Here is a 109781-nt window from a genome sequence, read left to right on the forward strand (position 1 = left end):
GATTGGCATCTCCAGGGCTTTCCAGAGCTGATAAAGATACGAGAGTGATGGGCAATCACACCTAGATTGTTCAGTGTTCTGTAATATCTTCATAAAGGTCTTTACATGCTCTTCTTTTCCTTAATTTATCTCTGTAGATCTTACATCCTGATCATTCTCAAGCTCCTGAATCACTAAGGCACATAAACAAGGTGGTTTGTTTTCCTTTTTTCTTAATACTTTCTTCACTCTTTCCCTGTTTCAGTCAAAGGCAACTGGCAGGGATGATTTGGCATCTGGAGCAGTAGGGCACCATTCCCTTTCCCACCTTTCTTAGGAAATCAGATGGCCCAGGAGCAGTGCCAGGCAAGGGCCAAGACAAGAAATTCCCCCTGTGCAGGTTTATTACAAAATCACTCTGAGGCAGCTCTGACTTTGCTGCTGCAGCAGCCGTGGCTCTCAAGGGCCAGAGCTTTAGGTGGCAGAAGGAAGTGCAATGAATTTCCTCAACCCTTGGAATTGCACCAGCTAAAATTGTCCTTGAAATTCCTCCCAGCTAAGAAGCAGCGCCCGTTCCCAGCCAGCAAATCCCTTGAGATGCAGCTGCACAATCCAGCTGGGATGGCCCAGCAGTGCCAGGCAGAGCAGCAGAGCCCTTGGTGCCACACGGGCATCCTCCCTGTCTGTAAGTGCAGAATTGTCCATTCCCAGGGATATTCCTCCCCCCAGACTCTGCAGATGGAGTCACATGCCATGTTTCCACCACTCTTCTGCGACAAATCGTGGTGATAAGGAGGTGTCAGAGCTGAGAAACAATAGACCCGTCACTTTATTTATACTAAGCTGCAAATTTGTCAGATTCTTGGGAAAGTGTAAGTGATGTTGACTCTTTTAGCCTGTACCAGAGCCTACTGTACTGTCCCTGCATCTGTTTTACACTTTTAAGGGAAAGTTATCTTCCCTGGGAGTGATAAGGGTCTTTGAAAGAATCACTCCAACACTTCATGGGAATGAACACCCAAGACTTTATCACGCACCAACTAAACCAAATTTCACCCATTTTCACACATACTCCTCTGTGCCTCCCATAATTTATTGACCTATTTATTGACTGCCTGCCTTTGTAATATAATGTAGAATACAGAATGTTTTATTTTTGTGCTTGTGTGTAATCCCACTTGGATAAAACTGATCCTACTTCACACGGAATCTCTCTGTTGAGTTGTGTGGCACAGAGAGGGAGGCTGCTGACTTCTTGGATACTTGTAAGCTCCACATGGCTCAGTTACCCCCTCGCCTGCAGAGCTGCTCCCTCACTGCAGTGATTTATTTCAGTGGAGCTCTGGAGTATGGGCTCATCAATTTACATCTCCTCTTGTGGGGGTATCGCAGCTCTAAGTGCTCCGCTCTGTAGTTTATTGTAGAGTTTTGCAGTGTGCAGATAGTGGCCTGCACCCCGGGCTGTGATATTGCTTCATGGCTCAGGCTGTGAGTGAGTGACAGCCCTGACAGCCCTTTCCCCGAGGCACTCTGCAATCAGGGCTCGTGGCACGATGCAGGAATTCGGGGAGGTGTGACATTTGCTCTGCTGACATCAGCTGCAGCAGCCAACGGTTGAAGTGTGACCACACAGGCCCTTTCAAAACCATCCACGATTCTTCTGAAGCCATTTGCCAAGACAAGCCACTCACCTTGTTAGGCGTGATAATCCAGCATTAGGGAGATAATCCGACATTTGCTTTTATCATCTCATTTCTGCGGGCGCTGCCGTGGCAGAGATCTGCCCTCCCTGCCTTCCCTGTCCTTCCCTGACGGCACCAGCGGCTCTGCAGGGAAAGCTGAGCCTCAAAACCAACAAATAACCCCCTGCCATGCCCATAAATCTGTGAGGTCTCACTGTACATCCTCAAGGCACCACACGGCAAAGCAGAGCAGTGCCTGCCATCTGTGTCTGTCAGGGATTCACTCTCTGTCCTCGTCTGGCAGAGATTTGCTGGAGCACAGCAGAGTCTGTGGAGTGTTCAGGCACAGAGCAAACACAGCCATGTGTCATTTCATCAGCTGTGTGTCTGAACGTCTACAAGACCAGTAAAATTGTCAATAAATACCAATGGTGGTCCTTCAGAACTAGGGGCAGCCAGCCTGCTGATGTAACTTCTCTTCATGAAGAGATGAGGACTGTCCTGCTGATGGAGGAGGATTTCAGCCAGAGTTTGGGGTGAAGGGAGTAAAGCTGTGTCTCACTGTGCTGTTCTGGGAGAAAACTGAGCATCCCTTGAATCCCTCAGTGCACCTGAGATCAGAACTCCTGCGAGTGGGGTTTCATTTATCAGGGGTGTCTGAGCAAAATCCTCCCTTTGCCCTTTCCAACACAACCATGCGAAGGCATTTCTTGGATGTTCGTGCAGCTCAGTGACAGAGAGCAGAGCAAAAACAACAGGGGGGCAGATATTTCCTAAAGAGCTTTCCCCAGGCAGCAAATCAAGGCTGTTTCTGCAAGTTCAGAGTGCTTTAAAGCCCCTGTCCAAGCAGACACAACACTCACAAATAACAGGGTGAGGGTGTGACAGGAGCCAGGGCTGCCGAGCTGGGAGTCCCGTGAGTCCCTGAGGAACTGTTCCACTGCATGTTTTCATTTTCTTTGTTTCTATGCTCCTTCCTTCCATCCATCCATCCATCCACATGAGTACTGTGACTTCTGTTTCTAAAAGGCTTTATTTGTCACATTAAATTCTGGTGTGCATCAATTGTCCTTTCATTTCTGATCTGTTTTATCTCAGCATATTAGCAGATGTTCGATTTAAATCTTCAATTCAGTCTTAATTTTAGAAAGGTTTGGGAAAACAGAACCTATTCCAAGTTTCTCCTCCCTAAAGCTACTGCCCTGCCCTTCTGAGGCTGCTCAGAGAGCAAGGCAAACCAGAGGCAGAATTTCCAAAGGAAAATGGGAATTTTGACATCCCCAGGCAGTTGGGTTACCCACAACACAATGGCAGAGCTGGAGTTTGGGATTTTCTGTGACACACACTGAGCCAAAGCCCTGCAAAATCCACTGGGATTTTAGAGAGGGGGGGAAAAAAGGAAAAGAAAAAAAAAAAAAAAGGAAGATTTCGTGGCACTTGAACATCTGCTTCAAACATTTGAAAAACTACAGCCCAGGGCTAATTTAAACTTCCTTATAACCCAGTTCAACATTTGGAGTGCAAACACTGTTAATAGGATGGGAACTGGGGTGGTGGTGATTTGCTTACTATATTGGGAAACAAAACCAGAACAAAACCAGCTTGAGATAGAGCTTTTGTTTATGTTGCTGACCCATCTGTCTTCATTAATGCATTATTTACAGGAAAAGTTAAAAAATTAGCTTCTGCTCCCTCTTCAAGTGCAGCAGCAACAAATAAAGGCTGAATGGTTCATTTGCCCTCGACTAAAAATGGAAATTCTTATCAGCACCCCTTGGAGGAAGAGGTTTATGATGTGCAGGGCATTATTGCTGGGTATTGGTGCCTTTGGCCACAGCTGGGTGTTCTGAGCCCAGGCAAGGGCAGGGCAGCCAGGGAGGGGCTGTGGCACAGAAAATAAAAAACTGCCCCAAAACATCTCCCTCATCTTACCCAAACTCCTGCTTTGACATTGAAAGGAGAAATCTGAGGGTTTTCCTCTGTAATTGTGGGATTTTCCTGGGTGGGATTTCTTGGTAATGGTGGGATTTTCCTGGGTAATGGTGGGATTTTTTGGGTGTGATTTCCTGGGTCATGGTGGGTTTTTCCTGGTTAATGGTGGAAAGTTTTGGGCTGAGCCCTGGCGTGGCCCAGGAGCCACCCAGGTGTCCCTGGCCCTGAGGAGGTGTTCAGGGGGATTCTGTTCCCAGCACAAACTGATCGCCCTCTTGCTCAGCATTTCAAGGATTTAGAAAAACTTTTGGTTGTATTTTTGAAGTAAAGGCAGGAAATAGGAGGGATAAAAGCAATCAACAAGGCTGCAATAAAGGAAACTATACCAGAGGAATGGATTTCCGTGGCACAGAGCAAAACTTCCTGAACAGGAAGGTCTTGGCTTGTTCCCTATCTCACAATATTTTGCTTTCTGTGATGACCAACAGAGACAACACTCTGTGCTTTAGTTTAGCTGGGTTTAGCTGGAATAAATGCTGCAGCATTTATTCAATATTAACACTGAGGAATATTCAATATTAACATTGAGGAATATTCAATATCAACATTAAGGAATATTCAATAATAACATTGAGGAATATTTAATATTAACATTGAGGAATATTCAATAATAACATTGAGGAATATTCAATGTTAACATTGAGGAATATTCAATATCAACATTAAGGAATATTCAATAATAATATTGAGGAATATTCAATATTAACATTGAGGAATATTCAATACTAACATCCTAAGGAGTCTGAAGGGCTGAGGGATGCTCCTGCAGCTCTCCAGCTCCCCAAACAATGTCCTTCAGCCCTGTGTGACTGAGCCTGTCCAGGCTGGGAGCTTCACATGGTGTTGAAAATGAATGTGTCGAGTTAAGTGAGAAGGTTTGGACACAGGGTGGTCTCTGCAATCAGGTACAGTAGCTGGCTAGCAACAGCAGCTAAACAACAGCCCAGCCTGCCAGGGAGCTCAGGTTTATGTTGGCTTTGCTGTAGCAACTCCTTATCTGCCAGAGATTAGAGCAGTTCCCATCAGTTGTTGTGGGATTTGGTGGAATCCGTTTCCTGAGCTGTCACCAGGGCTGGTGGGGATGCAGAGCTCGGGGAGGACAGAGCTGCAGCTCTGACCCAGCTCTGGCTGCCTTTAGCATGGCCAGGTTGGAGCAAAATTTATGTTAGAATTAGCTGGATTGAATAACTAATTGTGTCATTAAAATTTATACAGTTTTATAAGGTTTAGATTAAAATTTGTTAGATTAAAATTTAGGTTAGATACAGGGAAGGAATTGTGCCCTGTGAGGGGGATGAGGGCCTGGCACAGGTGCCCAGAGCAGCTGTGGCTGCCCCTGGATCCCTGGCAGTGCCCAAATCCAGGCTGGACAGGGCTGGGAGCAGCCTGGGACAGTGGGAGGTGGCCCTGCCATGGCAGGGGTGGCACTGGGTGGCACTGGGTGGCACTGGGTGGCACTGGGTGCGCTTTGAGTCCCTCCTGTTGATCCACAGGAACGTGAGCCCACACTCCTGGAGCCCCAGGGGCTGATGCAGAGGCTGGAAAGGGTTGAAATTCTCCAATTTTGACTTTCAGCAGTTGGTTACCGCTAAAACAGACACAGAACAGCACCGTGCAAATGCAGCCTGCAATCCCAGATATTCCCTGGAGCTTTGCACCAAGTTTGGTGTTATCCTGGCAGGGAATTAGCTCCCTCCTTTCCCCTCGGCATTTCTCGTTCTCTGCCCATCGACAATTCACACCAGCTGCAAATTTGGCCCAATAATATTGATTGCGTGTCTTGTGCTTCCTCTGCGGGCCCTAATTAGTGCCTTGGAGATAATGAGCAGGGAATGAATGGCAGGGGAGCGGGGCTGCCCCTCTCCAGCCCTGACACTGCTCAGGGCACAGCACTAATGAGCTCCCAGAGCTGCATTAACCCTGCTCTGGCTCTGCCTGCCCTTGCCCACAGCAGCCCCTGGGGACTGGGAGCCCCTGGGACACAGGAAAACCCCTGGGACACAGGAAAACCCCTGGCAATGAGGAATTGCAGCTCTCTGCCCTCTGCCAGCTGCTCTCCTGCCATGCCCACCCTGCTCCTGCAGCACTGCTCCCATGGGTAACCCACTGTCCTCACCCACGGGCAAAGGCTCAGCTGCAATTTTACTTCTAAAAGCCATTTATTTTAAAAGCCATGTGCTTGTGAGTGAGCAGGAGCGGGTCAGCGTGGCTGACAGCAATTTAATCTGCATTTCCACAGCTCCCTGTGCCATCCCTGACCCCACAGCAATGCCTGTCCCCTGCCAGCAAGGGGACAGACCCAGCCCCGAGGAGATAATGAGTCTCTAAACACGGGTCCTGCAAAGTGTAAATGTGATTTATCCCCAAAGTTTCACACTTTGCAGAGCTTTCTTTCCCCTGGATAGGAGGGACACAGCAAGGGAGCAGCACGTTCCCAGTCCCCCAGGGCAAACATCCCTTCCCAGGGTGTGACAACACTCCAGTTTCCAGTGGATGCTTTGACCTTTCGCTCCTCGGCGCTGTCTGGAGCTGCTGTGTTGGGAACAACTGTCCTTGGGGTGCTTGGCTGACCTCCTGACTCCTTTTGGAAAGGCATTTCCATGGAGCTCTCAGCACTTCAGGCCAGCACCAGACCTTTAGTGGCATCAGAACTGTGGATGGATGTGAAGGGAACACTTGACAGCGCTCAGAAATCCTTCCCCGGAGCTCCAGGCAGGGACAGGCGGGGGAAAGGTGTCGCTGAAAAGGCTCCAAAGCCCCCGGTGGCCTCGGGGATGAGTGTGGATCTCACCCGGAGCACGTGGAGCTCAAGGGGAGCCTCTGGGCTGGATGGCAGCCTGGGCCAGCCTTTATCAGGAGATGAGGAAGGAGAGGCTGCCAGGGAAAGCAGAGATTTACCCCTCACATGCTCGGGTGCAGCTGCCAGGCCAGGACTGGGCCAGAGGGCAGAGCTCTGCCCCCCTGGCTGGGGAAATCTCTCCTGGTGCAGATTGCAGGAACCTGCCCGTTCCCAGCCCCTCATCGGGACATTGTGTGGAGAGGGCTGAAATATCACATCGTGCTTTTACGCGTGATAAAGCCAATTTTCACAGGCTGCTGATGGGCCCTCGGCCACCCCGGGGTGCAGGGGGACCTTGGGGACAGGGCTCTGTGTGAAAAGGGCTTTTTGTGAGCTCGGGGTGTTTCCATCTCTGCTCACCTGGTGGATCTCTGCTCTTTCCCTAAGGCTGAGCACACCCTGCAGTCCTGCAGAGGCAGCACCAGCTCTGCTCTGCCCCACAAACCCCACCCAAACCTCTGTGTTTGAAATTATAAACCTCATTTATTGAGAACCCCAGCCCTGCTCATGGGAATTACCTGCTGGGGAAGGTCTTGGAGAGCAGAGGGGGAGCTCCTGCTGCCCTTGGTGGGGAGATTCTGGCAGCGTGGAGCCTCCAAAGTCAATGCAAGGAGTAAAATCCTCCAAGGACTGGAGCACAGCAGCACCCAGGGCCTGCTTGGACCTCCCAGCCCCTAAATTCAGAGGGTTTGGGTTTGGGATGAGGATTTTCTCCAAGGAAAAGCTCATTTGGACAACTCTTAGCCCCTGCTACCCCATGTGCTCCCTGGATCATCAGGACCCTCCTTTTTTTCCAGGTTATTTTTCCTGCAGGCCACTGTGGCTTCATAAATCCTGGTGCTGCAGCAAGGTGGCAGGAAAGCACAGGGAAGAGGGACAGAGGGACAGCTGCCAGCCTTTGGGACACTGTTCCCCGCCCGCCTGGGTGAACAGCTGCTGGTACACCCAGCCTGGCGTGTTTTCTCCCCAAAACCAGCCTGGCCTGGGGGTCTCTTTCAGCTGCCCCGTAAAGGAAGGGAGGAAGGGCTGCATCGCTCTGGAATTCTGGGGAGAACAGCATGTTCCATGTTCTCCCTGCTCCTGGGGCTGGACGAGGCCTCCTCACCACGGCTGGACACTTCCTGCACGTCCACCTCGCCTCCCCCTGCAGCGTGCTCCTCTGGGCAGCGGCCAGGCCAAAAAAGGAAACTCCCTATCGTGCCAGAAACAAAACTGTGATAAATACGAGGGGATAAGTCACAATAAGCGTGACTGGCTCGGGATCCAAACACAATAATGTGGGAAGGAAAGTTTTGTTTTCTTGCCCCTCGCGCCTACCCAGCCCTTGGACACAACAGAGTGAATTCTTAAATGAATTTATTTAGTGAGTACCTGAGGAGAGCAGAACAGACCTTCTGCTCTAGCACAAACAATGCAGTGAGGGGACTGAAAGGATGGCCTTGGAAGGTGCCTTCCTTTCATCCCACACTGCACAATCTAACAGTTCTGGATGCAATGGGATCTGGGGTTAATTTGGAAAGGCATGTCACATTTAAAGGGAGAGGAAAATCCTCAGCCTGATCTCAGGGTTATCACCTTGCTAAAGCTTTTGTGTCCTCACGGTGTAGTGGGAGGGTTAAGGGGTGAAAAATGTCAATTTTGGAGGTTTCCAAGCCTACAGGACAGGGCTGGAAAGGATCTTTTTCCTCTGTAGACAGTCTGTTGTGCTTTCATACAGCAGGAGCAGCATCACCCTCTGCAGGGGATCCAGAGTCAATGCCCAAAACCTGCTGAGCTGAAAGGCCCCAAAACCCCCAAAAACCCCCAAAACCGTGAGTTTATAATGTCCCCTGCCCCAGGAACAGGAGAGAGTCTCTGCTGCTCCCACCCCAAAGAGCTTCCTGGCCTGCCTGCAGAAAGAGAGGGAGGGAGGCAATGCAGCCTGGGCACCAGGCAGGTTTTGGGGATTCACGCTGTGGGGTCTCCAGCAGAAGGTGTGCAAGTGCAGAAAATCCAGAGCAGGCTCTGGGCTGAGCAGAGAGGACACCCAGCCCCTCATGGATGAAGAGGGAGCAGTTTCACAGGTCTGGCACGGGCAGTTCATGGTTCTCTGTCTCTGGAAAAAGCTCATTTGAAAGACAAGAACTCCTCATGCTCTCCCAGCAGCAGCTCAAGGTGCCCGTGGCTCTCTCCCCTCCAGGCTCTCAGGAACCTCCAGCCCACCTGACCTCTGCTGGGAAGTCTCTCTGTCCCAGATGACCTCTGCAAACCCTGCAAATGTTAATGGGTGGAATATCTTCAAAGAGTGCCTCTGATCCTGCAGCCAGGGGTTGTTCTGCCTATCGCAGCGGAAGCGCAGGAATGCACAGTTTATTTTAAATAATGCACTTGTCCTAATGGTGGTGATTTCTGAGCCTCAGCCAAGCCTTTGCACGTCATTCCAGTCTGCTGTGAAGGAATGATTGGCCTCTTCACACTTTTGATCTTTGCAGAAAGGAGCGTGTGGCATTTCCAGCCCAGATGTTCCCGATGCTGCACGGAGAAGTTTCTCCCTAAGGGCTCACGCTCACATTGGTGAGGAGCTGAGGAGCTTCTTGCAGAGGTAAAAATTCAATAAACACTAAAACAGCTCTGTCAAGGTCATCTGAAATCACAGGAAAGACTCTGAATGAATGGCAGCTGTGAAGTGGTGGCAGACACTGTGGAACCTCTGGTGTGAGTGTGGGGATCCAAGGATGTTTTCCTTGGGTATCTCAGACAGGCAGCTGGGGATGGGACACTTCTGTTCCTCCTTCTGAAGGCACAATGGGTCCAGAGCCCAAACTTGTGACTGCAATCCTGCCTGAGCAGCAGGAAGTGCTGGCCTGTTCTGCAGGTAACCCGAGCAGCTGACAGAAGAGTTGAAATAAACACACCCAAAAAAAGCTAAAGGATATTTCTGACATTTCCTGGTTCAGAGCACGAACCAGGCTCTGAGCTCTGCTCTCCTTCCTCCCCCCTGGCCTGTGGGCAGGAGCAGGACCCTGCACAATACAAGTCCCTGGCTCCGAACCTGCAATTCCTGAGCACTCCTGCAGCTGCAGTTGGTGCCTGTGAAAAGCTGGGCGTCTCCTCCTAGTTGGTTTTGGCACCAGTTTGACTCGTGGCTTTACTTAAGTTTTTTATCTGCACTTCGAGCATCCTGGTTTTCCTCTCCAGCTCCTCCCGCGAGCGCTCCGCGTTCTTCAGCCTCAGCTCCAGCTCCCCACTCCTCTTCCTCTCCTGCTCCAGCTCCTGGTTCAGCCCCACCACCTTGGCCCACACCTCATAGTTCTCCTTCTGGAGGCTGCAAAGGGAAACAGAGCATGAAAGGATTGGGTTGGGTTGGGTTGGATTGGATTGGATTGGAAAAGGGCTGGGAAATCATTTGGCTCTCAGCATCAAAACAAGCCAGAGGTGCTGCCCTGAGCCCTTCAGTGGCCACACAACTTCAATAAGTCAATAAATGTGATCTGTGTCTATTGATAATGGGATAATAATTGTTAGCTGTCTCAGCACAAGCTGCTCCTGCAGTTACCTTTCCAGCTGCCCCTCGTAGTCACTCCTCTGCTCCTCCAACTCCTTCTCCAGCTTGTGGATCACGCCCTGCAGGGACTCCCTGCTGTCCTGCCCAGCTCTGGGCTCCTCAGCAGGGCTGCCAGGCTCCCTTGGCTCATGGCAGGGGCTGAAGCAGGGCAGGAATTCCTTCTCGGAGGCGCTGCTGGCAGGGCTGGGGCTGGAGCCGCTGCCCTCCGCGCTCTCTGCCACGTTGCTGTCACAGCTCGCGGCCCTGTGCAGGTCCAGCAGCTTAAAGAGATCGTGGGACAAGGTTCTCTTGTGCCCCTCACAGGCCAGGGGGCGCGGGCTGCTCTTCCAGAAGTCACTGGTGAGGACATCACTCCTGCCCTTGTCCCCGGGGGCTGCCAGGAAGGATTTCCTGCTGGGCAGGGTCTGGGTTCTTTTCCTTGGCTGGGTTTTCCACAGCGTGGCTGTGGGCTCTGAGTCCTCCCCAGGCACGCTCGAGGTGGCAGCTGGGCAAGGGCTGCTGCTGAAATTGGGGTGATCCCTCTGCAAAACAGAGCCCTGGGGCAGCCAGGGCACAGAGCTTTACACAGGGCACACTGGAACCTGCTGGCCACACTTTTCCATTAAAATCCACTCGGAATTGCACCAAATTTATCATTTTTGCAGGACTGCCTTTGAAGAAAAGCCTTTCACCCTCACTGCTTTCCCCTCACCAGCCTGAGCTGGAAAGGCTTCATGTGCTCTGGCCAAAAAGCTTTGGGAGTTTTCATATTCCCCAGAGCAGCAGATTTTCCACAGGAAAGTGGAAAGTTTATCTACATCATTTTCCTGATGTAAATATTCCAGGGGTGACAGACACAGCTTTTGAACCCAAAAATAGCAAATGCTTTTAGGACTCTCTGACCTGTCAGAGCCTGCCACAATTAACCACACGTTTAATGAACGTAGGTTAATTAATTTATTTATTTAATGAACCCAGCCTTACCATCTGCCTTGGGGTGGGGCCCCTGGGGTCCTCTGCAGCCCCCCAGCCCACGGAGCTGCGAGGGACAGGAGCTTTCTTCTCGTTTTTGGGGGCAGGTGGGGAGGGAGGCTCGTCCTTGGAGGGGGGGAAGAGCTTCTGGTGGTCGCTGATCATCACTGTCATCACCTGCTGCACCTGGGGCGTGCCTGGGGAGCAGAGGGCATCAGGGCACAGCCAGGGACCCCCTGGCACCCCAGGGTTGTGCTGGCTGAAAGGGAGGTGCGGCAGAAAACCAGTGGGGTCATAAAGCAAAATGAAGTAAATGGAGTGAGTAAAAGTGTGGGAAATGGGTTTGTGGAAAATTCTCAATACCTGACAGAAGACTCACATGGTGTACATCTATATACAAGCCTTAAGTGACTTAAAAATACCAAAAAATAAGACAAATCTTGAAAAAAACTTAACTGGAAATAAGTTTCAAGAAATAACCTTACAAATAAGACTAAATACTTTTTAAAAAAATAGAGCTAAAAATATAAATAAATATTTAAATATATATATAATATATATAAACAAATATATATCTATTTAGATATATATAAATATATATTTATATTTATTTAGATATAAATATAAAAATAGAACTAAAAAATAAAAAAATACTTTATAACAAGACCCACAAAAAGTAATTTTAAATTATTGACTTTAAACATTTACAACATAGTGTAACTGAAAGTAATAAAGCAAAAAACACTTATAATATATTGTCATTAAAAAATAGCTAACTTCTAATTGTAATAACGTAAATTATGACATCTATATTATCTCACCCTTCACATAAGACTAAAAGTAGAATAAAAATTTTTAAAATAACTCTCAGTTACCCCATCTCTAAGTAAAAAAGAAAAAAATATATATATACATATATATACATATATATATATATATATATATATAAAAATATATATATATATATATATAATCCACCATAAAAGTAAAGGAGCACCCACATTTATTTCACATTTCCCTGAGTTCCCTCTGCTCCCCCAGGAAGGATTTTACACCTTCCTGCTCTGAGCAGCTCAGAGGTGACCTCAGCAATTCCCTGAGTCTGCTGAACTCCACGAGGGGAGTTTTTGTCACTTTGTCAGTTCCTGAGGGGTTTTTTGTCACCACAAACACATTTACAGCCCAACAGACACAGCTTCACTCTGTGCCCTGGCACATTTCTGCCTTTCTTTCAGCTCCACCACTGAAAATCTTTAATTTGGAGGCTGTGAATGCCTCAAAATTGAAATATCCTCCAGGATATGAAATTCCTCCATATGCCTCAAAGTATTCCATATCCTCCAGGATATGAAATCGCTCCAGGGGTCCCTTTTACCTCTCATGATGACTGCAGGGTCCTCCACCCTGGGCCTGATCAGGTTCACCCCCATCACTGTGGCCAGGTTGTCCACACTCATCTTGTTGACACTGGAGTTCAGTTGGATTTCATAGAGAAACCTGCCAGGATTCCAGAGCGAGTATTTCACATTTCAGAGGTGAGATATGGCAAAAAAATCCTGGTGAAAAAGTCCTGATTCCTCCTCCCAGCTCTTCCTCTCAGTCACAAGGACAGAAACCCTCAGGACTGAATAAATGAGGAGTTTTGCTCCCCTTGGAAACAGCTCAGGAAGGAAGGGAATCCCCTCCTCAAATCCCAGCCCGGTGAAACCTGGAGGTTTTGGTTCACAGGGCTTGTGTCCAGGAAAGCTACACCTGGTTTGAATTCCCAGGGATTTATGGGTGGGGGTTCATGCTCAGACATTCCCAGGGGGTTCATCCCAGGGGCTGGAATTCTCCTCTGCCAAAATCAGCACCCGGTGGCTCCAAGGGAAGCCAAGCACAGCTCAGGGAGGCTCTGCCTGGAGGGGCCATCCCTGGGGTGCCATTTCTGCCCCCCAGCACCAGAGCTGAGCTGTCCCCGGCCCGGGCAGGGCACTGACCTGCAGATGTAGCTCAGGAGGTTGTAGTTGTCTCTGGGGAGGAGGGACAGCTGCTTCAGGAGCTCCTGGTGGCCCTGCACGGTGAAAAGCAGCTCCAGGAGGGTTCCCGGGAGCCAAGAACTGCTCCTGCTCACCCCAGCCATGCCTGTGTGGGGTCTCCCCGTGTCCCCACCCTGGGACAGCTCCAGACACGTGTGGTGGCACTCGGGGTGACCCTGGGGGTGCTGGTGGATGATCTTGGGGATCTCTGCCAAACTCAGGTAGTCCATGACTCTGGTCCTCCTGGTTTGCTCCCCTTGGAGCTCCATCTCTCCCTGGGATGTCCTGCAGGGCTCAGCAAGGAGGGGCAGCCCCAGCAGGAGCAGGGTCCCCCCCCAGCCCAGCCCAGCCCAGCCCAGCCCAGCCCTCTGGGAAGAGCTGATCCTGCCTCACCTCCTCCGGCATCTTGTGGACATTCAGGCCATTTTTAACCCCAAAGAGAAGCAGAAATTGAAGTTTTAAAATTCACAAACCACTGTGGCCAAGCTGGGAAAACCCCACTGGCTTTGGGGGAGTTTTTCTTTTTAAATTTTTTCCCTTTTTCTCTCCCCAGATTCCAAAGCCTTGTTGAGTGCCCTGCGGCTCAGAGCGTGCCCTGGCACTACAACTGATTTTAAGGCCGGGAAGAGGAAAACAAAAGCAGCTCTACCTTTGTCTCATCAGCCTCCAGAGCCTGCCCACAGAGCAGGAAATCCTCGTACTGCAGCCAGGGCACCACGGGCTCGGGCAGCTCCCGCAGGTACAGCTTGAGCAGGGAGGCCACGGTGTGGACATCGGTGTCCCTGCAGGGAGCAAGGGACACTCAGAGGCAGCAGGTACAGCTCGGGGACTGCCTCAGCCTCCCTGCCCTGCCTGGGGAACCTAAAGTCTCTTTTCTTCACCCACATTTAGCCTCAGCCTCCCTGCCCTGCTTTGGGAACCCCTAAAATCTCTTTTCTTCACCCATGTTTAACCAGTGGGAGCTGCGGTTCCTGAGCACCACCCTGGCTCTTGTCCCTGTGTTCACAGGGGTGGAGAACCAAGGAAAAGGGAGCAAAACCCTTCTCCCATTCCAGATTAAACCCTTCTGGAAGGTTCCTGCTGGATCCTCTCTCCTCCTCAACCCCTTCTGGAAGGTTCCTGCTGAATCTTCTCCTCTTTGAGCCCTTCTGGAGGGTTCCTGATGGATCTCCTTCTCCCCAAGCCCTTCTGGAGGGTTCTTGCTGGATCCCATCTCCTCGAGCCCTTCTGGAAGGTTCCTGATGGATCCCCTCTCTTTCTCAAGCCTTTCTGAATTCTTTCTCCTCCCCAAGCCCTTCTGGAAGGTTCCTGCTGGATCCCATCTCCTCCTCAAACCCTTCTGGAGGGTTCCTGATGGATCTCCTCCTCCTCAAACCCTTCTGGAAGGTTCCTGCTGGATCCCATCTCCTCCTCAAACCCTTCTGGAAGGTTCCTGCTGGATCCCCTCTCCCCCCCACCCCCCTCTGGAGGGTTCCTCATTCCTGCAGGGCTCGGGTGTTTCCCTGGAGCTGGGGCAGGGATGGGGCAGCAGTGTCACCTGCTGAAGGAGGGTCTCTCCCCGGCGTCGAAGGCGTCGCGCAGCTGCCGCACCAGGCTGTCCTGGCCGGGCAGGCGGAAGATCCCCTCCTCGGCCACGCCGTGCTCCAGGATGAACTCGGCGCTCTTCTGCACCACCATGGGCACCAGCTGCTGCCCAAACCTCTGCTCCTGGGCCATGGTGTGTGCCAGGCACTGCCCGAACACCCCTGGGGACACCGGGGCTCAGCTCAGCTGTGGCTTTGGGCTTTCCACACTCTGGGCTGCTACAGAACCCTGAACTCCACATGAAGTGTCTGCAGCTCTCCTCACTGCATTCACAGGGGTGGAGAACCAAGGAAAAGGGAGAAAAACCCTTCTCCTATCTCTCATTCCAAGCAAAACCCTTCTCCCACCTCCCATCCCAGGCAAAACCTTTCTCCCAGCTCCCTATTCCAAGTAAAACTTTTCTCCCATCTCCCCATTCCAGGTAAAACCTTTCTCCCATCTCCCATTCCAATCAAAACCCTTCTCCCACCTCCCATTCCAATCAAAACCCTTCTCCCATCTCCCATTCCAATCAAAACCTTTCTCCCATCTCCCATTCCAGGCAAAACCCTTCTCTCATCTCCCATTCCAAGCAAAACCCTTCTCCCATCTCCCATTCCAAGCAAAACCTTTCTCCCATCTCCCATTCCAAGCAAAACCCTTCTCCCATCTCCCAGCTCAGACAAACCCATCCCCTTCCAGCCCAGAAAAATGGGGGCAGAAAGGACGGAATGCACAGAACTCACAGGAATCACAGGAAGGATGGGCTGGGCAAGAAAAGGCAGGGGAAAAGCAAAGTGAGGAGACTGGCAGGTAAAAAACAACATTTTTTCAGGGCTTTATCCCTGAATGGAAGTTTTTCTCAGGAACATTTTTAGGGGGAGAAAGGAGGCTGAAGAGGAAGATGAAGCCAGCCAGGAAATGTTCGTCCTTGGCTCTCCTGAGCACTGCAGCCCCATTTTCAGGGATTTCTGAGCCAAACCCCCCCAGCTGCATTCCCAGGACAGAAATTCCTGGTTTTACCTCCCGAGGCCGAGCCCAGCGCCCTCCGCAGGGATTTCACCCACTCGTCCAGCTCCGCCTGCGAGCTGGCCATGAGCACGCAGGGCTCCTGCCCCGCCCGCGGCTGCTCGCCAGGAGCCCCTGCGGAACAGAAATGCACAGTTACTGGGCAGAAAAACACATTTATGGGGCAGAAAATATGTATTTACTGGGCAGAAAATACTCATTTACTGGGCAGAAAATACTCATTTGCTGGGCAGAAAAAACCCACATTTACAGAGTAGAAGATACTCATTTATAGGGCAGAAAATACTCATTTATAGAGCAGAAAAAAACACATTTACATGGCAGAAAATACTCATTTAAAGAGCAGAAAATACACATTTACAGAGCAGAGTGGGGTGTCCTCACCCGGGATGATCTCAAAGATGAACTTCCCTCCTTCCTCGGGGTTGGTGGCCAGCACGTTGATGGAGCTCCCCTGGAGAGCCAGGCAGCCCTAGGACAGAGCAGAGCCCTGAGTTTATACAGATATATATGTATAAATATAAAATTTTTATATATATATATTCTTGTGTATATATATATACACACACAGATATATTCATATATATATATATATATATATATATAGACTCGTGTATATATATATTTTTATATATATACAGATATATTTGTGTATATATACACAGGTGTATTTGTGGAGATGCACTACAGGGATTTTACAGCAGTAAGGGCACTTGGTAAATGCCACTTTTTCCACTGAAGCGATTCTCATCAGGAGAAAACCGCTTCTTTTTGCTCTTCTCTATTTTTATCTCACTTCTCATCTCCTTTAGCCCTTGTTGGGAGTGGAAGAAGAGAGAACAACAGAGAATGGACTTGGGAAATATTATTTTTATTATTATTATTTAAATTTTGTAGCGGGAACAGCTTTTCCAGCAGAGGGAACTTTTCCCAGGAATTTTTCCAGATGAGAAAAAGGTGGTGAGTACTCTAAAAGTGAGTTATGGCATGGAGAAAAGGGTGGGAAAGTAAAATAAAATAAAATAAAATAAAATAAAATAAATCTATGATACAAAATAAAATAAAATATACAATAAAATAAAATAAAGTAAAATGAAGAAAAATAAAGTTAAAATCTAAAATAAAAAATTAAATTAAATATAAAATAAAATAAAAACTAAAATACAAATTAAAATAAAATTAAATATAAAATAAAGTAGAATAAAATCTAAACTGCAAAATACAATATAATATTTTTAAAATAAAATAAAATAAAGAAAAATTAAATTAAATTAAATTAAATTAAATTAAATTAAATTAAATACATTTAATGGAATCATGGGATCCCAGAACGGCTGGGGTGGGAAAAGCCCCTCCGGTGCCTCCCCAGCCCCGAACCCTTCGGGGTCCCGGCCCCACCTGCGGCTTGGCCTCGTCCTCGTCCTTGTAGTAGAGCAGCTGCTGCCCGCGGAGCACGAAGAAGCGCAGCTGCCAGTTCTTCACGATGGAGCGCTGCTTGCGCAGCCAGCCCAGCTTGTCCGGCCGCGGGAGCGCCGCGGGATCCGCGGTCATCACACTGCGGGAACGGGCTGGGGACACACGGACACGGGTGTGGGGACAGAGGGACACAGGTGTGGGGATAGAGGGGACACTGTATGGGGACACTGGGTATGGGGACAGGGACACGAGTGTGGGGACAGGGGCTGGGGACACTGAGTATGGAGACAGAGGGAGACGGGGACGCTGGGTATGGGGACAGAAGGACACTGTGGGGACACGGAGACACAGAGTAGGGACAGAAGGACACAGAGTGAGGACACAGGGACACAGTGGGGACACAGGGAACAGAATGGGGACAGATGGACACAGAGTGGGGACAGAGAGACCCAGGATATGGGGCACAGGGACACAGAGTAGGGACACAGAGTGGGGACACAGGGACACAGTGGGGACACAGGGAACGGAATGGGGACAGAAGGACACAGAGTGGGGACAGAAGGACACAGTGGGGACAGAGGGACGCAGGGTATGGGGCACAGGGACACAGAGTAGGGACACAGAGTGAGGACAGAGGGACGCAGGGTATGGGGCACAGGGACACAGAGTAGGGACACAGAGTGAGGACAGAGGGACGCAGGGTATGGGGCACAGGGACACAGAGTAGGGACACAGAGTGAGGACAGAGGGACGCAGGGTATGGGGCACAGGGACACAGAGTAGGGACACAGAGTGAGGACAGAGGGACGCAGGGTATGGGGCACAGGGACACAGAGTAGGGACACAGAGTGAGGACAGAGGGACGCAGGGTATGGGGCACAGGGACACAGAGTAGGGACACAGAGTGGGGACAGAGGGACGCAGGGTATGGGGCACAGGGACACAGAGTAGGGACACAGAGTGGGGACACAGGGACACGGCCAGGCTCTGGGCCCCGCGCTGTGCCGAGCCCCAGCCCCGTTTGCAGAGGAAGTGGCTGCAGTGGCTGCCAGGCTGAGCTTCCCTTTGCCTGCGTGGGAGCAGCTGCCTCCCAGCGAGAGCAACACCATTGCTGAGGGGTTTTTTGGGGTTATTTTCATGGAGTGGGGGGGTTCTGCACCCTCCCCGGGGCAGCAGCCACAGCAGAGTGACCCCAAGGCTCTGGAGGTCCCCATTCTGCTCTGGGGTCGTCCCAGCGGGGCAGAACTCACATTTGTGGGGCTGGAAAATCTCCAGGGATGGGTTGGGCACTGGGCGGAGCAGTGTCCCTGTCCCCTGTCTGTGTGGCCCCGCTGGTGGCACGGCCCTGGCGCACCCCCAGATGCCTGGCAGGGATCATTCCCAGGGGGATTTTTGCCTCTGCAGCCCCCCAGAGCCAGCCCAGCTGGGCAGAGTTTGCGTTTTTGGCTGCAAGGCCAGAATAAAGCCATGACTGCAGGGAATGGGGCTGCACCTGGTGATTTCCTGAGCCGGAGAACCCTCAGGGTTCCGATGTTCACCTCAGGGCTGTCCCCACGTCCCCTCCCAAAGTCCCCCAGGGCAAGGAGCCCCTTTGGGGAGCCCCCCAAGCGTTTCCTGCCCCAACGGCCTCCAGGGTTGGGCATTTCCTCCAAAACCTCCTCCCCCAGCAGAGAGAGACCTGCCCCAAAACCAGGAGGGCAGGAGAGGCCACAGGGCCACCACTGGCCTGGGCAGGAGCCCCCCTGGCACCCCCATTGCTGGGGAACTGCAATAAAAACACAATAAAAGGGGTTTCACCGGGGAGTTTCTGTCTCACTGAAATCAGTTTCTTTGCAGTTCTCCAAAGGCTGCCCTAGGCAGGGCTGGGGGAGCAGGGGAAGTGTCCCCAGGCCACGAGGAGCCAGGGAGGGCAGTGGCAATCTGCAAACATTGCAAACATTTGCAAATGTGACTTTCACATTTCTGCAAGTGAAGCCACAGCAGCCCCGGAGACAGCGCAAACACACAAAGCCACAGAGAGTCACACAAAAATTCACACAAAGTCAAACTCACACAAAAACTCACACAAAATCTCACACAAACTCAAAGTCACACAAAAACTCATACACATAATGTCACACAAACTCACAAAAACTCACACAAAGTCACACAAACTCACACAAAGTCACGCTCACCCAGCAGCTGGAAGCTGCAGAAAGCACCAGGGGTTTCACCACAAGCCAAACCCAGCCCCAGGGTGGATTTTTGGATGGCCTGGGCTCAGGCTGGGCTCTGCAGCCCCTCCCTGACCACATCCTCACCCCTAAATCCCCTCCATGACCACCCCTAATCACCCCTAAACCCCTCCCTGACCACCCCATCATCATCACCCCTAAATCCCCTGTCCCCTCCAGCCTGGGCCTGAGCCTTTGTGCCACCAGAACAGGCCTGGGTGGTTTAAATCCCCCCAAACTCGGGTTCTGGGGGGCAGCAGCCCCGTCCCCCTGCTCCCACAGCATCCCTCGCTGATAAATCTGCAAATCACTTCTTGGAAATCATCTGCAGATCATCTGCTCTGTCTCTAGAGTGGCACCGGGGGCCACTGAGCCAAAATCTCAGCTGGGCTCAGGCTCAGGGCCCCCCCAGGCCTGTCCGGGCCCTGCAGACATGGAGGGGCACCAAGGAACCCTCATGGAGGAGCCCTCACGAAGGAACCCTCATGGAAGAGCCTTCGCCAAGGAACCCTCATGGAAGAGCCTTCACCAAGGAACTCTCACAGAGGAACCCTTATGGAGGAGCCCTCATAGAAGAGCCCTGACCGAGGAACTCTCACCAAGGAGCCCTCACGGAAGAGCCCTCACGGAGGGGCACCAAGGAGCCCTGACAGAGGGGCCCTCAAGGAGGAACCCTCACAGAGGAGCCATCACAGAGAAACCCTCACCAAGGAGCCCTCACGGAGGGGCACCAAGGAACCTTCATGGAGGAGCCCTCATGGAGGGGCCCACACCAAGGAACCCTCATGGAGGAACCCTCATGGAGAAGCCCTCACCAAGGAACCTTCACCAAGGAACCCTTACGGAGGAGCCCTCACGGAGGAACCCTCACGGTACCTATTTTTGCAGCGTCCATCTTCAGGTTGAAATCCCAATTCCGTGGCAGCTTGAGGGACATGCTGGATCAGGAAAGTTCTTGTTTTTCTCCTTCCTCAAGGTGAGCTTGTTTAGGAGAGGGGCTGGAACCAAGCCCTGGCGGTCCCGTGGGGGTCCCCCCACCAAGAGCAGCGGCCCGGCGACGCTCGGTTTGCCAGCGAGCTTCCTGCCTCCGAGAGCAGCCAAAACCCCATAAAAGTCCTTTCCTGCCCTGCTTTCCTGCCCAGCTCTGGCTCGCCCAGCCGCGCTCCCCGCCGGTGCCAGCCCTGGTGCCCCTGTCCCCTGCCCAGGCCCGGGGCCGCCAGCCCAGCCCGGGGCCGCTCCCCGGGCGCCGCTCGGGGCATTTGAGGAAGTGCTGTCAGCAGCTCTGCCCGGAGCTCCGAGCGCTGCCCCGAGCGGGAACAGCCCAGCCCGGGGCCCTGCGGGTGTCCTGGGGAGGGGCAGAGCTCGGGCTGGGCCCAGGGTGGCGCCCGGGCCCGTCCTGGGCACCCTCGGGTGGCACCAGGGTTTGGGTTTGGCTTTGCCTTGGCAGCCAAATGGGGATGGAACGGGGAGGAAAGGACGTGGAAAGCAGAGGGGAGAGCACCAAGGGGTGGCAGGGATGTGGAGAGGGGTGGGAGGGAGCTCAAAGCCCACCCAGTGCCACCCAGGCCATGGGGGGACACCTGCCAATGTCCCAGGGGAATCCAGCCTGGCCTTGGGCACTGCCAGGGCTGCTGTGGGCACCTCTGCCAGGGCTGCCCACCCTCCCAAGAACAATTCATTTTTCATTTTTAAAAATGGTTTAATTTTAATCTTTTGTTTTAATTTTAATATTTTAATTTTCAATTTAATTTTAATTTTTCATTTTAATATTTTTAAAGTGTTTCATTTTAATGTTTTGATTTTAATTTGATTTTTATTTTCACTTTCGATTTAGTTTTAATTTTTACTTATTTTTATTTTTAATTTTAATATTTTCGTTTTTATTTTTATTTTTAATTTTTTTAATTTTAATTTTAAAATTTTAACTAGAACTCTGCAGACAGCTGAAGGAGCTGCACATTTTGCTCCCTTTTTCCTCAGCCAGGCTCTAGAGCAGCCCTTTCTCAGCTGTGTCATGGGCAGGATGTCACGAGGCCTGAACGGAAACTCTGCCTAAACCCAGAGCTGGGCTCAGCCCAGGCTGGGCCCAGCAGAGCTCAGAGCTCAGCCCAGGCACCCCAAACCTGCCCTGGGACACCCTGGGACCCCCAGCTCGGGCAAGGAGAACAGCAGGATTCCCTCTGGAAATCTGCTTTTTTCCAGGTTTAAAAATGCAGATTAATTTGGCACAGGATGGGGGGAAAGCAGGGGGAATCTGCATTTTTCCAGAATATTGAACATTGCTGAATACTGACTATTCCTGATTATTAAATATTGCTGACTATTTTTCTCCAGGAAATCCCTCAGGAAGGAGAGCCCAGGGCAGGGAATAGGGAATGTGAGCGTGGAAATCGTGGAGCACCCACGGCGCTGAATGAAACTCCCCCCCAGGTAATGGAATTTATATTTATTTAACAGTAACATACAGTATATAAATAGGGTAAATACTTTAAAATATACAATATTTCACATTCGAACATTCGGTCAAAGGAAGGCAACTCTACGTGTGCAGCTAGAACTGGAACCAAAACCAAAGCACAGGGAAAGAACAGCCAGGGCTGGAGAGCAGGGGCTGCACGGGAGCACAGAGCTGCCACGGGGCTGCCACGGGGCCTTGGGGACACAGCTGTGCCCTGGAGGTGACATTCCCTGGAAGGGGACATTCCCTGGAAGGGGACATTCCATGGAAGGGGACATTCCCTGGGATGTGACATTCCCTGGAGGGGACATTCCCTGGGATGTGACATTCCCTGGAAGGGGACATTCCTTGGGATGTGACATTCCCTGGGATGTGACATTCCCTGGAAGGGGACATTCCCTGGGATGTGACATTCCCTGGAGGTGACATTCCCTGGGATGTGACATTCCCTGGAAGGGGACATTCCCTGGAAGGGGACATTCCATGGAAGGGGACATTCCCTGGGATGTGACATTCCCTGGAAGGGGACATTCCCTGGGATGTGACATTCCCTGGGATGTGACATTCCCTGGGAGCTCTGGGGGATGCTGCAGGATCCCAGCTCCACTCAAGAGCTGCCCTCAGCTCAGGGGCACTGCTGAGCCCAGGGAATTCTGTTTAACCCTGGGAATCCTGTTTAATCTGGTAAATCTGTTTCACCCTGGTAACTCTGTTTAACCCTGGTAATTCAGTTTCACCCTGGGAATTCTGTTAAACCCAAGGAATTCAGTTTCACCCTGGTAATTCAGTTTCACCCTGCTAACTCTGTTTAACCCTGCTCATTCTGTTTCACCCTGGTAATTCAGTTTCACCCTGCTCATTCTGTTCAACCCTGCTCATTCTGTTTCACCCTGCTAACTCTGTTTAACCCAGGCTGATCCCAGCTCCGGTCCCTTCCTGAGCAGGGCCAGCCCCACCTGGGCTACAACCAGGCAGGGAAAAGCAAAATTCCCACCCAGCTGTCCCCAGGCCTGGCCCAGCCTTGGGTCAAACCCGTGTCCAAACCCAAAAATCACCTGGGGGTGCCCAGTGTGCCATCCCCACGGGCACTGCCCCCTCCCTGGCTGCTGGCTCCACACCCTGATGGGGATCCTGTCCCTGTGCCCTGCTCCCAGCTGGCAGCACTCCCCTCCCCTGCCCTGCACCTTTGCACCTTCCCTGCTCTGAACCTCTCCCTGTGCCAGGCCGAGCTCCAGCCCTGCACATCTGCCCCGTCCCTGGGGTCACTTTGGCCCCAAATCCCCCAAGTTCAGCGTCCCCACGTGGGCTCCTGCACATCCCCGGGCAGCAGGAACAGCCAGAGCCAGGCCTGCAGCTCCCATCCTTCCCAAACTCCCAGCCCAGGCCCAGAGCACACCTGCAGGATGCCCCAGGAGGTGGGACAAGATTTAACCCCCCTCCATCCCAAACCCAGGGTCCAACTCAGCTGCCAGCCCTGTGAGCTCAGCTGCACGACCTGCAGACAACCCCAGACCCAGCTCCCTCCCAGCCTCCACTGTTCCACCCTCTAATGGCTTTGAAGGGATTTTTTCCATGCAGGAAACCCTGCCCAGGCAGCTCTGCCCCTGAGGAGCAGCCCAGGTTTGGAGGGAGGGGGCAGGAATAAAGCTGGTCAGGGAATTTCTGATCAGGAAATGTCTGATCAGGGCATTTGCTAATCAGAGAATTTTCCCATCAGGGCATTTTCTAATCAGAGAATTTTCTTATCAGGGTATTGTCTGATGAGGGAATTGTCTGATCAAGGAATGTCTGATCAGGGCATTTTCCAATCTGAGAATTTTCTCATCAGGGCATTGTCTGATCAGGACAGTTCTGATCAGGGAATTAATTTCTGATCAGGACACTTCTCATCGCAAAATTAATTTCTGATCAAGAAATTTTCCCATCAGGGCATTGTCTGATCAGGACATTTCTCATCACAGAATTAATTTCTGATCAGGACTCTTCTCATCACAGAATTAATTTCTGATCAGGGCTTTTCTAATCAGGACATTTCTGATCAGGGAATTCATTTCTGACCAGGCCATTTCTGGCAGGGCAGGCACCCCAGGCAGAGCTGCTGCTGCTCCCTGGAGCTGCTTTGCCCTCCAGTGCCCACAGGCAGCACTGACAGCCCTGGCCCAGCAAAGCTCTGCCCTGCTGCTCACAGCACGAGAGGAACTAAAGGGTTAAAGCAGACGAGCAGGAGACTAAAAACCCACCAAGGGATTTCTCACTAAGGACAGAGCACAGCTTTGGGATATTTATCAACACTGTCACTTCTGCCAGGGCTTTGGGCAAAGGGCAGGGGCACCCAGGCAGCCCCCCTGGCACTGCCCCACACTAAAATTAATTTAAATTAATTAACTCTGCCCAAACACTGCCCTGGGCAAGGTGGGGGCACCTCCTTCTCCTCTGCAGTTTCTGTGTCGGGGGCTTGCAGCAACATCTGCTCCATGGACAGAGAGTAAATAAAAACCTAATTGCAGCTGGAGGGGAGCAAGCACAGGAGGAATCCACAACCAGGAGAAAGCCACAAGAACACCACAGGCAGTCCTGGACAGAACCTTCCAGCAGGAACTGGGAATGCTTTGTGAGAGCAGAGCCTCCTGTGCTTCCCACCCAGCCTGCCCAGGGAGCAGAGCCCAGCCCAGCCCCACAGCAGGGCAGGAGAGGGCATGGCTGGCACCTCTGCTGGGCATTTACACACTCTCAGGCTGTGAAAAACTCTCAGTTTTGGGCATTTTCAGGTGGTTTGTTCTCTGCTGATGCCAAGCAGGTGCAGGGGCTCACGTGTGGCTGAAGGTTTGTGGCAGCAGCTGCTTGAAAACCCCAATGTATTTGAAAACCCCAATGTATTTCTACATGAGCTCTCCCTGCCACTCGTTCCCTGGGCTAAAACAAGGTAAACTTTCTCTCTCCCATGCACAAACTATGGAAAGAAGGAAAATCAGAGTCCCCTCGTGTTTGCACGAGGAGTAAATGGGGATATTTTCACTATCTGGTCACAAAAAAAATAAAGAAAAGAAAAAAAAAAAAGGAAAGTTTTACAATCTTTAGGGCTCTCTCGTTTTTAAATAATAAAAAAGTATGACAAAATAAAGGAAAGTACTTCATAAAACCTGCAGCTATAAAGTACAAACTACCTCTGACAAGATTCAGTGAGCCAAGCAGGACAGAAGCCTGCAGAGAAATGAACCCAGACTGAAATGCAACACAGACCTTGGTAAACTCAGCAGCACGACTTCTACAACTCAAGTAACAAACAGACATGATCCCTGAAAGAAAACAAAACCTCCAGAAACTGCCTGGGAACTGCTGCCCAGGCTCCTTCAGACATCCCATCTGGGGTTTCCAAGCTTGGAGAAATGAAGAAGTGTGGTTTCCAAAGGTTATTTAATGGGGGAAACAAACCAAGGAGTTTAAAAATTCTTCTCACCTGGCAGGAATTGCTCAATGAAACTTCTAAATCTCATTTACTTCCATGGGTTTTGGGGGAATCTGAAGCTCCCACGTTCCCACACACAGCTGCCACTCCCTGTGGCCAGCCTGCTCCTGCCTTGGGTGGCCACAGAAATGGGAGAGGCACTGCAGGAGCAGCACTGAGAGCAGCTGCAGCGGGAATGGGCTCACACAGGATCCTCTCCCTGTGCCAGGAGATCCCCTCGGGCAGGAATTGCCTTGGGACATTGCCCAGCACAGGAGGAGGGTCCCAGAGCTGCCCCCTGAGCAGGACAGCCATCCATCCCCTCCTGCTCCACCACCCCTCACCTCCTCCTCAGCTACAAACCCAGCGTTTGCTCTTTGAACCAAAGCTCTATAAATATATTATTTAGAAAAAAAAAATAAAATAAACCACAAATGCAAACATTTACCGAGAAAGGAAGAAAAAGTTACAGTGAAATGAGGCCTTGTTACTGTCTGAAATCAGGGGACTCCCTGGAGGAGGCCTGTGTGCTCTCAGTCCTGCTCCAAGCTCCTGCCTATGCATCCTCCAGGCTGGCCAGCACTCCCCTGTCCACCAGGTGAGCTTTGAGGGTGTTGAAGATGTGCAGCTGCTGCTCTGGCCTCAGGGTCAGGAACTGCTGGATCAGCTTGCTGGGGTTGGGGCCCCTGGAACACAAAATCAGGCTCAGCAAGGGCTGCAGTCCCACCAGAATGTTCATTGCTGTGCTGCCCATCCCCCTGGGAGCCTTTGTTCGCTGACAGGGTTTGAATCAGGTATTTCTCTGAGAGAGATTCAAACTCTGTCAGCAAAAAAAGGTGAAATATCTGACAGAAATTCAGGGCAGCAAGAAAAATTTAATACATGACAGAGATTCAAACCTGGGCTGCAAAAAAAGGTGAAATATCTGCCAGAAATTCAAACCTGGGCAACAAGAAAAGGGGAAATATCTGAGAGAAATTCAGGGCAGCAAGAAAAGGTGAAATATCTGATAGAGATTTAGGGCAGCAAGAAAAGGTGAAATATCTGACAGAAATTCAAACCTGGGCAACAAGAAAAGGGGAAATATCTGAGAGAAATTCAGGGCAGCAAGAAAAGGTGAAATATCTGACAGAGATTCAAACCTGGAAGCAATAGAAGGTGAAATGTCTGACAGAGATTCAGGGCAGCAATAAAAGGTGAAATATCTGACAGAAATTCAAGCCTGAGTGCATTTTTTAACAGAACCCTGGCCCCTGTGAAGGGAAAGCTGCAGTGGAGGAAGCTCCACCGTGGGCACTCACCAACAACCCAAAGAGAACAGCAGAAAATCCCCTCCAATAAAACCCTGCCAGGTTTCAGTGCTTTAAGCACAGGACCAGGTAGGTGAGCCTGTATGGTAACTGTCTGTAAATACAATGGGTTTCCTAATAAAAATCAAATAACAGAGAGCTGGATCACCCTCCTGAGCCATGCATGGCCCTGCTGTTACCTGATGAAGCTGGCAATGTAGACGTTGACAAAGGTGGCCATCAGGTACTGGCAGTCGAAGCGATCCATGATGCCCCCGTGGCCTGGGATGGTGTTGGCAAAGTCCTGCAGGGCACAGGGGTGGCACTGAGCCCCTCCCAGCACCTGTGCTGCCCCGCTGCCCCCACACACCTCACTCAGCCCTGCCCCACACCAAGGAAATCCGGTTTCATGTCTCCCTGCTTCTGGAAGTTTCTCCTTGATGGAGCTGCTGGGGCAGCAAGGCTCAGCTCAGCTCAAAGGTTAGGAAAGGCAAATGTTTAAAATGTTTATCTGCTGCCACCCTGCCCTGCCTTTCAAGGCATCCTAACTGAGCACAGGCTGTTTGGATGTGAAACCAGCCTGCAAGACACCAAGGGAAACCTCAGATTGCAAAATTTCCTGCCTGGGTCTTCCTTCCCCCACCTGCACCACAGCAGGGTTTGGAATACCACTATTAAAACATTAAGGTCTCTTCCCTTTTGGTCAAAAAACCAAATCCTGCTCCAGCATTTTATCTGTGCCTTAACAAACCTCCCTTCCCTGGAGCTCTGGGACTGCCTGGAGGGACAGCACCCACTTTGTGTCACCTCCCCAAAACCTCCATCCTATCCCCAAAACCTCCAGGACCTCCTCAAAACCTCCAGGACCTGCCCAAAACCTCCAGGACCTGCCCAAAACCTCCGTGTCCCCCCAAACCCCCGTGCTCACCTTGATTTTGAAGGCCCTCTTGAAGCCACTGGCGAAGAAGCCGCCGAAGGGCCCGATGAGGGAGGCGAAGGTGGACAGGGCGATGCTGTGGATCTGGAAGGGGTACATCCTCACGGTCCTCTGCACACAAACACACACACAGGGCACCTTCAGAGCCTGCCCTGCTCCCTGTCCTCATCCCTGTCCTCATCCCTGCCCCTTCAGAGCCTGCCCTGCTCCCTGTCCTCATCCCTGCCCCTTCAGAGCCTGCCCTGCTCCCTGTCCTCATCCCTGCACCTTCAGAGCCTGCCCTGCTGCTCCCTGTCCTGCTCCCTGTCCCCAGGCTGGAGCTCAGGGGACTTTCAGGTGGGCTCATGTCCCAGCAGATCTGGGATCGTTCCTTTGGGATCTCTGGAACTGAGCTCATGTCCCAGCAGATCTGGGATCGTTCCTTTGGGATCTCTGGAACTGAGCTCATGTCCCAGCAGATTTGGGATCTCTGGAACTGGGCTCATGTCCCAGCAGATTTGGGATCTCTGGAACTGAGCTCATATCCCAGCAGATCTGGGATCGTTCCTTTGGGATCTCTGGAACTGGGCTCATGTCCCAGCAGATTTGGGATCTCTGGAATGGATTCATGTCCCAGCAGATCTGGGATCATTCCCCTGCGATCTCTGGAATGGATTCATGTCCCAGCAGATCTGGGATCATTCCCCTGCGATCTCTGGAATGGATTCATGTCCCAGCAGATCTGAGATCATTCCCCTGGGATCTCTGGAACTGGGCTCATGTCCCAGCAGATTTGGGATCTCTGGAATGGATTCATGTCCCAGCAGATCTGGGATCATTCCCCTGGGATCTCTGGAATGGATTCATGTCCCAGCAGATCTGGGATCATTCCCCTGCGATCTCCAAACAGGGCCGCCCTCCCCCTTAGCTGTGACCCTCCAGAGCACAGCCCTGCCCCTCCCTGGCACTGCCAGCCCCAGCAGGGGCACAGGGACCCTACCCAGCCCAGCACGGAGTGCAGCAGCACGGGGATGTTGTACTCCTGCAGCTGGAACAGCTCCGAGGGCTCGCAGTCCACGGTGAAGCTGTTGGTGTCGTTGTTGAACTCCACGGGGCAGGTGAAGCAGCGGTACCCCGACATCACGTAGGACAGCTCCAGGGAGAGAGGGGAAAGCAGAGTTTGTCAGGGGAAAGGCTGTGCTATGGTCTGGGTGAGGGGCTGGGGCACAGGTTGGACTGGATGATCCCAGAGGTCTCTTCCAGTCTCATCATTCTGTGATAATAATGAAAACTCTGACTCTGTCCAGAGCCTCCACACAGCTTGGCCATAATTGGCCAATAAATCAAAATCATTCACATGAAACCAATGAAACAATCTCCAAGCACATCCCAAAGCAGCAAACACAGGAGAAACAATGAGATAAAATTGTTTTCCTTTTTCTCTGAGGCTTCTCAGCTTCCCAGGAGAGAAATCCTGGGCAAAGGGACTTTTTCCAGAAAATGTGACTGCCACACATTCTCCCAGGTTCATTAAGGAGATTAATTGTGGTAATCACATATCCTCTGAACAGAGATATGTCTCAGGAAGCTCTGAGAAAGCTCAGAGATTCAAACCCTGCCAGCAAGAAAAATTTAATACCTGACAGAGATTCAAACCCTGTCAGTCAGACAAATTTAATATCTGACAGAAATTCAAACCCTGTCAGCAAGAGAAGTTTAATGTCTGAGAGAGATTCAAAGCTGGGCAGCAAGGAAAGGTGAAATATCTGAGAGATTCAAACCCTGTTAGCCAGAAAAATTTAATACCTGACAGAAATTCAGGGCAGCAAGAAAGGGTGAAACACCTGACAGAGATTCAAGCCTGAGATCATTTTTTAACAGAACACCCTAAGAATGGAAAATAGGACCCTAAAAAAGAAAAGCTGCAGTGGAGGAAGCTCCACCGTGGACACTCACCAGCAACCCAAAGAGAACAGTGGAAAAAAATCCTCCAATAAAACCCTCCCAGGTCTTCTTTGGGGAGAGCTGCCAGAGACAGAGCAGAGAAATGAAAATTCTTGTAAGAAAAACGATTTACACCTGTAAAAATAAGAAGTCTATTCCATGAAAATAAGTAGAGAAAAACTGTAAACTGTCTAGAAAAAAAAGTTTAATAAACATATACAGTAACCATTATCATTATATATTATTAGATATATATTATTAGATATATATTATATTACACAGTCACTAACCATTATTATTTACCAATCAAGATACTAAGGTTCAATCATTTACTAACCTGATAAATTCAAACACAGTGCCTTCTAACACCATATAAAAAGAAGCTGTGTACAATAAAAATTCAATTATTCTAGAAAAACAAGGGTTGTGTCCATCTCTACAACAGCTGGACTCGATCATCTTCCCACCTCAGTGGTTGGATGATTTAATTTCATAAAATAAAACAAAATTAAATTAATTGAATTGGATTGAATTTAAATTCAATTCAATTAAAGTAAATAAAATTCAATTAAATACATTTAATTGAACTTTATTGAATTGAATTAATTCAAATTACATTCATTTCATTGAATTTTACTGAATGCTATTGAATTGAATTTAAATTAAATTAAAATCAGTAAAATTAAACTAAATTCAGTAAAATCCGATAAAAATCAATAAAATTAAATTAAATTTCAGCCTCAAGGAGTGGGATGCAGATTTAATTTGGAGACTTGCTTCAGTCCCAGAGGAGGCCCCAAAGCAGAGCTGGGGGAGCCCCACAGAGCCCAAATCCCCATTTTTTGCCCCCAAATCCCCATTTTTTGCCCCAAACACAAACCTTGATGAGCGGCGTGCGGCCGAAGAAGAAACCAAACATGTAGGCCATGATGTCATTGCAGATCACACAGGAGATGGGCACGATGAACCTGAGGCACAGCAGGGTTTGCACAGAACCTCTGGTTATTCTTAATATTTTTAATAATTCACAAAAATCAATAGAATTTAAAATAAACATTAAATTAAAATATTTATTCTGCATTTTTAAATTAAGAACTGATCTAAGTTACAGAATAGAGATGACACTGTTAAGAGAGAGACTGAACCAGGAAAAAGTCTTGACAAGTTTTAAAATATAGTTTTGCAAAAAGATTAAGTATTGTAGAGAATTAGAACTGTGAAAGAGGCATTGTGATAAGAATACGTAGAGTAAAAATGTAAATGATTAGTGTTAGAGTAGTGGTATTGTGTAATAAAAGTTAATTGATTAAAGAATTGTATTGATTAAAAAACAGATTAAATTTATTAGTGACAGAGTAAAAATATTTATTTAACTCAATAATCAATCGATTAATAAATTATTAATAAATAAATTATTTAAAATAGTAATTAGTTTCATTATTTTCAGAATAGAATAGAATAGAATAGAATAGAACAGAATAGAACATACAGAGGGATTCTATGAAAACCCACATTTTTTTCAGGCTGCACAGCCCAAAGCAGGGCAAACTCACCAGATCATTCCTTCAAACAGGTTGTGGATGATGAGGTGGGACTGGGTGACCACGATCAGCAACGTCACGTGGGTCCAGCCAAACTGCAAGAGAGGAGAGCACCCTCACAGAGCTCATTAATCCATTCATTATCTGTTTGTTAATTAGCCAGGGAAGCAGGATGAGCTCTCTGGTGCTGAGTTATTCCAGCCTGGGACCGCCCAGGAACATCTCAGTGCTGGAGGAAGATCTGAGCAGACAGGCTGGGTTTGACTGAACCATTGAAGCCCAAAATCAACCTCACCAAACCCCAAATTTAAACTCACCAAATCCTGAATTCAACCTCACCAAACTCCAAATTCAATCTCACCAGACCCCAAATTTAACCTCACCAAAACATTAATTTTAACCTCACCAGGACCTTGATTTTAACCTCATCAAGACCTGAACTTTAACAACACCAGACCTTGAATTTTAGCCTCACTAAAACCCAAATTTTAACCCCACCAGACCCTGAATTTTAACCTCACTAAAACCCAAATTTTAACCCCACCAGACCCTGAATTTTAACCTCACTAAAACCTGAATTTTAACCCCAGCAGCCCCTGAATTTTAACCTCACTAAAACCTGAATTTTAACCCCAGCAGCCCCAGGGCTGGCAGCTCACCATGTAGAACTGCAGGCGGTAGTGCTTCTTCACCAGGCTCAGCACAAACATGCAGAACCCTGCAGAGAGACAGGGGCACAGTGAGAGCTGCAGGTGCTGCTCAGCCAGAACCCAAATCCCTGCTGGGCAGCACCTCTGCCCTGCAGGACCCTGCCCTGGGGCCCCACGCTGCACAGCTGCTGGGGAACAAAATAATGCTTCACTAGAGTTCATTATTATAGATTTCATTATGTTAGTTTTTCATTAAAATATATATTTAAGTAAATATCATTTTCTATTTAAATAAATTAATAAGTATACATTATAAATATTTATACAGTATATATATTATATATTTTAAAGTAAAATATATATTTAAATAAAATACTGGTTTATATTTAAATGTATATATAAATCTATATTATATTTACTTATATATAAAATTATATTTTTAAGAGAAAAATATATATTTAAATAAAATATTTTATATTTGAATAAAAATCAAAATGTAAATATACATACATATTTTATTATATTTTTTAAATATAAAAAATAAAATATATATTTAATATTTAAATAAAAATAAAAAATCAAACTACAAATTTATATTATATCTAAATATATGATATATAAATATATATTATATACAAATATATATTATTATATATTGTATACAAATATGTATTAATATATGTATATATTGTATAAATACAATATATTAATATATTAATAATATATATTAATATATATTATATTTTTAAATGCAATATATATCTTTAAATAAATTATTATTTCTATTTAAATAAAAATAACAACTATAAATACAATAAATATATAAAGAACATATGAAAATTTTGGGGGTTTCTCCTCATTGCAAAGATTTCCCATTACTACAGAAAGATTTGTAACTTCCAACATCCCTGAGGAGCAGAGGAGATTTCCTGCACTGTGGGCAGATTTCCAGGTGTGCCCAGGTGTGCCCAGGTGTGCCCAGCTGTGCCCACCTGTGAGGTAGAGGGCGAAGGAGATGAAGCGATGGTATTTGCTGAGGATCCTCAGCGGCTCCTCCCTCTGCACCAGCGTGAAGAAATAATCAGTGACTGTCTCCCCGTAGAAGAAATAATTCACACACAGCAGGAAATACCTGGGAGGGGGAAAAAATTAATTTATACACAGCAAAAAGTACCTGGGCAGGGGGAGAAATAATTCACACACAGCAGGAAATACCTGGGAGGGGAATAATTTAATTTACACACAGCCGGGGGAAATAATTCACACACAGCTGCAAGTGCCTGGCCAGCTGAGAGCCCAGGTGGGTGCCCAGGTGGGTGGGTGCCCAGGTGGGTGCCCAGGTGGGTGGGTGCCCAGGTGGGTGCCCAGGTGGGTGCCCAGGTGGGTGGGTGCCCTCACTCACCAGCTGAGCGTCCTGAACCAGGGCAGGTCGTAGGAGTGGTACACGTTGTAGCCGATGGTGATGATCTCGTGGAAGCATTTGATCTGCACACACATCACCTGCACAGCAAGGACAGCGGGCATGGAACCCCTGGGCAACGCCTCTGCCCTCCAGGAGACAGAACAGAGCCCCTGGCACCTGCACAGCCCCAGCTCCTCAGGCACCTCCCAGGCCCACCTGGGAGACTCTGGGTGATGTTTTTCCCTCCCAATCCCACCTGGAAAGCTCAGAATGGAGTTTTTCCTTGCCAATCCAATTTTTCCATCCCAGTCCCATCTGGAAAGCTCAGGAGGGCATTTTTCCCTCCCAATCCCATGGCAGAGGAACCCAGGATCTCTGGACACGAGGCTGGAGCTGCCCCCAAGCTCCCCCCACTGCAGGGAAGGCCAGGACACCCCCCTGGAGCACTCACTATTGTCATCAGCACCATGGGGCCCAGGTAGATGATGATGAAGAAGAAGGTGATCATGGCCAGCGTGAGGATCCCTCTCACCCACCAGTTCTTCCATCTGGGCCAGAGAGAAGGAAAACATCAGAGAAAGGCAAGGCAGGGCAAAGCAGCCCAGCAAACTCCGCTGTCTGCGTGCACAGGAAGCAAAGCCTGCCCTGCAAACCCCAAATTTCCTCTCAGGGGTGCACAGAGACCTCGATGTGCTGATAAAGGCCTGGCTGCAGCTCAGCCTCAGTGGGTGCAGAGCTGAGCACCCCCAGGGCACTGAGGTGGGCCAGGGCAGCCCCTGCTCCTCTCTGCAGCTTCCAACCCTTGGACACACAGCCCCAGGGCACTGAGGTGGGCCAGGGCAGCCCCTGCTCCTGCCCTGCAGCTTCCCCAGCCCCTGGAGCTGCTGCAGGATGAATTCCCATGGAACGGGGACCATTCCCCCTCCCCACACTGCTCTGCACGAGGAGATGGCCCCTGGCTGTGGAACCCTCAGTGCTTGCTGCTGGGAAACCTCAGGGAGGATGGAGAGGGCAGTGATGGACAGCAGGGATGGACAGGATGGACAGGGATGGATGGACAGGGATGGATGGACAGGGATGGACAGTGATGGATGGACAGGATGGACAGGGATAGATGGACAGGATGGATGAACAGGATGGATGGACAGGGATGCATGGACAGGGATGGACAGTGATGGATGGACAGAGCCCCCCAGGGAGTGTTAGGACAGGATGGATGAACAGGATGGATGGACAGAGATGGAGAGGGATGGATGGACAGGGATGGATGGACAGGATGGATGGACAGTGATGGATGGACAGGGATGGATGGACAGGGATGGATGGACAGGGATGGATGGACAGGATGGATGGACAGTGATGGATGGACAGGGATGGATGGACAGGGATGGATGGACAGGGATGGATGGACAGGATGGATGGACAGGGATGGACAGGGATGGATGGACAGGGATGGATGGACAGGGATGGACAGGGATGGATGGACAGGGATGGATGGACAGGGATGGATGGACAGGGATGGATGGACAGGGATGGATGGACAGGGATGGATGGACAGGGATGGATGGACAGGATGGATGGACAGTGATGGATGGACAGGGATGGATGGACAGGGATGGACAGGGATGGATGGACAGGGATGGATGGACAGGGATGGATGGACAGGATGGATGGACAGGGATGGACAGGGATGGATGGACAGGGATGGATGGACAGGGATGGACAGGGATGGATGGACAGGGATGGATGGACAGGGATGGATGGACAGGGATGGATGGACAGAGCTCTATTCAGGCAGTGATGGACAGGAGGGATGGACAGGGATGGACAGGGATGGGATGGATGGACAGGATGGATGGACAGAGCCCCCGAGGGAGTGCTTTACCTCGAGGACAGGTTGGACAGGGCCCTGTTCAGCACCTCTGGGGTGTCATCTGAGGTGGGCACAGGCGAGGACCCCCCGAACTCGGACTTGCTCTCGCTGTCTGACGCTGTCTCTCCATCCAGCCTGTTCTCAGACTCCGACTCCTGCAGCACAGAGAGAGCCAGGCACCTTCAGCAGCCACGCTGGGCTGCCCCACGCTCACCGGGGAGGAGAAGGAAATCTCCTCCTTACCCCTAGCCAGGGGAACACATGAGAAACACCCTGAGGTGCTCAGCGGCACCAGGAGGGCTCTGCTGGCCCCTCAGCCTCAGAGCAGGCCCTGCACAGCCACAGGTGCCCCCAGGTTCATTCATGGCCATCTCCAAGCGCTCCAGGCCTTGTGAGCAGCAATTCTGACAAGGTCCCAGTCCCCAGGCAGGTCTCAGGGAATGCAGCACTGCCCGAATCAGCAGGAGAAAGGTCTCCAAGTGGGCAGGCTCCAGGCTTGCAGACAGCCTTGGGAGGTGCTGGCTGCTTGAGGACACTAAAAATAGCCCTGAGCTGATCCCCAGGCAGCTGAGGAGGAAGAGGGTGGCTTATCACCCTTATCAGCCTGGCCCAGGCATCCCCTAGGGCAGCAGCAGCCCCAGGTGCTGCACAGGGACAGTTGGTTTGGCCTCTTTCGTCCTCTGCACTGCACCTCATTCCCTCCCAGACCGCTTTCCTGTAGTCACCACATCTCCACATTTTCTGGGTTTGTTTGTTTTTTTATTGCATTTCATTTGATCACATCTCCTTTCCAGAGTCTGCCTTTTCCGTTCCACAAGATCCCGACAGGAAAGCGCCCTGCCCTGCTGCACGCAGCCAGGCCTGCGCCTGGGGCTGAACAAACCCGGCTGGGGCAGCTCGGCCGGGGCTGGGAGGGGATTCAGGGCAGCCCCGGCCCTCCCAGGGCCCCTTTCCCTCTGAGCAGAGCCAAGGCCAGAGCTGCAGCACGTCTGCCCTGGTTTCAGCTCCATCCTGCTCCTGCAGGAAGGGAAGGAAGGAAAAGCCACTCCCTGGGGAGCACCCAGCCAGGCAAACTCCCTGAGAAAAGCTCGGGGGGAGCTGAGCTGACAAATGCTGCAAACAATGAGGCTGCAGGGGATGAAGGCTCAGTGTGTGCAGGGCTCCAAAACAACCCAGCCTGCTGGGTGCAGCTGGGGGTGCTGCTCACTGCAAGCAGGAAAAGGTAGTTATTCCCCCTGGGATAACTGATCAATTAATTTAATTTATTAAATTAATTTATTATTTAATAATAATAAAATTTTTATTATTAATATTAATATTAATATTATACATAATATATTGCCACTGCAGCCACTGACACGTCTTATTGTTATATATTATACATTATATATTATACCTTATACATTATATATATTATATATTAATTATATGTTATATAATTGTTATATATATAATATGTTATATATTATATATTATAAAATAATATATATTTATAATATGTTATAAATATATAAGATACATAATATATGTTATATATTATATAATAATATTATATTATATATGTTTGTGTTATATGTTATATAACATTAATAATAATAATAATAATAATAATAATAATGTCAGTGGTTGCAGGCCAAGCTCTGCAATCAAACAGATCAGACAGGGACAGGGAGGCTCTGTCAGGTGGAGGCAGCTGAAAATCCCTGGGGGATGTCAGGGGTGATTGCCAGGGACGAGCAGAGCTGCAGAACATCGGGGAAAGGAATGCAGGAACAGAATCGGAATTTATCCCAATTCCCTGATTTCTGCACGAGGCACCATGAGGAGAAAGAGCAAAAGCCCAAATCTCTGCCAGGGCTGGGAAAATCCAGGTTCCTGCTCACTCTTCCTTGTTCCTATCCATGAAACCCAGAGCTCTGAGCAGCGTTTGTCAGCAGATATTTCCCCATCCTGAAGGGAAGACACACAGAAAACTGAGTTTGAGCTCTCTTCAAACATCTCCCCTCCCTCCAGAGGGCGGGGAGACATTTCTGCTCACATTGAGATGGTTTTTGTCACACAAACATCCAGCCATGATCTCACTGCCATGGAAACGAGCCTGCCAAAAACCCTCAGCACAGATCCAGCACAGATCCCAGCTCAGATCCAGCACAGATCCAGCCAAAAACCCTCAGCACAGATCCAGCACAGATCCAGCCAAAAACCCTCAGCACAGATCCAGCACAGATCCAGCCAAAAACCCTCAGCACAGATCCAGCACAGATCCCAGCTCAGATCCAGCTCAGATCCAGCCAAAAACCCTCAGCACAGATCCCAGCTCAGATCCAGCCAGAAATCCCCAGCACAGATCCAGCACAGATCCCAGCTCAGCACCCAGGCCTGGCACATGGAATCAGCCCCAGAAATGCCATTTTTTAGGTGCTCTCCTTGGAGCCAGGCACTGTTTTAACCAAAGGCTGTGACAGAAAATGTTACAAAATAAATGCTGGAAAGGGAAACGGAGCTGCTTTTCCAGGCAGCAGAGCTGGCAGCTGGAACAGGAGGGACACAGGATTGTCCCTCTGACCTTTAGGGACACAGGATTGTCCTCTGTGACCTTTAGGGACACAGGATTGTCCTCTGACCTTTAGGGACACAGGATTGTCCCTCTGACCTTTAGGGACACAGGATTGTCCTCTGTGACCTTTAGGGACACAGGATTGTCCTCTGACCTTTAGGGACACAGGATTGTCCTCTGTGACCTTTAGGGACACAGGATTGTCCCTGTGACCTTTAGGGACATAGGACTGTCCCTGTGACCTTCTTTAGGGACAGCTGAATCCAATCCCAGCTTGGCCCAACCCATTTGTTGTGCACCAGCCCTGCCAATCCCCCAACTCCCAAAATAACGGGATGTAAAACAAAAAAAAATGGAACATAAAACTCCCTGAAGGATTTTCTGCTGCACAGCAAACTCCAGCTGGGATGGACACACCCCGAGGTCTCACCTGTGCACATCTGGAGCCACCTCAGAGCCCCCAGAGCCACCCCAGGGTGACAATTGCCGGCACTTCTGTCCCAGAGCACAGCAGCACCACGAAGTTCCCTCAGACCTGCCCGTACAGCCTCCAGCAGGTGCTTAACTAGCATTAAAATAGCTTTAAAATTGCACTAAAATTGCATTTAAACTGCAGAAGTGCCCTGCCTGATGACTTCGTGCTGCTCAGAGCTGCACCCTCGGTGCACTAATGGAGCAAAGATCCATTTGCTGCTGCTGGGGCTGATGGATCAGTCCCAAACCCAGCGCACCAAAGGCAGAGCTGCTCCTCGCTGCAGCTCCTGCCAGCCTGCACACGCTGTTTACAAAGCCCTGTCCCCTCCTCTCGGGGAGGGGCAGCAGCAGAGGTGACAAAGGTGACAGATGACTCACGGAGTGACCCCGGGCACGCAGGGCTGGATGCAGGGATGGCACAGGGACACGGAGCCAGGGCTGCTGCCCGTGCCTCCCCTGCCTGAAAATGAAACTTTTCCCTTTGCAGAAAGGCAGTGACAGCCCCCGTTAAACCAGAAAATTCCCTGGGGTGGCTTGGGAGGGGCCAAACCCTTCCCTGAGGGATCCTGAGGGGTTTGGGACCCCCAGCTCCTTCCCTGGGGATGATTTAGGGGGTCCCAAACCCTTCCCTAAGGGGAGCTTTGGAACCCCCCCATCATTCCTTAGGATAACTGAGGGTTCCTTAGGAATGATTGAGGAGGTCCCAAACCCTTCCCTAAGGTTTCCTAAGGTTTGGGAACCCCCCCTGTCATTCCCTGGGGATGATTTAGGACGTCCCAAACTCTTCCTCCAGGCAGGCTTGCAACACCCCTGACATTTCTTAGGGACGATTTAGAAGGAACCAAACCCTTCCCTAAGGGCAGGTTTGGAACCTCCCTGTCGTTCCCTGGGGATGATTTAGGACACCCCAAACCCTTCCCTAAGGGCAGGTTTGGAACTCCCTTGTCATTCCCTGGAGATGATTTAGGGGATCCCAGGGCAGGTTTGGAACATCCCTGTCATTCCCTAGGGATGATTTAGGGGGTCCTAAGCAGGTTTTTAATCCCCCATCACTCCCTGGGGATTATTTAGGGGGTCCCAAGGCAGGTTTGGATCTCCGTTATTCCCTGGGGAGGATTCAGGGCAGGTTTTTAACCCCCCTGCCATTCCCTAGGGATGATTTAGGGGTCCCAGGGCAGGTTTGGATCCCCCTATTACTCCCCAGGGATAATTCAGGGCAGGTTTTTACCCCCTGTTACCCCCCAGGGATAATTCAGGGCAGGATTTTACCCCCTGTTACCCCCCAGGGATGACTATGGGCAGGTTTTTACCCCCTGTTACCCCCCAGGGATGACTCAGGGCAGGTTTTTACCCCCTGCCATTCCCCAGGGATGAGTCAGGGCAGGTTTTTACCCCCTGCTACCCCTCAGGGATGACTATGGGCAGGTTTTTACCCCCTGTTACCCCCCAGGGATGATTCAGAGCAGTTTTCACCCCCCGCTCATGCCCCGGGCCCGGCCCGCCATCCCCGCGCCGTCCCCACCTGCGCCCTGCCCAAACCCGCTCCCCGCCCAGCCCCGCTCACTCCTCCTCGCGGCCCCGGGGGCGGGCTCTGCTCCCCGGACCGAACACCCCGAGCCCGGGCCGAGCTCCCCGAGCGCGGGGCCCTCGCAGCGGCCTCACCGCGGGCCGCTGGGACCCCGCAGTGCGCAGGGCGTGCGGGCCCCGCTCCCCGCGGTGCTCCCCGGCTCTCCCGGTGCCCCCGCGCCCCGAGGCCCCCCGGGGCCGCTCCCTACCTTGTCCTGGGGGTCTCGGGCCCCGCCGGGGCCGCGCCCGGGCCGCAGCCGCGCCTCGCTCATGCCGGACCCGCCGCGCCGCGCCGCCGCCGGCAGGGGGCGACACCGCACCGGCAAAACCGCCGCCCACCAATGGGCCGGAGGGGCGGGGCCGGGGCGCCCGGGGGGTGGCCACGCCCAGGCGTGCCCGCGGCGCCGGCGGCCAATGGGAGGCGTGGGATAGGCGAGGGGCGGGGCTTTGGGGTGAGGCATGGCGGCGCCCAGGCGTACCCGGATGGAGGGAGCCGCCATGATGTGTGGCGGGGAAAAGTCCCCGGGTGCTGGGAGAAGCGTGAGGGGTTTGTGTTTAGGGACAAGCGGGTTTGTGCTATGGCCGCTTTTCGGTCAGCACACGGTGCCCGAGGAGAGGCGCGCCACCGAGCCGTCCGTACGGCCATGCAGGGACCGGGCCCTGCCGCCATCGCTGCGCAGCAAGGCAGGACGCGGGCCTCTGTAACCCGCGCGGTGATTGGCTCCCGCCGCACGGAGGGGCGGGGCTAAGGGAAAGAGCTGTGCTGTGATTGGTGGGAGCGCGGCGGGGCCCTGTATGTGAGCTCGGACGGGGGCTGGGCTAAAGGTGGAGAGTGGCGCTGGTGATTGGCTGCTGCGCGGCGGTGGGCGGAGCGACAGAGTGCATAAAAGGGGCTTGGCGGGCCGCCTCGCTGTATTTCAGTTGTTCCGTTGTCGCCTCCGTCCGTGCCGCTCCCGCTGGTGCTGCCAAGATGTTCGAGGCGCGGCTGGTGCAGGGCTCGGTGCTCAAACGAGTGCTGGAGGCCCTCAAGGACCTCATCACCGAGGCCTGCTGGGACCTGGGCTCGGGCGGCATCAGCCTGCAGAGCATGGACTCCTCGCACGTCTCGCTGGTGCAGCTCACGCTGCGATCGGAGGGCTTCGACACCTACCGCTGCGACCGCAACATCGCCATGGGCGTCAACCTGTCCAGGTCAGCCGGCGGCGGGCTCTCATAGAGCGCTGCCATGGGGCGGCCGAGCAGGCCCGCGGGCTGTGGCGCTCAGGGCAGGGTGTGAGGGGAGATGTGGGGGCGAGGGTTGGTCCGGAGGTGTGCGGGGTCCCGGGGGCGCTCGGAGCCCCCTCAGCCCTTTTCTTTCTCTCTCTCCCCCCCCCCATTCCCCTCACGGCTCTCGCGCCGTTTTTCGCGGCGCGCGCGGGGCGCGTCGTGGCCGTGACGTCACTGCCGGCGCCGAGTGGCGGGAAAAGGCAGCGCTGGGCGCCATGGCCCCGGCTGGGGGAGCGGTGACAGCTTCAGACCCTGCCGCGGCCTGGGAGCGACCCACGGAACCCTTCCTGCCCCGCGAGGTGCCCCTTCTGCCCCGCGAGGTGCCCCTTCTGCCCCGCTGCTCAGCCCTGTGAGGCGCTTCTGGAGCGCTGTGCCCGGCTCTGGGTTGTGCAGCAGAGCAGAGACACGGAGCTCCCGCAGCGGGACAGAGATGAGGGGTCTGCGGCGTGTCCGTTATGAGGAAAGGTTGAGGAGACTGCTGAGAGAGAGAAATCATCCCTGTGTGTAAATATCCATGGGAGGGGTCAGGATGGATCCAGCCATGGGACGGGAGGAACAGGCAGGAGCTGATCACGGGAGGTTCCACCCCGTGTATGTGGAGGAACTTTGTGGGTGACCAAGCACTGGGGGGCTCCCCACACACCCACTTTTCCTGATCACTGTAATATCCCATCTCCTCCTGCCCTGTCAGCTCCCAGCCCCGTGAGTGACCTGCCTTTGTCCCTTGCAGCATGTCCAAGATCCTGAAGTGTGCAGGGAACGAGGACATCATCACCCTGCGGGCCGAGGACAACGCCGACACCCTGGCCCTGGTGTTCGAGGCACCCAGTGAGTCGGATTGGGGAAATCCTTTGGTACTGGGGTGCAGGAGGGAGGGGAATGGCAGCGGGCCCTGCAGGGGTGGGAGGGGACCCCTGGTTCTTGGAACTGTCCGGAGATTGAAACTTGGTCAAGTTATAAAATATTAAATATTATAAGTAATTTAATATATAAGTAATAAATATTATAAATAAATAAATATAAATAATAAATATTATAAATAATTTTTTTTCTCTCGGGCTGCACACAGGTGGGTTTGGCTGTACCCTTGGAGCCTGTAAAAGGCTGCCAGGGCATTCCCAGAGTTCCAGCCCTAAGGGAACAGAGGGAAATCCCATTGCATTTATTGAGGTGGCCGTACCTGGAGGGAGTGGGCAGTAGCAGCAGTCCTGCTGCCATTTGGTGTCACTGAGCTTTGCTTCCCCAGACCAGGAGAAGGTTTCTGATTACGAGATGAAGCTGATGGACCTCGACGTGGAGCAGCTGGGAATCCCAGTAAGTAACCATGGGGTGACTGGAACACAGCAGCCCTGGGGCTGCCGGGGTGGCACTGCGAGCGCCCCAGGGCTGGCACAGTGTCCCTGAGGCCGTCCCCGTGCCCAGGAGCAGGAGTACAGCTGCGTGGTGAAGATGCCCTCGGCGGAGTTCGCGCGCATCTGCCGCGACCTGAGCCACATCGGCGACGCCGTGGTCATCTCGTGCGCCAAGGACGGCGTCAAGTTCTCCGCCAACGGCGAGCTGGGCAACGGCAACATCAAACTGTCCCAGACCAGCAACGTGGACAAGGAGGAGGAGGCTGTGAGTGGGGCAGGGCTCGGGGCTGGGGGGATCCTGGAATGGCCTTGGAAAGGGCATTTCTAGAGTGCCACCCTGGGCTGGAAAGGGCCTTTCTGCAGGTCCCTGAGTGCCACCCTGGGCTGGAAAGGGCCTTTCTGCAGGTCCCTGAGTGCCACCCTGGGTTGGAAAGGGCCTTTCTGCAGGTCCCTGAGTGCCACCCTGGGTTGGAAAGGGCCTTTCTGCAGGTCCCTGAGTGCCACCCTGCAGCGAGCAGGGACAGCTCCCGGTGGGTCCCCGAGTCCCTCAGTGTTGCCCTGGGAGCTGCAGCAGAGCTGGGCAGGCGGAGCAGCCCCGGGGAATCCTGCAATGCTGCCCTGCTCACCCAGGTCACCATAGAGATGAACGAGCCGGTGCAGCTGACCTTCGCCCTGAGGTACCTGAACTTCTTCACCAAAGCCACCCCGCTGTCCCCCACGGTGACGCTCAGCATGTCTGCGGATGTTCCTCTGGGTGAGTGCCTGAGCACAAGTGGAAGCTGAGGCTGGATTTCCTGTAGAACCCCCTGAACCCCCTGTTTCCGTTCTCTCCCCAGTTGTGGAGTACAAGATCGCTGATATGGGACACCTCAAGTACTACCTGGCCCCCAAGATCGAGGACCAGCAGGATGGCTCTTAACTGGAGCAGGGCTGGGGACATCTGCTCCTGCCTGGAGGAGCAACTCCAGAGCCAGGGAGCGCCCTGGGAGCACTGTAGCTGTGTCTTGTAGATATATTTGTAAATATTTTTCAACACTCTGTTTTGCTATCCTGGTGTCATTGGAAAAAGGAAAGCTGAGTTTTTCTAGTCTGTTCCTGTACTCCTAACAATCTCTTGGATGCTGTTGAAGGTGAAATTTTTTACTCCTTTCAGCTGCTGTCGGAGAAGAGGGGCAATATTTAATGGGTCAAGATGTATCCTGGAGTTCCCCCTGTGGAGCTGTAGCTTAGGGTTGCTGTTTTGTTATCCCACGAGTTTACGTGACCTTACTTCATTTATTTTTGAAGCCAATACTCTGATTGAAATTTGGAAAACGGAAATAAAAAATATAATTTCCTGGAGTGTGTTGTGTTTAAATGTGGGTGATGTGCCCTGACTCCCTCGTCAAGGCCCAGAGTTCAGCTCTGGTCACTCAGAGCTGTGGGAGAGGTGCCAGTCTCATCCCTGGGTGGCACCTGGGGACAGGGGTTCGTTCTGATCGTGCTGCTGGAATTCACGATCCCGTAAAGGCTTTTCCCAGCCTGATTCCCCGGTTTTCAGGACATTATTTTGGAAGTTCCTGAGGATGACCGGCCCGAGCAGCCGTCCGGCGGTGACAGCGATGGCACCAGGTGGCAGTGCCGGCCCGGAGCGAGCCCCGCTGCGGCCCGGGAGGGACAATCGCGGCTGGGGCCGGGGACATTCCCCGCCTGGGCTCCTCTGGGACCGCACCCCTGGCCAGCCTGGAGGGGACACCCTGGGACACTGGGAGGTGTCCCCGCCGCGGCACGGGTGGCACTGGGTGGCACTTGAAGGCCCCTCCCAACCCAAACCGTTCCAGCATTTTGGGTTCAGACGCTGATTTCAGCCGCCTCCCTCGTTGAGATCCTTCCCCATTCACCCTCCTGCACTTCAGGAGCACATCTGGCGAGGCACATCCTCCATCCCCGAGCTTTCCGCAATTCCGGGCCGGTTCCCCCGCGCCGAGGCGGGGCCGGGCGGGAGAGGCTGCTCCGGCCCCGCCGTGACCTGGAAGGGAAGCGGCGTCACCGGGATCAACTTCCCGGGGCCGCGGGGGGACGGGCGGGGCCGCCATGGAGCGGGCGGGCGGCAGGTACGGGCTGGTACCGGGCCGGGGGGTACCGGGGCTGGTACCGGGCCGGGGGTACCGGGCCGGGCAGGGGGGTACCAGGCTGGGCTGGGGGGTACCGGAGCTGGTACCGGGGCTGGGCGGGTACCGGGCTGGGGGCTACCGGGGCCGGGCCGGGGGTACCGGGGCTGGTACCGGGACTGGGGGTACCGGGCTGGTACCGGGGCTGGGCGGGCCGGAGCTCGGGGTGGGCTTGGAGTGGGCTGAGGTTGGGTTCGGGTGGGTTCGGGGTGAGTTCTGGATTTGCGATGGGTTCGGGTTATAGTTTGGGTAGGTTCGGGTGGATTCGGGATGGATTTGGGATGGTTCAGGTGAATTTGGGGTGGTTTGGGTGGGTTCAGGTGGATTTGGGGTGGTTTGGGTGCATTTGAGTGCGTTGGAGTGGGTTCGGGGGGATTCGGGGTGGATTGGTGTGTTCTGGGTGGATTTGGGGCGTTTTGGGTGGAATTCAGGTGGTTTGGGTGGGTTCAGGTGTATTCGCAGTGGATTTGGAGTATTCTGGGTGGATTTGGGGTGGGTCCCCTTGTCCCGCTCCCTCTGAGTCACTCAGCTCCATCTCGTTCCAGTTTCCAGTGGTTTGCGTTGGTTTTGTGTTTATTTGGTTGGGTTTGGTTTTTTTTATTTTTTTCCCCCAAAATTGCTCTCTTGCAACATCTCGTGGTGTTTGAAAGCTGCTTTGTTTAGCTCTGGGTTGGGTTTATTTGCTGCTGTCCTGCTCAGAAGCAGCCAGAGCTGCAGTGGGAGCTCTCCATGGAGTGAGAGCTGGCTCACACCTGGGCCCTGCCCGGGAATTCCCACCTGGTTTGAAGCACAGGCTCTGCCTTGGTTCCAAACATTGTTCCAGCTGTGTCCATCTTGCATTTCAGCCTTCAGATTAAATTCTTAGATCCTCTGTGGAAAAGTTTTAATTTACGAAGGGGAGCAGAGCTGCGTTGGGGTGGCTCGGCCTTGACAGGGGAGTTTCTCCTCGGAAACTTCGGTTCTGTGTCTCTCAGCCTGCCATCCCTGAGTTTCCTCTCCTGTTTCTGCCCCAGGCTGTAGCTGATGCCCAGGCCCCCCTGGCATGATGCCGTCCAGGACCAATCTCTCTGCTGGGATCCCCAGTAGCAAAGTGAAATATTCCAAACTCTCCAGCACCGACGATGGGTACATCGACCTGCAGGTAAAACTGGGGAAGGGAGCTGTGAATCCACAGCTTGGCCTTGCACAGGCTCCTGTGATGGTGTCTCTCTGTGCAGCTCAGAGAGGGACAAAGCTGGGAGGGAGCCAAACCCTAAATCTGACCCTAACCCTGGGCCCTTCCCCTCTGGAAATCCCAAAGAGCCTTCCTGGGAGCAGGGGCTGGCCCAGCAGGGTCTCCATGGGCAGAATTCCTCCTGGAGGGCAGCTCTGGAGCAGAATTCTGTGCTGTGCCGCCGTGGGAGGGGAGCTGTGCCCAGCTGAGCTGTTCAGTATTTGGGTTTTTCCCCTCCAGTTCAAGAAGAGCCCACCCAAAATCCCCTACAAGGCCATCGCGCTGGCCGTGGTGCTCTTCATGATCGGGACCTTCCTCATCATCATCGGCGCCCTGCTGCTGGCGGGGTACATCAGCAAAGGGGTGAGTGCTTCACACAGTGCTGGCACTGCCCTCAGGGGACATCAGGGGACAGCAAACAGCCCCAGGTCACACCAGGGCAGGCTCAAACTCAGCATTGGGAGAGGTTTGGTGTGGGGAAGGCCTGGCAGAGCTGCAGAGCTGCAGTCCCCATCCCTGGCAGGGTTCAGAGCAGAGGATGTGGCACACACGTGGGTCAGGGGTGACCCTGGGGGATCAGGGGTTGGCAGCTCTGCCTTATCTCAGGCAGCAGAGCAGCCTCTGGCGCTATCAGCAGCGCTCCAGCAACAGATCCTGGGCTTGGGCTCGCAGCTCCCAGCCCTGGCTGCACATCCAGGGGTCCCTGGGGGACAGTGGGGTCCCTTGAGGGTCCCTGCAGCAAGGATTGAGGGCTCAGCCCGATGGCAGCTGAGATGCTTCTGGTGGAAGATGGGTTTTCATTTCATCACCTTGGGGATGGGTCACAGAACCACGGGATGGTTTGGGTTCAAAGAACCTTCCAGATCACCTCCTTCTGAGAATTCATTCACATCTCACCTGCCTTGGGCAGACCAGGCGGGGTGTGAGAGGGAGGAGAGCCCCTCACAGAGATGCCACTGTGGTGCCCTGGGGAGGCTGGGCTAGAGCAGAGTTACAGAATAAAGCAGGGATTGATTCAAAGGATCTCCTGCATGGATCCACCTTGGGCAGCACCAGAGCCCAGCCAGGGCTGCGCCCAGAATGAACCAAAATGGGCATAAAATGAACCCAAAATGGTCACAAAGTGAACCCAAGATGAACCAAAATGGTCACAAAATGCATGCCTGGTCACAGGGTCTGTCACTTTTATAAGTTCTGCTCCATTTGCATATTGAAGTTAATTGTCCAATTATAGCTTTAGGTTACGAAGCTCCATCCTTCTTGTTTTTCCCTCTTCAATTCACATTGTTTGTGCTCTTGGGCCTGAGATTTGGGTGGTTGTCCTTGGTCCCCAGCTGGAGAAGGAATTGTTTTGACTTCCTACCCTGTGAAGAGAGCTTACAACACTTAACACAAAGCTGAGAATTGCAAACTAAAGCAGCACAGGAACTGAAAAATACTAAAGTTAAACCTGAAAATACCAAAGTTAGAGCCGAAAAATACCAAAATTAAAGCTGAAAATACCAAAGTTAGAGCTGAAAACACCAAAGTTAGAGCTGAAAACACCAAAATTAAAGCTGAAAATACCAAAGTTAGAGCTGAAAACACCAAAGTTAGAGCTGAAAACACCAAAGTTAAAGCTGAAAACACCAAAGTTGGAGCTGCACCATGCCCAGCCCCGTGCCCTGTGTCCCTGCAGGAGACCGACCGCGCCATCCCCGTGCTCATCATCGGCATCCTGGTGTTCCTGCCCGGCTTCTACCACCTGCGCATCGCCTACTACGCCTCCAAGGGCTACCGGGGCTACTCCTACGACGACATCCCCGACTTCGACGACTGAGCTGTTAATGAACGCGCCCTAATTAGGCCGGCGGTGCCCCCGGGTGCCGCAGGGCCCGGCCTGGAGGCGGTGCAGGTTCTCCCGTTTGGGGGGTGGGGGCTGCGGCCCGGAATTGACCAAAAGGAATTGCGAAGAACTTGGGATCCGTGGGGTTTTTTTCCTCCTCTCGGGGTTGGATAATTCCCCTCGCTGGGAAGCTCTTCCTGGGCGAGGCGATCCTTGCAGTTTTCCGAAAATAGAGCGGCTGGTTGCAGCAGCAATTTGTTTTTCCTCTAAGCGTTTTCTGGAGTTTAATTTAGCTTTCCATGACACTGTGGTTATTGTTGGGTTACCTTTGCAGACAGGCCATCATTAAACTCTCCTTCTGCTCTCAGTGTCCGTCAGAAACCTTCCCAACTGGTCCCGGGGTAAATAAAGTGTGGTGAGGGGGGAGATGATTTCCACACAGGGCACTGGCTCCAGAGCCCCCTGTCAGCCTGGCCACGCTCATTTCCCCACAAACGCCTCCCTGAGCCAGCTTTGCCCGTGCTGCTGCTGGCAAAACCTGCTTATCCTTCCCAGGGACTGCTGCCTGTCACTGGAACAACCAGATGGGTACTGGCAGAAGGATTGGAACCCAGACTCAAGTGTCTAAATACCAAAAATCTTGGGCTGGACTGATGTGGCTGTTGGGGACACCTGAACTCCAGCTGTGTCTTTTGGAGTCCTTTGTGTGGATAATTTGCTGTGCAGACCTGGCCAGGCCAGTGAGGAGAAGTTCTCTGTGTAGTTAGTGCTGACCAAACCCCTCTGGGTTGCTTTGCCGGCTTTGCTGCTGTGTCATCCAGGGAGCTCAGAGCGCTGGCCCCAGCTCTGTGGGGTCAGAGCACAACTGCACGACGGGCAGCCATGCAATGGGCGCATTTCACACCAATAAAGTTCTGTGTTCTCTGCAACCACAACCTTGTCCTTCCCACCTTCACAGGTGTCAGAGTGCACCGAAAACTCTGCTGGGCCTTGGCTGCTGCTGGAGTGAGGGAGGCAGAGCTGGAGCGGCCCCAGCAGTGTCAGTGTGCCCAAAGTGAGTCCCAGTGCTGCACTCTGAGGAAGAACTGGTTCAATTGTTAAATTCAGCATCTCCCTGTCCATCTCCGGGGAGGGACAGGGGACAGGGGACACGGGAGCTGCTGGCAGCAGCTGGAACGTGTCAAATCCAGCAGCTGTGACAGGAGAGCTCCTGCTGACGTCAGGCCGTGAATCAGCCTCTCCTGGGGCACCAGAACCTGCGTTGGTTCGGCTCTGGGGAGCGGCAGAGGAAGCGGAAGGGAAGTTTGGATGGAAAAAGCAGAGAGGGAGGGAGGAGATGAAGCAATTTGGGATGGGGGGGGTCACCTAAGTGGGATGAATGAAGGGGACAGGAGAAGGAACTGGATCTGGATGATCCTTGTGGGTTCCTTCCAACTTCCAACAGCCCTTGGATGTCCCTTCAGCAGGCAGGGGACATCACCCAGCCCTTGGATGTCCCTTCAGCAGGCAGGGGACATCACCCAGCCCTAGGACCTCCCTGGCCCCCAGACACCTTTGGTTCCCCCTCCCAGCTCAAAGCAGTCCTGCTGTCTCTTCCTGCCTTCTCAACCTGATGAAAATAAAGGATTTTTTCCCTTTTCCCGGGGCTCTGCTGGCCCAGCTGTGCTCCCACTCCCGTGTCCTGTGTGGAATGTGGGTGTGCACGTGCTCAGCAGCTCCTCTCCCCTTCCCCAGCACAAAAGCAGACTGAGGATTTTTAGGAATGCTGGATTTGACTAAAAATAGCCCAGACAGTGCAGCAAGGCCACGACAGAGCCTCCCAAGAGAGCTGGCTTTGTTCTGTGGTGGAGCCAAGGGTCACGGGGAGGGGAAAGCTCGATTGTTGATTAGGAATTATTGTTTGCAATTACTGACCTGCCTGCTTTGCTGCTCTGGGCTCGGGCAGGGGCGGCTTGTGCTGGGTCGGGATTTGTTACCCCGAGGCCTTTCCTTCCCTGCTTTCCCGTGCCTAGGAAGGTGTGAGGAGCTGCTTTTGGTTGGCAGCAAGGCAATTACAGGGAGCTGCTCTGTGGCTTCCCCCTGCCAAGAATCAGGAAGGGACATTTCCTTCCTCCCCAGTGCGCCGGGGCAGGATTCTGGGCCGGGCTGTGTCCCCATCCCCGGGGCAGCACAAAAGGACCTCCCTCCCTCCCATGGGATCCCTGCAGGGCCTTTCCAGCTCCAGGGAGCAACAAAACTGGGATCAATCTTCTTCGAGAGGACGCCCAGCTCCCGGGGAACAGCAGGTTTGGCACTGAAGCAAAAACTCCGTGCGGGAATCACCGCTTCATCCTGGGATGTTCGATCAAAGGGCGGCAAATCCACTAGTCACCGCTAATTAATTTTGTTTTGAAATATTTACTCGGGCTGAAGTAGTAGCTGCTCTTAAGTCTTTAAAGGATTAGCTGCCTGCTACTCTCTCCTGCCTGCAACCACTTATTTAAGCTGCTGCTGCAAATCATGCTGCTAACCTGTCATGAGAGGTTTTAACCTTCCCTCTCCTGTCAGTGGGAAATGCCTGCTGCAGATGGCCCTGCTGATGTGACAGAAATCACACATCCAGGCAGCTCCTCTGGGCCCTTTCCCCAGCTTCTTGGAGGAAAGGCAAGCCAGAAAATGCATGTGGTGATGATTGTGTGCAGCACAGGGTGCTGGAAAGGCCGTGAGGAGTGCGGGGAACATCAGCTGGGTGAGGCAGGAGCGTCAGTTCCTGAGCTCAAGGAAATGCTCTGGATCTAGAACAAATCCTCAGAGAAATCTGAGAACTCACCTCAGCAGGGATCATTCTTACTCTCAGGCAAGTGTTCGGTGTAAAAGGGAAAGATCTCAGGTCCTTTAACAGACAAATACTAATTAGCATCACCATACAGTTTTCTAGCAGTTTTCATTAATGTGCCAGCTCCTATAATCCTCATTTTCCTTGTCTTTCAACACCAACAGCCCATAGCACAGCATGACCTCTTCCCTGCTATTTTGGGTGGCTCTTTTCAGACAAATGCCTTATTTTCTCTGTATTTGATACTGAAGGTCAAGAGAATCCTCTCTGCCTTTTATTGCACAAGAACAGAGGAAGGATTGTAACGGGGCCAGTGCAAATGTGCGCCTAAAAATAAACCGGTGGATGGTCTCCAGCTTCAAACACAAAAAGAGCATTTGTGGAGGTCTCTCTTTGCTGGGCGATCGAGTTTCAGATCGCCGAGGAGACACTTCAAAGTTCAGCTCGTGATGGTTTAATCCTCCCCGTGAAACAAAGGCAACTCTGACTGGATCCTGCTCAGCTCCACCCTGAGCCCCTGGAGCTGGCAGGGGCTCACTGTGCATGGATCAGCCCAGGGACAGGGACAGGGAGACACAGGGACAGGGACAGGGACAGGGACAGGGACAGGTCTGGGGTGCTCTCTGGGCTGCTGCCCCCCACCCTGCCCATGGGGCTGCAGAGGGACAGGCAGGGCCCACAGCCCCTCTGCTGTTAACAATTCGAGGGGCCAGGGCTTGCAGAACACTTCAGTGACACTGCTTGGCACCAATTAGGAGGAGCAGAGGAGGCACTTTGGGCAGGGAAGGGGTTAACCAGCTCCAGGGCAGTTTTGGGGGAGAAGTCTGAGTTCCTTGCTCCAGGCTCTCTGTGGATTTCTGTCCTTTCATCTCCGATGCTTGGTTCCCATCAAAGGTGCTCAGTCCTGTCTCTGTGCTGTTCCTGTGGGGCTCTCAGGGCACGGCCTGTGCCCTCACCTGTGAGCAGGAGCACACAGCAGAGCTGTGCTGGGGCAGCTATAAATAGAGAGCCTGGCAGCCCTGTGGCATCCCTGCTGCTATAACTGCCACTGTGCACTGCCGTGATGAGCCTTGCTCCAGCTGCCAGGGCGAACAGGGGCTGCAGGAGCCTCCAGAGCCAGTCCCAGAGCTGCTGGAGCTGCAGGAGCCTCCAGAGCCAGTGCCAGAGCTGCTGGAGCTGCAGGAGCCTCCACAGCCAGTGCCAGAGCTGCTGGAGCTGCAGGAGCCTCCACAGCCAGTGCCAGAGCTGCTGGAGCTGCAGGAGCCCCCAGAGCCAGTGCCAGAGCTGCTGGAGCTGCAGGAGCCTCCAGAGCCAGTGCCAGAGCTGCTGGCCCTGCCTGGAGCTCTGCTGTGGGCTCAGCTCTCCCTCTGCCTCCAGTTCTGCTTTTCCTCTGTGTGTGTAGCCACTTGGGCAGCCCAGTTCCAGCAGCTGCTTTCCAGAGGGCTGCTGGTCCCATCCATGCCCCAGCACCGTTTGTTTATCTTGCCTTGTGCTGTGTGTGTGTCACTCCTGATGTCACCGGGCGCTGTTGCTATGTGCTCACACGAGGGATGAAATGAGTCACGGGGTAAAAGTGACCCTTTTTCCTCCATCCCTGCTCTCTGGGGAATCGTTTGCAGCGGGTGAAAGCAGGGACTGTGTCTGCTCTCACTTCTCTGCTGAGGGATGAGTAAGCAGCCACCAGGCGATGCTGCCTGTGCTGTGCACAGCACCTCTTTTATTCTGTGCTATAAAATTTCTCTAATGGACTTCAAGATGATTTAGTGCACCATGTCCAGCTCATTTTGGAAGTAGTTTAAGTGGGAATGAGCTGCTCTGGTCCTGCCTGGCCAGATCTGCCCACAGCAGCTGCTCTTTATCCCCAGAGCTTGGAGCAGCCCCACGTGAACGTGACACAAGGTGACAAATCCCAGCTTGGAGACCATCCCTGCAGATCCCTCAGGGCTGATCTGATGGGGAGAACATCCAATGGAACAGAACTGCAGGGTGAGCGTGCCCAGGACAGCAAAACCACGGGGAGCCATCGGCCCCGGGCTCCTGCTGTGCTCTGCTGCTGCCACACCACCTCTGAGCCAGATGTGGCTGCAGAGACAACATCTGGGCAAGGAGAGCCCTGCAGGAGAGCAGGGCAGGCAGGACAAACACAGGCTGCTCTCCTGGCCCCTCCTGCTCCCTCTCCTGCCAGGACGGAAGGGCTCATCTCAGGAGCTGTGCTTTTGGGAAGCAGCCTGGCCATGAACTCGGAGAGGTGACTCAGCCCATCTCCTCCTCCTCCTCCTCCTCCTGTCAAACACGGGCACTGCCCTGACTCAGCAAGTGAAATCTCATTTCTTTGGTACAGCCCTGAGCTACCAGACACAGCAGCAGCAAGAAAATTGCCTTCTCCTGCAGAGCACAGGCTGTCCAGCTGAGTTAGCATCACTGGGAGCACTCTGGAGCCCTCTGCCTGCCCTGCATTCCTGACAGCCTGGGATGAATGGCCCGGGGGGAAGCACAGGGACCTGGGACGGGCTGTTTGTACTCTCCTGGTTGTTTGTATCTCCTGGTTGTTTGTATTTCTTGGTTGTTTGCATCTCCTGGTTGTTTGTATCTCCTGATTGTTTGCATTCTATTGGCTGTTTGTAATGTCCTGGTTGTCTGTATATCCTGGTTATTTGCACTCTCCTGGTTGTTTGTATCTACTGGTTTGTATCTCCTGGTTGTTTGTACTCTCCTGGTTGTTTGTACTCTCCTGGTTGTTTGCACTCTCCTGGTTGTTTGTATCTCCTGGTTGTTTGTATCTCCTGGTTGTTTGTATTTCATGGTTGTTTGTAATGTCCTGGTTGTTTGTAATGTCCTGGTTGTTTGAAATGTCCTGGTTGTTTGAATCTCCTGGTTGTTTGCATCTCCTGGCTGTTTGTATCTCCTGGCTGTTTGCACTCTCCTGGTTGTTTGTATCTACTGGTTTGTATCTCCTGGTTGTTTGTACTCTCCTGGTTGTTTGCACTCTCCTGGTTGTTTGTATCTCCTGGTTGTTTGTATCTCCTGGCTGTTTGCATCTCTTGGCTGTTTGCATCTCCTGGTTGTTTGCATCTCCTGGCTGTTTGCATCTCCTGGTTGTTTGCATCTCCTGGTTGTTTGTATCTCCTGGTTGTTTGTATCTCCTGGCTGTTTGTATCTCCTGGTTGTTTGCATCTCTTGGCTGTTTGCATCTCCTGGTTGTTTGCATCTCTTGGCTGTTTGCATCTCCTGGTTGTTTGCATCTCTTGGCTGTTTGCATCTCCTGGTTGTTTGCATCTCCTGGCTGTTTGTATCTCCTGGCTGTTTGCATCTCTTGGCTGTTTGCATCTCCTGGTTGTTTGCATCTCCTGGTTGTTTGTATCTCCTGGTTGTTTGCATCTCCTGGTTGTTTGTATCTCCTGGCTGTTTGAATCTCCTGCTTGTTTGCATCTCTTGGCTGTTTGTACTCTCCTGGTTATTTGTACTCTCTTGGCTGTTTGCACTCTCCTGGCTCCCACAACCTCCTCTCCTTTTCCAAACCCAAAGCTGAAGGAAGGTCCCCTCTCTCCGACAGCTGCCGGAGGGGAAAGCACCGTGAGAGGGCCCGCAGCTCTCTGTCCTGCTCTGATTTACTCACCACACGGATTCGGGCGCTGCTGATGCTCCCTGCAGGGGCTCAGCCGCGGGGGTCTCTGGCTGGAGCCGCCGTAATTTGAGAACTTGGCCCGAGATGCTCGGACCGAAGGCTCTCTTGGCTACCGAGAGCACTTTGCACTAATTAAACTTCGCAAAAATCCCTCTCCATTTTGCAGGTGACAAACCGGGGGGTTGGGCGCGGCTGGCAGAGCCCATCTGGGTTCTGAGAAATAAACACTTTTTTTCTGAGAAAGAAACGCGTTGTTTCCGCCCCGATTTCCACCTGGCAAGTCACGGGTGTCCCCGAGATAATGAAACATTCCTGTGGCTCAGGAGCTCCCCAGCAGCTGGTGGAGGTGGCATTTCAACCAAGGGCTGCTCACATTTGCTTTCCTCACCTCACAAAGTGAAACCCAGGCTCTGCCCAGCTGCTCCCCTCAGCTACCATTCCATATTCCAGAGGGAGAAGCTAAAAAAACCAAAAACCACTGTTGGTGAGTTGTTCATTTTTTGGGGGATTATTTGGGGGAGTGTCCACTCACCTCCTAGGCCCCTGTTGAAATAGCAGGGGTTTCATTTTTATTTGGTGTAATCCAGTGGAAGATATTCCTGTTATCCATATACAGGTTCTTCTTAATTGATGGACTCCATCTGTGGGATTCACACAAATGTTATTAATCTAATGCAAGAGGAAATTTAAGAGGAAAAAGGACTGGAAAAGGCTGTACAGGGTTTGAGCCCATGGTTCTGGGGGGTCTAGCTGTGTCAAATTCAATTCTTGGAGCACTAAATCCAGCTTCATCCTCGTTCCCTGGCTTGTCCTTGGGATTATCAGGACCCTGAGGTCTTTATCTGTTGCATTTCCATCTGACTGATGTGTTTTCTCTGGCTGTACTTCCCTCACCAGGGGAGGGCAGGTTGGAAAACTGTAACACTCCGAAATTAAACAGACAGAGCTGTGTGTCTGTCCCCGATCCTGAGCACGGGGGGACACTGAGCACGCACAAACTCCAGTCAACAGCAGAACTCTGCAGCCTCCATCAACGTGACATCACCGAAATGTCCCTCCTGTCGCCTCCCCACCCTGACAAACAAAGGCTTTTAAGGTTCAAAAGCTGCACTGAAGCCTGTGCCTACATTTGGGACAAGGCCAGCTAGTGAATAATGCCCAGGATCAATATCCATAACCAAGCACCGCGCCTCAGCCCTGCCCTCTGTAGTTCCCCATATGTCTCACTGGAAAAAACCTTTCAGAAGCTTAACCAGGAGAGTGTTGCAGTGAACGTGGGAAAAAAAAATAATGGGAGGATAATGAGATGCTCCAGAGGCCTCGTAGGGTCTCTGCTCTTAAAGTAAGCTCTGGGTTTTAATGGGATCGGATGAAACCCTCTTGGTGAGGGGGCTGGACAGCTGGTGAGCAAACACCCCCAGCATTCCTGCTGCCAAACCCTGCACAGACAGCAAGGACCCGAAAAATCAACAGAACTGCAGGTCTGGGTGAAACAGGGCCCAGCTGGGGAGCACTTTGCCATCGACCCGGGGCTGCACCTTGATCAAACAGCAGCAGGGCTGCGGGAGAGCCCAGCAACATCAACATCTCCCCAAGGACAGCCAGTGCAAGGAGCAAGGGCAGGAATCAGCTGCCCACAACAGCCCTGAGCAAGGGAAGGAGCCACGGGCTGCTGTGCCTGAGAACTGCACGTTCTGGGAAGGGCAGGACACACATTAGAGCGAGTTAACGCTGTCAGAGGCCATTAGGGATGTCAGATGTTGCCGAGAGGGACGTGAGAGAGGCGCAGTCCGGAGCTGGGTACCGGAGCTGCAGACGTCAGCAGAGCCTGAGAACACCCAGCTCTGTGGGCTGGGAGGGGGACGTGTCACATTTGTGTCATATTTGTGCCACATTGGTCCTGACCCCCACCAGAAAACTGGAAATCTCAGAAAAATGGTGCTTGCAGATGTGGTGGAGGTCCCTCATCTTTTAGGAGACTCAGCTTAGGCTCCGCTAGTACAGCTAGTACAACAAGGGAGGTTTAGGTTGGCCATCAGGAGGAATTTCTTCACAGAAAGGGTGATTAGACAGTGGAATGGCCTGACCCTAGAGGTGTTTAAGGAATGACTGGATGTGGCATTCAGTGCTCAGGTCTGGTTGGGATGGTGATGATTTGGCACAGGCTGAGCTTGACCTCAGAGGTCTTTTCCCACCTAAATGATTCTGTGAACTCTTTTGTTCCTCCCTAAACTCATTCTCCTATTGTAAAAGTTGGATTTTTCCTAAAAGATAATAATAATAAAAAAAATTAAAATCCAAAAAGAAACCACAAAGCAAAACCGCAAGAGGGCCAGGGCTGGGGGCACCAGGTGAGCATATTTTCCTAGGGGCTGGAGAGGGAGCCCCAGATGAGGGGCCCAAGGGGCTTTGTTTGGGGATCTGGTCAATATCCGTCAACATCCATCAAGGGGCTTTGTTTGGGGATCTGGTCAATATCCGTCAATATCCATCAAGGGGCTTTGTTTGGGGATCTGGTCAATATCCATCAATATCCATCAAGGGGCTTTGTTTGGGGATCTGGTCAATATCCGTCAATATCCATCACTATCTGCAGGGAGGTGTTGGAGATGGAGGAGGCTGTGCTCCCTGGGGCCCAGCAGTGGGACAAGAGGCAATGGGCAGAAACTGAGGCATGAAATGTTTTACCTGGACACAAGGAAGAACTTTGCTGTGCAGGTGCCCAAGCACTGATTCCCAGAACTGGAATAACAGAGTTACACGATCGCTGATTTGGAAGGGACCCACTGATCCAACCTTCAGCCTTGCACAGCACATCCCAGCAATCCCACCACGTTCCTGAGAGCCTTGTCCCATCCCTCCTGGAGCTCTGCCATCCCTGAGGCCACGACCATTCCCAGGGGAGCCCGTTCAGTGCCCCACTGCCCGGACAGGCTGTGGAATGTCCCTCACCAGTGATATTCCAAACCCGTCCGGACACAATCCTGCGCCATGTGCTCTGGGATGCCCCTTCCTGAGCAGGGAGGCTGGACCCGACACCCCACTGCAGTCCCTTTAAACCCGCCCCATCCCGTGACTCCGCAATTCGTGTCCTTCACGTATAAACCCCTCACACATCCCTGCGGCTGGAGCCTCCTCACCCTCGGGGAACGCGCGGCTGTTTCCCCCCGCCGAGCACCGGGGCCGCCATGGCGGCCGAGCCCTGAGGCAGCGGGGCCGGGGCCGCGCCATCTTGTCGGGGGCGGAGGAAGCGCCCGTCCCGCCCCGTGCTCTGCCTGCCGGGGCCGCCCGGCCTCGCCGCACTCGCCGCGGAGACCGAGCGGAGCGGAGCCGCAGCCCCCAGCGCCATTGCCGCCCTCAGCCCGCCATGGCAGGTGAGCCCGTCCTCCCGCTGCCGCCCGGGGGAGCAGCCCTGAGGGAGCGCCTCACCGCCGCGCTCTCCCCGCCGCGTTCTCCCGTCATCGTTCTCCCTTCAGCGCTCTCCCCTCTGCGCTTTCCGCCCCTCGCCTCCCGCCCGCTGTCAGCTCCGTGCCGGCCCCGCATCCCCGCTGCTCGCCCGGAGGGTCGCGGCTCCCCGCAGCCCCCACCATGTTCGCCGGCCGCGCTTCACCTTGGCCGCCGCGCCGTCCGCACCTCTGCGCTCCTCCTCTCCCTTTCATTTCGCGTTTGCGGGTTAAGTAAATAAATAAATAAATAAACCTTTCCCCCGTGCCGCGCGCCGCCGTGTGCCGGCTCGGCAGCGTCTCCAGGGGATGGGGAAGGGGCGCGGGGGATGCTCGGGGTGGCACCTGCGGCGGGGTCACCTGCCCGGCCGGCAGCACCGCTGGGCGTCCATCCCGGGGTGGGGTCTTCTCTCTGTGCCGCTGAGGTCATTATATTTTTTTAATTAATTTTTTTCCCCTTTAATCGGAGACAAAATGGGTGGCAGAGCCGTAAGCTTGCGGATGGGCTGGAGAAATGCAGGTTAATTCTCCCCTGGTCCTGAAGGGGTGGCCTCGCTCTTCCTTGATCCTGTTCTCCTGATGTGCTTTAAACCTTTTTTTTCTCTCTTTAAAAAAAATTATTTATTTGCCTTTTTATTTTCCAGTGCACGTCGAGGCAGGAAATATTTAAATTTTCTGGTTTTAACTTGCAAGCCTCGTTCGATACCGTGTGTGGTTTTCTTTTGTTTTAAGGTACATTTTGGGTAGGAAGAAGTGATGTAGGTAGTGCAGGAAAATGCCTGAACAAAGCTTGTTGCAAGCCGTTTAGGGTTCCTAGAATAACGACTAACCACTATCATATATTCCTGTTATTGGTGGCTTTTGCCTTTTTTCCATAAAAGCCGGGAATGAGGCAGAGGCTTTCCAGTTCTGTTCCCATCCCTTCATTTTGGAGCCGCGGTTCTCATTTTGTGTGCAGGGAAGAGCAGCCCCTGAGGCACTTGGGGCTCTCCTGGCCAGGTGAGTGCGGGCTGGGCTGACCCCAAAGGCAGCACGGAGCCGGTGGAAGATTCTGGCAGGGGAGGAAATCCCTCGAGGTGTTCCAGACAAGGTAAAGACCTGGCCTGTTCGTTTTTTCCGCCTTGTCATTTCCCACACGCAGCTGACTCTTGGTGTGAGTTGAGTGCCAGGTGAACGCCAGGCTCTCTGTTCTGCTGATGAGCTTCAATTTTCAATGAAAACACCAAATGCTCTGTATTCATGGGGAACATAATATGTCTGTGTGTCCTCACTGCGGCGTAGCACTGCCAGGCTTGAGCAGGCTTTAAATTACCAGTTTAGGCTTGAAAAAAGAGCTGGTTTGGGTGGTGTTTTTCCTGGCAGGTGGAGTTTGATGCAGGCTCTGAAACGAAGTGGAGAAGCAGAACAAATGCTGGAGTGATGAGCAGCTGATGGGCTGCACGGTGCCAGAGCCAGGCTTAACTGCACACCTCCTCTGCCAGGTGATTTCAGTGTAGATAAAGGATTATTGCAGCAAGGAGCTCAGGTTGGCAAGCTGGAAAATAATCTTGAGATGTGTGGAACAATTGGATTAATTGAGGAGCTCCTGCACCCCTACTCCTAGCTCCCAGTCATGATGCAGATACCTTGAAATTAGAGCAGTGTTAACATGGAGATGCACTGACACAAATTCAACCTTGGGCTAGCAAGGAGGTTAAACAAGCCCTGAGATTTTTATCATGGATTTAAACAAGCCTTTGGTTTAGTCAGGATGCAGAGAGAACCTGAAAATGTCGTGTCAGAGCCCTGGGGACAGGAGGAGATCACTCAGGGGTGGTTGTGCTCCTGCTGAGGCTTAACAGGCCGCAATCAAATGGTTTAAAATCCATCCCAGGGCTGTGAGCCCTGCCCTGAGCCAGGCTTAGCTTAGCTGAGCTCTCTGGAAGCATCACACAGCTCTCAGCAGATGGAAGGAAGGAGCAGGATGGGATCAGCTTCTCAGAGCGCGGGCCTGTTGCTTCCTCAGCGTTTTCAGCACGGAAATAAATGAAAGGATTTGGAGGAGAAGCAGCTGCTCAGTCAGTGGCAGGATTTGGGTGTTTCCTTGGGTGGCAGCTCCCATCCCTCAGCCCCTGGCAGTGTCCCCTGGGTGCCCACCCAAGCCTTGTGTTCCTATGGCAGCCGGGTCTGTTCGGGGAATTTTCGTGCTCTTTGCCCTCCCTGAGCCCAGGCAGACCTGGGTGCACCTCCCCAAGTCCGTACTGGGCGCCGTGTGGGTGGATTTAAACCTTGCTAGTGTGAGAATTTCTGTCTCGAGGTCGTCTCGCAGGGAGCTGAATTCCAGCGGAGAAGTAGAAATAATTTCTTTGTTGGTATTACTTGGTTGGAGACTTCTTCAGGGGAGGCTCGAGATAATGGCAGCGTTGGAGGATTGTTTTTTTCCTGACAGTAAACTTTGATTGGGAATTTCCCCCGCTCTGTAAAAAACACTGCATTTGTATGCAGCTCCTATTCCAAATGCTTTTTAAAAATTAAATCAAATTTTTTATCTTCGGTTCTGCCCGTGTGTTTGGGGGTTTATTTCTTCCTGGTGTGGCCAAACGTGCCAACTCCTCAGCATGCAGGGGTGCCCTGAGGGGCTGTGCCTGGCTTTGCTGCGTTGTGGAAGTTGATTGCAGACCATTGACAGGAAAATGGGTGAAGCTGCAGGCATTGTCCCTATGCATTCCTGCAGAAGTGGCTGCTGAGCTGCCCTCAGGGCTGCTCTGAACCTGAGGGCAGGGGGAGGCAGCTGGCACCTCCTGGGAGCTGCTCCCGCCATGAACTGGTGGCATTTGGAAACCTGGAATGGTTTGGGTGGGCGGGGACCGCAGAGCCCACCCAGTGCCATGGGCAGGACACCAATTCCACCGTCCCAGGCTGCTCCAAGCCCTGCCCAGCCTGGCCTGGGGCTCTCCATGGATCCAGATGCACCCTGTGCCTCACCCCCCTCCCGGGGAACGATTTCTTCTGGCAAGTTCTTGTTCTGCTGTAGCTGCTCCTGTCAGTGTCTCCCTGTGAGCCTCCTAAGAAACCTCATGCTCCAGAAGTTTCTGTTTGGGCCATTTCTTCAATAGGTTTATTTTGCTTTCAAACACTTCTTTATGTGTTTATCCGTGCAGGAGAAAATGCAGATGGCTGCACACAGCCCCTCTACTTCCATTGGAGCTGATGGTTTATATGTTGCTGGAAAATCTATTTATATCAAGTGTTATTTATGAAGCCTCAGTGGTCATGACATGGCCTGACAACAGTTACCATGGGGGTTATTTTACTTAAAAGCTGCAGGAAGACAATATTGACAGACAGGACGAGTAAGAGACGAGCATCCTGATGCAGGGAAGGCAGGAGTAAAATAAATCATTACAAATGAAAGTTCCTGCTGCGTTCTGCATCCTTCCCGGGGGTGAAGCGTGTTCAGCTTCGTGGGGTGCAGGAAATATTTCTGTCACTGCCTGGGAGCGCATTTGCTTTACGGGCAAATGCTTTACTTGTTACGAGCTGTCTCAGGACAGGGTTTCTTTGACGGCAGGAAAGAAATCCGATGATATTTGGCTGTTTTCAGGTTGTGGGAAGGAAATGTTTGCTGCCTGGATGTTTTTCTGCTGGAGATGAATCTACACGGGGATTTCTTGCCATGGTGATTTGGCCCGGAAAGGAGCAGAGCTACTTCCTTGGAAAGGCACTTGGGGTGTTGGGACATCGCTGGCACTGCTGGGGAAGGGAGGAGGAGGAGGGAGAGCTGGGCTTGGAGAGCTCCTGTTGTGATTTCATCCCTTCCACTCGAGTTCGTCTCAGGGATTGTGTTTTGGGATCCTCGGGAATTCCCACAGCTCTGGGGTTTCTCCAGAGGGACTCGGAGCAGAGTCTGGGGTTTGTGTCCCCACTGTTGTCCCCAGTGAGTCACCCCGGGGGCTGTGACTCTTCTTGGCCCCAGGGCAGGGCTGGGCTTTGAGAGCTCCAGGCTGGCTTTGGGAAGGATGGATTGCCCCCAGGCTCTTTGGGAAGGGTGGAATTTGCCCCCAGGCTCTTTGGGAAGGGTGGAATTTGTCCCAGGCTCTTTGGGAAGGCTGGATTGGCCCCAGGCTATGCCCAGGGACTCCCAAAGCTCCGGGGTTGGGTGTTTCCCTCCTGGGATGAAATTCTCTGTGTTCCCATTGTTTGATTGCTGGGGAATGGCTGGGCTCGAGGTGACTGTAAAATCAGTATTTTAATGGGTTTATAATTAGAAATTCAGTGATCTAATTCTCCCTGTGTCTCAGTTCTCAGGCCAGAAGAGGCAAGTGCTGGTTAAGGAGGGGACAGGGAATGCTCTTAACATCCAAGTGTGTGCCCTTACTTATTTCATTTTAATATTATTTTTAAATAGCATCTTCAAGCGAGAATAAACTTTATCCCGTTTTACTGAAAGGGAATTTCCAGAGCTCCTTCTCAACACATTTGGGCAACCAGAATATTTAATTATTCCCCCAAAACATACATTACAAAGAGGTAATAAATCAACGTGTGTTTCTAAGAGTGTCCGAGGCTCCTTGGGGGGCTGGATTTTGGAGACTGACACATCTCTGTCCTCAGAACCAGGAATATTTTGGTGTTGGACTTGTGTCAGCAAACAGGCTTTGTCTGATCGTTGTGTTTTTAGGGGCAGAGGAGTGCAGGTGTTGTGGTGAAGGAGCTGAGCTGTCCCGCAGTACCTGGGAGTATCTGGGTTTCCCGAGCTCTGATAACAACATCTGACCTGCTTTCTGTGTGTTTGGGTTAAACAGCGTGTGCCCTTCCCGACCAAAGGCGCTGTTTGCGTTTGTCACCCTCTCCATGTAGAGTAAAGCTGCTGGAAGAATGGCCTCGGATGAGCACTGGTGGGTGATGCAGGGGCATTGACTCATTATTTGTTGGGAAATGTGAGTCACCGAACTGATTCGGAATTTGATTTTGAATGGCTCCGTGTCCTTCAGTTCTTGTCTGAATTTATGTTTAAACCAAACTCTGTTGCAGGGCTCGTTGGCTGAAGCGTTTTGGGAATGCAGGGTAGTGGGAAAGAAAGTGAAAATGGGTTTCAGGGGGGCTCTGAGATGCTCTGCCATTCCTGGGCATTAACCTGGGTGTGAACCGAGCAGTTCGGGCTCTCAGTGGAGCGACACATTTTAATTGGCTTTACTCCTGCTTTGCATGGCCGTGAAACGGCAGCCCGGGGCAGTAATGTCCATTTTAGTGCTTCGCTGGCTGTTACCCACTTGTGAGATTGTAAAAGTTAACAGAACAAAGTGCAGCTTTAATAGGAAGGCACCTCAAACGCTAATGCACTTGGCGGTGTTTATGTGCTGGGGCGGTGCATGGGAATTATCCCAGGCTCCCTGTGGGAATCCATGGAGCTGCAGTGGCAAGGAAATGCTGGAAGCTTTGCCCACCAAGCCCAATTTGCTGATTGCCCCGTTTTCTAGCCCAGAACCCACCATCTGAAGGGTTTCCATTTTTGTGACCTGTTTCCACTTACCTGCAGTGGTTTGGATTCCAGCCTCAAGCTGAGCTCAGGTGCTGCTGTGTTGTGCTTTTACAGGGAGTTGTGTGTAAGTGTGCTTTTATTGTGTGTAAGTGTGCTTTAAAGGGAATTGTGTGTAACTGTGGAGTTGTGTGTAAGTGTGCTTTTAGAGGGAGTTGTGTGTAACTGTGCTTTTACAGGGAGTTGTGTGTAAGTGTGCATTTATTGTGTGTAACTGTGCTTTCACAGGAATTGTGTGGAACTGTGGAGTTGTGTGTAACTGTGCTTTTCCAGGGAGTTGTGTGTAAGTGTGCATTTATTGTGTGTAACTGTGCTTTTACAGGAATTGTGTGTAAGTGTGCTTTTATTGTGTGTAACTGTGCTTTCACAGGGAATTGTGTGTAAGTGTGCTTTTATTGTGTGTAACTGTGCTTTTCCAGGGAGTTGTGTGTAACTGTGGAGTTGTGTGTAACTGTCCTTTTCCAGGGAGTTGTGTGTAACTGTGCTTTTATTGTGTGTAACTGTGCTTTCACAGGGAGTTGTGTGTAACTGTGCTTTTATTGTGTGTAACTGTGCTTTCACAGGGAGTTGTGAGTGAATGTTCTCAGCAGCACCCAAGGTCACCGAGGGGATCCCATGGAACGGGCACACGTGATTCCCATGTCGTGACTTTCACTTTTTATTTAGGGGCTTGGGAGGGAAGTAAAACCCTGCACTGCGAAGTTAGCAGCCTTTCCTTTTGTGTGCTGGGTGAAACCGAGCTGTCTCGGAGCCAATGGCACTTAGTGGACTCTGCTCGGGGGAGGTTTGGGTTTTTGTGGAGTTTTGGAGTTCCTGTGACAGGAAAAAACAAATTTTGCTCCGTTTATTACTTGTCCTTTTTGTGGAGAATCCTGTGTCCAGGCCCTCACCATACCCAGGCAAAGGAAACACATCCTTGTTTTTGCAGGCTTTAAAACACCAGCTCTTCACAGGTTGCAGCAGCTTTTTCTTCATTTTTTGTGCAGAATGAATTGTTTCTGAAAAGTAACTTAAGTGTTCTTGATGCAAGCAGCGTTTGCTTGGTCATATTTTAGCAGGTTGGGGTTTTTGATAAAAGCTGACAGATCATGGTTTCCTGACGAGCATTTTGTTGTGTTGAGACCAAACCTAAGGAGTCGTTTGGACTGAGACTGGCAAGAAAGAAATTGGAGCTGCAGGTTCATAGGCTCAGAGTGCAGGGAATAATTGCTGTGTTCTCACACTGTTCCGTGTCCTTTCATCTCTGGGAGCAATAACAGTTAGCAGTCATTTGCCGATACTGGATGTATTTGCATGGGTGCCATTTCATTTGGTGTGTGTGGGGTTTTGGGAGGTTGTGCTGAGCAGGGCCATTATTACCAATGTAATTTCACAGGGCTCTGGTCTGGTTTGTTCAGCCTGTTGGACACTTGTTATTTGTAATTATTTCAGCTCACCGAGAGATGCTTTTAAAGCTAACAAAAAAAAAAAAAAAGAAAAAAAAAAAGAAAAAAAGGGGGGAATGAGGGAGAGGATCTGGGTTTTTTCAATACCCAAGTGTTGGGGGTTTGTTGTAGCCCTGTCAGATGTTTTCCTTGTCCATCTGCCCTGTTGGCAAATAGCGGGAAAGGCCAAGGATGGAGGGCTGAGCTCCTTTGGAGCTGAGATGCTCCCGGTGCAAACAGGGTCTGAAATCCCCTCCTGCAGCCGGGGAAGGGCTCCTGTAAACATCCCCTGCTAATGAGCTGCTCTGCTTTGGAGGGGATCAAACGCTGCTAATGCTGTTCGTGGAGATGCCTAATCAGGCACAACAGAACCCAGCCAAGCCGTCAATTAAAGCTCCTATTAAATTGCTCTAAATGAGCCCGAAGGCACAGAGCTGTCCGAGCTCCCCTCCTTGGCCGTGGGGCTTTGGTAAAGATTTTGTGATCGGTGCTAGCCCGGGTTTGGAGCTCGCTTAGGTACACTCCATCTGCATTGGTCTTTTTTCCTCATTATTCAAAGGGCAAAATGTGTGCTCGAGTGCTGTTCCTTCAGAGAGCAGCAGCTAAGAAGTCTTGCATTTATCTGATGCCAATTAAGTAAGAATAATTGAGATTATTTTGTTAAAAGCAGTGCTGAAACACATCTGCCAAAGAGCCCTGAGGATGAGGCAGCCATTAAGGCACGGTATTAAACCCACAGTATATTGGTTAAAAAAGGATTGGTTTACTGGCAGAGATCACAAAGGTAAACTAGAGGTTTATTTTACTAAATTTTCCAAAGAGCTTTTTAAAAAAGTCTTCCCAAACCCAATAAATTTTCCTTCGATAACCTATATCTGTTGTAAATATTATTGTAAGCAGTGTGAGCTGTGAAAATCTTACAATTCTTTGTGCTTTTCCTGAGCAGCCAGCTGGGTGTTAAACTGCCTGTTCCATTTCTGTCCCTTCGCTTGGAGAAGCCACTTAACCTCCTTTACCAGTTCTGATGCTCACAGGGACATTTAATGCATTAATATCCATTTAATGCATTAATATCTGTTTAATGCATTCTTAATTGCCCTCTCACACAGGGAAATCTTCAAAGCCATGCACTGAGGGACATCCCCGTGTCTGCCTGGTGACCAGGTGGCAGCTGGGTCCTGTCCCCTCCTGCTGCCCCCTGGATGCAGGGCTGCAATAAATGCACGTTTCTGAGGAGCTTGGTGCAGGAGCTGCTCTCACCTGAGCCTGCCCCAAAGGGGAGTGACCCAGCAGGTCTGGCTGAGCCCAGAGCCGCTGCCAGGCTTGTTGGGAAATTAATAAATTAGTAATTGCTTGGCTGAACGTGTGGGAATCGAACCCAGGGCTGCTTACGGCTGTTTGCTGTGTGGGCAGGGGGGTGAGGAGTGCTGCTTTGGCTTAAATGTCATTAATGGCAGTAATGATTTAATTTTTCCCCAGTGGCTGTGGGAAACCGAGCTGGGCGTGGTGGCCAGAGCTCCTGGGGCAAACAGCTGGGCACCAGTTACCGGTGGGGATATCAGCGTTTATTATTGCTAATGCAGTGAATAATGGCATCTGTGCCTGCTGTGTGGGCCCAGAGATGCCCTGCCCGTGCCCTGCCTCGTGCCAGCTCCAGCTTCTGCTGCTGCTTTGGGTTTGGCTCCAGGTGAGAGCCCCAAACCCAGAGCAGCCATGCAGGGATTGCAGCCCTGGAGCACGGCATCCAGAAATCAGCAGAACAAGATGAAACGTGACATAGCGATGATGTTTGCCGTATGGAAATTGAATTTCGTAACTTTGGCACTGCCCAGAAAATTTTGTTAATTTTTTTTCTTCGCATGTTGGGCTGCTCTCTGAATAAGCACTAGTATTTTTATTTTTAATGGTATACAGAAACCCTTCAGTTTTAGGTGTTTGAAAGGCTGGATTGCAGGAAAAGCAGAGACTCCTGAGAGTCAGCCTGGCCCTGCCCTCAGCCCCGGGAGCCCTGGGCCGTTTCCTCTGGAAGTGCTGTGAGTTCCCTGATTACTCCCAGGAAAGATTGTGCAGTAAATCCCGAAGGAGCGAAAGGTCACTGAGCAAGAAGGGCACAACTCTCCCAACTGGGTAATTAAAACGAAAATTAAAAAGTGTGCTAAGTTGAGATTGACTCGTGGCCATGCTTTGAAGATTAAAAGGGCTTTTTTTTCATTTCGGATGCAGGAGGTTGGGATTGCTGGGAGGAGGAGGAGTTGGGCTGGGAGTCACTGAGCTGTGAATGCCAGGTTCACTGCCCAAAAACGATGGATATCTGCTCTTTCCCCCCCTCTTTTTACAGCATTTAGCCTTGCAGCTGGAGCTTTCAGCCTGGGTGATGCAGGGTGATTTTTAGGCATCCGAGCAAATGACGTCTTGAATGAAAAAGTAAACAAGTGATTGTGCTCAGAAGCGTTTTGCCTTTGGAAAATTAAACCAGCAGCAGCTTCTGCTGAAGGGTGGCACTTCCCATGGTCTTTGCACTGCCTGCTGGATTTTTCTGTACAGGAGTTTGCCCACCCTTTTGAAACTTAGCACAAAAATAGGGGCAGAAAGGTAAAATCTAAAGTGACCGTGTGTGTGATTGGGAACGGGAGGGAGCTCAGAGCCCATCCAGACCCAGCCCAGGTGTGGGCAGGGGCATCTCCCACTGTGCCAGGGTGCTCCAAGCTGCCCCTGGGCACTGCCAGGGCTGGGGATTCCGGGAATACGGAGGGTAATGATGTGTTCAGGCTAATCTGGGAGCGCACACGGTAATGAGTTAAGGTTCACTACCCTCGCCCTGCCTGCTGCTCGGGCTTTGCTCCTGTCTTTTCCTGGATTTGAGCTTTTGCCTGTAATTACAGGAATACCTGGAGATCCAGGAAAGGAGTCTGGCTTAGTTTATGCACAGGGTGGATACAATAACAGGTCCCAAAAAGCACATTTCTCTCCAGTAATTTTGGAAGTGCTTTGATCTGTGCCTGTGGAGTGCAGAGCTTTGGCTTCACTATTCTTCTGTTGTTCTTTCTGGACAATGATTCTTTATTTCTTGCCCAGAAATCAGCCACAGGTATTCTTAAAGGCACTTCCCTCTTGTAATTACCTTTTTTACACAGAACTCTGTGTGCACTTTGATGTACATCTCAGATCTGGGTTCTTCTTACAAATATTTAAAAGTGTACTGTGGCAGGAAAAGTTAAAATAAACACCTTAACAGTAGAGGCTGTAGATGAATTGGGGCTTTAGGAACTGAAGCTGCGTTGTCCAGCTGGAAATGTGGAATTCCTTGGCCGTGGGTTGCCCCACGGTGTCCTTTCTCTGGGGAGGGGGATTTGTGGGTTCAGGGGGACACCCTGAGCAGGAGCCAGGGCTGGGCATCGCTCCCTGAATTACCTGGGGGCTTTCAGAGCAGTTCCAGTAATTCTGAGTTTGGTTTGAGTCAGCACTAGGGAAGAGCAGTGATGTTTTCATGTTACAGCACATCTTCTGGTAAGTGCTTTTTTCAATTCATAATTCAATAATTTATGAACACCACTGGAAATTCGAACTCAACAGCTGAGTCTTTCTGCTGTTCCCAGTTGTGGGTGGAAGTGGATCTATTTATTGTCTCGTGTGTGATGCTATTTTCTGGCCGTGCTGTGTTATGTTAAGTGTGTTCTGGAGGATGTTCAGGGGAGGCTGCTGATTGAATAAGCTGATGTAAAAGATCGCGAATCTGCCGTGGCTTTGGGAGGAAGGATCCCTAAATTGGGAGATGGCTGCAGGAATGTAGTGAGGGGGCTCATTGAGCTGTCAGGAAGGAGCCCTCCTCCAGCTCAGGATGTTCCTGCAGGGAAGCTGTGCCTCTCCCCAGCACTGCTGGCTGCATCTCTCCTCCTTTTGGGGGTTTTTCTTGTTCTTTCTGAAGGATCAAAGGAGGGATTTGGTCAGCAGCTGTTGGCAGTGCCTGGGTTGCACTATGGTCATTTTGGTGCCACCCCTGTGCAGGGGGAACAGGGGACTCCAGAGAGGGATTTTGTCTGCCCAAATGCTGCAAAACTGCAGAGAAGAAATCCTCAGAATAACTATTCCAACTCCGAACACTGAGTCGGAAAACCAGAATTTTCAGCTATTCTGGTTTAGAATTTTCAGCTGTTCTGGTTTAGCATTTTCAGCTGTTCTGGTTTAGCATTTTCAGTAGTTTACCAGTGTGTGTCCAAGAGCGAACAGAACTTGGCTGAAGTGTCGGTTCATCCTCAGAATGAACACTTGAGTGTCTGAGAAGAAGGCAGAAAATTGCATTTTCTCATAATAATGAAAGTGAACTCCTCCTAGGAGTAACATTTCCAAGCAGTAGAAATGCTTCCACCAGTTTGCATTTCAGGTATTGAGCAGGAAATAAAAACGATGAGTGGCTGTGGGGGACCATCCGGGCTGGAGCAGGGTGAGATAAATCCTGACATCAACCCTGGCAGCTGGGATTGGAGTGCAGGCACCCAGATTAGCGAGTGGTTGCTCTGGATTGAGTGTAAATGCAGAGTAATCAGAAATTAATTGTTTGAATGTTGAAACTCTCCGCTCGCCGATGATGAATTTTGGAGCGATTAGTTTTAATTGCAAGGTAAATAGACGAGTCTTTGATTGCATACTGAAGAATTTTAATTGCATTGAACTCAGTTATACTTTGAACTGTCATGTTCAGGGCAAGAAGTGTTTGAGTCCCTGGCATTGTTTAATCCTGCTATTAGAAAAACTAGTTGGATTAAACAACAGTTGAATGTTGGCGTAAAAAAGCAAATGGATTATTACTTCTTTCAAAACCTAAAGCTTTCCTCTTGCTGTTGATCACTCACTTCTTTAGCTCCCTGTGAGCACATCAAATACCTTGAACCTGAAACAATTTCCAGCACTTTTTACCCTAAAGTGTTACAGATCAGTGCTCTTCAGCCAGTCTGGGTGCAGAAATTGGTGTTTCGTGGTCTTAAAGTTTGGTGATGTTTGTGTTAAGGTCTCTAAGGTTTCTTTGTGTTGAAATTGAGATATCTGTGTTTGTGAGAACGTTTGGGAGTCAGAAGGAAGGAGGGAAGGGAAAGGAGAGGAGAGGTGGTGGCCTGTTCTGGTTATGGCTTCAGGATCAGTTGTAGGGTGATGGTGTCTCGTGAATCCTTTGCAAAGGGAAATGGGGATGAGTGAAATGACCAAGTGATGTTCAGGAGTGTAAGGACAGCCCGAGGCAGGGCTGAGCTCCCACAGAGGAGTAATGGGGCGAGGAGATCCGAGGGAAGCAATTTCAGAATCCCAGAATTGTTTAGGTTGGAAAAGACCTTTGAGATCAAGCCCAGCCATTGAGCCAGCACTGAACCATGCCCTGAACGCCACATCTCCATGGCTTTTATTCACCTCCAGGCACAGGGACTCGCCCTCTTCCGTGGGCAACCTGTCCTGGTGCTTGGCAACCCTGGTTTCATTTCTTGCTGGTTTTGTCGTTGCTCCAAGGCTTTCACTTCTGTTCCATCTCGCTGTGCCCCGTGCCCATGGCTGTTACTCAGCGTTTTCCACGGGGGAAGTGGAGGAGCCCCAGAGCCCTGCTGTGCTTCAGTTCCTGTGGGGGTGTGGGTCACTGACCCTTGGCTCGGGCTCAGGGACCTCTGAGGGTTTGTCCGGTTTGCTGCTAAAAACGTTCATCAGTGGAGGAACACTCGGAGAAAATCCAATCCCTGTCCTGACTGCAGCTGCTGCTGGAAATTCTTGTGCCGTTTTTGGGGGCTCTGCCTGGGTGTCCTCCCCGGGATTTTGTGGCCGGGCCGCTTTGCGTAAACCCGGCGGAGGCGTGGAGTAACGGGGGAGTAACCAAGGAGTAGCCAGGTGCTGCCTCCTGCCCTGCCCTTGTGTAAGCGTGGGCTGGGAGCAGTTACACAATGGGCAGGTACAGAAAGGGTATAAAAGTGCTCCTGGGGGATGAATGTCTGCATCCTCCAGGCTGCTGCTGTGGGAGCGCCTCCGAGAGCTCGCCGCAGGTTTGCCTTGCTGGGGATGGTTGCAAAAATCCAATCGGTTTGGTGTCAGCATTATGAAATTAGAAACTTAAAAATGTGTGTTTGCTGGTGTTAATAACTAACTTTGTGTGTCCTAAAGTTTTAAAGGCTTAATTTCTCATTTTAAAAAGAGATATTTACTATTTCCATAGTATTTGCTTTTTTCTATCTGTAAACTTTGCTTTCCTTTTAATCTTTAAAACGGGAAAAATTTATAAGATATTTATGTAGTAAAAGAGATTTTAAGGAAGCTTGAGCACAAAGGTACAGCATCTTGGTTAGTTTCTGAATGTTTGTTAATTCCACATCCTAATAAGTGATGCTAAATGGAAGTGTTTATTTCAGACAAGTCTCACTGATAAAGTGAGACTTGTGACAAGTCTCACTCAGTGTAAAACTCCTCAAGTGTGGGATCAGTTGCTGGGTTTGTATTTGATTACTGGGCTCGAGCTGTTCCCTTTCCAAAGGAGCCACAGGGATGCCTCAGCCCTTGGGAAGAGCTGAAAAATTGGCACATTACCTCGATTTACTTAATAAATGGAATTTTCCCTGGATGAGTCTCTAACTCCACCTTTGTTTTAACATGATTAAAGTCTTGGAAAGAAGGGAGCTTTCATCGAAGTGCCAAGTCCGAGTACAAAGCAGGCTGAGAAAGGAGCCAGTGTGAGCTCAGGTTGCTTTGAGGGCCACGAAGGAGCTTAACGAGCTGTGCATTAATATTGGTAATAACAGCGAGGTATTGGAATGCCCAAATTATTAATTCTCCCCAGGGACACCATAAGGACTCCATAGCGTTATAAATAATCAAATTACCGTGGGCCATACACTGAGGTGTGCTGAGCTCCGGGGCAGTGAGACAGAATTTCATTTTTATTTACCCTGTTCTTTGGAATTTCATCATCCCTGCCCACTGGAGGGGTCTCCGGGAGGGTGGCAAATGCAAAGCACAGAATTTGGGCAAAACTGCTGCTTTTGGGCCAACAAAATGGGAATAATGGGGTGGAATGAGTGGGAGCTGCTTGGCCAGCAGTGTTCTGATCAGACAGGGTGACTGACACTGGAAACACCCAGCCAGTCTTGTTTAGAATCACCTATTCTGGTTTAGCATTTTCAGCTAATTTGGTTTAGAATTTTCACCTATTCTGGTTTAGAATCACCTATTCTGGTTTAGCATTTTCACCTATTCTGGTTTAGAATTTTCACCTATTCTGGTTTAGAATTTTCACCTATTCTGGTTTAGAATTTTCATCTATTCTGGTTTAGAATCACCTATTTTGGTTTAGCATTTTCAGCTATTCTGGTTTAGAATTTTCACCTGTTCTGGTTTAGAATCACCTATTCTCGTTTAGAATTTTCAGCTAATTTGGTTTAGAATTTCCACCTATTCTGGTTTAGAATCACCTATTTTGGTTTAGCATTTTCAGCTATTCTGGTTTAGAATCACCTATTCTCATTTAGAATTTTCAGCTAGTTTGGTTTAGAATTTTCACCTATTCTGGTTTAGAATCCCAGCCTAACCAAGCTCTCAGCTAATAACTTGACTAACCAAACCTCAGTTTTTGGAAGCTGTGACATCCTTTGGTAAACACCTCATTCAGCTGGATTTGAGTCCCCTTCTCAACAAGCTCATTCACACAGGGAGTTAATGAGATTTAGCTAATGTGCTTTAAATACGTGGAAGGTTTGAGCTCGGCATAACTTTGCAGCTTAGCTTTGTGTAGACTTGCCCTAATAACGTTGGTCAGTTATTAAAGCACCGCTCTGGATGGCAGTCAAAATACCAACTACTTAAAAATTCATTAGTGCCTCCAAAGAAAGAATTTGTTTGTGCTTTGAAGAGCTGAAGAAGGAAGCTTCTTAAAGTGCCCACCAGTTCTTTTTAAAACCCAAATTGAGTTCTTTAGGAGTCTGATGTTAGGAAGTTTGGAGATGTAGCAGCATTTAATTTGTCTCTGCAGCAGGTAAAGATGAACTGTGCGGTGTTAGGGTGCCCATCAATTCTTTTTAAACCTAAATTGAGTTTTTTAGGAGTCTGATGTTAGGAAGTTTGGGTATGTGGCAGCGTTTCATTTGTCTCTGCAGCAGGTAAAGCTGAACTGTGTGCTGTTGGGTGGAGTTTGGAGTCTGCTTTCCTTGTTGTGGATGTGGTTCAGTGCAAGGGGAAATCTAGGAGCAGTTGGGATGTGGTGGTGGCATTTCAGTGCAACTTCAGGTGGTGGGAAGGATCTGGAGAAGTCCCTGCTAAAGGTAAATTAGGAGAGAGGTCCCTGCTGAAGATAGATCAGGAGAGGTCCCTGCTAAAGACAAATCAGGAATTTCCTTGGACCAAAGAGAAGAGGCTGCTCCAAACTCCCTGAGATAAAAACTCCCTCCAAGACTGAAGCAGGAGGGTGGCTTTTACATCAAGGGAAAATGAAATGTGTGGGTTCTGGGCACCTTTTTCACATGTGTGAGATGGTGAAAATGCCCTGGAAGGCAGAAAAAAGCCCTTGAGGCACTCCCTGCCCGAGTGGACAGCGGGTGGGAGCTCTCAGGTGCCCCGTCCAGGCACAGGTCTGGGATGGAGCAGTTGGGTTTGTGGCTGTGGCTCTGCAGACAGGACTTGGATTGCATCCTTTGAGTGTTTGTTGGGCTTTTTTCACCTGGGTGATGAGAGGTTTGTGGAATGTTTTTAACTGGGGAGAGCCTGTTTTTCCTAGGAAAACACGCAGCACCTCTGGGCACCCGTGAGCAGCAGAGTTCTCTTTTAAGGGAGCCCGTGTCCCTTTGCATGTCTGCTGCCAAAAACACAATCTCACACCTCGGCTGTGTTCAGACACATCCCGTGAGTCCCAGAGGTGCCAAACACCTGCAAGTGCCAGGGAGGTGCTGAAATTCCAGAGGCACCTCAGGAGGGACAAACGCTGGCTGAGCATCATCTCTGCTTGCAGGAGAAGGTTGCTCTGTTCACACCGGCCTGACAGCTCATTAAAATAATAAATTGGTGATGGTAATTAAGCAGCGACCTTAATTTGATTCTAATCTCCTTCGTGGGCGCAGCAGCCGGAGGATTTTTGGCTCCTCGGCCGTCTGTGCCAGCCAGGAAGGTCCTGCTTGGCTGTGCCACCTCAGGAGCTGTGACATGGTGACATTTGTCATCACATTCCTTGTGCTTCCTTTGGGAATATTCCCCTTGTGCAGCAGGGAAGGGCCACCAAATCCAGGACAGGATTGCCTGAAGTGACAGGGAAAGTCTGAATTATTTTGGTTGTCATGGGTGTGGAAATTTAGGATCCAGCTGGAATTCAGCCTTTGTGGTTTTAGAAGGGTTTTGGTTTGAGTTTGGCAAATAAGGGAATACCCAGGGCTGGTTTCACTTTGGAAAAACTGTAATTTTCAGGGCTGGCAGTCATGGGGGAGCCTGAGCTCCCTCCAGAGGGTTAAACTCCAGGTCTGCTCATTGCAAATGAGCTTTACAGCAGCACTGCCCATGGCCAGAACTGCTGCTGCCAGGCCAACAGCACCTGGCAAAGCATTGACCCTTCTAAGAGAGTTAAAAAACCCCAAATCAACCCAAAATGAGAGAAGAACCCCGAGAACTTCCCAACTGCCTGGAGGTCAGGTGGGCTTTGTTTTTGCCAGGCTCTGGATTCAAATATTGATGTTGAAAGCCTGGAGCAGGGCAGGGAGGAGCTGCCACAGCATAAATCTGATCCAGGGAATATTTTGGGTGTGCTTCAGCCCCAGGCTGCGTGCAGTGCTTTGAAAGGAAACAGTGCATGCAGTGTCCCACTGCTGTGGGGTTCATGGCCACTTTTCCTGCCAGTGAACTCTTCATGTCTGTCTGCACCTTCTGTCCTGCCCAGTTAGCCCTTGGGCCTGCTGAAGAGGTGATAAAAAAGGATTTTTACTGACTCACAGGCACTTGGTACCTGGGGAAGTGGGAGCTTTTCTGGCGCAGATTTTCCTGTAGGAAAACCTTTGTGCTTTAGTGAATGTTTTCATTTGTGGTGGAGGTTCCAGAGCAGAAAGTTGCAGGGAGAAAAAAGAGCATTTAAACAAACTATAGATCTCCATATCTCTGATGGGGTTGATCCTTTTTTCCACGAGCTTTGGAACACATCCTGGTTTGTTTAAATGCAATGACAGCAGCCTTGGCAAAGGGAGGGTGTGGAGGGTGGTCCTGGGAGCATGAGGAGCGGATGCTGTGTCACACCAGACCCTGCCACCTCTTCTGGTGGCTCTGGGGCTGGAGGAGCTCTGTGCTGATGGTGGAGGTGCAGGGTGGCCTCTCCCTGGCCTGGCTTTTCCTCCTGAACTTGCACCTTTGTGTGAACCCTAATCTTATCTGCAGCTCTGTGAAGGCCTGGCCTCTCCTGGGGTGACCCATGTGGGAAGGGAGTCCTGGCAGAAATTCCACTTCCAGCTTCCCTTTGGACCCCAGCCTGCAGGTGATGGCTTGTGCTGGGTGTACCTGCCCCGTGCTCAATGGGCTTTATCTCCTTCGCGTTATCTCTTTTGTGTTATCTCTTTTGTTTTATCTCTTTCTCCAGGACTTTTCGGCTCCCCAGGAGCTGGATTTGCTCTGGAGGGCTGTAAAAACTGACTCATGTGGTGGGAGCTGATAAGGAGTGATCTCTGAGAGAGCTTCAGGCAGCTGGCAGAGTTTATCTTCACCTCTCTGACACTCCCGATTGCAGAATCAAAGCGTTCCAGAGCCCTGTGATGATCCTCTGTGCCATTAAGAGCGGTTTTAATTGCTGGGGAGCAGCAGGAGGAGCTGGGAGGTTCCTCCTGGTTTGTCTTGGAGCAGCCCCTGGTGCCACAAACCCTCCCTGTCGTTGGGAGAGCAGCGCCGAGGGGCTCTGCCTGTCTCTGTTGGGGAATTGTTGTTTCAGCTCTGCCGTGCCAGCCCTCAGCCATCCCCGGACCCCAGGCAAGCTTTGCTGTCCTGGTGCAGTTCCCAGGGCACCCCAGAGCAGATCCTGGCAGCTTCCCTGGCTCACGGTTATTTATTGGTTCTGGCTGAGGCTTCTGCTGCCCTTTCCCTTCCCAGACCCAGCCTCGCCCGTCTCCATCTCTGATTTTCTTGGAGGATGCAGCACGTCTGCGCTGGCAGAGAAAGGCAGATTGTCCTCTCTCTGTTCTTGTGTGCTGGGGAAAAAAAATAAATCCTCATTGTTCTGTAAAAGCAAACAGAAAAAACCCCTCCAGAAATCCCAGCCCAGTGCCCCCAAACCTTTAAGCAGTACCTGTCTCCTCTCTGCCCTGAGCTGCTCTGTGAAAATGGGAAGTACAGCTTTTTTCCAGAGCAAGACAGTGAGTGTTCAAACCAGTCTTCTCCTTCACTCTTCAAGTGAGAACTAATTCATTATGTGCCTTAATATTTACTCTCATAAACAAATCTTAACTCTGATTTGCAGGCACTGCCTTCCATTGCATGTTGATTTAATTAATGCTTCAAGGGATCCCAGTGCCCAAATTGTCTTTTTTATGTGACTTTTTGGGAGATACCTCCTTTGCTTTGAAAGTTTTGATGTTTCTTTCACCTCAAGGAGCCAGAGTTTTCCAGCAAATGGGCAATTAACAGCTATTAAGAGGTTCTAAAATATTAGTATTCATATATTAGTACAGTCCTGAATTGCCCTCAGCAGAGGAGTCTTTCTCAAGTTCAGTTATTATTGCAATTACAGTGGACAGGAGCTGCTGGCATTTCCTGAGCACCATCTGGAAGGGGAGACTTCAGGAAAAACCCAAATTCTGCCTCTTTTTTTCCAATCCAAACCTGTATTTGAGTGTCCCTGAGCTGTGTTCCACCTTGGGGTTCAGCTGAACCCGTCATTAACTTGCTTTTGAATTCACACCAGCGTGAGTGGGTTCTGCTGCCTGGATGGGTGCAGAAAATTCCACTTTTTGTGCCTTTCAGGAGCCATTTTTGCAGGTTCTGTCCTGTACTTTCACCTGTACCTGACCTGCTTTCACCTGCAGGTGCTGGCAGCTGCGTTCTCTGTTTAAAGCTCAGTAAGCACAGGCTGCAAAACTTGGATTTTCTCTGTGTCCTTCTTCTTCATAAGTTTGGGTGGTATTGTGTAATTGGATAAAAAAGTCCACATTGCAGACTTGGAGTGATCAGTTATTGGGTTAAAAGTAAAAATAATTTGAGTGCCATCTCTTAATTGAATAGAAAGAGAGCTCACCATTTTGCACCTTGTTAGCGGAATGCTGTAGAACTCAGGACTTGTAATGTAGATGAGAAATAATGAATATTTAAATCTGAATGTGAACTGTCATCTCAAGTGCCTTTAACAGAAGTAAAGAGGCCAAGAACCAACATATGGTGAGGAACAAACTCAGGACCCTCAGATGATGAGCCTGACTTATTTCCCTCCTAACAAACCCAATTTCTCCCTTCCCTCCTAGGAGCTGTTGATGGGAAGGACGCGCTGATGTCCCAGCTGGATTACTGAGCTCCTCAGTGACTCCTGGAGCTGCTGCTGCTGGAATAAGGAGCTGTCCTTCATTCTTGGCCTGTCCCTGAGGCGCCTCCTGGGTGCTGCATGCAAGTCCTGGACGTGCTGGACACCATGGGGATTGGCAAGAACACCACGGCCAAGTCGGTGGAGGCAGGAGGGGGCTCCACAGAGGGCAAATATGAGGATGAGTCCAAGCACCCCACCTTCTTCACCCTGCCTGTGAGTGAGCCCTGGGCAGGGAGTGATGCTCCAGGTGTACAAACCCTTCATTTCCATGAGCAGTCAGTGACAAAACTGTGAATATTTGTGTGTAACACAGCCAGCCCTGCTGTGCGTGCTCATTCCCTGTTCCCAGGACAGGCAGCTCCCCATGGTCAGAGCAGATACGAGGATGAGTCCAAATAATGCTCCAGTAATGCTCCAGGTGTACAAACCCTTCATTTCCATGAGCAGTCAGTGATAAAACTGTGAATATTTGTGTGTAACACAGCCAGCCCTGCTGTGCGTGCTCATTCCCAGGACATGGAGCTCCCCATGGTCAGAGCACCACAGAGGGCAAATACGAGGATGAGTCCAAATAATGCTCCAGTAATGCTCCAGGTGTACAAACCCTTCCTTTCCATGAGTAGTCAGTGACAAAACTGTGAATATTTGTGTGTAACACAGCCAGCCCTGCTGTGCATGCTCATTCCCTGTTCCCAGGACAGGCAGCTCCCCATGGTCAGAGCAGATACGAGGATGAGTCCAAATAATGCTCCAGTAATGCTCCAGGTGTACAAACCCTTCCTTTCCATGAGCAGTCAGTGACAAAACTGTGAATATTTGTGTGTAGCACAGGCAGCTCTCTGTGCTGTCTGTCCCTGCTGTTACAGAAGTGATGCCTTGCCATGCTCCTCATGTTCTCTGACTAAATGTCAGAGCCAGATGAGAAAACTGACATCTGAGGTGTGACGGCAGAGGAAATGTTGATTTTAACTTCACCTATTTCTGTTTTTGTTGCTTTTTAAGGTGGTGATAAACGGTGGAGCCACGTCCAGCGGTGACCAGGACACAGAGGACACGGAGCTGATGGCCATCTACACCACGGAGAATGGCATAGCAGAGAAGGTACTGGGGCTGAATTCGTGTGAAGCAGGCTGCCTGGGGCTCCCCTGCTGTTGGGAGCTCATTTTTGGTGCTTTGCCCCCATCTGCCTGGGAGCTTTCCTGTCCCAGAGCTGCTGACTTGCACATCCACATTTCCCCAGGCACTTCTGCCCTCGTGACTCCTGGTCACACACTGTGGGTGCAGCACTTGGGCCATGACTCAGGAAATGGTGGGAGCAGTTCATGCCCTTGGGGTGGGATTTTTCCAGCTTTTTTCTCCATTCTTTCATTGCCTGGCTCTGTTCAGTGATGATCCTGCAAGCTGAGATGGTGTGAGTCTGAGCTTTGTTTAAAAAAAGGATGAGGATTATGGTAAACTGAACTTCCAAAATGTTCAGTCAGACTGGCTTTTTTGTCTCTGAAAAGCCTCAGCATGACCCAAGTGTTTCAAATGCCCTGATTGAAACAGGAACAAAATTCCTGGTTCCAAGCAGGGACACCATGATGCTCCTCCCTTCAATCCATGGTTTCTGCTGGGCCAAGGATGGCACCAGGAGATGCAGTTCATGTTTTCACTCCTGAATTTCAGATCTGAACCATCCCCTGAGCAGCCAGAGGTCTGTCAGGGCCTGGAGCCTCCCAGCTCAGCCTGCCCAGGTGCCTCACTCCCATCCCCACACTCACATTTCATGGGCAGCTTTTTGTTACCTGTCAGAGGTTTGAGGGCTGGTGTTTGGAGCGTGCTGGGGCTGGAGTGGAGAGGCACAATCTGATAAAGGCCTTGAGCCAGAGGTGTTGGGGTGAATTGTGCAATGAGATAAGCCATCTCCAGACACCTCAGTGTTCCTGCTTTGCCCAGGCTGTGCTTCCCTCCCTCCCAGCTGGGATCAGAACTGGGGTGGTGGAGAATAATTCACCTAAAAGAGACCTGGAGCTGTGGAGGAAGCGTTTCTCCTGGAGTTAAAGCTTTGCTGTGGCTCCCAATGCAGGAACAGGGTGGGCAGCCTTGGCACAGGTGCCCAGAGCAGCTCTGGCTGCCCCTGGAGGTGCCCAGTGCCAGCCTGGATGGGGTTTGGAGCAGCCTGGGACAGTGGAATTGTTGTTTTCATTGTTGTTTTCTCCAGAAATCTCAAAAAAAGCCCTCAACCCACAGCCTAATCCAAGATAAACCCCTCAGTCAGCTAAACCATCACCCAGTTCCCTTCCCTCATGGCAACAAAACAGTTCTGGCTTCTTTTACTATTTTAAATTTGTAGGATATTGTTTAATAATAGATCCCAAACTACCCCATAGGACAGAAAATGAAAGATACAGTTCCTAAATGTGTGGGAATTGTTCAGCACACGAAAGGAGTGTGTGGAGTGGCGCTGGGCCCTGAGGTCCTTGCAGCCCAGCCAGGGCAGGGCCAGGCTGGAAATAAAAAATAATAAATAAAAAATAAATTTTTTTATTTATTTGGGAGGAATTTTTTTGTGGAAAGGGTGGTCAGGGGTTGGCAGGGGCAGTGGTGGAGTCCCCATCCCCAGAGGTGTTAAAGTTGGAGATGGGGTTGGTGATGCCCATGGTGGTGCTGCTGGTCAGAGCTGGGCATCTGAGAGGGCTTTTCCACCCTCAGCCATTCCATGGCTCAAATCCCTGGTTTTATTCACGTGGTTTTTTAATAGAGAAATGGGTCAGGAGAGAGTTGGTTCCTTTTTCAGCCCATGAACAGCTGTCACTGGGGCTGCAGGAGGGGAGAGCATTGCCCCAAGTGCTTTCGGGAGTTCTCTCAAACGAATTTCTGTATTCTGCATTTCTGTGCAGCACCCTCAGCACTGTGCCCGCTTTCACCCCCCAAAATGTGAATTTCCCAGTGGATTTGTTCTCCCAGCAGCAGGCTGGGGCGGGAGGGCAGTGCCAGGCCCAGTTTGGCTGCTGGCCTGGCAGGTGGCACCGAGTGCAGCCCAGCCCAGCCCAGCCCTGGCTGTGGTGGGCATTTTTGGAGAAGTGGAGCCCATTTGGTGGGCATTTTTGGAGAAGTGGAGCCCATTTGGGGCAGTCACGGGTCTGGCAGAGCTCCCAGGCTCTGTGTGAGGCAGCTCCACGTGGGCTCCCAGCGTCCTGGGCTGGATTAGGGCACAGCAGCTGTTGTGTAAGGTCATTTTTGAGCTGCTTGCTCTGAAATTACAACATCTGATACTTCCTCCTGCTTCTGTTGTTGTGCTGGGGCATTTGGAGCGTTGTGGGTTTGCTCTCAGGAATTCCCAAACCAGATTCCAGTTATTTGTGACAGAGAAAGGGCAGAGCTGGCCCTTGTTTCTCTGGGGTGTTGATGTGTGAATGGGAGTGCTCACTTCTCCATTGGCACTGGCAGTGGATTCCTGGGGGAATTGAAATTCCTGGGGGAATTCTGCCTGGCTGGTGGAAATCGGTTGGGGATTAATTTGGGTGTAATAAGCAATCAGCAGTTTTCCTGACTGCATAAATGAGGGGGAAGAAGGGAAATGATGAATTCTTTGGCTAAAAGTGGTTAACCAAGATGGAATTGGGTAAGAGCAGAGCAGGGAAGCAATTATCATAATGAGGATTTATTTTTGCCAGCGATTTTGGTCTCTGGTGCAAGGACAGAGCTCTTCTCCTTAGTTCCAGTTCTTCCCTGTCTTCTTTTTCTGTTTGTTTTTGTGGTTTTGGGGTTTGGTGGGGTTTTTTAACAGCCTTGTCATGCTGAATCCATTTTTGGGCACCTTTTGGCTGCCAGATCAGTTCTGTCAGAAATCAGCACTTATAAATAAATAAGCAGGGAGTGTTCAGAAGGGAACATGCTGGCTACAAATTCAGGAGCTGGATGGGAAAGGCTTTGAAATTGTCACAAGCCAGAGCTGCTGAAGCAGCCTGGGAGCTGAAATTCCCTTTATTCTGTGCAGCACTAACCTGCTGGTGCCCCTTGTTCCTGCAGAGCTCCCTGGCAGAGACCCTGGACAGCAGTGGCAGCCTGGATGCCCAGAGGACTGACATGATTTACACCATTGAGGATGTTCCTCCCTGGTACCTCTGCATCTTCCTGGGCTTGCAGGTACGTCCCCAAGCAGAGGCAGCTTTTGCTTCTGTGGCTTCCAAATTTATTGAGGATTTTCTGTGCAGGTCATTGTGTTTGTGAGGTTTATCCTTCTCCACTCTCACCTGTGTGAGGAAGGTGTTGGGAGGTTTTTTCTGAGGCTGATCACACTCAGATCATTGCTATGAGAAGGATTTTGAGGAAGGTGTTGGGAGGTTTTTTCTGAGGCTGATTACACTTGGATCACTGCTATGAGAAGGATTTGGAGGAAGGTGTTGGGAGGTTTCTTCTGAGGCTGATCACACTTGGATCACTGCTATGAGAAGGATTTGGAGGAAGGTGTTGGGAGGTTTCTTCTGAGGCTGATCACACTTGGATCACTGCTATGAGAAGGATTTTGAGGAAGGTGTTGGGAGGTTTCTTCTGAGGCTGATCACATTCAGATCGCTGCTCTGGGAATGATTTTGAAGGAGATGTTGGGAGGTTTTTTCTGAGGTTGATCACACTCATTTCAATTCCAGATCATTGCTCTGAGAATGATTTCAGTTCTCAGCTCATGCATTGGTGAGAGTCACTCAGATTATTGAGTTAAAAGCTGCTGTTGGTAAATGAGTGATCAGAGGCTCAGTGGAGGCCTTCACAAGGGACATTGGGCATCTCTGGAGATAAAAATGGGGGAGATACAAGGGTTTAGACCCGAAATACTGAATATTAAAGCTGCTGCTGCAGTTATTTCAGTGCTGAGAGCATCACCCTGCACCTGGCCTGCCCTTGGAGCAGGAGCAGGTGCTTCCTCCAGCTCAGCCACTGCTCCAGTCCCACCTCCTTCCTTCCCTCTGCAGTGGCAATAACATCTGGCCCACAGGAATGCTGAGAATCCGGTAATCTCTGTGAAGGACCTTGAGACCTCCAAACAAACACATTCCAAAGCATCCTTTTTATTGCTGCCTTTTCCTCAAGGACAGGCAGTTCTGTAGGAATTCTGTTTTCACTTTTGTGTGGAGTATGGTGAAAATTTGGTGAAAATTTGTTGGGTTTGTTTTGCTTTTGGCGTGCCTGGGTGGAGGAAGAGTTGAGGAGTCATTTGTGTGTGAGTGGAATCATTTCTGGGCTGGAGGCTGCTCTCAGCACAGCTACCTGGGTGCCTCCTCAGGAGAGCGGAGTGTTCCAGGAGCCTGGGATCCCCCAGAAATCACAAAAATCAGAAATCTCCACGCGGGGATCACGAGAAACACTGAAAGCAAAGCTCTGGGAAGGGGAGCTCTGCTGGGGGTTCAGAGGCAGGAACAGAAGCTGCTTGATTTATTAAAAATATGGGTATTGATCTGGTCCTGATACCCAGCTGTGATGGACAAGAGCTCTGTAACAGTTTAAAGTTAGAAAGTGTGTGTTTATTGTGGGATAGCTCCCAAATACACACTGCAGTTTACAGGTGATTACAGAGCCTTTTTATCTATACAAGTACTGAATACCCAAAATACAAATCCATGACTTTGGAACATCCCATTCCCAATAAGGATATTGATCTGGTACCAATATCCAAACTCTCTAACAGTTTAGAGTTAGAAAGTGGATGTTTATTGTGGGATAACTCCCAAATACACACCCAATTTACAGGTGGTTACAGAGCCCTTTTATCTATACAAGTATTGAATATCCAAAATACAAATACATGTTCATGGCTTTGGTACATCCCATCCCCTGCTCCATACGGTAATTAGTTCAAAAGCCATTAAGCATGAGTAGTTTGTCCCTTGAAATGGGTCCCTTTCATGGGGAGGGGTCCCAAAATGAGGAAGTAAATGAAATCTTCCTCATTCTGACCTTTCTGCCTTCTCAATGCAAATATGGCAAACGAACCCTTGGTAGAACTCCCATTCCCCATTTTCAGTTGGTTTCAGAACAGAGCAGGCCTCCAATTGTCTTATGTTCCTAAAAACAATTGTCTTATGTTCCTAGAAACAATTGTCTTATGTTCCTAAAAGCTGCTTATCAGTTTCTATATTCTTCTATAAGAATATAGAATATTCTATTTATAATTCTATATTATAAACCCAGCTAGCCAAACATTATGTTGACGTGCAATCAATTATTAGTTAACTATTACAGCATAACTTCATCAAGACCTACCCATTTGTTTTGATTAACTCCAAAAAAACTTATCTCTGACTAAAACCTAAGATCCCTAAGTTGCTTTAAGTGCGCGTCTGATGCTGGGGGTGGGCTGGAAGGACGGTTTGCAGCACTAACCCTGTGCCCCCAGCACTACCTGACGTGTTTCAGCGGGACCATCGCCGTGCCCTTCCTGCTGGCCGATGCCATGTGCGTGGGCTTCGACCAGTGGGCCACCAGCCAGCTCATCGGGACCATCTTCTTCTGCGTGGGCATCACCACCCTGCTGCAGACCACCTTCGGCTGCAGGTGAGCCTCAGAACAGGAATTTAGGGGTTCCTGGGGCAGAGGAGGCAGGAGGGTTCTGGGAGAGGAGCAATTCATTCACACACCTTGGAAAAGAGGGGCTGACTGTGGTGGTTTTTATTAATTTCTGCTCCAGACCACCTTTGGCTGCAGGTGAGCCTGGCAACAGAAATTTAGGGGTTCCCAGAACAGAGGAGGCAGGAGTGTTCTGGGAGAGGAACAATTCATTCACACACCTTGGTAAAGAGGGGCTGCCTGGGGTGGTTTTATTAATTTCAGCTGCAGGTGAGCCTGGGCACAGGCAGAAATCCTGCTTGCCACTAGAAAATTCCACATTTTTAAGGATTTAGTTAAGAGCCAGAATCTTTAGGTGGTTGAGTTACCTTTACTTCACTTTTTCCTTTGAGGAAGAAAAACCCTTCCCTCTATTTCTTTTGTCTTACTGGACTTAGGAGCTCACTCCTCTGTCTTGGAAAGTTCACTCTGATGGCAAAACAACAGAGTGGAAGCTGTTGGAAAAGCAAACTTTCTTTCCCCAATGTACTTTTTTAAGTCAAGACTCCCCAGGTCAATAATCTTATTTCCAGCCTGGCTGGATCTTTGTGCTGTAACCATAAATCCTCATGTACCTTGTCTGGAAGTTTGTCATATTTGGGGTTTTTTTCCCCCTTAATAATCTTGATTTTTTATCACTTAATAGAGAGGGATTTGGGGCTCATTCAGAGAGAAGGGTGCCCAAAATCACAGAATTTTGAAATTCTCTGTTCTTTCTGTGTAATCCCAGCCCTGCTGGGATTTTTCCCTTTTCAGTGGCTCCCACTTGCATTGTACTTACATTTTCATATCCCTGAAGGCCAAATTGTGTTTGGGTCTTAAAATAACTTGTGTTTGTGGAGGAAATTTCCACGCTGGGATGTTTTATAACTCTTGCCCATGTGATGGGGGTTTATGTAAGGCTGGGAATGGGATACAGCAGCTCAGGCCTCTCAATGAGATTTGCAAGTATTCATTGGCAGGTCTGTCAACTGCAAAGTATTTCAGCAAATAAAGGTTTCAAAAGGTCAAATTCCACGGTTTAAGGGTTCTTAAAGATGGATTTAGCTCGATTACGGGGTGGAGTTGGGGTAGGTTGGGTACCCAGACCAGTTCTAGGAATTCCAGCTATTCCCTGGCTTGTGCAGTGAGCCCCAGCTCTGGCAGGGGTTCATTAGTGGGTAATTAGTGGCACTGAGATAATTCAGCACAGCTTTAATCCCCGCCAGGGTGGCAGCTCTGCTGCTGTGCCCTGCTCTGGCTCAGCTCTCTCACATCTGTGGGACATGGGAACCCAAATGAGACATTTCCAGGTGCCTTTGCCTGCAGAGAAACTCCTGTCTTCACCTCAATCCGTGCCAGAACGGAGCAGCTGCATGGTTTAGACATGGAATTGAAATGAAAACCCCACTCAGGAGCTTTGGTGCTTTAGCTGGCTGGCACTGAGTGGCTGCCTTAAAATCTGTAAGTCCCTCCCAGACAGAGCTTGCTTGACTGATTTTGAGCAACGTTTAAAAAAAACTTAAATTACTCTTTTTTTGCCTGGCTTAGGGGGAAAATCCCCACTGTTTTGGGAGTTAGCTGTGCCACATAACAGTGGAGCAGGGCCAGGTGCTGGGCTGTGATTTCCCATCCCTCCACGGGATGCACAGCAGCCCAGGCTGGCGGCAGTGAGCTCAGCCCTGGAGAATGTGTTTGCAGTGTGTGTTTACCAGACCTCTGAGGGGGCTGTGTAGGTGGGACGGAGCGGTAGCAGCTTGTTCCAGGTGTTGCAGCCCTGCCATGGGCACCAGCTCTGCCTGATGGGCTGAATCATCCTGAGCCACCAGCCCTGGCTTCCTGGAGCTGGCATTTCTGCATGGAGGAGCTCCTAGGGGAGTTCTGTCCAGCCAGCCGTGCTTGGGTGCCTCATGGAGTTCATGAGGTTTGAGTTTATAATGCAGTTTTCAGCATTTGGTGGCTTTGAAGTTGCCCAGACTGCTCCTGTGAACTTCCCAACTCCATTAATAACTGGTTTGATCTTTCCTGTGCTCTCTGTTCACCATTTCCCCCCACACTTCTCCTCCTGTGGGCATTTTCTCACCTTTACCTGAGCAGTTCTTTTTTCTGCCCTCATTCCCTGTGTCACACCTTGGGATTTCCCTTTAAAGGGATCTCCTGGCAATGCATTCCTGTCAGTATTTGTGGAATAGTTCAGAGTGCATCTGCAGTTTAGTAACCTTGGGATATTTGTTACACAAGGTGCAGTGAGGTCAGCAGATTCATACCTGGTGCAGGTAGATCCTCTTCAGATCTCTCAAATCTTTCGGGAAGTATAAACATCAATGCTAAGAATGTCATCTTGAAATTCTTGCGGTGTTTGTATTTATTGGTGGCAAGCACTGGGAACATCTAATCTGCTCCCATCAGCCCAGCAGTTATTGAGACATGCACTCCAAAATGAGTGAGCTCAGAGTCATGCACAGGGGAGGGATGGAGCCTGCAGGCTGCACCTCCAGAGAGCTGGGAGGGGAAGAACTGCATCCCCAGAGAGCTGGGATGGTGAAAACTGCACCTCCAGAGAGCTGGGAGGGGAAAAACTGCATCTTTAGAGAGCTGGGAGGGTGAAAACTGCACCTCTAGAGAGCTGGGAGGGGAAAACTGCACCTCCAGAGAGCTGGGAGGGGAAAAACTGCATCTTTAGAGAGCTGGGAGGGTGAAAACTGCACCTCCAGAGAGCTGGGAGGGGAAAACTGCACCTCCAGAGAGCTGGGATGGTGAAAACTGCACCTCCAGAGAGCTGGGAGGGGAAAAACTGCATCTTTAGAGAGCTGGGAGGGTGAAAACTGCACCTCTAGAGAGCTGGGAGGGGAAAACTGCACCTCCAGAGAGCTGGGAGGGTGCAAACTGCACCTCCAGAGAGCTGGGAGGGGAAAAACTGCATCTTTAGAGAGCTGGGAGGGTGAAAACTGCATCTCCAGAGAGCTGGGAGGGTGAAAACTGCATCTCCAGAGAGCTGGGAGGGTGCAAACTGCACCTCCAGAGAGCTGGGAGGGTGAAAACTGCATCTCCAGAGAGCTGGGAGGGGAAAAACTGCATCTTTAGAGAGCTGGGAGGGTGAAAACTGCACCTTTACCTCAGTGTCCCCCTGTGTCCCTGTGCTGCTGTCACACCTGCCTGGCCCCTGGAGCCACTCCAGGCAGGTGCTGTCAGCTCTTTGCCTTGTGAAGTCTCTGTGTTTCTCTGTCTGGGTTGTTTCTGGTGAGAAATGCTGTGATTTCCCAGTTTTATAGCTCAGCACGGGGGGGTTTGAGTGGCCACCCCACAGGATGTCACCATCTCTCCTGTCCTCCCCAGGTTACCCCTGTTCCAAGCCAGTGCTTTTGCATTCTTAGCACCTGCCAGAGCAATTCTCTCCCTGGAGAAGTGGAAGTGCAATAACACAGGTAATTGTGGTTTATCCTTTATGTTTAGGTGTTGTTGAGGTGACAAATGGCCCAGCTCACCTGGAGTGCAGCTGCCAGAGCCTCTGATGTAAAAACTGGGACTAAAGAGCAGGGAATATGGAAAACCTCTCTTTTTACAGTGTTAAAATACCTGCCACAGAAGACTGCTGAAATTGTCCTTGTGGAGTTCAGTTTCTGGGAATTTTTTAATATAAAAACGTTGGCAAAGGAGCTGTAACTGTGGCATGAAGTAATTCTTGTGCTCCATTTGCATTCTGCAAATGTTCCTTCCCGGAATGTTCCAAATGTTGGGAAGCAGCGAGTCCAAGGGAGCCCTTTGAAGTGGTGAGTGGGAGGGAGTTTGAGCAATGAGCAGCATCACCTCCAGACCAGGGTTTTCCCCCGCTGGAGTCATACCTGACAGGTTTTGACAAGATTGGGATGTTCTTTTTCACTCTCTTCTCTGCTGCTGTCGTCATCCTGGGAGGTTTGAGCTTCACAGGGAAGGGGTTCTGGTTGGGATGGGAGCTTTGGCTTCAGCTTGGACTGGGAATGACTCTGGCAGTTTTGTGTTTAGTGAGGGGTGGTTGTTCAGCACCAAGGCTGTGGGCAGTGGGAAGCAGCAGCACAGGCAATAATCAGGCTGCTCACTCCTGACTGGAGCCCTTCCCAGGGCTCCTTTGCACTCTGATAATTTAATTCCTATTATTTGGGTGTTTATACATCTCTGTTAACTCACATTCAAAATGTGGTTAACGTCCAGCTTGTTGAAATAAACTCTGACATCCCTGGGTGGCAAAGCCATTTCCCCAGGACTGCAGATTCTCACAAAGAGCTTTGCTCATCTTCACCCTGAACCTCCCAAATTGTCACAAAGAGCTTTGCTCATCTTCCTCCTGAGTCCTTTCCCCCTCAGATTGTCACAAAGACTTTGCTCATTTTCCTCTTGAGCCCTTTCCCCCCCAAATTGTCACAAAGAGCTTTGCTCATCTTCCTCCTGAGCCCTTTCCCCCCCAAATTGTCACAAAGAGCTTTGCTCATCTTCCTCCTGAGCCCTTTCCCCCCCAGATTGTCACAAAGAGCTTTGCTCATCTTCCTCCTGAGCCCTTTCCCCTCCCAGAGCTGCCGGTGGGGCTGTCCCCAGGGCTCAGCTCCTGCAGTGAGTGACCTGCACTGGGGAGCAGCAGGCACTGGAGTTGGGGATTGCTGGGGTGCAGCTGAGTAATTCCCCCTGGAGTGGGGAGGGCACTCCTGGCTGACCTTCCTGTCTGGAAATCAGGGCATTTTCCTGTGGGAACCCTGGTTGCTGAGAGTTTTGGAGCAGAGGGAGGGTGAGCCTGGTATCCCTTCATTTGAGCAGAACTTGCTGTCTGTGTGAATTTGGGCTCCTTTGTCAGCCGCAGCCTGGGGAGGGGTTTGGTTTGTGTGGGATGGGGCAGAGTGGCTGGGCAATAAAAGAAGCCCCTGTTTTTTGTCTCTCTGGAAGATGTAACAGTTGCAAACGGAACGGCAGAGCTGCTGCACACCGAGCACATCTGGTACCCCCGGATACGAGAGGTAATGTGGGACTTGCCTTTTGCTGTCACTCTCTCCAGCTCCAGTTAAGTTCCTCACTTTATCATCTGTGTGTTCTTGTCTTTAAGTTGGTGATTTCTTGTTTCACTGCGATCTCCATGTGAATATATCCCTTTGCTCATTTCATGGAAGTCTTCATCTTTTCCACCTGCTCATTGCTGGACAGCAAATACCAGGAGTTAGTTACCACATCCCAAAAGCCGTGCAGTGAAATGCTCGAGAGAGACGAAAGCTCTTCTTGTAGCCTTGATTTGTGCAGCAGTCCAGCTGCTGCCAGGCCCCTTGCTGCTGTCCCTGTGCACTGGGGCTGCTGAATCTGCACTTAGGAAATCTGGTTCCTTCCCAAGTGTTTAAGTTGGAGACTCTTGTGATAAGAGGTCGATTCTCCCCCAAAGACTTGTGAGATACCTGCAGCTCCTTCTCCACCCGCAGCACTGCAGTGTGAGGTCGTGGTGCCCTGCAGGGCAGGCTGAGGGCTGTGCCACGCCAGGGTGGCAGGTAGAGTAGTCCAAATGAAGGCGTGTGTCATGGAATTGATCTCCCATCCCGTTGCTTTGGGCTGCCGACTTTTTCTTAATTAAAAACAACCCCTCTCTCTTCCCCATGTTCAAACCATAGCTACATCCTGCCAAGAGCCCTGCAGCCAAGAGGGCTGACAGTCTCCTGAGACCACAACGCTGCTCTAATCCAGCTTCTAAGGAGCACTTGTGACCAATGCAGCACACACTCTGCCCCTAGGAGCTAGGAGCATCACCTCGTGGCGCACCAACCCTTGCCGTTCGATCTGAGAGCTTAAAGGTTAGCCTGGACCCCAGGTCTCCTGTCTGACAGTGTGATGTGCTTTCCACACAGCTTCCAGACTGGCCCACTGGTCTGTTGTGTAATAGTTTTGTGGAGAAAACCATAAGTGTTATGCTTAAAGCGATAAGTCACGTAAACATAATGAGCTGTTTTATGACGGGAAAAAAAAAAAAAAAAATGTGCTGAGTTCTTCTGTGTCACTGAATTCTTTTAACTGCAGTTTGTAATCCAGAGCAGAAAAACAAAAGGCGCTTGGCTGTGGCTGTCAGGTGGCACTGAGCTGGCTCTCTGCCCTGTTGTGTGTTCAGATCCAAGGTGCCATCATCATGTCCTCGCTGATCGAGGTGGTGATCGGGCTGCTGGGGCTGCCCGGGGCCCTGCTGCGCTACATCGGGCCGCTGACCATCACCCCCACCGTGGCCCTCATCGGCCTCTCGGGCTTCCAGGCTGCAGGGGAGAGAGCTGGCAAGCACTGGGGCATCGCCATGCTGTGAGTACACCCCCGGGGTTCCTGCTGGGCACGCGGGGTTTGGGGTGCTGGGGGAGAGCTGGGGGCGGCTGCGCTGTGATGGTGTGGAGAAACAACATGAGGAGAAACAAACACCGTGAGAAACACCATGGGAACCAAACACTGCGAGAAACACCATGAGAAACACACACTGTGAGAAACACCATGAGAAACACGCACTGTGAGAACCAAACACCATGAGGAGAAACACCATGAGAAACACACATAACAAACACCATGAGGAGAACCAAACACCATGAGAACCAAATACACCATGAGGAGAAACACACATGAGAAACACCATGAGGAGAACCAAACACCATGAGAACCAAACACAATGAGAAGAAACACCATGAGAACAAAACTCCACAAGAAACACCATGGGAAACAAACATCATGAGAAACAAGCACCATGAGACCCAAACACCTTGAGAAACAAGCACCATGAGAACCAAACAGCATGAGAAACACACACCTTGAGAAACACACCATGAGGAGAAACACATAAGAAACACCATGAGAACAAAACACCGCAAGAAACACCATGAGAACCAAACACCATGGGAAACACACATGAGAAACACCATGGGAACCAAACACATGGGAGACAAACACCATGAGGAGAACCAAGCACCCTGAGAAACACCCACCACGAGACACAAACACCATGAGAAACCCACACTGTAAGAAACAAACACCATGAGAAACAAACAGCACGAGACACAAACACCATGAGGAACACGCAGAGTCTGAATGAGGTCAGCTCATCCAGAAGTGTGGGAATCAGGACAGAGCAGCTCAGGGCAGTTGCCTGGAGCTCTTCCCTGTGAGGAAATCCTTCCCTGGGAGGGTGGGGAGGCCCCAGAGCAGCTGTGGCTGCCCCTGGCAGTGCCCAAGGCCAGGCTGGGCAGGGCTTGGAGCACCCTGGGGCAGTGAAAGGTGTCCCTGCCCATGGCTCCTTCATGGGCCTGGATGGGCTTTAAGGTTCCTTCCAACCCAAACCATTCCATGATAACGTGAGCTCGAGGAGAGAGGAGAGGACAGTGGCCAAAAATGAGGTGTGGAGAGCAGAACTTTATAAAGCAGGAGCCACTGGCTGGGTGGAGTTCAGTGCTGTAGGAAAGGTGATTTAACAGAACACCAGAGGGATGAAATCAGTGAACAATTTGTGTTTCTGGGCTGGCATTGCTGGTTCCTCTGCTGCAGCAGCACATAAACCCCACCGGTGGTGCTGCTCCCTCTGCTTTCCTGTTCCCAAGAGAAATTCATGTGTGTGTGATGGCAGAGGGCACAGGTGTTGCCATGAACCTCTCCAGAGGCTGAGCCATGAGCAGAGATCCCTGCCAGGGGACAAAAAGGCTTTTAGAGGGAATTCCAGGGCCTGGGACCTGTGTGCCATCAGCTGTAGGGGCAGGGAAATGAAGGAATGAAAGGGAATAAGTCAGGGAAATAAAATCAAGAGAAAAGCTCCCTGAGTGGGTAAGCAGCAAATGAGGCTGGGAACCCCATTGTGGGGAGGAAAGAGGCTGAAACAGCTCCATTAAAACCTCATTTTAGGGAGAGAGGATGCTGAAACAGCTCCATTGAAATCCCATTTTAGGGAGAGAAGAGTAGAAGCTCCTCCATGTGAAACCCCATTTTAGGGAGAAAGGCTGAAACAGTTCCATGTGAAACCCCATTTTAGGGAGAACAGAGAGTGAAGCAGCTCCATTGAAACCTTATTTTGGGGAGAGAAGAGCTGAAGCTCCTCCACGTGAAACCCCATTTTAGGGAGAAAAGGGGCTGAAACAGTTCTATTGAAACCCCATTTTAGGGAGAAAAGGGGCTGAAACAGTTCTATTGAAACCCCATTTTGGGGAGAAAAGGGGCTGAAACAGTTCTATTGAAACCCCATTTTGGGGAGAAAAGAAGCTGAAACAGTTCTATTGAAACCCCAATTTTGGGAGAACAGAGAAACAGCTCCATTGAAATCCCATTTTTGGGAGAACAGAGCTGAAACAGCTCCACTGAAACCCCATTTTTGGGAGAACAGAGCTGAAACAGCTCCATTGAAACCCCATTTTTGGGAGAACAGAGCTGCAGCTCCCAGCTGTGCTGGCTCTGGGAGCAGAGGAATGCCTTGCTGAGATCAGGTTGTGATCTCACTAATCTGTTCGCACAGTGCTTTGAACATGTAAAGTATTCTGTAAGTGCAGCTTATGATTAAAAGGGCCCTTTAATTCTGTTTTGTCTTGCATGTTGGCATCAGGAGTATTTTTGTGATTTTATTGTGTTAGGCAGCTGATCCAAAGGAACGTTTTATTTGTCTGTAAAACAAATTTCTCTGCAAGTTGAGGCTAACACGAAAATGAATCAAGCACGTCTTTGAATTGGACATGGAAATGTGTAATTAAAGTTGACGTTTTTGCAGATTGGAAAAAAAAATCAATTCAGGAGCAGGATTTAAATGCTAGCCAGTCAATAAAGTATTTCTGGCTTCTGCAGAAATGTGCAGGGGATTGATGGAATCAGCTGCACAGCTGTGGGAGCCACTCAGGAGTGGCTCCAGCTCTGTGGGATGTGGCTCCTGGAATTATCCTGGATATTCTGGGGATATCAAGGTCCTGAATTTCTCCCTGGCCCTTCAGAATTACCTGGGGGCCTCTGGGAGCTGCAGGATTCCCAATTCCCCAATTTCCTGACCTGGCTTGTTCCATGGCTGCTTTATTCCCTTTATCAGACATTTGCATTGGCATTTATAAAAATAGTTATTCCTGATTTGCCTGTTTATCCAGATTTTCCTGGGGCACTCAAGGCTTTGGTGCTGTTTCACAGCCCCTCTGCCGTGCAGCCAATGGAAAATTCATTGCAATAATTGAATATTGTATTTTTTTACAGCTCTGTGCTAAATCAAACCCAAAGCTCCCCGTCCTCAGGGCTGGTGTGGGAGGGAAGGGAGAGCCCATGGTGGGTTTTGGGGAGATTCTGGGGTTTCCTGCATGGAACAGATGGATATTCTGCTTTTCTCCTGCCCTGCTGAGGGCTGTGAGGGCCCCTCCTTTTCCTGGAGGCTGAGGGAGAGGAGAACTGGTTTGTGTCTGGTCCGGGGCAGAGGAGAGGCTGAAAATCCTCTCTTTATTTTTCAAGTCAGCTGATAAAAACATAATCTCAGATTTCAGCAGAGCTTTGCTCCTTCAGACAGCTCCAGCCTTTGGGAGGCCCTTGCAGAGCAGAGCTGGGTGGAGAATTGAGAATTGCTCCTTCAGGATTGAGCAACGTGCCCCGAATTCTGATTTGTTATCTGTAAAAATAATTTTTAATGTCTAGAGGAGCTTGGCAGTTTAATTGATGGGGGAAATGAATAATAATTAAGATATCTAATACTGATGGACTGCTCTGGCAGCAAATCTTGGGGCTTGGGCTCCATTCTGCTTCATTTGCAGCTATTTAGTGAAAGATTCATTAAAAAAAAAAAATTCTGAATAAAAGAAAAAATTTCCCTGACAGAAATTTTCCCAAGGGCTTTGGAGTTGGATGCAAATTTTGAAATGTAAAAATTCCTGCCCACAGCCCTCCAGTTTCCGCAGTTTCCCTGTTCCTTGCCAGGTGCTGGCAGCAAGTTTTGTTTTGTGTTTTACAGACAGCCCTGGACCACAGGTGGAGTTTGGGAGGACAGAAGGGGCATTTGAGGAATTTTAACTGAAAATCCCCCTTCAGTCTGGGCCTGCCCCTGATCCCTTTATCTCCTTGCAGCTGCCGAGTTTTGCAGCTCTTCAGAATTCAAATTTGGCATTTGAGGAATAAAAATTTTAATCCTTTTGCTGCCTTGTCTTCTGCTGAAATTGAAGTTCTGCGTGCAAAGGGTCTGAAGAGGTTTGTGCTGAAAAGAATTTACGAAATATTGGTGCTAATGACATTCCTCTCTTGTCCCACCCTCCTCATCCTCCTTTTTTCCTCAGGACTATTTTCCTAGTGCTGTTGTTCTCCCAGTATGCCAGAAATGTCAAATTTCCCTTGCCCATTTATAAATCCAAGAAAGGATGGACAGCATACCGGCTGCAGCTTTTCAAGATGTTCCCTGTAAGTCGTTGAACTTGTTCTTCCTTAGGCAAAAATAAATAATTTCTGGGTTTTTTTGGGGGGGAGGGTGTTGTTGGTTTTGATTTTTCTTCACGATAGAATACTCACAAAGGGTGAGATAAATCTTAAATGGATTTATTGGAAATGTAATGGATTATGGGCCACAGGAAATGTTCAGATTTTGTGGCCTGTGCTGAGGAGCTGTGGGAGTGGTGGGGAGGGGAGGGCAGAGGGGAAGGGATGTTTGTGCACACAGGGAAAATGGTTTTTAGTTATTTTATTTTTGGGTTAGGAAAAGGGTATTGTCCAACAAACTAGACAAAACACTACAAACATTTCTTAACCTATCAACTTTTTACCACACTGCACTATAAATACCTCAAAACCAATCATCTAAAACTACCCCTCATAAATCCTACTGCAATACATCTTTCATAATTCTAGTTCTCAAAAATATCTAATATTATTTACAAAACCATCCTTTAAAACTTCATTCCAACTGCATTTCTCAACAACAACTATCCTGTTCCATAACATTTCTAAATCAACATTTATCTCAAAGTATGTATAGTATGTATAATATATAGTATGCATTTTACACACTATTTACATACAGTATATATGGTGTGTATTTTATGTAATATATACATGCAGTATCTATACATAATATGTATTTTACATACAAATACATAATCTATATATAGTATTTTACATACTATTTGCATACAGTATGTATACCTGTATATGCTATTTTACATACTATTTACATGTAGTGTATATATATATATAATGTCTTTTACATACTATTTATATACAATATCTATATATAGTATGTATTTTACATATTAATACATACAGTATCTATACATAATATGTATTTTACACACAAATACATAATCTATATCTAGTATTTTACATACTATTTGCATACAGTATGTATACCTGTATATGTATGTATTTTGCATACTATTTACATGTAGTGTATATATATATAATGTCTTTTACATACTATTTATATACAATATCTATATATATCTATATATAGTAGGTATTTTACATACAAATCCATACAGTATCTATATATAATATGTATTTTGCATATGAATACATACAGTATCTATATATAGTATGTATTTTACACACAATATCTATATATAGTAGTATTTTACATACAAATGCATACAGTATCTATATATATGTATTTTACATGTGAATCCATACAGTATCTATATATAGTATGTATTTTACATACAATATTTATATATAGTATGTATTTTACATGTGAATACATACAGTATCTATATATATTTTACATGTGAATACATACAGTATATATAGTATGTATTTTACATACAAATTCATACAATATCTTTATATAGCCTGTCTTTTCCATACAAATTCATACAATATCTGTACGTAGCTTGTCTTTTCCATCGAAATCCATACAATATCTATATATAGCATGTCATTTCTGTACAAATCCCTGCCATACAAGCCTCCCGTCCAGCCCCCAAAGCTCCCCACAGACCCATCTCCCCCAGCTCGGGCTCAGGGCTGTTCAGCACCCCCTGAGAGGCAGCTGTGGTCTCAGTGCCCGCTGTGCTGGTGTCCCCAGATCATCCTGGCCATCCTGGTGTCGTGGCTGCTGTGCTTCATCTTCACGGTGACCGACGTGTTCCCCCCGGACAGCTCCAAGTACGGATTCTACGCGCGCACGGACGCGCGGCGCGGCGTGCTGCTGGTGGCGCCGTGGTTCAAGGTGCCCTACCCCTGTAAGTGTGATGGTTTGGGGTGCCCTACCCGTGTAAGTGAGCTGGTTTGGGGTGCCCTACCTGTGTAAGTGTGATGGTTTGGGGTGCCCTACCCGTGTAAGTGTGATGGTTTGGGGTGCCCTACCCCTGTAAGTGTGATGGTTTGGGGTGCCCTACCCGTGTAAGTGTGATGGTTTGGGGTGCCCTACCCATGTAAGTGAGCTGGTTTGGGGTGCCCTGCCTGTGTAAGTGTGATGGTTTGGGGTGCCCTACCCGTGTAAGTGAGCTGGTTTGGGGTGCCCTACCCGTGTAAGTGTGATGGTTTGGGGTGCCCTACCCCTGTAAGTGTGATGGTTTGGGGTGCCCTACCCGTGTAAGTGTGATGGTTTGGGGTGCCCTACCCGTGTAAGTGTGATGGTTTGGGGTGCCCTACCCGTGTAAGTGTGATGGTTTGGGGTGCCCTACCCGTGTAAGTGAGCTGGTTTGGGGTGCCCTACCCCTGTAAGTGAGCTGGTTTGGGGTGCCCTACCCGTGTAAGTGTGATGGTTTGGGGTGCCCTACCCCTGTAAGTGTGATGGTTTGGGGTGCCCTACCCATGTAAGTGTGATGGTTTGGGGTGCCCTACCCCTGTAAGTGAGCTGGTTTGGGGTGCCCTACCCGTGTAAGTGAGCTGGTTTGGGGTGCCCTACCCGTGTAAGTGTGATGGTTTGGGGTGCCCTACGCCTGTAAGTGAGCTGGTTTGGGGTGCCCTACCCGTGTAAGTGTGATGGTTTGGGGTGCCCTACCCCTGTAAGTGTGATGGTTTGGGGTGCCCTACCCGTGTAAGTGTGATGGTTTGGGGTGCCCTACCCGTGTAAGTGTGATGGTTTGGGGTGCCCTACCTGTGTAAGTGAGCTGGTTTGGGGTGCCCTACCCGTGTAAGTGTGATGGTTTGGGGTGCCCTACCCGTGTAAGTGAGCTGGTTTGGGGTGCCTTACCTGTGTAAGTGTGATGGTTTGGGGTGCCCTACCCCTGTAAGTGTGATGGTTTGGGGTGCCCTACCCGTGTAAGTGTGATGGTTTGGGGTGCCCTACCCCTATAAGTGTGTGCTCCTGGGGCCAGTGCTGCTGGTGGCACCATGGTTCAAGGTGCCCTACCCGTGTAAGTGAGCTGGTTTGGGGTGCCGTACCCCTGTAAGTGTGATAGTTTGGGGTGCCCTACCCATGTAAGTGTGTGCTGTTCAAGGTGCCCTACCCCTGTAAATGTGCTGTTCAGGGTGTCTTACCCCTGTAAGTGTGTGCTCCTGGGGCCAGCAGGGTCATTGCTGCTGCTCCAGGGTCCTGCTGCCTCTGTCTGGGGTTTATTCCACAGCCCTGGCTCCCCAGAACCCAGCAGGGTCATGGCTGCTGTTCCAGAGCTCTTCTGGCTCTTTCTGGGGTTTATTCCTTAGCCCTGGTGGCCCAGAACCCAGCAGGGTCGTTCCTCTGGTTCCTCAGAACCCAGTAGGGCCATTGCTGCTGCTCCAGGGTTCTGCTGGCTCTGTCTGGGGTTTATTCCTTAGCTTTGATTCCCCAGGAGCTCAGCAGAGTCCTTCCTCTGGTTCCCCAGAACCCAGCAGTGCCATTGCTCCTGTTCCAGAGCTCTGCTGCTTCTCCGTGCTTTATTCCACAGCCCTGGCTCCCCAGAGCTCAGCAGGGCTGAGGTTCTGTGGCTGCACTTTGCAGGGTTGGTCTGGGTGCCTCTCCTGATAAAAGTGACTGCCCCTCTAACGTGGAGATCAGGGCTGGCTGATTTATCAGTCCTTGGCAGTGCTGATAAGGCTGCACAGTGCCAGGGACAGGTTTGCACAGCTCTGCTGCCCTCCCTGGCTCTCATTGTCTGAAGAATCACTCCTGTGGGGAGTTTCTGCCAGCCTGCTGCCTTCCCTGCCCCAAACACACCCATTGAGGGTGAGCACAGCTGTTCATGGCAGGACAATGCCCTGACATGCCAAGGCACTGCTGGCACGGGCAAGTCAGGGAGTGCCAGGCCCTGCTTATCAGAGCACCAGACACTTCACACAGCGTTTTGGATGTAATTTTGTGTTGGCCAGCTCTGAGTTTAAAGCTGTTGAAGGCTGGGTTTATGGTGTGGGATTGCACAACTGGCTCACCCTTCAGAAGTTAACAGGGTAATTACAGAATAATATTACTTATTTTAGAATAGAAATCAGGAATTATCAGCTGTGCCACCACACTGTGATGAGGCAGCTCCGTTGTGGTTTCCCATATGCTTTGGTTCTTAAAAGAAACCACTTCCAAAACAGCAGATGAGGAATGGAAGCTTTTGGGAAAGGAGAGGAGGAAAACTTCTCCACCCTGATCAGCCCATTTGTGTTTGTGAGGTTCATTCACTCCTGTGTGACTGAAGATCCCTTTGTTGCAGGAGGCTCATCTCTTTCAAAGAGATAAAAGTATCGAGGCAATTGCTGTGGAAAACCTGCCAGGCTTTTCTGCAGGCTTAAATTAATCTTATTTTCTCTACTACAAAAATTTGGAGCTGGGGGGTGTTTGTGCAGTGATCAGAGCTGGTTGTTGCCATCCTCTCTGGTCGACTAAGCTTGTCACCAAAGGGACTTTTTGGAGCCATAATAATACAGTGGCATTTGCCTCACTGGCCAGGATTGTTTTCTCACAAGCTGTAGCTCAAATTCCTGATTCCTGAACAGGAGGAATTTTTTTTAGTGAGGTTTTATGATTCCCTGGGATTTTTCCAAGTGTGATCAAAGCAGTTGGTTCAGCAATTGTTCCTTTGCTCCTTTCATCTCCTTGAACTTGCCAGGCTGTGTTAGAGTCAGGGGGGTTTGTTGTTCCCATCAAAGATAAATAAACAGTGCTGGGCACTGGGGAGGGCCCCCCTCAATGCCAGGGTCACCTCTGGGCCCTCAGGACAAGGACATGGAGGGGCTGGAGCCTGTCCAGGGCAGGGAATGGAGCTGGGAAGGGGCTCAGGAGGAGAGAATGGGATCAGGGGAAGTTCTGGCTCTGCACAACTCCCTGACAGGAGGAGACAGCCAGGGGGATTTTGGATCTTAGCCCAAATGGGGTTAAGGGACAGGAGGAGAGGGAACAGCCCCAGGCCGTGCTCAGGGTGGGTTTTGGTGAGTATTTCTTGCCCAGCCCTGTTGCAGTGCTGGAGCTCATCCCTGGGGGATTGAGCAGCAGGGTGGATGTGGCACTTGGGGACACGGCCAGCAGTGACCTGGGCAGTGCTGGGGGATCCCAAAAGCCCTTCCCAGCCCAAAGCACTGCACGGTTCCCCCAGGTTTGTGTGTGTTTGGTAGCCAGGCTGTGTGCTGGGATCTCAGCTGCTCACAGTGACCCCAAGATGTGTTAGAAAGTCTCTTTTCCCAGCCTGGTGCTCAAAGGAGGAGTCAGAGCTCTTTTGTTCTCTTAGCCGGCCTTCTGATGAAATCCTTTCTTCTATTCCTTTAGTATAGTTTTAATGTAATATATATCGTAAAACAATAAATCAGCCTTCAGAACATGGAGTCAGCACTCCCATCTCTTCCCTCATCCTGACCCCTGCGATCCCCACCACACAGGGCAGCCAGAGGGTGTCCTGAATCCCATTTCTGGGGCAGGAATGTTTCAGTTCTGCTCTCTCCACAGTCCAGTGGGGGCTGCCCACCATCTCTGCAGCGGGAGTGATCGGCATGCTCAGCGCCGTGGTGGCCAGCATCATCGAGTCCATCGGCGACTACTACGCGTGTGCCAGGCTCTCCTGTGCTCCTCCTCCTCCCATCCACGCCATCAACAGGTCTGTCCCGGCCCCAAGCACCTCCTCTGGCTCAGCCTCTTGGGGCTTTTTGGGTTTTTTCCCCTTTTGGATAAGCAGGGATGTACTCTGGGGTGAAATGTTGCGTTTTGGTCACGCTGCGTTTTGGTCGCTGTGGTCCTCAAGGACCAAGGATCTGAAATCCAGGGTGGAAATGGCATCTGGGGTTGTTCTGTCACGTTTCAATCCCAGTCCCGTTCCTGCTGGAGTCTGTGGAAGTTACCAGCACAATTTCCACAGGGAAAGAGCTCTAAACTGGTTCTGGAATTGGGGTTGTCAAAATCGCCCAGAATGCAGTTTAGAGACAGCAGCTCTAAAGTTTTATTTGAATTTTAATATAATTTCCTCAGTTTAAGAATGTGGGATCTAAGACTCACCTAGCATGCAGTTTAGAAACAGAGCAGCTCTGAAGTTTTATCTGAATTTTTAATAAAACTTTCTCACTTTAAGAATGGGGGATCTAAGACTCAACTAGAATGCAGTTTAGAAACAGAGCAGCTCTGAAGTTTTATCTGAATTTTTAATATCATTTCCTCAGTTTAAGGATGTGGGGATCTGAGGCTCAGGAAGCAGAACTCCAGAGTGTTTCCCAGGGGTGCTGGAGCCTGAACCATGAGTTTCAGTGATTCCATGTGGGGCAGATGCCCCTGTGGCCCTCAGGAGCACCCCAGTGAATGGTGCCTGTACCAACTCTTGTGTTCTCTTTGGGATTTCCAGGGGGATTTTCATCGAGGGGCTCTCCTGTGTTCTGGATGGAGTGTTTGGGACAGGGAATGGATCCACCTCCTCCAGCCCCAACATTGGGGTCCTGGGCATCACAAAGGTGAGAAGTGCATTGCTCTGAGCCCTCGGGGGTTCCTTGTGTTCATAGTCCTCTTCCAGGAGCCCATTCTGCTCCATCCCTGTGCACACAAACTTCCCAGACCATTCTGAGTGTCTGTACCAGCTCTTGTCTGAGGGAAATGCATTATTGTACATCAGGACCTCAAAAATCCCTTTATCCGGACTAAAATGCAGGTAGAATCCCCATAAAGCAGATGCTGCTGCATAAACTGCTCTTGGAAAAGCCAGGCAGCATTCCAGGGCTCTGGGGTGTTTGAGTTGAGGCATAAACACTAAACTGTGTAGAAATTGCTGATTTTTGGGTATCTTGCTCGGAAAGCATCAGCAGGAAGTGACTTTTTAGTGCCTCATACACACTGAAATGCAACGTGAGGTGCTCGGGCTTTACCTGAGTCTGTACTGGGCCAAGGTCATTTCAGGGCTAAAAGGACCCTCAATATTTGGTTTAAGGCTCGGGGGTTTGTGTATTTCTGGTGATGCTGCTCAATAAAATGTGTGAGTGCTTGAGGAGCTCCTCTGCTCTTGTGTGGGGCTGGGTCTGTGCCTGGCTGAGCTGGGAGGCCTTGGCTGCACAGAAATCTGCCTGATAATGTTAATTTAACCTTGGTAGGGAACACCAAGAGTGATTTATGTTGTACATAGTTCCACCTTGCTGGGCGTTGAACGTGGGAGCCATAAATCCTACGTGCAAGGATGGAAAATTATCTGATCACACATAAATGATGTGTTTGTCCTCAGCCCTCCCTTGTGCTGCACAAAGGGTGATTCTGCTGCTTTGGGGTGCAATTCAGCACTTACAGCACCATCTGCTGTCTGTACCATCCACCTCCCAGCTGATGGAAATCTCCTAGGAGAGAAGTTGTGCTCACAAAAAACCCTTAAAGAAAGGTTTATTCTGTTCTGCTGCCTTCCCATTGTTACTTCGTGGGGGTTGAGATGAATTAACAGCAGTTTGTTTTGTGAGCAGCCCACAGAAATGAGCGTGCATTTCGTGCTGGGGCAGTGGAAAGCTGAAGTGGCAGCTGTGGCAGGGAGTGGAGCTGCCCAGGCTGTGCTCTTGTTCCCTTTCTGCACTTTCATTCCCCAAAATCCAGCAGTTCCTCAGCTCCAGGTAGAATTTTGGCACAGAATTTTGGCACAGAGATGCTCTGCTGTTGATTTGGGAGAGGAAACCTCCAGTGCTGCATCACCAGGGCTTTTCCCTGCCTTGAAATCAGCGTGTAATTGCACTTAAATTTAAATCCTGCTGGATGGAGGGGCTGCAGAGCCTTCGAGCTTTGTGTGTTTTACTTGATGAGAGCAAGATCAATTAGCTCTGATTAACTGGGGCTAAAGCAGCTGCTGCCAGGGTGGTGATGCTGAACTGGAGGCTCCAGGTACCATTTGATGCACTCCAAAATAATCACTCCAAAATGAGTGTGTGTGTGCTGGGAATAAATCCAGAGCTGAGCTGAATGCTGCCTGGGATGTTTTCAGTAGCTTTAATTTGTTTGCATAAATAAATGTCACTGTCATGCAGCTTTTCAGAGGATTTGCCTGTTTCTGGCAGGAAGAGAATTTTAGGGCAGGATCTCATTGGCCCTGCAGAAATGAGTATTTCTGTAAAGAGCAGAGAAAGGTGCCAGCTAAATTCTGTTGTAATTCCAGTTAGGGTGCAGCAGAGCTCTGTTTGCAGGGGAGGGAGCTCACCTGGAGCTCAGCAGTGAGGAATGGGGGCAAGGAAGGATTTTCCCCTCCCCAGACCTCTTGGATCTGTAGTTTCCCATTTGTCTCATTCAGCTCAGTCACACACGATGAACAAATGAATATTTCCTTTTTGAACCCTGCTGCTCTGCACCAGGGGACCTGCAAAGGGCTTTTCTAGAAACCACCTCAATGTAAAGGAGTTTTTGTTGTTCCTGGGGCACCTTTTGTGGCAGTGGAAGGTGTTGAAATACCAACTTCAGGTTTATCCTCTACCCCTGCACCACAGAGAGCCTGCTTGAATCTTGGGTGCTTAAAATAAAACTGGGAAGGAAGTGCAGGCCCTTGGTTTCAGTGTTAGCACAGCCCTGATTTGCATTCAGCCCTGCTCTCTGAGCTTGGGCTGACCTAAGCCTGAAAATCCTGCCCCTCCTTCCCACAAACTGTTTCATCTGTTCCAGTGTCCCAGGGCAGCAGCACACAGGATTTACTTGATATATTTCCACTTCCATTTTGCTTTCTGTCCCCTGGCTGGGTTCCACCAGCTTTCCTGGTGACTGAGGCAGTTCCAGATGGTTTTAGGGCTGGCCTGGGGAGGCCAAGCTTGGCTGCACAGCAGCTGTGGCTCCAGCACCAAAACAAAACACTCTCAGTGTCATATTCACATTCCCTGAAAAGTGCTTTCTCCTGGGAAGCTGAGAAGCCTCAGAGAAAAGGAGAACAATCCTTATCTCATTTGCTTCTCCTGTGTTTGGAGATTGTTTAGCCACAGGTGATTGTTTTGTTTGTTTCTGCTGTGAGTTGTTTTGCCTCATTGGCCAAGCTGTGTCAGGACTCTGGAAAGAGTCCCAGATTTTCATAATTATCTTTTTAGCATTCAATAAGTATTATTTCTGTATTCTTTAGTATAGTATAGTATTTTTAAATATATTATAGTATATATATTATATATATATATATACACACTATAATATATATAGTATAGTACAATATAATATATATAAAGTGGAGTGTAATATATATATTATATATACTATATAATATATAGTATATGGTATATACTATATAGTGTGTATATAATATATATACAGACTATTTTATATATATATACACTATAACATACATACTATAGTATATATAGTATATATATACACACCTGCGAGTGCAATAACACAGGAGCCAGGAATGAGCTGAAATGAAACCTGAGCAGCAGAACCAAGCTATGTTGAGACTCTGGAAAGAGTCCCAAGTTTGAGTTTTCATTATTATCTTTTTAGCATTCAGTAAGTATTATTTCTGTATTCTTTAGAATAGTATAGTGTCTTTAAATATATTATAGCATATATAATATATATACTATAATATATATATCATATAGTATAATATATAGTATAATACAGTGTAATATATATAGTATAGTATAATATGTATATAGTATATATAATATATATATATGATAATAAATATACTATAGTATATATTTTATATATATATATATACACACCTGCGAGTACAATAACAGAGGAGCCAGGAATGAGCTGAAATGAAACCTGGGCTACAGAGCCAAGCTGTGTCTAGACTTTGGAAAGAGTTACGAGTTTTCATTATTATCTCTTTAGCATTCTGTAAGTATTATTTCCTTATTCTTTAGAATAGTATAGTATTTTAAAATATATTATAGTATATATAATATATATTTAGTATAATAGATATAGTATATATAGTACAGTATATACTATATACTATATATATTATATAGTATATAATATATATATAGTATACTATACTATATATATTATATATATAGTATACTATACTATATATATTGTATATATATATTTTATATATATATATACACCTGTGAGTACAATAACACAGGAGCCAGGAATAAGCTGAAATGAAACCTGAGCAGAGCTAAGCTGTGTTGAGACTCTGGAAAGAGTCACGAGTTTTCATGATTATCTTTTTAGCATTCTGTAAGTATCCTTTCTGTATTCTTTAGTATTGTATAGTATTTTAAAATATAGTATATATAGTATAATATATATAGTATAATGTATATATAGTATAGGATATCGTATATACTATATATATAATATATAGAGTGTATAATATATTTATAGCATACTATAATATAATATATATTATAATATATATAATATATATAGTATATACAATATATATATACGATATATATTATATATATACAGTATATATAATATATAGTATATACTATATACATGATATATAATATATATAGTATATATAGTATATACAATATATACTATAGTAAATATACTACAGTACATATAATATATATATTTACACCTGCGAGTACCCTAACCCAGGCGCCAGGAGCGAGCTGCAGTGGAACCTGAGCCGCCGAAGGCAGCGGCAGGTGTGAGGCTGGGCTGGGCAGCTCTGACCCGTGTGCCGTGCTTTCCCTGCAGGTCGGCAGCCGCAGGGTGATCCAGTACGGAGCTGCCTTCATGCTGCTGCTGGGCATGGTGGGCAAGTTCAGCGCGCTCTTCGCATCGCTGCCCGACCCCGTGCTGGGCGCCCTCTTCTGCACCCTCTTTGGTAAGGGCCTGGCCTGCCCGCTCTGCTGGGCAGTGTTTGGTAGGGGGAACCTCTGTGCTCCTGCAGGCGTGGTGTGGAATGGAAAGGGTGGGTCCTTTTATGTAAAATATATATATAAATGTAAATATAACATAAAATATACATATAAATATATACATAACACAAAAATAAAAACATAAATATACACAAACCACAGAAATAAAATATATTAATATATATATAAAGCACATAATAAAATATATATGTATAAAATATATATAAATCACAAAAATAAAATATATATATAAAACACAAAAAATTTATATATCTATAAATATATATAAAAACAAAAATTATATATAATATATATAAAACACAAACATAAAATATATATGTACAAAAATATATATAAAACACAAAAATTATATATATAAATATATATAAAGCATATAATAAAGTATATATGTATAAAAGTATATATAAATTACAAAAATAAAATATATATAAAACACAAAAATTATATATATATAAATATATATAAAGCATATAATAAAGTATATATGTATAAAAGTATATATAAATTACAAAAATAAAATATATATAAAACACAAAAATTATATATGTATAAATATATATAAAACACAAACATAAAATATATATGTATAAAAGTATATATAAATCACAAAAATAGAAAATATATATAAAACACAGAAATTACATATATAAAAATATATATAAAACACAAACATAAAATTTAAATGTATAAAAATATATATAAAACACTAACATGAAATATATACATAAACCACAAAAATTATATCTATACATAAATATATATAAAACACAAACATAAAATATATATGTATAAAAAAATATATATTACAAAAATAAAAATATATATAAAACACAAAAATTACATATATAAATATATATAAAACACATAATAAAATATATATGTATAAAAATATATATAAATCACAAAAATAAAATATATATAAAACACAAAAATTATATATATATATATAAAACACAAACATGAAATATATATGAAACACAAAGCGATGTTACTGACTTGCTTAACAGAAGGAAATCCTCAGAGGAAGGAGTAACATTGCTTTCCTAATAATCTACCAAAATCTTCTCTATCTCCTGTTTGATAATAGGAACCTCTGTGCTCTTCCAGGCATGGTTTGTAGTGAAAAAGATGTATCTTTTCATGTAAAATAGATATAAATAAAACATTATATATAAAAATAAAATATAAAATATATATAAATATATAAATCACAAAGATAAAATATACATAAATATATATAAAACGCAAAGCAGTGTTACTGGCTTGCTTAACAGGAGGAAATCCCCAGAGAAAGAGTAACACTGCTTTCCTAATAATCTACCAAAATCTTCCTTTCCTAATAATCTACCCAAATCTTCTCTTTCTGGTTGCACTGTGGTTTCATGGTGCACTGATTCTCAGGTTTGCTAATTTCTAAAAATACAGATTAAAAGGAAAAAGAAGAAAAAGCAGTTGCTGTGCTATTAAGAAAACCCCATGCACTTTTCTGATAAATTACCCAAATGCACTGGGGGGTATCTCCAGGGGTATTTTGCTGGGTTTGGGGGTTTTGTGAAGAAAAGGGGTTACCTGAAAGCTGTTTTTGGGCTGTTTTGCTGTGGTTCAGGGATGATCACGGCCGTGGGCCTGTCCAACCTGCAGTTCATCGATCTCAATTCCTCTCGGAACCTCTTCGTGCTGGGATTTTCCATCTTCTTTGGGCTCGTGCTCCCCAGCTACCTGAAACAGAACCCCCTGGTCACAGGTGCGTGTTCCTGCCCCTCCATCAGCCCTTCTGCCCCGTGCTCACCTGCAAAATCCATCAGGCACAGGGGGGCGGGAGGAGAAACCCAAATTGTGGAGGGAGAACCCCAAATTGTGGAGGAAAACCCCCAAATGATGGGGGAAAACCCCAGATTGTGGAGGAAAAACCCCAAATTGTGGAGGGAAAACCCCAAATTGTGGAGGAAAAAAAACCCAAATTGTGGAGGAAAAAAAACCCAAATTGTGGAGGAAAAATCCCCAAATTGTGGAGGAAAAACCCCAAATTGTGGAGGGAAAACCCCAAATTGTGGAGGAAAAACCCCCCAAATTATGCACAGTTAAGGCTGTAGGTGCAGACAAGCTCTGTGTGTGTTCAGGGAATTCTTTGGGAGTCTGAGACCTGCAGGGAATGTTCCAGTGGGACACAGCTGGAGCTTTCCTGCTGTCTCTGGGTGCAGTTACCAACTGGGCTGAAATAAAAACTGAAAGGGTGAATGTGAGCTGAAAATGATGCTAAAAATTAAGGGGAAGCACCAAGGCAGAGTTTGGAAGGTGGGGAATCGTTTGGGGGTTGAAACTTTCCGTCCCTCAGACGTGTTCTGGGTGTTAATTTTAATTTTAGTGAATTCCCTTTGCAGACTGATAAGGGAATTGTGGCTTTGAGGAGTTCACTGGGAAGCTTTTCTGTTTTCATGTGACCCTCATGAAAACAGTGCGTGTGTCACCAGACATGGGCTCAAAGGAAATATTTCACTGCTTTGGGCTTGTCTGGGGGCTTTTAAACCAAATATTAACTGACTTTTCTTTCCACTATGCCTTCAGCCCAGGATTTGAGGGCATATCTGTCCTGCTGTAAGTGGTTAGAAAAGCAGATCCCTCAAGCTTTATGTGGTTAATGCAGCATTCTTCCATAGCTGGGGCTGGGAATCCTTGCCCCTTTGAAAAGTAGAAAGGGTTATTTGTAAAATATTTATTAAAGTAATTACTATAATAAAGATTTATAAAGGATTTATTATATAAAAATTACAATTTTACAGCCTGAACGCTTCCCTTTTGCACTCCACGGTTTCCTGCTTAGCTCAGATTAGCTGTGCCTGCAGTAGGAACTGAAACGGTGCTTGGTGACATTTCTGTGAGCAGCTGACACTTCCTGAAAAATTGCATTTTTGGGGAACAATGTCCCGTGCTGGTGGCCTGGGGAAGGCTCTGCATCCACCCCCTTTGTGAGCAAACCCTCGCTGAGCCCAGCAGGGAGCTGGGGGGGACTCAGGGGGTGTGGGGGATGAAATCCCAGCAGGTTTTCCCCTGTTGCTGCAGGAATTGCAGGCATTGATCAGGTGCTGAACGTGCTGCTCACCACGGCCATGTTCGTCGGGGGCTGCGTGGCCTTCGTGCTGGACAACACCATCCCAGGTGAGCCTGACTCGTGGGAGCCCTCAGCATCCCCTGGGGAAGGGCAAAAATCCATTTAAAATGGCTGGAACCCCTGGGCATAAACAGCATTCCCTGGAAAACGGCTGAAATCCCTGGGCATAAACAGCATTCCCTGCAGAAAGGCAAAAATCCATTCAAAATGGCAGAAATCCCTGGGTATAAACAGCATTCCCTGGAGAAAGGCAGAAATTCCTGGGTAAAAGCAGCATTCCCTGGAAAATGGCTGAAATCCCTGGGTATAAACAGCATTCCCTGCAGGCAGGCAGAATTCCTTGGGAAAATGGCAGAATTCCTTGCAGAAAGGCAGAAATTCCTGCAGAAAGGCAGAAATCCGTGGAAAATGGCTGAAATGCCTGGGTATAAACAGCATTCCCTGGAGAAAGGCAGAAATCCCTGGGTAAAAGCAGCATTCCCTGGAAAAAAAATAGAATTCCCCAGAGAAAAGCAGAATTCCCTGGAGAAAGGCAGAATTCCCTGGATAAAAGATAGAATTCCCTGGAGAAAGGCAGAATTCTCTGGAAAAAAACTAGAATTCACTGGAAAGAAGGTAGAATTCCCTGAGAAAAGGCAGCATTCCTTGCAGAAAGGCAGAAATCCCTGGAAAATGGCAAAATTCCCTGGATAAAACAAGAGTTCCTTGGAGAAAGGCAGAATTCCCTGGAAAAAGAGTAGAAATCCGTGGGGAAAGGCAGAATTCCCTGGGTAAAAGCAGCATTCCCTGGGTATAAGCAGAGTTCCCTAGCAAAAAACAATTCCTTGGAGAAAGGCAGAATTCCCTGGAAAAAGAGCAGAATTCCCAGGGTAAAATCAGAATTCCCAGGGTAAAAGCAGCATTCCCTGGGGCAGAGCACCAGCCCCAGATCCCTGCTTTTGGGGTGGCTGCTCCCACAGCAGGAGCATTGTCCTTACCTGCCCTCCCTCCCTTCCCTGAGAGCACCTCCGGTTAAAATCCCACCCTGTAAAACACCTGAATAAAACCAAACCAGTCTCCAGGGGACACAGTAAAACTGGGTTTGAGATCCAAACCTGCTTCCATTCCAGAGGAAAAGTTTGCATTGACTTCCAGTTAGAAAATAAAGCAGATAATGTGATTTTTTTCCCTTTTTGAGGAGCCTGGAACATCTTCCCAGAGCTTTGTGTCCGTGCCAAGGTATCCATATGAATATAAACACATTTTCCTCCTTTCATTCTGGTTTCCAGGAAGCCCCGAGGAGAGGGGGATTCGGAAGTGGAAGAAAGGGGTTGGCAAAGGCAGCAAATCCCTGGATGGCATGGAAACCTATGATCTGCCTTTTGGCATGAACTTCATTAAAAAGTACAGGTGTTTCAGCTTCCTGCCCATCAGCCCCACCTTCGTGGGCTACACGTGGAAAGGCTTCAGGAAAAGCAGCAGCTGCAGGAGTTCAGATGAAGACTCTGAAGCTACAGTATAGCCTTAGCTGAAATTATATTATCTAGTTGTAGTCAGAGATGTATTTGCAGTTTCTTGCTGATTAAGAAGCATTAAAATATATGTTTTGTATATCTGCATTTAAATTCTGGAACCAGAGCTGAGACGGATTTAAAAAAAAGAGAAAAAAGAAAAAAAAAAAAAAGCTTTTCCTGCTGTGGGTGCTGGGAGCCAGGTCTGGTGTCTCTGGGGCAAATCCTGCTGATTTTGGGGACTTGGAGAGAGCTGTGCCCCTGATTATTCTGTTGGTAACTTGGAGAGAGCTGTGCCCCTGATTATTCTGTTGGGAACTTGGAGAGAGCTGTGCCCCTAATGATTCTGTTGGTTTTTAATGGGTTTAGGTGGAGTTGTGGAGGTGCTGCTGCAAATTTTTGGTTTTTATTGTGGTTTTATTGGAGCCCTCAGCGTTGGTTATGCCAGGAAAGCTGAACCTTGGAGAAGGAGGGAGGGGAAAAGGGAGAAAAGGAGAAATATTTCCCTCAGCTCCCGTCAGGTGCCGCGGATGCTGCTCAGTGATTGCACATTGCCGGTGCCCTGGAAACGGCTCAGCTGATGCTGGCAGCTCAGAGAGTTCCATTCTGTGCGTTCGGTGACACAGCAGAGCTCAGACAGGAACTTTCTGGAATTGCTCTGCCTCTGGGAGCCGCGGCTGGCTCGGTCTGCAGCAGCCCCTTCCTTTCCTGGCAGCATTTCTCAGTTCTGCACCTCTGCCTTCCCCACCAGGGATGGCAAAGCTGGGCTCACGCAGCATTCCTGTGCCCAGCAGGACGTGTCCCGGCCACAGATGCTAATTAGCTGAGCAGCTCCAAGCAATTAACAGTTGTTCCCTGCAGGGAAAGCCACGCTGGGCTCCGAGCGGGGTTTTGGTTTTTTATTTTGCTGGTGGCTCTCCTCCTCTGGTGGGGCTTCTCCAGGGGCTGCTGGCTGCTGGAAGGGCTTTGGGAGAGCAGAGACACTGCACCTGCAGCCTCACCCACCCACGGCTTCACGGGTATCGGGTCCAATCAGGGCACCACTCAGAAATCCTTTCCTTTTTCCTGGCGTAGTCTCAGC

At 49.6% G+C, this 109781-nt stretch overlaps 5 protein-coding genes across 5 annotated transcripts; 3 read left to right on the top strand and 2 right to left on the bottom strand.

Annotated features, from left to right (window-relative positions):
• Positions 1-9585: 9585 nt before the first annotated feature.
• Positions 9586-20163, bottom strand: ARHGAP25 (Rho GTPase activating protein 25). Its single transcript, XM_054289237.1, has 11 exons — positions 20103-20163; positions 16996-17165; positions 15982-16069; positions 15592-15711; positions 14543-14750; positions 13655-13787; positions 12967-13040; positions 12363-12484; positions 11000-11184; positions 10028-10557; positions 9586-9796 (listed from the first exon to the last, which is right to left on the bottom strand). The coding sequence occupies exons 1-11, from the start codon at positions 20161-20163 to the stop codon at positions 9586-9588; spliced, it is 1902 nt and encodes a 633-aa protein (XP_054145212.1).
• A 5120-nt stretch (positions 20164-25283) lies between these two features.
• Positions 25284-39623, bottom strand: CDS2 (CDP-diacylglycerol synthase 2). Its single transcript, XM_054289144.1, has 13 exons — positions 39551-39623; positions 34757-34899; positions 33323-33419; positions 32872-32969; positions 32462-32601; positions 31479-31537; positions 30832-30914; positions 30159-30246; positions 29291-29359; positions 28335-28487; positions 27347-27466; positions 26619-26722; positions 25284-25815 (listed from the first exon to the last, which is right to left on the bottom strand). The coding sequence occupies exons 1-13, from the start codon at positions 39611-39613 to the stop codon at positions 25686-25688; spliced, it is 1347 nt and encodes a 448-aa protein (XP_054145119.1). The 5' UTR covers positions 39614-39623; the 3' UTR covers positions 25284-25685.
• Positions 39624-40229: 606 nt separating this feature from the next.
• Positions 40230-43296, top strand: PCNA (proliferating cell nuclear antigen). The gene is made up of 6 exons (XM_054289232.1): positions 40230-40532; positions 41338-41435; positions 41854-41921; positions 42030-42224; positions 42590-42713; positions 42796-43296. Exons 1-6 carry the CDS (start codon positions 40312-40314, stop codon positions 42876-42878), a joined length of 789 nt encoding a protein of 262 aa, XP_054145207.1. The 5' UTR covers positions 40230-40311; the 3' UTR covers positions 42879-43296.
• Positions 43297-43990: 694 nt separating this feature from the next.
• On the top strand, positions 43991-47195 carry TMEM230 (transmembrane protein 230). The gene is made up of 4 exons (XM_054289231.1): positions 43991-44052; positions 45123-45250; positions 45563-45685; positions 47001-47195. Exons 2-4 carry the CDS (start codon positions 45152-45154, stop codon positions 47139-47141), a joined length of 363 nt encoding a protein of 120 aa, XP_054145206.1. The 5' UTR covers positions 43991-44052; positions 45123-45151; the 3' UTR covers positions 47142-47195.
• Positions 47196-56855: 9660 nt separating this feature from the next.
• On the top strand, positions 56856-109447 carry SLC23A2 (solute carrier family 23 member 2). Its single transcript, XM_054289215.1, has 16 exons — positions 56856-56961; positions 76404-76675; positions 77465-77563; positions 80477-80593; positions 82839-82996; positions 86363-86451; positions 87938-88008; positions 89136-89317; positions 93274-93394; positions 95010-95166; positions 98775-98922; positions 99658-99763; positions 103917-104046; positions 105708-105845; positions 107162-107257; positions 108479-109447. The coding sequence occupies exons 2-16, from the start codon at positions 76541-76543 to the stop codon at positions 108709-108711; spliced, it is 1980 nt and encodes a 659-aa protein (XP_054145190.1). The 5' UTR covers positions 56856-56961; positions 76404-76540; the 3' UTR covers positions 108712-109447.
• The last annotated feature ends 334 nt before the right edge of the window (positions 109448-109781 follow it).

Source organism: Melozone crissalis, unplaced genomic scaffold (genome assembly GCF_028551555.1).
Source record: "Melozone crissalis strain CALT ecotype California unplaced genomic scaffold, PUWL_Pcris_2 ptg000064l_1, whole genome shotgun sequence".
Lineage (NCBI taxonomy): Eukaryota > Metazoa > Chordata > Aves > Passeriformes > Passerellidae > Melozone > Melozone crissalis.

Excerpts from the sequence above, each read along its gene's own strand:
- ARHGAP25 (XM_054289237.1), bottom strand. The coding sequence starts at position 20,163 with ATGTCCCTCAAGCTGCCACGGAATTGGGATTTCAACCTGAAGATGGAC. Across the intron at positions 13,041-13,654 it reads TGGAGGCTGATGAGACAAAG|GGCCACCAGGAGCTCCTGAA; the intron begins GTAGAGCTGCTT and ends TTCACCGTGCAG. Across the intron at positions 9,797-10,027 it reads TACGAGGGGCAGCTGGAAAG|CCTCCAGAAGGAGAACTATG; the intron begins GTAACTGCAGGA and ends TTCCCTTTGCAG.
- CDS2 (XM_054289144.1), bottom strand. The coding sequence starts at position 39,613 with ATGAGCGAGGCGCGGCTGCGGCCCGGGCGCGGCCCCGGCGGGGCCCGA. Across the intron at positions 30,247-30,831 it reads CTGTTTGAAGGAATGATCTG|GTTCATCGTGCCCATCTCCT; the intron begins GTGAGTTTGCCC and ends GCTGTGCCTCAG. Across the intron at positions 28,488-29,290 it reads CTGTTCTCTTTGGGTTGCTG|CTGTCCTACGTGATGTCGGG; the intron begins GTGAGTGTCCAC and ends CTCTCCCTGGAG.
- PCNA (XM_054289232.1), top strand. The coding sequence starts at position 40,312 with ATGTTCGAGGCGCGGCTGGTGCAGGGCTCGGTGCTCAAACGAGTGCTG. Across the intron at positions 40,533-41,337 it reads ATGGGCGTCAACCTGTCCAG|CATGTCCAAGATCCTGAAGT; the intron begins GTCAGCCGGCGG and ends TGTCCCTTGCAG. Across the intron at positions 41,436-41,853 it reads CCTGGTGTTCGAGGCACCCA|ACCAGGAGAAGGTTTCTGAT; the intron begins GTGAGTCGGATT and ends TTGCTTCCCCAG.
- TMEM230 (XM_054289231.1), top strand. The coding sequence starts at position 45,152 with ATGATGCCGTCCAGGACCAATCTCTCTGCTGGGATCCCCAGTAGCAAA. Across the intron at positions 45,251-45,562 it reads ATGGGTACATCGACCTGCAG|TTCAAGAAGAGCCCACCCAA; the intron begins GTAAAACTGGGG and ends TTTCCCCTCCAG. Across the intron at positions 45,686-47,000 it reads CGGGGTACATCAGCAAAGGG|GAGACCGACCGCGCCATCCC; the intron begins GTGAGTGCTTCA and ends GTGTCCCTGCAG.
- SLC23A2 (XM_054289215.1), top strand. The coding sequence starts at position 76,541 with ATGCAAGTCCTGGACGTGCTGGACACCATGGGGATTGGCAAGAACACC. Across the intron at positions 86,452-87,937 it reads GTGGAAGTGCAATAACACAG|ATGTAACAGTTGCAAACGGA; the intron begins GTAATTGTGGTT and ends TCTCTCTGGAAG. Across the intron at positions 105,846-107,161 it reads ACAGAACCCCCTGGTCACAG|GAATTGCAGGCATTGATCAG; the intron begins GTGCGTGTTCCT and ends CTGTTGCTGCAG.